At 48.6% G+C, this 138001-nt stretch overlaps 2 protein-coding genes and 1 long non-coding RNA gene across 9 annotated transcripts; 2 read left to right on the top strand and 1 right to left on the bottom strand.

Moving 5' to 3' along the window:
* Positions 1-32368: 32368 nt before the first annotated feature.
* On the top strand, positions 32369-110294 carry HSPA12A (heat shock protein family A (Hsp70) member 12A). Its single transcript, XM_055559938.1, has 12 exons — positions 32369-32519; positions 75946-76031; positions 77522-77649; positions 80917-81103; positions 83225-83329; positions 90861-90977; positions 98697-98868; positions 102430-102516; positions 103099-103203; positions 103905-104163; positions 104848-104951; positions 106108-110294. Exons 1-12 carry the CDS (start codon positions 32477-32479, stop codon positions 106743-106745), a joined length of 2031 nt encoding a protein of 676 aa, XP_055415913.1. The 5' UTR covers positions 32369-32476; the 3' UTR covers positions 106746-110294.
* Positions 110295-110422: 128 nt separating this feature from the next.
* On the bottom strand, positions 110423-112199 carry LOC129636501 (uncharacterized). Of its 6 annotated transcripts, none has more exons than XR_008706956.1 (3): positions 112029-112199; positions 111333-111556; positions 110423-110559 (listed from the first exon to the last, which is right to left on the bottom strand). It is a non-coding gene; the product is annotated as an uncharacterized LOC129636501 (long non-coding RNA). The 6 variants fall into 6 exon arrangements; XR_008706954.1 differs by having other exon boundaries at positions 111952-112190; XR_008706952.1 differs by having other exon boundaries at positions 111333-111502; positions 112029-112175.
* On the top strand, positions 112144-120666 carry SPMIP5 (sperm microtubule inner protein 5). Of its 2 annotated transcripts, none has more exons than XM_055559940.1 (6): positions 112144-112261; positions 113467-113532; positions 117546-117764; positions 119402-119588; positions 120100-120200; positions 120320-120666. In XM_055559940.1, the coding sequence occupies exons 2-6, from the start codon at positions 113478-113480 to the stop codon at positions 120463-120465; spliced, it is 708 nt and encodes a 235-aa protein (XP_055415915.1). In that variant the 5' UTR covers positions 112144-112261; positions 113467-113477; the 3' UTR covers positions 120466-120666. The 2 variants fall into 2 exon arrangements, with proteins under 2 accessions (XP_055415915.1, XP_055415914.1); XM_055559939.1 differs by lacking the exon at positions 112144-112261 and adding an exon at positions 112388-112522.
* Positions 120667-138001: the final 17335 nt, after the last annotated feature.

Raw genomic sequence — 138001 nt, 5'->3', positions numbered from 1 at the left:
GGTGTTTACAGCGCAGGAATCTGCACACTCCGCACATCAGCCTTATGACAGCTGGCTTGCGGGTGCATCCCCTCCGACCGCAAGTGTCCCCTTCGGGTCTGGGCCGGCGGAAGCCCAGCAGTGGGCTCCCGGGAAGGGTGTGACGGTGGGGAGATTAGAGGGATGGGGGAGGGACAGGCCCCTTGCACCGCGGCTCTGTCCACCTGAGGACGCCTTCTAAATGTTTGCCAAATGGAGGGTTTGGAAAAGAGAGGCAAGAACTATTTTAATTCAACGATTTCAAGTTATTTCTTTTATTATTATATAGATCATTTTGACCACTTCTCAGGGTGGCAGGCCTGTCCGGACCTGCCCCTAGAAAGTACCCCCGGGGCAGCTTAAATGGGAAAGACTGCCGTGCTGGCCCAAAAGTGCGGAGCATGCGCAGTGCCGCACAGCAGGGCTTTCGCAGCCACGTGGTAACCACCGACGTGAAAGTTGGTCTGCAGCTCCCCTCCCCTGGCTACTCCAGCCTGGTGGGCGGCTTCCGCCGCTGGGCTGTCACAGGGCAACTAGAGGAGATGATGTGACAGGCGATGGTCCCCCCAGATGCTTTATTGGCTTTTGTTTATCCCTTGCGTTGCTTCTTTGATGCTTTGGGAGTAAATCAAATTAAAAGCAAACTTGAACGGAGTCCAAGTTGTGCACATCTCCAATTCTTGAACCCAGTCCAGGTTCCTATTACAGTCATTAAGCAATTTATATGATGCATTGCACCCCCAAATTGCTACACTTGCATCCCATTTAAAGATACCTGTTAAATATATATATTCCTAAATATTGTTTATAATTCTAACGAATAAGATTACATTAAGTCCATTTGTACGAATTTGTAGAGTTTTAAGCATAATATTTGGAGATAATTTTAAGGAATAAAACAGATGTATTTTTAATTGCCCTTAAATCCTGATGCTCTCAGGCATCCATTGAATTGATGAGTTTAAGTGCTTCAGGGAATGGATAGCTTTCTGCTAGAGTAATAAATTCATTGCTCAGCTTTGAAAATCAAAGTTGACTTTTTTATTTTGTGTTGCCTCCTTGGCAAAACAATAGTTTTGAAAGCCAGGCTTTGTTAAGAGATAAAGAGGTTTTCTAAATTCCAGAGCTGCCCTCTAAATATGAAGCGTCAGTATCTCCGAGGAGCTTTGATCACAGAATTTCCCTATGAGACACAAATAGAAAGAATTCAGGATATGATGGAAGTGAAGTTCTCTGAGGACAGGAAGGCCAAGGAGAGAGTATTGAGCCCTGCCCGGGAGAGGTCTCGGGGTGAGATACAGCGTGGGAATGCACCTGGGGGATGGGGAGCAAGACACAGGAGCTCTGAGAGAACCTGGAGGTGAGGAGAGGCGTCTGAATAGATGAGCCCGAGCCAGTGCCCCAGGTGTGGACACCTAAGACCAGCGTGTCTCCTACAGAAGGTCTGGGAGTTCAGGTGTCTCTGGAGGGACAGGCAGAGGCGGGAGGGGTGAGGTGGACCGTGAGCAGGGACCTGGAAGCCAGGAGCAGCGGCAGAGCCCCAGGTTAGCGGTTGAGGGTGCTGGGGGCACTCAAAGGCCAGAGATGAGTGGTATGGCATACCTAACTGGAGGCCAGAGAGGACCCCAAGGATAGCAGTGCACCCGCAGCCCCTCCCTGCACCACCCTAAGGCCACATGCCCATCCTCTAGGGCACTGACTGCCCGCCCCCTGCAGCCCTTGGTAGAGTCAGCACACAGGGGTGTGTCCCAGGCCCGCCCGTCTGTCTTCAGGGTTCTGTGAAGGGGCCAGGGTAAAGACACAGCCACACTCCCTGGAGCCCCCATGCAGCACAGCTCCGCCCTCCACAAGAGGCCATGGACAGAGCGGCCATGGGGCTGCAGAAGGGCCAGGCTTTTTGCTCAGTCCAAGACTGGCTAGGAAGGGATTGAAATCTGAACCCTGGTGTTCCCCAGGGCTTTGGCCTTCAGGGCTCAGCCTTTCCCTGAACAATCAAAGGAAATGGCCCAGGGCCATCTTGAGATAGGAGGGGAGACAGGGCTCATCCCAAGGGCTCGGGGATCCCCAAGGCGGCCTGGGGTGGGATCAGAAGGCCGTCATCTCTCATCAGGCACTCTAGAAGTCCAAGGTCAAGAGGCTATTCGGGGAGCAGACTTGTCCTGAAGGTCTGGGCAGGGGCGAACTAATACAGAACAGACAGGAAGCAACTTCTCAGTCAGTGTTGGATTTCCCATTTCTGGAACGTATACTGCTTAGTTCCAGCCATAGAGATTCTCTCTCAGGAAGACAGGCAGGAGTTCAAATCGCACGTCTTCTTACTTGCTGTGTGACACTGTGTGTCCCTGGGGATGTCACTTCCCTTCTGAGCCTCAGTTCACTCATCTGTAAAATGGGGTCATAAGAGCCCTTTGCAGGTTTGATGATCATGGAGATATTGATGTGAAGGACTTTGACATTCTTGGCGGTGATGAGTACAGTGTTGATGGCAGCAATTATTGTTATTGGCTTCTGGCCCAGCCCCTTAGGGGACCATTGCCAGACTTTCTGGAGGACATGGATGAAGGGTGAATCAGCACTCAATCAGTCCACAAGATGGGAGGGAGGAGGTGGGGAATGCTGGAGTCCTCCAAAGAAGGAGCCTGGGTGGGCAGAGTCGCTGGTAGGTGATAAGAAACTGTTAAGAGAGAGGAGGTCAGTGGAGGGGGCCAGTGGTAAAAATCTGGCTAAGGGGGTTGGGGTCACCTGAGACCCCTGGGGAAGGAAGGGGAGAAGGACAGGGCATCAGAGTGACCTGGGTCATGGGCAGTGCCTCCAAGCAGCAAGCCAGGAGGCAGGGCTGGAGGACTGGGGAGAAGGAGCTCAAGGCCTGAGTGACCTGCCCTGTGGAATCAGACCAGTGCCATGTGGGTAGGACTCCGACCCTGGGGAGAAGCTTATTAGATGATGCCTCCAGGTTTTCTGGTGACAGGGCCTGAAGACACACAGATCTGCTTCTTAATTCCCACCCTCCAGTATTTCCTGCCAAGACTCTGCTTCAAAAGGCAAATCCCAACAAGGAGAGACCAAGGAGGGTACCAGTGATGTTTGCTGTGCCACAGGGTCTCAGGCTGTGACAAGAGCTGACTAAAGCACAGGGACCGAGACTCACTCAGAGTTTCTGGTTCTGTAGGTGTACAGTGGGGCCAGAGCCTACATTTCTAGTAAGTTCCCAAGTGATGTTTATGCTGCTGGGACCACAGTTTGAGAACCACTGACCTAGGTCTTGGGCCAGTATCTTCTGGGATCCTCATAGCATTCTCTCTGCACACTCACCCTCACCCCACTTCATAGCTAATGACACTCAGATCAGAGAGGGTAAGTCATCTGCCCAAGGTCACACAGCTGAACGGTGGTAGAGTCATCTTTTGCAGTTAGGTCTGCCAGAACCTAGCCCTCTGCTCTTTCACTATGATAGTGACCTTCATCCCCGGCACTGTAAATTCCTGAGGCTGGCCTGTTTTGCATCTTTGCCCTTATCCAGGGCCTGAGTCCATATAGAGCTTAATCACTGTTAGTAAAGTGAAGTGAAGTCGCTCAGTCGTGTCCAACTCTGCGACCCCATGGACTATAGCCTACCAGGGTCCTCTGTCCATGGGATTCTGTAGGCAAGAATACTGGAGTGGATTACCATTTCCTTCTCCAGGGGATCTTCCCGACCCAGGGATCGAACCCGGGTCTCCTGCATTGGAGGCAGACGCTTTAACCTCTGAGCCACTGTTAGCTGAGTTGAATTCCTTCCTGGAGTGGGTCAGTGAGAACCAATTTCTCAGGCTGTAATTGATAACTGTTGGCTGAGGCACCCTCTGAGGGCTTGGACTGGGCGTAAGAAGGTGGGTCAGAGTTGGTTTTTGGTTTACTCATTTATTATAAGCAGGGACAGGGAGTGAAGGCGAGGTTTAGAAGTGACACAGAGAGGTGTCCCAGCTCTCTTCCTAGGAACCCACTGGGAGCAGAGAAAGCAATTCTCACTCACCAGGCTGGCTTCCCCGGTGGCTCAGTGGTAAAGAATCTGACTGCCAACACAGGAGATGCAGGTTCTATCCCTGGGTCAGGAAGATCCACTGGAGGATGTCTTGACAACCCACTCCAGTATTCTTGCCTGGGAAATCCCAGGGACAGAGGAGCCTGGTGAGCTCTGAGGGTCCACGGGGTTGCAATGAATCCATGGGCTCACAAAGAGTCAGACACGACTGAGCTCAGAATGTAGGCATGCAGGCTGACTCTGAATAAGGCTCAGTGTCCAGGCCTCCTACCCTTCACAGGCCTCTGGGCTAGTTTTGCCTGGGGTTGGGGGGGGAGTGTCTTGGCCAGAGCTGAGGGTTTGAGAAATAACACGCTGTTTGCTGTTTGTGTGTGAGGCCTGTTTCTGTACCACTGCAGCTGCTCAGCTAAACGAACCTCTGTGCCTCAGCAGGGCCTCACGTAGAGCCCAGGAGTTTGTCCTGGCCTTGAGAGGAGGTAGGGGAAATACCCTGGGCCTGGGTAGGTCTGCTGTGGCCTTGCTGAAAGTTGGCTCTGCGCGGGGAAAAGGAGAGAAGGACAGAAGGCCCATGGGGGTGGGTTCACAGCTCATGGAGTCAACAGAAGCAGCTGGAGCTGCAGGACAGGCATGGCCGGGGGTGGGGCTGCAGCCTCTGGAACGGCTGCCTGAACTGGTGCTACCATCAGTGTGGACGTGAAGGGACCACCCCGCTCTCACAGGCCTCTCAGCTGTTTCTGGCCCCCAGGCTCCTGGGGACAGTCTCCCTTCACTATCATCACCCTCCCAACCTGGGGGCCCAGACCATGACAAGCTCCCTTGACTGGAAGGGGCCCACCATCCACTGCAGAGGGACACTGCTTGTCTCCTTCTCTCCTCCCTTCCCCAGAACCCCCGTCAAACACACTGGGTGGGCTGGGATTCCCCGTGATCGGATTCCTCCCCCAGAGTCCCCATCAAACATGCGGGGCGGGCTGGGATTCCCCGTGCCCGGATTTCAAAACTGCAGCCCCACCCCTGTGGATTCACTCCTTCTGGAAATACCCTTGGTGGCCCCTCTGTCCAGGCCCTGGAAATGATTCAGACTATGCTTTATGCCGGGTACCCACACAGCTTAAAATCCTTTTTCTTCCACCAGTTCCCATTTCAGCTTCCAGAAGATGCTGGCCCCGCCAGGCCTGACGCTGACCTCACGGCAGGGCTCATCCCTAGGTTTCTGGTCTGGGCCTCTGTCCCAAATGGCCATCAGGACTTCTGTCCACCCTGCCCCCCTGCTTGGATGAGCAGGCCTTCCAAATGAGTGTCTGGTTTTATTTTCTCTATGAATGTGCCTCGGCTGAGAGTATGTCAGTGGGGCAGCCCAGCCAGGTCCCCTGGGGGGACAAATATCAGTGGCCTTTGACCTGTAGGAAAGGGCATCTCTGGGTTGTCCCGAGCCTGTACCACCTCTGCGTCCACCCACCACTCTCCCTTGCACCCCCTGCTTTCCAGGAGCCCTGGATTGGCTTTCCAGGATTGGCTTACAAGCCCCTTGACCACACTTGAGAAGGCCCCCGTCTGCTTTCAGCTGCCCCCTCTCCCAGTATACACAGAGCCCGTGCAGAGAGGGAGAGTTCTTCCTTTTAAAAATGCAAATCTCACCCAGAGAGATTCTGGAGTGTCCTTAGAAAAGGCTTTCAGGCTGCTGGGGTGTTTGTGTTTGAAGAAGATTCAAAGAAGCTTGGTGAGAAGGGCAGTTGCCAGAGCAGCGCTCCTTGTTCTGCAAAACAGAGAGCTGGTGGGGAGTGGGCACACGGAGGGGTGGGGAGGGGGAGAAACCTGGCGACACCCGGGCGGGCCAGGTGGGCCTTTAGGAAAATGGGGCCCTCCAACATGCCAGCTGTGGCTCCAAGTGGGCCCCGTGGGGTCTCAACCTCCCTCGTCGCCACCTGCTCCTCCCACCTGGCCCCAGTCACCCATTCCACCCTTCCCCTTGCCTGGCACGGCCCCACCCCGCCCCCAGCCACGGGCCTCGTGGCTTTGAGCCGTTCTGCCTCCTTCGTGAATTCACAAACCCAAAGTGGACCTGTGACTGGTCCAGCCAGGGTTGTCCACAGGGAGCTGGCTCTGACGGGCACACAGGGTGGTCTCTACAGGACTTAACGCCCCCACCCCAGCCCTGTCTGCTCCTGCCGCCTGTGTGGACAGCGCAGGCAGCTTTTCATCCTAGGATGTACTTTGAGCTTCCCCAGGAGGGCTCACTAGGGCCCACATAAGCCAAACTCCTCATAACCATGTGAGAGCCAGGGGTCCTCGCTCGGTTTTTGGCAGCTGTGTGACCATGGACTAGTCACTGACCTCTCTGAGCCTCAGTTTCCTCCTTCACAAAGAGGGGATAACCACACACGTTGTTCACCAGCCTCTTTTGAGGGGGACACAGCATGTTGAGTACCTGCACAATAAAAGCAGCGGCACCTCCCTGCTGTTCACCTCTTTCTGAATGAGGTGGGGTGGAGGTCTGAGTTCAGCATCTCTCTGAGGCAGGGGAATGGGTTGAATGACCTCAGGACTCTGCGGCCACTGTCTCCCTTAGCTTTCTCCCAGCAAGCTGGCACTGTCGGGACTGTACATGAGATGAAAGGAATTTTAAATCAAGGAGCTGAGGCCTGCGTTTGTCGTCTTCCCCTAGAGGGCATTTTCTTAAAAAAGTTTGCTATGAAACCAAACCTTTGGGGAGTAAATGGGCTTCTTAGGTGATTTCTTTGTTTCTCCTCCTGTTGTCTTTGGAGCCCTGCTTTGTGCGTCTCTGGCAGAGTTGATAACTGTTGATAAATCAATAGCTGTTTTACTCTAATTTATCGAGCTCTATTGCCTAAACCTAATTAGCATGTTTCAGCGCCATGAATTGCTTCTGAGTCCTGGGCTTAGATGGGAGGATTGATTGTGAAGCTGGCCCGAGCCAGGCAAATCAGGGAAGAAGGGAGGAAGGTGGACAGATCTTACCCAGAGCATCATTCCAAGTATAAGTAACAGCCAGACTGGAGACATGGCTCCTGAGGGCAAGTTCCTGGTGCTTTGGCCCCCTTAAGCCCCAGCCCCCACCATGGGAGGCCCCCAGTATCTATATTGGAGACTCACACCCACTCTTGGTAGCTGGGTGACTTGACTTTCTCAAAGTCTCTGTTTCCTGGGCTGGAGCAAAGGACCGATGACGATGTCATAGCAGGGAAGGAAGAAAAGATCTTTTAAAAGAAGTGAGGCCGAAGTAAGTCAGAAAGGAAAACACCAATACAGTGTATTAACACATACATATAGAATTTAGAAAGATGGTAACGATGACCCTATATGCGAGACAGCAAAAGAGACACATATGTAAAGAACAGACTTTTGGACTCTGGGAGAAGGCGAGGGTGGGATGATTTGAGAGAATAGGATTGAAACATGTATATTACCATATGTGAAATAGATTGCCAGTCCAGGTTTGATGCATGAGACAGGGCGCTCAGGGCTGGTGCACTGGGATGACCCTAAGGGATGGGATGGGGAGGGAGGTGGGAGTGGGGCTCAGGATGGGGGACACATGTACACCCATGGCTTATTCATGTGAATGTATGGCAAAAACCACTACAATATTGTAAAGTAATTAGCCTCCAATTAAAATAAATAAATAAATTAAAAAAAAAAAAAGAAGTGAGGTCACACCTTGGACCTCACAGTCCCACATGGAGGGCCTGCCCTTCAGGAAGGTTAGTGGCTGGAGAAAGGGAGGGGCTGGAGTGATGGCTGGTGAGAGGGGAAACCCTGCTGGAGGCTGGGCCAGGAGACTTCCAGGGATAGAGACGTGGTGCGGCCTGATTTGTCTCAGTGCTCTGTGTCACCCTCTCATTCTCCCCAAATCTGTCTGCTCCCCAGCAGCAGGGGTGTTTGGGGTGGGGAAGAACTAGGCAGCATCTGTAGGTTGGGCCAGTGCAGAGGAGAGCCTGTGCGTGGGAAGCAGAGGGCAGCACAGGGACTTTCAAGACCATTTAGAGGAACACGCTTGCCAGGAATAGGGAGCAGTGCAGGGGTCAGAGTCAGGGTGACCCCAGAGCACTGCTTTCTTTAAAAAAAAAAAAAATGAGGACTTCTGACGGTCCAGTGGTTGAGAATCTGCCTTGCCATGCAGGGGACTCCATTCGACCCCCTGGTCCAGGAAGATCCCTCATGCCTGGAAGCAGCTAAACTCGTGTGCCACAACTACTGAGCCTGTGCTCTAGAGCCTGCGATCCAACCCAAGAGAAGGCACCGCAGTGAGAAGCCCATGTACCGTGCCTAGAGAGTAGCTCCCGCTTGTCACAACTAGAGAAAGGCCACGTGCAGCAGCAAAGACCTGCCACAGCCAAAAAAAAGAGAAAAGAAATACCAAATCTTAAAAAAAATTCAGGCATAATTCAGAAAACATAAAGTCCACCAGTTGAAAGTAATACAGCTCAGTGGGGTTTCAGAATTTTCTGTGTGGTGCAATTATCACCACTGTCTAATTCCAGAACATTTCTTTCCATCATCCCAAAGCGAAACCCCATATCTATTAGCAGCCATTCCTATGCCCCTCCCCCAGCTCCGGGCAGCCATTAATCTGCTTTCTCTCCTAAGGATTTGTCTACTCTGGGCATTTCACGTAAATGGAATCATGCAATATTTATCCTCTGGTGTCTGGCTTCTTTCACTTAGCATATATTTTCAAGCTACATGCTGTAGCTCATGTCAGGCTTCATTCCTTTTTATTCCTGAATAACATTCCGCTGTACAGATAAACTACATCTTATTTATCCATTCATCAACTGATGGAATTTGGGTTGTTTCCACCTCTTGACTATTGTGAGTAGGGCTGGTCTGAACATTCCTGTGCTACTCATTGTATGAAAATGGGTTTTCAGTGTACATCTAGAAGCAGGCCTGTTGGGTCATTTGATAATTCTCGGCTTAACTTTTTAAGGAACTGCCAAACTGTCCAAGGACCACTTTTGTAGCCCTACATGTCAAATACTGGGGTTACAAGAGTTTAGAAGAGATAGTCACCCCCTATTAAAAGGGGGTAATTAAGGAAAATTTCAAATTGTGGTGCTGGAGAAAACTCTTGAGATTCCCTGGGACAGCAAAGAGATCAAACCAGTCAATCTTAAAGTAAATCAACCCTGAATATTCATTGGAAGGACTGATGCTGAAGCTCCAACACGCCAGCCACCTGATGCAAAGAGCCAGCTCATTGGAAGAGATCCAGATGCTGGGAAAGATTGAGGGCAAGAAGAGAAGAGGGCAGCAGAAGATGAGATGGTTGGATAATATCCCTGACTCAATGGACATGAGTTTGAGCAAACTCTGGGAGATGGAGAAAGACAGGGAAGCCTGGCATGCTGCGGTTCTTGGGGTTGCAAAGAGTCGGACACGACTTAGAGACTGAAGAACAACAAGTAAAACAGAGCCAAGAGAAGCTGTCTCAGGACAGGGGAGAAGGAGAAGGAAATAACCTTGAGCTGGCCGAGCACAACTTTCTTAACAGACTTGAGCCCAGACCGGCACAGAGCCCTAGGGGGTAAAGGTGACAGGAAGAGTAGTGCCCGTCGGCTGTCCCCTGGGGGCAGATTTCCGCCATCACTGGTGGGGAAAGCATGCTGACACAGGACCTGGACCATGGGTGAGGGAGGAGTCAGAGCATCAGCCTCCTCCCCTGCAGCCCTCCAGCCCCTTCCAGCCGGTGAGGTCCACCTGGGCCCAGGCCCCTGTCCTCTGCTTGTCTCTGCAGCCTCCTTCCAAGGACCTGTGTCTCCTGGGCCAATTTTCCCTCCAGGTCAATCAGGAGATGAAGAGATGCTCTGGAGCAGGCACATTGAGACCTATTAGAACCAGGCAGGGCACCACTCCCAGCCCCAGAGGTGGCAGCCCCCTGCTCCCCACCGTAGCCCATCTCAGGGTCACAGGTCTGGAGCAGATCTTGGCAGGTGTCCCCGGGGGCACTGCTGCTCTTCACTCCCCACGCAGGACGCTGTTGGCTGTCAGCCTGATGGATCTTTCTGGGGATGACCGGTGGAGGCAAACCTAACATTTCCCTGGGGACCCACATTTGCCAACATTCCCTTTTCCTTTTTAAGCCTCTGGCATATTACTTAAAGTGAGTCACACAATAAAATTACTAGCTTATTAAATTACAAGGAAAGACAAGGTGAGAGATGATTTGAACCAAAGATATGTGAATGGCGTCCCTTGCTCCTAGCAAGAATGATTTTGAAGAGAAACGTGATTAAAACAAGGGGATTCCTCTGAGCCAGGCAAAGCCGATTGAATCTCGGGGAGGAAATGACAATCTGGGTTACTTTGTTATGCCGTTTCCAGGCATTCAAACTACTGGGGGAGCTTTGGACTTTTATGTGAATGCCGCTGAGAGGGGGTCGAGCAGTCGTGATGAGGGGCTCAGGGATCGGGCAGCCTTGGCTGGAGATGTAGACTGGCAGAAAGTGTTCCTTTCTCATGAACAGGTCTTTAGATGCTGAGGCCTTGACAGAGGTGTCTGGAGGAGCTTTATGGAGAGGGGTGAATTCTACCTGGGAGAATGGTTTGTCTTCTGAGGCCAGCAGCCATTTTGCTCCCAGGTAGAGTGAACAACCACCCTGGTCTACCCAAGACAGGGGGAGTTCCTGGGATGCAAGACCTTGTTTTCAAACCAGGACAGTCCCAGGCAAACCAGGACAAGTTGGTCACCTTACACGTTCAGAGCGGACATTAGTGCTCAAGCCCAACTCTGAGTGTGGCAAAGAGGTAAAGAGGTGAAGGGTGGGAAAAGGAGAGAGATGGACACAGCCAAAGCATGAGAGAGAGTGCGTGCCCTTCATACAGGAGCTGGTTGCGTGAACTATGGTCTGTTTATGCAATGGAATTACAAGTAGCAGCCGAAAGGAACACAGCAGTTCTATAGGCTGTGGAACAACGTCCAAGTTCTGTGTTGCAGGAAGAAAAAAACAAAGGTGCATAACAGGGTGTAGTGTATTCCCACTGGGTAAGAAAACGGAGAAAATACATGTGTATGTGCTTGTCTGTAGAGACACTGATTATCTCTATAACAGCTGTTAACTCTGGAGAACACGAAGACGTCACATTGTAAGGCCCTCCTCTAGGGGGCGCTATCACCTTTTTGGGAACAACTGGCTACTGGGGATCTCCTGACCCGTTTGGTAACATCTGGCTAACATGTCCTTCTCTTCACGCGTGTTTCTTTTTCCCTTTCAACTTTTATAAAAATTTGAATATCTTTTTTCCCCCAGTTTTATTGAGGTGTTTCCTGATCTGAGTCACGGCAGGAGCCACACTGCTCATCAGCACCTCGCTGTCTGGGGGCTTCCCTGGTAGTTCAGATGGTAAAGAATCTGCCTGCCATGAGGGAGACCGAGATTTGATCCATGGATCTGGAAGATCCTCTCGAGGAGGGCATGGCAACCCACTCCAGTATTCTTGCCTGGAGAATCCCATGGACAGAGGAGCCTGACGGGCTATAATCCATGGGGTCACAAGGAGTCCGACACAACTGAGTGGCTAACATCATACAGCTTTATTGAGGTATGAAAAGTGAAAGTGAAGTCGCTCAGTTGTGTCCGACTCTTCGCGACTCCATGGACTGTAGTCTACCAGGCTCCTCAGTCCATGGAATTTTCCCGGCAAGAGTACTGGAGTGGGTTGCCATTTCCTTCTCCAGGGGATCTTCCCAACCCAGGGATCGAACCTGGGTCTCCCGCACTGCAGGCAGACTCATTACTGTCTGAGGCACCAGGGAAGCCCTGCTGCTGCTGCTAAGTCGCTTCAGTCGTGTCCGACTCTGTGTGACCCCGTAGACGGCAGCCCACCAGGCTCCCCCGTTCCTGGGATTCTCCAGGCAAGAACACTGGAGTGGGTTGCCATTTCCTTCTCCAATGCAGGAAAGTGAAAAGTGAAAGTGAAGTCGCTCAATCGTGTCCAACTCTTAGCGACCCCGTGGACTGCAGCCCACCAGGCTCCTCCGTCCATGGGGTTTTCCAGGCAAGAGTACTGGAGTGGGTGCCGTTGCCTTCTCCAGGTATAATTAACATACAACATTGTGTATGTTTAAGGTGTACAACATAATTTAATGCTTTTATGTGAAGTAATTACTCTAACAAGCTTAGTTGGCACACCCCTTTTGCTTGTTTTACTTAATGCTACGTATGCTGGAAATTGCTCCATGTCAATTCAAAGGTATATTATTCATTCATTTTTATGGCTGCATAGAATTTCTTTCAATGGATTACCATAGTTTCTATTCAACTAATCTAGGAAGATCATTTGTGTTGTTTCCAGTATTTTGCAATTGCAAATAATACCAATTGCAAATTTTATATCGTTGTTTTGTCTGTGTAGGTAAATGTGGGATTACTGGGTCAAGTTATAAATCCATATGTAGTTATGGCTTCCATAGGGTGGTGCCAACTGATGGATTTTCCCCAAAGTAGGTTATAAAGGAATTCATCACTTCCTTGGCAGCCATAACCAAGGACTTCCGGTGAGTCCTGTGGGACTCAGCCATGGCATTGAGCAAATCCTAACATTAACTCACACATATCCTCCAGTCGTAGATTTCCTTATAGGAACACCCCACTGGAGGACACCAGGAAGTGAGAGAGACTCATTGCTGAGTCCCTCCCATAACTCAATGGTCCTTTCAGAATCATTTCCATGGTCCCATCAGTGGGTAGACCTTACCCCTACTCTTTTTTTTCTTCCACAAAAGCCAGCTGTTCCCCCAGCTTTCATAATTCATGATTATTTTGGACAAAAATAAAACTTCAGTCTGTGCGGTCTTTACATCTGACTTTCTTGGGAGACCTCAAATGACCTTTTCTAATTGAGTTGAATCTCATAACCCAGAAAAGCTCTCAGTCTGGAGCACACTCTGTACACGAGGGAAAGAAAAATGCCCCTTTTGTGCCGGCCTGGAGGTGGCCCCACGTTGGGACTGGGGCCAGCTATGTCTTTGCCCAGGGCCAAAGCCCCAAATGGAAGGCCCCTTGGCCCCACCCAACTGAAGGAAGTTCCACAGAGGTTCTGAGAAGCTGGGGTGCTTTGGGCAGGGAAAGATTGGATCATAAAACACTACACAGACATATACAACACACACATGGAAAGAGTTCTGAAGAGCCCACTGAGGAATGTCAGTAGTAGTTACTGCTAGGTGGTGTGTTCCAGGAGATTTTGATTTTCTTCTTTTTGGTGATTTTGTTTGAAAATGTTTCATTGTGTCATTTGAGGACGTTTCATTAGCTGAAAGGTCATTGACTTTTCTTGGTCCACATATGCCATGAGATAGAAAAAAATAGATCCATTCAAAACAGCAAGTTTCCACCACGCATAAATTCAAGTGGAATTACTAAGTTGGCAGTGCCAACCCCTCCTAACAGCAGGATGTGTCTTTCTGTCCCCTGCCATCTCTATCACCATCAGCAACAAAGCTTCTTTATGCATCTACCCCATGCCTAGAGCTATGCCAAAGGTGACCATGATACATTATTGTCCCTAAGTTGGTGGCATTGAGTATGAGGCGCAGATGTACACAAATCACTGAGTGTAAAGAGAGAAATGCCCTAGAAAGGGAAGGCTTAGCTTTGTCTGAGGTGGGGGCAAGGTGAGCGATACCCAGGGAAGAGGGGTGAGGGCCAGCTGAGTTTAAAAGAGGGCTCTGGTGGGTCTTTGAGACAGTGTGAACATTTGAGAATATGAGATGCAGAGGATGTAGGGGAAGTGGGGTCAGATCCTGAGGGCCTTGTGACTTCTGCTGGTAAGGGGTAAAGAGGAATTCAAGATTTAAAGATTTGAAATAGAGGCAAGTCATGATCAGATTTGCATTTTGGGAAATAAAAACATTTTGGCAGCAGCATAGAAAATGGATTTTGAGAGAGGGGTTGAGACTAGAGGCAGGAAGCCCATTGACAGAGTTTAATCCCCAGAGAGATGGCAAGGGTCTGACCTGAGGAGGTGCTGAAGGGGCTGAAGAGGAATGAAGTGGGTGTCTGTGGGGTTCTGGTGACCCCCAGCATGGAAAAGTAGAGCAGGGCTAAGGGCCAGTTGCCTATGCTGCATCACAAACTTGGACAGGACCTGAGCTTGTGTCTTCAGAGCCCAGCGGCAGTGTCTGGCATGTAGCGAAGCTCAGTTATATTTGCCTGCCTCTCCCCACTCTTATTTTCTCATATCCATGGCAGTCACCTCCAACACCTCTCCTCCCTTTCCAGATCTGCAAACTTCCTTCTTAGTGTCCATTCTTTTTCTTTTTCCACCTTCACCTTTTAGATTACAGCTGTTTTTTTCCTTTCCTTTTCTTAAAAAAATAATTTATTTATTCATTATTTATTTAGTTTTGGCTGTGCTGGGCCTTCGTTACCCTGTGCAGGCTTTCTCTAGTTGCAGTGGTCAGGGGCTACCGTGTGGGCTTCTCACTGCAGTGGTTTCTCTCGTTTCGGAGTATGGGCTCGAGAGTGTGGGCTCAGTAGTTGTGGCGCAGGCTTAGTTGCCCTGCGGCATGTGGGATCTTAGTTCCTGGACCAGGGATCGAACCTGTGTCCCCTGCATTTGCAGGTGGATTCTTAACCACTGGATCATCAGGGAAGTCCCTTCTTTTTCTTTTTAACTCCAGTGAGATTTATAATTTTCTTTCCCACATGCATCAGCTTGTCTCTGGCTTCTCAAGTTTTGTGTGTGTGTGTGTGTGTGTGATTTAGCCTTCATCTCATTAATACCATAGAAAATCAGCACCAAGTACATACACAGAAGCATCCTTTTAGAAGCAGGGAGAGGGGAAGGCTATACACACTTACAAGTTAATATCATTTATCTAGTCATTTTGAGCCATGTTGAGCCCCATTAGGCACCCAGCGTTGAGACTTGCTTTTCCACCCATCCTGTCTCCAAGCCACCTATCCCACTTCTACTGATTCAGTTTTAAAGAGTCATCTATTGATTTAATTCTGACTCTAAAAGAAAAAGATATTATCTGCTGAAAATGTGGGAGATGTATATGAAAAAAAAAAATCACTCACAATCTTAGCATGTAGAGATCACCAGTAGTAATGTGTCTTTTCTTCCAGTGATTTCAATGCACATGGAGTTATTATAGAGAGAGAAGTAGACCTATATTATTTGTATTTATCTGGATATGTGGATCTGCTAGCATGATCATTCACTCTGTAATCAATAGCATCTGACATTTGTTGGTACTTACTGCGTGCCAGTCACCTGTTCTATGCACGTATATTAACTCATTCAATCTTCATACCATTCCTATAAAGCAGATTATTATTCCTGTTTTAGAGATGTAGAATCGGAAATGTCAAGAAATGCCAAAATCACATTGTAAGATATCCAACCCAGGCCTTTTTTAAAAAAATTTTCTGTTTCTTCTAAGTTTTTTCTTTCATGTGGAACATTTGTAAAGTCTCTGTTGAATTTGTTACGATATTGTTTTCATTTTATGTTTTATTTTTTTGGCCAACATGTATCTGGGAATTTAGCTCCCTGACCAGGGATTGAACCTGCATGCCCTGCACTAGAAGGCAAAGTCTTAATCATTGGATCACTAGGGAGGTCCCCAGGCCTCTGTTTTAACCTGTGACCTCCATTAGCTGCTATTCTTTCTTCCTAGTTTCAGCCTAAAAAACATTCTGTCTCTTAACATGACTGTATTTGTACAGCTTCATCCAGCATGTGTGGACTTGTTGAGTCTCATTCTGGAGTCACCCTGTGCTATTGAAGAGATGGGGTGTTTGGAGGGAAGTCAGGTGACCCCAGGGAGAGGAGCCTGGCTGTCCACACACGTGCGCTCAGCATGGACCTAAGTGAGCAGTTTCCTGTCTGGGGCCTGATCCTCTCCCCATCACTCAGAACCCGGAAGGGTCAGCCCTTCTCCTGGGGGACTTCTCCTCCCAGGGAGGTTCCAGCTACAAATCCAGCTCAGGAACGAGGCGTAATCCAGGACACCAAGGCATCTGTTCACAAGGGGAGCCCAAGGAATCCTGCGGACCTCCTTCCATTGGCTGATCAGCCCCTTCTGTGCCTGAGTGAATCAGAGGGTGACAAGGACTGCTTGGTTATCAGCCTGAGCACTATCGGGGTCCCAGGTCTTAAACTTAGCCTAGAACAAGTTATTGCATTTTTCTTGTGCCTCAGTGTACTCATTCGTAATAAGATAATATGGGTATCTTCCTCTGGGGTTGCTGGGAGAGTAAATGAATTAAACATAACTCACAATAACCTTCATAGTCCATATAGCCCACAATAATCCACATAACCCCCAATAATAATAATAATATAGAGAGTCTAGAACCAAGCCTGGAAACTCATTCATAAGCACTCAGTAAATATTCAGTTCAGTTCAGTTCAGTTGCTCAGTCATGTCCGATTCTTTGCAACCCCATGAATTGCAGCACGCCAGGCCTCCCTGTCCATCACCAACTCCCGGAGTTCACTTAGCTTGATATTAGCATAACTTTATATGCAGAATATCCCAGCCTATATTCATCGGAAATTGCATTTTCTTGTCTGTCTACTTGTAGACATTGTGATTCCTCCAGGGCAGGGACCAGATTTTCCCACTGCTGTGTGGATCCTCAAGGCCTGGTACATACTAGGCCTTCAACATATGCTTGTTTCAGTGCACAAATGGGTGAATGAATGAGTGAATGAACTCCCAACATATAAATCTATGAACACTTGAAAATGATTAGCAAAGTCTGAGCATTTAGCAGATTGTCGATGGGGCATGCGACTCAGAACGGGTTGAGAGGTGACCACAAGCTTGGGCCAGGGGAGAGTAACCCCCACCCTGCATGGCCCTTTCTTGGGGCCTCCAGCACCAAGGCCAGCGAGCTCGGGGAAGAGCAGCGTTCTGAGCTCACTCCTGGGGCCTCAGAGGGCCTTTTGTGCAGACTGACATTTCGTGTCCAAATGTGGAATTCCTTGGCCCCAGCACAAGGTTGAATGTGTTGGCTCTAATGAAGTATTTGCTGGAGCTCTTTTGCTGTCTGAACTCACACACCCTCCGATCAGCTTGTTTTGAGAACTGCAGTTTCAAGAAACAGCAACACTATTTAGGAACCAAATCAAATGGGGAGGGTTGGAGCAGTGATGGAGCCAGGGTGTGGTTCCTCGCCCCGCCCAGGAAGGGAGGGCTGTCTCAGGGCAGAATTTAGAGAAAGAGGGAGATAGAAAAGAAGGATAAAGCCAAAAAGGAAATCTGAAAAGAACCAACGCCTCCCTCACTACACATTCACTTAATACAAGTGTTTGATTTTTCTGCATGCCAGGATCTGTTTTCACGCGTGATTTTAGTGGTTATGATCATGCTTCTTCTGCTCTTTTTCACTTCATATTATATTGTGACATTGTCCCACGTTGCTACACCTTAATATTTATATTTGTAATCTTATTCAATTGTACTCCTTTCATGAAAAATACATTCAATTGTACTCCTTTAATTTAAAAATACACAGATTAAAAAAAAAAAGAAAAAGATTGAACTTCACAGATAAGCTCCAAAAAAATAAAAATAAAAATACACAGATAAATATGGGTTTTCCAGGTGGTTCAGTGATTAAGAATCCACCTGCCAATGCAGGAGCCTCAGGAGATGCATATTGGATCCCTAGGTTGGGAAGATCCCACGGAGGAGGAAATGGCAACCTGCTCAAGTACTCTTGTCTGGAAAACCCTATGAAACAGAGGAGCCTGGCGGGCTACCGTCCAAAGGGTTCCAAAGAGTCGGACATGACTAAGTGACTGAGCATGGATAAATGTAGTTATTTTCTTTTGATGTAGAATACATTTCTATGAATTTTAATTGACTGAAGTGTTTTTAATGTTACCATAATAATTTTCTAAATTGTGAACCTACTAGGTATACGATGGCACTAGGTATGTATGTTTGTATGAAAGTATAGATTTTAACATGATCTCATCATTATCAGATATATATATATATTATTGATTCATAGTTTTATAATTTACACCATGTTTATTAAGTGTTTAACCGAATACATGCATGCATGCTAAGTCGTTCAGTTGTGTCTGATTCTTCGTGACCCCTTGGACTGCAGCCTGCCAGGCTCTCTGTCCATGGGATTCTCCAGCAAGAACACTGGAGCGGGTTGCTGTGCCCTCCTCCAGGGGATCTTCCCTACCCAGGGATTGAACCGGCGTCTCTTATGTCTCCTACACTGGCAGTAGCGTTCTTTACCATTAGCACCACCGGGGAAGCCCTTAACCATATACATACATGTATAAATTACTGATGAGACTGATAACTTTTCATGTGTTTAGCTGTTTGCTTTCTCCTTGGGGATATTTCTTGGTGATCTTTGCATATTTAGTTCTCGGACTTTAATAATCATACACACTGACTCTCCTATTAGATCACATGTAATGCCAACTATTTCCTCATCTTTTTTCCTTCTAACCTCACTTTGTTTTGTTTCTGAAAAGCAGAAACAATTTTTTAGGTTCAATGTTTTGTTTTTTTTCTTTTTCTTTAACTTCTTCTCTTGCTCTGAACATAGAAGCTTATCAGGACACAAGACAAAGTGGAAAATGAAGAAAATGACAGGCTTTTTAGAAGGTAAAGTAGACAATACCTTCTTACTTTTACTCAGACCTTAGCACTTTCCATCCTCAGGGAGAGTCAGGGATTCAGGACAGTAGGTTTCCTCCTCACTTTGTGGGTGAAGACTGTCCAGGGGCAGACTTGTTACGGGAGGAGCCAACTTCCTTCTCTGCCTTCTACCTCCTGCCAGCTTGGGAGGGCCTTCGGTGGGACAGTTTTAAGCCCTGGCTCTGTAGCCAGTGGGGACTGAATGGCATGTAGCTGACCCGTGTAGGGGTGTGGCAGGAAGAGGCTCATCTGTGGGCTCACCACGTTGCCCAGAAAGGCTGTTCCAGTCCTGTGCATGAGGCCAGCTGTCTTGTGAAGGTGAAATGAAATGTCACAAGTCAAATGGTTGGCTTGGTGCCCAGCATAAAATAAGCAAACACAAAAAGGAACTGATGATGAAACTGTGTTATAGTCATTCTTTACCATGGAACATCCATTCTCTATCAGTGAACATTTACTATGTGGCAGCCCCTGCAGGTGACACAGTGCTGAAGAATTCTCCTACCGATGCAGGAGGTGCAGGAGTCCCAGGTTCGATCCCCGGGTCGGGAAGATCCCCTGGAGGGGGATATGGCAATCCACTCCAGCATTCCTGCCTGGAAAATTCCATGGACATGGACGTACATTCTGCTGTGGTAGGTGGGCTACAGTCCATGGGGTTGCAAAGAGTCAGACACGACCAAGCACACACACGCACACACACACACACAGACCCTGGGCCAAGCATTCTACACACATTGCCTCGTTTAATCTCAGCAGCACGAGGTGGTGGATGCAGTCATTATTCCCATTTCACAGATGATGAAAGTAAGGCTTCAAGCAACTAAGGTCACAAAAGTGGCAAAACTGGGATTCCACTCCAGGTCGGTGGCAGGCAGGATGAGATAGAAATGATGATTTTTATGTGCTGTACAAATGGGGAGACTGGATACCAGAGAGCTTGGTGACCTGCCCAAAGCCACATGGGAAATATGCGCAGCCCCTGATTCTTGGAGCTGGGGGTCCGGAGACCAGGTCTGGTGCTGTCTCACTGCTAACATAGTGACGACCTCTGCTGGCAAAGTGCATACCGTGTGTCTGGTGTTCTGGAGTCTTCTTGGTCCTTATCAACCTAGGAGGAGATCCTGGAGAGGGGCTGGATGGGACCCAGGATGGCCTGAGTCTGAGGTTTTGGCTCTGGACACTCAGGCCTGCTGGTCGTAGGTTTGCTTGTGGATTCGCGGATGTGGGCCAGCGCTGGGCTGGGAAACATCACGGCGTCCTTGTCCTTGCTCCACTGACCACCAGATTGTTCTCCTCACAAGTGGTTGACATCCTTGGCCAGCTGAGTAGGGAAGGCTGAGAACTTTTTTTTTTTTAATTTTTCCAAATCTGCAGACTTTCTGAGGAGAGGCTGATTTAAAAAAAATCCTACTGGGAACTGTGTATACTCTTTTAGAAAGATGCCTCACTCAGGCAAGGTGGGACTCATGACTGGGAACTGGTTGCAAGTAAAAGCCAATTGTAATGGCCAACACCGATGGAAAGCTTCCTTTGTTGAAGAAACTGGGTTCAGTATGATGTAATGTATGCGCCAGTGGCTCAAGAGTATGCGGTTTTGTCAACCCTCCTTTACAAGTTGCTTAGAGAGGATAGGCGACTTACCCAAGTCCACACAGCTAGGAAAGGATGGAGCTGGACTTCAATCCAGTGCATGTGGGCATGCTCAGTCATGTCTGACTCTTTGCGACCCTTTGGACTGTAGCCTGCCAGACTCCTCTGTCCAAGGAATTAATCCAGCTCCCAAATCCACACCCCTTAACCACTCTGCTCTCTGCCCACTGCCTTCCAGAGCCTTGTTCCCTGATGGGGGAGACAGAGGGTAGGTGAGGCCCAGAGCATATTCCTGATAAATTTTGCATGCCTGCGTACCAGTCAAGCTCTGCTTGAATTTTGGTCGTGTTTCTGTTTCTCTCCTGCCCACTGATACTAGGAGCTCCTAGAGGGCTGGGTCCATGTCTGGCTGGACTTTGTGTCCTAGCACGTGAGGGGTCTGCACATGTCTGATGGAACTAGAGGACAGATGGGAAAGAAGGCAGGAAAAGATAAATGGATAGCCAGGTGTCTTTGCTGATTGGCAGTGGGATGTTTTTGGAAATGGTGAGATTTTAATGCAAACTTTAAAAGAAAGAGGGGATGGACCCATTTCCTTGACTTGTTTTAGAGCATATACTTTACTGCCAAGTACTGCTAGTCAGTTCTGGGTGACTCCTGGCTCTGCCCCTTCTAGCTCTGAGACTTTCGGCATGTGACTTGACTTTCCTCAATGTCCCCATCTGTAAATAGAGGCTGATATTAATTTATACTTCTGAGCAGGAGGGCTGAGAACATTAAATGAACATGTTTATATAAAACTGTAAATGACAGCTACTGTGATTTCTTCCTGGGAGAGTCAATTTCATTCAAAGAGCTCGTTTTTAGAAATTAAGTAATTCGGGTGAAAGGTACTTGGGGGTTCATTATAACAGTCTCTCTACTTGTGTTGATGCTTGAAATAAGACATTTTAAAAACAAGTAATAGACATTTGAGATTTTAGTTTTGTTTAGAAAACAAATGCAGATGTGTCGTTGAATAGAATGCAAAATATACATGCAGTTTTAAAATAAAACACAAAAATAAAGGAACGGCTTAAAGCAGCCCCTTAGAATTACGATCTCAGTGAAGGCTACTCCTGATCTCACCAGGCCATCAATTTCTTCGTCTTAAAAATGTTGAGAATAGTGATGCCTCCTTCCGAGTGCTTTATTGATTCAAGCAAGATGTGAGGGTGCTTTGTAAACTATAATTCTGCCTTCCACATTCGACGATTTGTTCATTCATTCAGCATGTTTCTTGAGGCTCTGCTAGGTGCCAGGTGCCAGACAAGGTGTGGGGACACAGCCCTGCTCAACTTTCCATGGGATTCAGGATAGACCCTGGCATGCTACTAAGCTCAGCCTGTTCAGGTACAAATTCTGACTCTGCTACTTACCCCTGGGTAACAGGGTGGGCTTCAGTTTCCTTGTCTGTAAAATGGGGACAATCATAGTATAGTTCCTTCTTCTGTATTACGATGAAATTTGAATGGGGCTATAGAAGTAAAGTGCCTAGCAGGGTCTAGCACAGAGCAAGTACTTAATAAAAATTTATTATTACTACAGCCCACAGTGAGATTATAGCTTAGTGGAGCAGGCTCATAATAAACAAATATAAATGGCTTTAAAGTATACGTGTGCTGGGGAGAAATGGTGTTGAGTGATAAGACATGGAGCAAGAGGTGAAGCCAGGGAGGGCCGCTCCAAGGAGCTGGCCTTTAAAGCGAGTCAGTCGGATGTAAAACAGGGCAGAGAGGGGGGACAGAGGTAAGCAGAGGGTGAAGCTGAAAGATGGGTTTGCTGTAGGGTCACAGAAAGCTGGGCAAGTTGTGACCTGATCAGAAATCCCGGGGACATCCTAGACGTTGTGGGTCTGCATGTTTTTTCCCCTCCATTTTTCAGCACCTGAAACGAGTGTGTTATTTTGACTAAGTCAGGATATTACGCCGGTTTTCCAGCACTTGGAAGTCAAGCGTCTTGAGAAAGAGGCTTCTTGTTCTAATTGTCACACATGTGTCCTCTGGGCTTAGAGGCCCAGGAAAGGGAGAATGGGACAGGGCTGTGACCAGGATGAGGCTGGCAGGGTAAGTGAGGCCATATCTGCAGAGCCTCATAGACCTGGGAAACAGGTTTGGGTTTGACCCTAATTCCAATGGGAAGTCCTTTGGTGGGGGGATATGGCCAGACGAGAAGTGGATCTCTACAAACTTCCCAGCCATCTGTCAGATGGCTTCAGGAAGGTGAACTGAAGGGAGCACAGGAGTAGCGCTGGATGGCTGGGGGACCAAAGCTGATGAGAGAGGAGAGGGGTGGTCTGTGCCAGTGTGTGGATGCTGGCTGTGCAGAGAAGTGACGCTCATTGCTCACTTGTTAACCAGGAAAATGGCCAAGGGGAAGTAAAAACCAAAGGGAGATGTGGAGAAGAAGGCGGGGCTTAGGACAGTTGATAGCCACAGGCTATTTCTTTGTGAGCCCCCAAAGTCCTCAAGCACCCCCCACTTCTCCAGCTCCTCACTCAAGCTGCCTGTGCTCAGTTCCCACTTGGCCTGGAGCTTTGTCCAGATTGAAATTCCATCTCAAGCGTATGGATCTGGAATTCTCCAATGAAAGGAGTGGGGATGAACAAATTTCAGAGGCTGGGACTAGAGGCAGGTGCAGGTGGAAGGGCCAGCGTTGGAGCAATGGCTTCACTTGTGTTAGCCCCAGCTGCTGCCAGGAGATGGTGGTGGTTGGGGGTGGCATGTTGGCTCTGAGCCAGGCACTGTTTGAGTCCCCAACTGCACTGTCTCCAACAATCTTCCTGCCATGTGAGGTGCCATCACTGTCTACATTTTACAGGGAGAGGTGGGGGCTCTGAGAAGGTCTGTAACTTTCCCAGGGTCACCCACGCTTGTCTGATGCCAGAGCCCTCACCAGCCAGTGATGTCACAAGCTGCTTCCCGGACAAGGCAGCCTCCTCCACACAGCCCACTTGTAGAAGAGCTGCCGTTTTGTTTCGTTGCTAAGCAGCAGAGGCTTTGGAGTTTGGCTGTCAACCTGACATCTAGGGGACCTTGGCTGAGCTTCAAGGTGCTGAGACCCTGAAGCTGCATGAGGGTAGGGGTGTGGGTGAATATTTGGGCATGGTTCTGGGGAGAAGAGCTACAACTCTCAGTTTCCCGAAAGGGTTTTGTGGCACCCTTTCACCCAAATAAAGATAAGAGACTCACTGGCCTAGAGTATACATTTTGGCTGTTGTGTTTCCTCCAGGCTTAGAACAGTGCCTGGTACATAGTAAAACCTCAGTCAATATCTATGAAATGAGTAACTGAAGGCCTATGGCTTTCAGAGGGCCTCTCTGGTGGCTTAAACGGTAAAGAAACCACCTGCAATGCAGGAGACCCCAGTTCAATCCCTGGGTTGGGAAGATCCCCTGGAGAAGGGGATGGCTACCCACTCCAGTATTCTTGCTTGGAGAATTCCATGGAGAGAGAAGGCTGGTGGGCCGCAGTCCATGGGGTCTCAAAGAGTTGGACACGATTGAGTGACTTAACACTTTCACGGCTTTGAGAAATGAAGGATATCTTCTCATGGGTTATTGGGAAAGACTTAAAAGCCCCCTAATGTAACCTCCCTGCTTTACTAGTGAGAAAATCGAGGCTCAGAAATAAGATCCTACCAGGCCGAGCTCAGGGACTTGGGGACCCAAAGATGAATCTCCTTTCTTCTCAGCCCAGTGCTTCTTACGTCTCTTTTCCAGGCAAGTACTGTGATGACAAGTCTGCCACCAGGAAGAAAATGCATGATTGCGCAGACCCAGAGGGCACATCAGCCTGTCTCTATCTAGTGCAAATGCTCCTGGGATGGAGTTGAACCATCTGGATAGGCGGCTGCTGAATCGTGGGTGACCAGGCAGCACCATGATTAGGGGAGACTTGGTTATTCAAGGGCTCTTCCTGGCCTTTGAGGCTGTAGGTGGCTGGATCCGCTCAGATTTATCTTTGCACTGTGTGGAATGCTCTTTGCCCATTACAGGATTCTAGAAAGTTAAAGAGGCAGGATCCTTGGGGTCAAGATACCAAAGCATGGATATCATCATTTACACTGACAGACACTGTTAATCATTACCGAACTCCTTTGCACAGAGCTAGAAAGGGCCTCGGTTCCTCTACCACAGTTCCAGTCAGTCATGACCAATCAATCACAGAGTGAGCTGTCTCCTGCTGGGCCTTTTAAAAATTTATTTATTTATTTGGATGCACCGAGTCTCAGTTGGGGCATGCAGAATCTTTTATTTGCAGCATGTAAACTCTTATTTGTGGCATGTGGGATCTAGTTCCCTTACCAGGGATTGAACCCAGGGCCCCTGCATTGGAAGTGCAGTGATTAGCCACTGGACTAACAGGGAAGTCCCTAGGCCCTTGTAGAGGGGAACCTGGGGTGGGGTGGTGGGATTGGGGTGGCAATTGAGCTGAGCTTGGAGGCAGGGGGCTGGAGTCTGGCCCCAACTCTGTCTCTATTTATGTGACTTTGAACCAGAGATTTAGTGTCTCAGAGCCCCAGTTTCCACTCCATTGTTGATTTATTTGACCATTTATTTATTTCTCCAACAACTATTTATTGTACACCTACTGTGAGACAGGCACTAGACTGTGAGCCAGAGAAGATAAAAGAAGTAGTTTTTCTCTGTAACAGGAAACCTTCCAGCCCTAAAAGTCTATATTTCCTTGCAGCTCTTGCAAAAGCTCTCCTGGCCATGCCATCATTTCAGTTTCCCTTCCCTGAGCCGTGTTTCACTGTGCAATGTCCCCCTTGGGATGTGTCTTCCCAAATGTTCCATTTCATTATGAACCAGGAGCTTGCAGAACCAGGAGCTTGCAGAACCAGGGTTTGAGTGGTTCTGAGAATGTTGCTGAGAGAGTAACCACAGACGTTCATTCTCCTGTTTAAAATACTTACCCAAAATATTTGGATAACCCTTCATTACCTGAGCTGGCATTTCTAAAGTTTACATTGCAGGTTTGAGTGACTGTAATATCTTGAGAGATCATTTCCTCTGGCCCTTGAATTTCTCTCCTGCAAGAGTCATGCAGCAGCCCACACTGTATACGTGAAGTGTGTTTTGGAATGTTAATGGAGGTACTGATTCACACCAGATGGGATGGAAATCCAAGGGAAAAGGATGTATAAATGGTACATGGTGATTCGGCTATAAGGCTGGATTTTTAAAATGTACTAAAGGTCAGAGGTCAAGAACCTGACACATGTCCAGGCTTTCCCCGTGGGTTTCTATGTTGCCTTAGCTCATCTGACTCTTGCTCTTGTTATAAAGGAGTCATTTTTAGGATATTTAGCTTATAGACAAAATTCTGGTGGCATATCATAAAATCCAGAGCAGCCTTTTACTGGAAACTTCCCACATAAAAGCTCAGATTTGGATGAGTGTCAGTGTTTCTCAAATTAAAAAAAATTTTTTTTCAGATAAACATTAAAAAAAAACAAAAAAAAAGCCACTCACCCCCGAATCTTCTGTGTGTCTTTGCCAGCCAAGAAAATTTTGCTTAGATCCATTCTATAATTTATGATACACAAAGTAGAGGCATTTTTGTGGTTCAGATTTGCAGATTAAATAATAAGAATTCCTATTTACTGCAACAGATGTAGCCCAGCCCTATGCTGAGAGTTTTACATACATTATCTCCCGTAATTATCCTACTGATGATTATCAGCATTTTTACAGATGAAGAAACAGACTTAGGGAGGTGTGTCCCCAGGTCACCTGAAGTGGGCAGGGAGAGGCTCAGCCCAGATTTGGACCCTGGTCTGGCTGATGCTCATGAACCATGCTCTTCTCCACTCTGCTTCCTCCAGTTGTACATCCTCTGTCCTGAGTCCCCATGAGCCCACAGGACCAGCACCCTCCGTGGTGGGGTCCATCAGCAAATGTTTTGCAGTCTTGTCTCAGCTGGGTGGGCCTGGAGGACTCAGCCACCACCCTCTATCACCCGCAGCACACCTGTCATGTGTCAACCCCTTTTCACAGTGGGCGGTGGGTGCAGGTGACAGACAGTGTATCCTGACTGCCCAGTGGAGTGGTTAGCTAGGTGGGCCACTGGGCTCCGGCTCCTACTTGCATGAATTAATATTAAAGGAGGGAGGGTATGTCTTTGTTTGGGTCAAAGAACAAAGAAGGAGGCTATGGGTGGGAGATGTCTGTGGGTTGTTGAGTGAAAAGGATCTTGGAAAGGATGAGAAAGGTGAGTGCCTAAAGTTAAGGAGGCTGTTTTTCTTCAAGATTCAACTGTCTTGAAGTGTCTGTTCCAGGCACTATGCCAGGGTCTGGGGGATACAAGGCCTATCCCCAGTGGTAGGCATTACCCACCTACCCTTGGGTTGCTGCAGCTGGAGGTGGAAATGGGCAGCCTGAAGTTGGAAAAACCTGAATTCTCCTCTCAGAGTTATAGTCTCAGCTCAGGAGCTTCTTAATGAGGTGGCCTTTCTGGACCTCAGTTTTGTCATCTATATAACGGGTTAATAATACTGAACCCTGAGTTGTGATAAGTGCTAGGATAGGAAGGCTTGGGGATTCAGGTGCAGAGTACAGGGGAGGGCCTTATGCTGTCTTGGAGGGCTTTCTGGAAGAAGTGATATCTAAGCTGAGACCTGGAGGAGAAGAGGGGTTTACCTAGCAAAATTAGTGGAGAATGGGCTCCCAGTGGAGACATTGGCTTTTTGGAAACCTGAGGACAGATCCGTGTGCTGGAGTGACCAGCATGAGGGCGCTGGAAGGCGGTGACTTGGTGCTTGCCAGGGTCTCTTTTTGGAGTCAAGTGTCCAACTGAGACCTGAAATTGATATTGGTAGAATGGGGGCATCATCACTGCCCCAGTGGCCCAGAGGGCATAGAATTAATCATATGGAGGCTGCTGTGGGAGGGGAGCTGGATGGGACTTGCTGCCAAGTTGTTGTTATTGTTTAGTCACTAAGTTGTGTCCGACTCGTTGCAACCCCATGAAGTGCAGCACACCAGGCTTCCCTGCCCTTCACTATCTCCCGGAATTTGCTCAAACTCATGTTCATTGAGTCACTGATGCCATCCCATCATCATCCTCTGTCGTCCCCTTATCCTCCTGCCCTCAGTCTTTCCCAGCATCAGGGTCTTTTCCAATGAGTCAGCTCTTTGCATCAGGTGACCAGAGTATTGGAGCATCAGCTTCAGCATCAGTTCTTCCAGTGAATATTCAGGGTTGATTTCCTTTAGGGTGGACTGGTTTGACCTCCTTGCAGTCCAAGGGACTCCATGCAGCCAAGTAACCTCTCATAGATCTGGACATTCTCTGAAATGTCTGGGAAAGCCCCCAGGAGTCAGTGTAACATCCCAAAGGAGGGCTTGGTCCTTCCAGCCAGGCGAAGGCCTGGTGTGTTCTGATTTCACTAACTGAGTCAGTCCATCCACCGTTGAGCATTTGTTGAGTTCTCGCCATGCCAGGCACTGCTCTGGGCACTAGAATACAGAGGTGAGCACCTCAGTCCAACATCCTGTCTTCATGGAGCTTCCTTCCCTCCTCGTTGGGAGGAGGCAGCTGCTTACACGGAATGGCCTGGGAAGGTGGCAGTTCCCAAAGTCAGTGAGGGAGCAGGGCCCATGACTCTCTTGGGGAATGTGACCAAGGAGAGCAGAGGCCCCGAGGGGGGGCCAGATTTGGGGTGTTCAGATGGGTGGGGTGTGTGTTTTGGTGTGAAGGAGGGGAGAGCTGAAGGAGTGAGAGTCAAGAGGTGTTGGGAGGTCAGTTCTGTCGGCTCTAGTGGCACCAGAAGAGTAATGGCTCTCTTTCTGGCAGCTGTTGGGGAAGAGACCATGGGCATCAAGAGAGGGCAGAGGCGGACCTTCCTGATGTCCAGGGGCAAGAGATGGACCTGGTGGTCCAGTGGTTAAGACTTTACCTTCCAATGCAGGGGGTGTGGGTTCCATCCCTGGCTGGGGAGAGAAGAGCCCATGTGCCTCACAGCCAAAGCAACCAAAACATATGGCAGAAGCAGTGTTGTAACAAGTTCAATAAAGACTTAAAATGGTTCACGTTAAAAAAAAAAAAAAAAAAAAAAAAGCCGGACGTGGCCTTGAATCCAGCTCTTCTGCGCATGGCCGGAGGAAGCCGAGCAGATGCCTCAGCCTTTGTATGCTTCCATATCCTGGAAAACGGCGAGGGCCACCTCCACGATTAGGTGAGACCAAGCCCAGCTTGGTCTTGTGTGAGTGTGCTGAGTGTGCTCACCAGGGCGATTCCTAATTACCGTGATGATTATTAAAGCCACGAGAGGGCAAGCCCAAAGCAGCGTGTGCCTTGCCTTTCACGCTCCCTGAAAATCAGTCTGCTCTGTGCCCACAGCGTGGGCCTGCGTGTCATTGGCCATCTTCCTCACTTGCTTTGCTGTCACTGCAGCTGGGGGTCAGCAGAGAGGGCAGATGATGCCCAAGGCCTTTCCACAGCAGGTGGCAGGAGGCTGGGGGCTGGGGGCTGCCCGCTGCTTCTGACAGCTCGTTGTCTCAGCGAGCAAGCTGCTTTGATAAGGACAGGGTGCTCTCTGGATTCAGACAGGCTGCTCATTGGAAAAGACCCTGATGCTGGGAAAGATTGAAGGCAGGAGGAGAAGGAGATGATAGAGGATGAGATGGTTGGATGGCATCACCGACTCAAAGGGCATGGGTTTGAGCAAACTCTAGGAGATAGTGAAGGACAGGGAAGCCTGGTGTGCTGCAGGTCTTGGGGTCACAAAGAGTCAGACACAACTTAGTGACTGAACAACAACAAAATCCCAGCATAAGAGAGGCAGGGGTGAATGGGAGAGATTGAAAGAAGTCACAGGAGAAAAATGGACCTGGAGAGGTGAGCAGGGCAAACTGGATTCCTAAAGAATCGACTGAGGAGGCAGGACAGGACCTAGGGGTCCGACCAGTGAGGGGGCCCTGCAGGCCCATAGACAGTGAGAAATGATGGGTCCTGGACTAGGAGTTGGTCGTGAGGACAAAAAGGAGATTTCCAAGGTCAACCAGGCAACACTTGACTTGGAGACTGAACAAACTTGGATGGATGCAGAGGGAGCCGTGAAAACTGAGGCCCAGGTGTGTGGCTTGGCAACTGGTGGGTGGTGCTGCCCTTACTGAGCCCCAGCACCCAGGAGGGAGGGCAGCAGAGGATGAGTTGGGCTTTGGTTGAGTGGGAAGGGCCTGGAGGCACCCTGGGGAGACTCTCAGGAGATCTGGAACCCTGGAGGAAGGTACAGCCCTGGGTGTGAAGGTGAGAGTCTGGAGATAAATGGAGGAGCATCCTGAGTGCTGAACCACATGGGCAGCAGACAGTGTTGGACTCTTTGCAACCCCATGGACTGTAGCCCACCAGGCTCCTCTGTCCATGGGATTTCCCAGACAAGAATACTGGAGTGGGTTGCCATTTCCTTCTCCAGGGGACCTTCCTGACTGAGAGATCAAATCCGAGTCTCCTGCATTGCAGGCAGATTCTTTACCACTGAGCAACTGAGGAAGCCAAGCAGACAGTGTAGAGGGAGGACAAAAAAGAGAGGTGTGTGTATGTAGAATACCACGGGAGCCTGGGGATAGGGGCAATGTCCTAGCTTTCCTTGGACTGATGGCTTTGGACTGGGACCTTGAAGGATGTCTGGATACGTGCAGGTGGAGGAGGAAAGTGAACGGGGTGCCAAACATGGAGATAGAGGCAGCTTGTGGCCATGGCCGAGGAAGACTGGTGGAGGAAAGTCTTTTGGGAAAGAGACTACTGAAGAGGAAGTTTGGGCTCCCTATCGTGAAAGGTGTTGGATATCTCTCTCAAGAGTTAGGGTTTTTTTCCTATAGAAGAGGGGAACCCAGCATGGTTTGAGCACAAGAGAAACTCAGTCAGAACCGTGTTTAATAGAAAGCTCTTTCTGGCATCACTGCCCAGGCATGTGTCCATGTGACACTGAAGCTCAGTGGACAGAGGGCTGGGGGCTGCCCTTGCCCTCTCATGTTCTAACTTAAGGAGCCTCAGCCTGGCCATCTTTGCGAAATGGGGACATATGAGCAGATCAGGAAGGCAGCTGTAGGGTTGATGCAGGGCCAGTGGCAGCCCTTCTGCTCTTCGTCCTAAGCCTGGTTGTCCAGCTTATCACCCTAAAAGCTGCTTCAACCCTTCCTCTTACCCACGTTTGAGTGCTACATACTTCTGGCCTCCAGATCATCTCTTGGGTCTGCCTCTGAGCTGGTGGGACATTGTCTCAACAAGCAAGCGGCCTTGGTAGGGAGAGGATTCTCTGGGGGAAGACACTGTTCTCTACTCTGGGAGCCCCCTTCCGTATGCTCCTACTGCCCACTGCCCTGCCCAACTGGCCTTTGTCCACTTTTTAAAAAGCCTCTGATTTAATAATATCTAATATTTATTGGACTGCTTATCATGCACCAGACTCCAAGTGAAACATATTAAATGCAACATCTCATCTAGTCCTCCTCAGTCTTAAGGAAGTGGCTTCTCCGGTTATACCCATTTCACAGATAAAAATACTGAGGCTCTGAGAGGTTAACTAACTTTCCTGTGGTTTCATACACAGCCAGAGACTATACATTTGGGATTTTTAAAAATTTATTGGCTGCATTGGGTCTTCATTGTTGCACAGGCTCTAGCTTCTCATTGCTGTGGCTTGTCTCATTGCAGAGCACAGGTTCTAGGGTTTGCAGGTTCAATAGTTGTGGCACACAGGCTAAGTTGCCTCCTGACATGGGGGATCTTCCTGGACCAGGGGTTGAATCTGTATCTCTTGCATTGGCAGGTGGATTCCCAACCACTGGACCACTAAGGAAGCCTGAGATTTTTAATGTACGCAGATAGATAATAAGTTCATCCTTTTAACTCATCACGCTACCATTACTTTCTAAGCAGACCCTGGTCTCCAGGCTCTCCCTGTAGACCTCTGCCTACCCCATCCTCCATCAATCGAATGCTTGTGAATAAAGGCTAAGTGCCCTTTGGGAGCTGTGGCCCATCTCAGGGGGGAGAAGCTGGTGGTTTTGACCTGGGTGGGATTCCAGCCTGGGCAGTTACTTGCTATGTGTGTTCTTGGAATCATCATTTAACACCTTCAAATCTGTTTCCTTATCTGCAAAATGGGGATCTCTAGTCCCGACCTCTCAGAGTTTTCCAGAGAAAATGAGATAAGGCTCTTAAGGGTTTAGCATAGTGTCAGGCACTAGGGGAAGGATCCAGTAACCCTGATCATTAGAATCTTATCCTAGCCTCGTTGCCTCTTTGCATAGCGGACTCAAAAGCCACCTGGCCAGGATCAAACAGGTGCGGGTGGCGTGTGTGTGGAGCCAGAGGACAGGGAGAATGAATCACTGATTCCCAGTCCCTGAATTATTAATGTCGTTATTCTCAGATTGTAAGGAGGGCCCGGGCGGAGCCCATATATGGAAGATTCGGTTCAGCCTCTGCAGCAGGCGCCTCCCGGTTCCGAGTTGCCATGGAGTCAGGCAGGTGGCCTGGAGGCTGATGCCCGCGGCGATGCCCAGAGCACGGCCCTCGCGCTTGTCCTCCGCCTGCGGCCTGAGCGCTGGCGACGCCGGGTTCCTCCTTCACGCGGATCCTTGACGGTTTCTCTGGGACCCTGGGGGAGCGGGCGTCCTCTGGAGAGTGGGGTGCCTGTGCGGTGCTTGGTGCAGGACTTCGCACCCTTCGGTTCCAAAAGCCAAACGCGCCGCGGGGGCCAAAGGGACCTGACATCCAGTCTCTGCCGCTCGCCCATCATAGCGCCCAGCGCGCGCCTGCATCCGGCCAGCTGGCAAGACACCGGGCCCGGGCGCGCCTATCACCCCGGGCGCGGGCGCCTCAGGGGCGAGCCCCGGAAAGGAGGGGCCCGGCTAGGCGCGGCGGGTCCGGGCGGGAGGACCCCGGGCTCTCTGGCTGGGCCGGACGCCGCGCCTTCTTTCCCCAACGGGCCGGCGGGGCGGGGCGGGGCGCGGGGCGCGGGGCGGGCCCGGGAGGAGCGCGGGGAGGAGCTCGAGCTGCGGCGGCGGCCTCGTCAGACTAGTGCTCCCGCTGCCCGGCTGCTCAGTCCCGGCCCGAGCGCCGCCGAGAACACGCACCGGGACCTGCACGGGCTCGGACGCCGCGCCGGGGGCTCCTCTCGCGGGCGGGGGCTGCGCGACCATGGCGGACAAGGAGGCCGGCGGCGGCGACCCGGGGTCCCGAGGTGAGCGCGCGGCGCGGGGTCCTGGGGTGCGGCGGGGCGGGCCGGGGAGGGAGGGGGCGCGCTCGGCCCGGCGCCCCGCAGCCCCATCGCGGGTCCCGGGAAAGTAGGCGTCCCCGTCCCCGCCTTCCCCAGCCCCCTTCCCTCTTAGGGTCAGGGGCAGCACCGCGGAGGGGCCGGGAGTCCGGCGGGGGCGGGGGGAACTAGAAGGTGGCCCGCCGGTCACGTGCTCCGCTCCTCGCTGGGGTGCGGACACTGCGGCGAGGACCTCAGCCCCCTCCCGGACACCTCGCTGCCCCCGCCGCGGGATGTCGCCTCCTGCGGGGCCCAGTGCGAGTCTGGAAGAGCATCGTCTCCCCTGTGCATCCCCTGAATGCTCTGCGGGGGACGCCCGCGCTAGCCATTTAAACGGCCTGCATCGGGTGATACGGTGTCCCTGGCCGCTCATTTTCGTGATTCAGCGAGGCGGGGGTGGGAACCAGAGGGAGTCAGAGATTTGGACCTGTTCTCTCACCCCGCCGAGGCCGGGAGCGGCGCGCCCTGAGTGCGGGCTGTAGTTCCGGGCCCTACTGCAGCCCATTCTCAATCGCCGCCCATCCCCCGGGGATTCTCAGGGCCGAGGAGGAGCGAAGCGGCCACCTCTCGCCCGGGATTGCGGAAAGGAGACTGCGCCCGGTGCAGAGGACAGACGCTCGCATTTCGCAAATGTGCCAGGGCTGCTTTCTTGGGGGAAGCGTGGCTCGGGCTCAGAAAGTGAGGGGAGGGAGGGCGGGTAAGGAGAGAGACGGGACCTGGAAGCAGAGGAAAGCAGAAGGGCAGCTCTTGGAGCCCAGAGCTATAAATCAGGGCTTCGCCAGTAGAGGAGACGGGCTGGCCAGGATTGCGGGTCCCAAGTGGGGAAAGTTGGGCGCAAGGAGGCTGCCGCGCGTCCCTGACCTGCAAAGCCTCAGCAGGAGCAGCTGCGGGATGAGGAGCGAAGCCCGGCGGCTGTTTCCGGAGCTTACTAGGCAAGCCTCTTAGCGCGGATGAAATCGAAATGCCCGAGGCATAAGAGAAAATGCCTCCAGCGGAGGAGCGCCCGGCTCTGCGGGGACCCGACTAGAGCTGGGGAAACTGAGTCAGGGGTCAGCACAACCGCCCCAAGAAGTGTCCTCCCGGTCCTGGGGTCTGTGGCCGTGCCCCTGCCCTCTGCTGCGCTTGGAGCCGCACCTGCCCCCTCCCCAGCCCATTGTTCCTGCGGATCTGGGAGGTGCCTCACAGCTCGGCACTGCAGTGGTAGGGGAGCGCTGGGGGGAGGGAGATCCTGACACCGCTCACTCCCGGGAGGGACGTGGAGAGTCCAGGAGGGGCCCAAACGCAACATCCCGAATCTGCCCCCCTCCCCTCCTCTTCCTGGGGAGGAGGTGACAAACGCCCGCAGTGGGCTGGAGGATGTCTTTTGTCTGAACATCACTCAGCAACTGGATTGATTTATCTTTTCCCCACCGTTCCCTTTAAATTGAAAAAAAAAAAAAAATAGGATGAAAGGGAGGGACATCAGAAAGGCTAAGGATTGCTAAAGCTTAAGTTAGGGAACCAGCTTCTTGCTTTTCCTGTTAGACGAGTGAATGGCTGTACCCAATGCAAGGTGGGCCATAGGGCTTGTCAATCACAGAGTGAGCAGAAATGTGCATTAACCTCCCCCATCCCCACTCTGTCTGGTAAAAATGGAATTTAGCAGCTTTACCCTGCACATGGGCTTCCCAAGTGGTGGTTGAGGTAAAGAACCCACTTGCCAATGCAGAAGAAGTAAGAGACTCAGGGTTCAATCCCCGCACCGGGAAGATCTGGAGGAGGGCATGGCAACCCACTCCAGTATTCTTGGCTGGAGAATTCTATGGACAGAGGAGCCTGGTGGGCTACAGTGCATGGGGTCACAGAGAGTAGGGACACAATTGAAGCGACTTAGCACACACCCTGCACACACACACACACACACACACACACACACACAGGCACTGTGTAGTTGTCTCTCCTCCCCATCCAGGATGTGGATACATGCTGGGTGTGCTGGGCCACCTGCCACTGCTGCCTGCCCTTTCTAGAGTGTCTTTTCACTTTCAGGGCTCTGCGGTTCAAAGTGCACAGTGACAATTCCAGGCACATGGACTTGGGATACAGAAAGAGTGTCCCTGGTAGCTCCTTGCTTCTCTCTGGTCTCCACCCCTTCATCTATAAAATGAGAGATATTAATAGTATCTCATAAGAGCAAAGCCTGCTTAGCTACCACCTGACACATCTATTCCTAAGGCTTCCTCACTGCATATTCTGTGCTGGGCAATAAACATGTGTTATTTTATTTTTTGAAGCTGCACCAGAAACCTGTGACCAGCATTGCCCTTTTACTGGGTAGGAAATCTAAGCCTAGGTAGAATGACTTATCCAAGGTCACACATCTAATAAGTATTGATTTGGACCCAGGTTGTCTGATTCCAGGGCTCCAGCCCTTCACCACCATCCTGTATAGCCCCTGTGGGCCAGTGATTACCATTCTGTTAGGGACATAAAGATGATTGTTCTTCAGGGGATTATTTCAAGGTTTCTTTTGGTGCCAGAGACATCAAAGTGGTTGGGACCTGTGAGCAGTGGGAGCCCTGGGTGGTGGGGCATGCTAGAAGGGCTGGCCATAAAGCTTTTACCAATAAATCAAGTGGGAATGGTGGTGGGGAGGTGCCTGTGAAACAAGTATATCAGGTTGGTAGTAATTGAAGCTGGGTGGTGGGTACATGACCATTCATTACTATTCTGTTTGCTTTGTATGTGCTTGCAAATTTCTTTAATAGAATATTTAAATTAGTTAATTTATAAAATCAGAAGGGCCACCCTTTAACCCCTGGAGCTTTGGACCGAAAAGGCTGAGATGACCTTCAGTCTTGCCCCCGCCAAAAGAGCTGAGCTGGTTGACACTTGGAGCCCTAGAAGGATGAGATGAGATGCAGCAGGGCGGGGGTGACTGAGGCCGGACTAGCTCCTGTGGTGACCGAGTCAGGCCTAGATGTGGTCAGTGGAAGCCAGGTAGTTGGCTCCAGGCTCCGGGGAGGGTAAGAAAATGCACAGTCAGCAGGGGTTTTGCCAAGGTTGGGGGCAACTCTGGAGGTGGTGCTTTGGACTTTGGAGATGGGATTCTGACTCTTTGCAACCCCATGGACTGTAGCCCACCAGACTCCTCTGTCCATGGGAGTTCCCAGGCAAGAACACTGGAGTGGTTACCATTCTCTTCTCCAGGGTATCTTCCTGAGCCAGGGATGGAATCCTGGTCTCCTGTATTGCAGGCAGATTCTTTACTGTCTGAGCCCCCAGGGAATCCCACCATCCTGACAGGTAATCATAATAAAAGTAACCATTTAAAATAATGACGTTTACTGAGGACTTAGTTTATTCTAAAATCTGAGAGTACTGAATTATCTTATTTAGCCCTGATCACATTTGTTATTGCTTCCCTGGTGTCGCAGTGGTAAAGAATCCGCCTGCCAGTGTAGGAGATGCAGGAGACTCAGGTTGGGTCCCTGGGTTGGGAAGATCCTCTGGAGAAGGGAATGACTATCCACTCCAGTATTCTTGCCTGGGAAATTCCATGGACAGAGGAGCCTGGTGGGTTATAGTCCATGGGGTCGTAAAGAGTCGGGCACTGTATGGAGACAGCAACATGGAAACTTACATTACCATATGTAAAATAGCCAAAGGGAATTTGCTGTATGTCTCAGGAAACTCAAACAGGGGCTCTGTATCAACCTAGAGGGGTAGGATGGGGAGGGAGATGGGAGGGAGTTTCAAAAGGGAGGGGATATATGTATACCTATCTGATTCATATTGAGGTTTGACAGAAAACAACAAAATTCTGTAAAACAATTATCCTTCAATTAAAAAGTAAACTTAAAAAAAAGAGTCCCAACACAACTGAGCGATTGAGGATGCACACACATTTGTTACTGGAAGAATGACTCTACAAGGGGGCTCTTTTACCCCCAATTTGCTGAGGAGAAAGCTGCCAGGTTGGCGTGGCACAGCTGGAAACGGGCTGAGGGAGGGTTAGGAGGTGGTATCCCAGCACATGCGGGGCCCTCAGGGAATTGTGCTGAGTGTCTGGGCGAGTGAGTATGTGACTAATAGAGCGTGACTAGTCACTCCACTTTCCTGTGGCCACTAAACTACAGGTGGACGTGGAAGCTGCTGGTTGTGGCTCCCAGAGGAGCCAGGAAAAGGTTGAAGTGATGCTCTGGGTATCATTAGGTAGGGCCGTAGTCATGGGATTCACATCCCTGTCCATACCTGCCTGGAAGCTGTGTCCCCTGTCGCTGTGATGTACCCCTTGTGCATGATTGCCAAACCGTCTCCTGCATTTCCCAGAGCCCTGTCCTCTCCTTTGGCCCTCATGCAGTTCCCCCTGTCTGGAACATCCTCACTTTTCTCTAACAAACTCCCGCTCATCCTTCAAAACTCAGTTCAGGTAGCACTTCTCAGGAAGCCTTCCTAAACTCCTTCTTCTGTGTGGTCCAGAACCTTTGGTACTAACCCTCGGTGATCCCAACTCATGTTCAGTTTTACCTGTGAATATTCCACTGATTTCCCTAACAGCCCTACGTGTGCGTGCTAAGTCACTTCAGTCATGTCTGACTCTGTGCGACCCCATAGACGGCAGCCCACCAGGCTCCCCCGTCCCTGGGATTCTCCAGGCAAGAACACTGGAGCGGGTTGCCATTTCCTTCTCCAATGCATGAAAGTGAAAAGTGAAACTGAAGTCTCTCAGTCGTATGCGACTCTTAGTGACCCCTAGAATCCCATGGACTGCAGCCTACCAGGCTCCTCCGTCCATGGGATTTTCCAGGCAAGAGTACTGGAGTGGGGTGCCATTGCCTCCTTCGACCATCACTTCATGGCAAATAGAAGGGGAAACGGTGGCTGACTTTATTTTGGGGGCCTCCAAAATCACTGGAGTTGGTGACTGCAGCCATGAAATTAAAAGACACTTACTCCTTGGAAGGAAAGTTATGACCAACCTAGACAGCATATTCAAAAGCAGAGACATTACTTTGCTAACAAATGTCCCTGTAGTCAAGGCTATGATTTTTCCAATGGTCATGTATGAATGTGAGAGTTGGACTATAAAGAAAGCTGAGCCCTGAATAATTGATGCTTTTGAACTGTGGTGTTGGAGAAGACTCTTGAGAATCCCTTGGACTGCAAGGAGATCCAACCAGCCATCCTAAAGGAGATCAGTCCTGAGTGTTCATTGGAAGGACTGATGTTGAAGCTGAAACTCTAATACTTTGGCCAGCTGATTCGAAGAACTGACTCATTTGAAAAGACCCTGATGCTGAGAAAGATTGAAGGCAGGAGGAGGAGACGCCAGAGGATGAGATGGTTGGATGGCATCACCGACTCAATGGGCATGAGTTTGAGTAAACTCTGGGAGTTGGTGATGGACAGGGAGACCTGGCGTGCTGCAGTCCATGGGGTTGCAAAGAGTCGGATAGGACTGAGGGACTGAACTGAACTGAACTGAGGAAGGGCATACAGTAACAGTAGGCACTCAACAAATGTCCTACTGTGTGTCGAGTGCATCTCAGTCAGCAAGCCGTGAGGGAGCACTGCAGTAGGGAATGGCATCTACAGTCCTGCCCACTCCACAGGGGAGTGGGCGCTTCTAGAAACTCAGATGCTCAGCAGTGGGCGGAAGCTGGAGAGGGAGGCGGGTGGGGCTCCGTCAACCCTTGAAAAGATGCGACTTTGATTCCAACAAGGCTGTGAGTGACGACTCAATCTTGTGGGGGCGAAATGCTCTTCTCACACAAATAGGCCTCTTTGGTGAGGGAGAAAGCGTCTTTATTATCGCGGCGCATAATTAGAATGGCAGGGAGGAACCAGAGCTTTAATGAATGAGCAGCATGTGGCCGGGAGCACTCGCCTCCCACCCGGGTCTGGGCCTCGCCAGGAGAGCAGGGTGGGCCAACGAGATGACCTGGAAGAGCAAGTTCTGCTCAGAAACGACCCTGACCCCACCGCAATGGACTGGACTCTGCGAATCCTCCTTTTATTGCAAAAAAGTCCCAGTCCCCGCTCTTGGTCAGATGTACCCTAGAGGTGCAGAGGGCTGGAGGAGCAAAGTGGCTTTGGAGCCCTAAGACTCCTGGTTGGTTCCACCTCAGCTTTCCTTGCCTGGTCAGTGAAAGGGGCGCATGATGCCTGCTGGCTCTGTTGTGGAAATAGTGAAGATCATGGGCGGGCAGAAAGCTCTTTTGAATGCCTTTCAATACCTTTCTCAACTCTGCAGATTCCATTGCCGGGGAGCAAGAATGACTGCAGCTGTCATCCAGGGCTGGTCTGGAACAGGTGGCGTCAGGCGCCACGCTTTTCGGCCACTGGACACTCCCTGGTGTTAGTTACCACGGGTGGTTCTCTATCCAGGCTTCCTATTAGAAGTACTTGGAGAATGTTTGAAAATTCCTGGTGCCCTGGTCCTGATGCCCATCCCAGAAACTATTCTATCTGGACCTCTTTGGGGAAGCAGACAAGTTTGAGAATCAGTGAGTTTTCACATGTCTGCGTTTCAGACTTGGGACTTCAGCACGTGGTGGGAGGAAAGCAGGGAGCAGCTGACACGGTCCACTCCTCAGTGCTGGACTGTCTGAGTCAGCAGGGAGTCAGCACCAGCCCTGTGTTAGATACTTCACTTTTATCATATCATTTAATCCTCATAAATTCTCCATTAAGTGGGTGGTTTTACACAAGGGGAAACTGAGGCTGAATCGAATTAAGTGCGTCCCCCTCTCTGTGACCTTGCTCTTGTGGGTGTTGCTAGAAGAGAACTCAGCCTCTCCAAAAAGCCTCCTCAGACACCTCCTATCTTCAGGGAACTGTTTCTCAGTCTTCAGTCACTTGTGTGTGTTGTGAGTGTGGGCTCATTGGTGCCCAGCTCTTTGCGACCGCATGGACTGTAGCCCGCCAGGCTCCTCTGTCCATGGGATTTCCCAGGCAAGAATACAGGCGTGGGGTGCATTTTCTTCTCTGTCGGCCACTTGAGGTTCCCCATTTTTGATTCCACCATGTGTACTGACTGCCCAAACTGTAATGTACTGAATGATTATTTACAAAATTGACCTACTGTTTTTTAAATGCACTTATTATAAGAGTCTTATTTATATCACTTCCACAATAGAAAACTTGTATCACTTGCCATAAACAGAAGGTAAGGGGAAAGTGAAAGTGGCTCAGTCGTGGCTCAGTCTTTGTGACCCCATGGCCTATACAGTCCATGGAATTCTCCAGGCCAGAATACTGGAGTGGGTAGCTGTTCCCTTCTCCAGGACATCTTCCCAACCCAGGGGTTGAACCCAGGTCTCCTGCATTGCAGGTGGGTTCTTTACCAGCTGAGCACCAGGAAAGCCCAAGAATACTGGAGTGTGTAGCCTATCCCTTCTCCAGAGGATCTTCCCAACTCAGGAAATCGAACCGGGATCTCCCTGCATTGCAGGAGGATTCTTTACCAACTGAGCTATCAAGGAAGCCCTAACCATAGCCCAAATGGTTAGGGCTATGGAACTTACACAGAGTTAATAAACTTTAGTCAGATGCTGCTGCCCAGAGAAGGTTTTGTGCTAAGACTGTGCTCTGGGGGCAGATGGAGACTAGAGAGTTTTACAGGCGGTCAAGGACATGGGATCATTAGACTCTTTCATAGAATCAGACTCACGAGGAACTTGAACAGGATGAGAAAAGCTTTAGGAATCACCTAGGGAAGGGTCATTAGAATTCTCATTCTTGGATTTTCTGAAATTAGGCCCACCCGGGAAATGGGGTCTGGGGATATGTTTGAACAGCCCATCAGTGAGTCTTTTAATTGGGTGAGAATTAGTATGAACTGTGACTGCCTGGTCCCTGGCCACCAGGGAAATTGGGGCCCTCCCTTGGGGTTGGGGGTGGGGTGTCTCTGCACTGGAGTGTATGGCTCTGGGTTGGCCAGGTGGGAAAGAGAGAATGTTCCAGTGGGAATTTACAGGGGAAGTCACCTTGGATTCCAATCCTAGCTTCACTGTGTACCAGTATTTGGATGCTGGGCAAGTTCCTTACTCCCCCTCCCACGTCAGTTTCCACATCTGTAAAATGGGAATAACCTTTGTGCCTACTCCAGAGTGGATTTTATTTACTCCTATAACCCTTGCTAAGTGCTGAGTATACTTCCTAACTCATGGTGAGTGTTTGCTGTTGTCCACTATTATTGTTCACTATTATGAATCCTGTGGATGGAGCTCCAGCAGTTATCAGAGGCTGAGTTTCACCCAGGAGGCTCAGAGGAAAATGATGGCTGAGAAGGGGTACTGCCAAGATCTCAGTGCTGGGAAGGAGCAGACCCAGCCTGAGCCCCAGGCAGTGTGGCTTCTTGTCCTGCAGGCCCCCGGCTTTGGAGGAGACTTCGGTGTCTCCACCACGACTTTGGTGTCTCAGGATGCTGGCCATTTGGTTTCCACTTGGTCCTTTACCAAGGCTCTGAGCTCCACATGGGTTTCTGACTGGGTCACCAGTGAGGAATGAGGTCTCTTTGTATCCAGGACTCTATCCAGGGCTCCCCAGCCTCCACCCTCAGATGGACTCCCAGACCACCATTGGACACACTTGGCCCACTGTGCTGATACCCCAAGTCTGGAGCTTTGCACATTCTGCTCTGGGCTCTTCTAGGACCACCCTCCTCTTCCAGCCTTGACCTAGTCTTGGTAGCTGTGAGGTCAGGAAGGGTCAATGGCTGCTCCACTGCACCCCTTCTGGGGAACAGTGCTGGGGAACAGCAGCTTATTCGCCTTGTTTTTAGTCTACTGATGCTTTCGATCTGTGGTGCTGGAGAAGACTCTTGAGAGTCCCCTGGACTACAAGGAGATCCAACCAGTCAATCTTAAAGGAAATCAACCCTGAATACCCTTTGGAAGGACTAATGCTGAAGCTGAAGCTCCAATACTTTGGCCACCTGATGTGGGGAACTGACTCCTTGAAAAAGACCCTGATGCTGGAAAAGACTGAAGGCAGGAGAAGGGGACGACAGAGGATGAGATGGTTGGATGGCATCACCAACTCGATGGACATGAGTTTGAACAAAGCTCCGGGAGTTGGTGATGGACAGGGAAGCCCGGAGTGCTGCAGTTCACGGGGTCGCGAAGAGCCAGACATGACTTGGCGACTGAACCAACAACAACAACGTCTTTAGGGTCGCCCTGTGTCCAGGTTTGCCGGGACAGTTCCTGTCTATGCCTCCTGTCAGTGACAGTATTCATAATGACTCCATTCACTTTCTGAGTATCTCAGTTTGGAAGGTGAATTATGTAGTTGTGTCACTTATCCCTGTCCTTTTCTCAGCCACCCGGACCTCAAGTGGGACGAGGAAGGCAGGAGGGTGTGTGGTTAAATCTGTGCTTTGGCCTCTAACACTTCTGGCTTCAGATGTGATTAACATCTGGGTGTAATGTTGCTGGGCCTCAGTTTCTTCTGCTGAAAACAAGGATGATTAATACTGCTCCATTGGGGTGCTGTGACATTTGGGGTGCTATGAGAGACGATGTGTCCAGCGCTGGGCAGAAGCCTGGTGGGGGCTCAGGAAGTGGCTACAATTGATTATTATTATTGTTGGTTTGATTGGGGAGATGTAAGGGCTAGACATGGGATCTGGAGCCTGGCCGCCTGGTTTCATCTCTGGGCTGTATCCTTTGCCTGTCATGTGGCCCTAGCAAGTGGGGCCTCCCTGGTGGCTCAGATGGGAAAGAATCTGCCTTCAATGCAGGAGACTCGGGTTCTATCCCTGGGTCAGGAAGATCCCCTGTAGAAGGGAATGGATACCCACTCCAGTATTCTTGCCTGGCGAATTCCATGCACAGAGGAGGCTGGCAGGTTACAGTCCATGGGGTGACAAAGAGTCGGACACAACTGGGGGACTAACACACAGCAAGTTACATAACCTCTTAAAGGCTCAATTTTCTCATCTGTGAAATACGGATTAACTTCATATGGTTTTTGTAAGGATTAAATGAGTTTACACAAGAATAGCACTTAAAGCTAACCACAAAGTATACACTATATTAATATTAGCTATTATTATTAGCTGTTATTGTCATTATGAATAATAGTTCCAAGTTACATTCCTGTAGCCCAGAAGAATTATCCAATGTATTCGTTTCCTATTGCCATCTTAAAAATGATCACAAAGGCAGTGGCATAGAACAACACAAATGTATTATCTTATAGTCTGGAGGTTGGAAGTCATTCCAAAGTGGGTCTCATTGGTGTAAAATCAGGGTGTTGTCAGAGCTGTGTTCTTGTGGAGGCTCTAGGGGAGAACAGCTTCCTTGCATTTTTTAGCTCAGAGGTCACCTGCATTCCTTGGCTTGTGGCCCCTTCTTCCATCTTCAAGTGCATCATCACTCCATTCTGCTTCCCTTGTATGTCTTCTCCCTGACTCGGCCCCTCCTACCTCCTTCCTCCAAGGACCCTTGTACAGGAATCTCTTATTTAGGCCCATCTGGACAATCCAGGGTACTCCCCCTCTTCCAAGATCCTGAATTTCATCATATCTGCAAAAATCCTTTTTTCCTATATTCACAGACTCCAGGGATTAGAACATAGGTGTATTTGGGGGACTGTCTACCACAGTTTTAAAGTTTTAAAGATTTAGGTGCAATAGTTAGACAACCTTCAGCATCACCCAGGAGCAATGTGAATGTTGCAAACTATTCCTCCTCTGGGTTGCATATCTGTCAGGTTCCTCTTGAACCTACTGAATGATGCCCTCTTGGAGTTTGGGTTGTTAGTCAGCCCTTGGCTTTTTTTTTTTTTTTAATTTAACATTTTTTAAAAAATAATTTTTGGCGGCATTGGTTTTTGTTGCTGTGTGCAGGCTTTCTCTAGTTGCACGAGCGGAGGCCGCTCTTCATTTCGCTGTGCAGGCCTCTCACTGCTTCTCTTAGGGCAGAGTATGGGCTGTAGGGTGCACAGGCTCAGTAGCTGTGGTACAGGGGCTTAGTTGTTCCACAGCATGTGTGATCTTTCTGGTTCAGGGATCAAACCTGTGTCCCTTGCATTGGCAGGCAGATTCTTAACCACTGGACCACCAGGGAAGTCAAGCCCTTGGCTTCTAACAAATCCTGGTAGGGTGTTCGGAGACACTGCCATTCTGGGGGCTCAATTAGATCCTTCTCAGGAGCCTAAGGAATCACTGATACCTGAATCAAAGACTTATGCCCAAGTGGGGGAAACTATTAAATTAATAACAAATTAGTGAAATGTCTGCAAAATAAGTGGCTTCCTGAGGAGTCCTATAAAATCACTTCTGCTGAATCCTAGTGCTAAAAGCAAGTCACCAGGCCAGCCAGATGCAAGGAGTGGAGAAATAGACTCTACCTCTTAATGGGAGGTGCTGTGAAAAATTTGTGACTGTTTTTAATCTAACAGAGTCAGCTTGACTCAAATGTTAAAAGTACAAACCTTAAATCTTGTACATTTTCAAGCAACTTGTTGGTTAGATTGTCTCACTTTTTAAGATGTTCTGTGAGTCCATGGCAATTGTCCAGAAATCAGCCCTTTGTAAATCAGATGTTCAGTTCAGTTCAGTTGCTCACTCATGTCCAATTCTTTGAAACCCCGTGGACTACAGCACACCAGGTTTCCCTGTCCATCACCAACTCCTGGAGCCTACTCAAACTCATGTCCATTGAGTCGGTGATGCCATCCACCCATCTCATCCTCTGTCGTCCCCTTCTCCTCCTGTCTTCAATCTTTCTTAGCATCAGGGTCTTTTCCAGTGAGTCAGTTCTTCGCATCGGGTGTCCAAAGTATTGGAGTTTCAGCTTCAGCATCAATCCTTCCAATAAATATTTAGGCCTGATTTCCTTTAGGATGCACTGGTTGGATCTCCTTGCAGTCCAAGGGACTCAAGAGTCTTCTCTAACACCACAGTTCAAAAACATCAATTTTTCAGTGCTCAGCTTTCTTTATAGTCTAACTCTCACATCCATAATCAGATGTTACTCACAGTCAAATGATCTTAAAAGCCACTTCCAATTATCTTACTCTGGAAATTGTTACAGCATGTATTTCTATGATTGACAAATGGGGAGATGATGTGGGTATAGATGCAAGTTGTGTTGGCTTGTTGGCAATTTTTCCCAGTGTGTTTATATTTTGGTAGATCAGGATGGGCTTTCTCATAATTAAAGATCAATCAGAATTAAGAAAAAACTGAAAATGTATAGAGGCACCTTCCTTTAGGGCAAGTCGTGACCATTTTCATAGCTTTCCATTCCCTTAAGCTGTGTGGGGAAGCTCAGAGAGCAGATGAAGGAGCTGGAAGGCATTGTCCTTATAAGAAATCAGTGGTGCAGGTAACCTTCTGGATGGGGCTTTTCATTTTGATGAGATTGGTCTCTGTAAGAAGTGAGTGCCCCTGAGATCCTTCATTTCAAAGGAGGAACAGGAGCCAATGACTTATTCATTGGGTGGTGTTGGGTTCAGGGCCCAGTGGCTGCTGGACTAGGATGTCCCTAGGTTCTATAGGTTGTAACCGGTATGCACCAACCCTGTTTTCCCCCTACAGCCTATTATTTTTAGTGTGCATTTTTGTCAAATGTGAAGATTTTCAAGAAAATACATGGCAGTGTAGCATAAATGTCTGTGCTCATTTCTGCTGTGGGATGAGTGTAGATTTAAAAATATTGGCCCTGTGGTGGAGAGGGACTCAAAGAAGCCAGCCAACAGGAAGAGCCTCTGGGCACTGCTTTCATTTTCACCTCATTGCTGAGCATATTAGGTCTTCCCAGGTGGCTCAGGGGTGAGGAATCCACCTGCCAAGCAGGAAACATGGGTTCGATCCCTGGGCCGGGAAGATCCCCTAGAGAAGGAAGTGGCAACCCACTCCAGTATACTTACTTGGGAAAATCCCATAGACAGGGGAGCCTGGTGGGCTACAGTCCATGGGGTTGGAAAGAGTCGGACTTGCACATGCACGCAATGGAGACTGTTTTACTTCCTGAATGTTTTGCATACCTTTTGGGTAGTTTTGCCTACTAAGTTCCAGTATGACCATCAGGAAAACCAAGGCTCCAGGAAGGTAGTGAGTTCTCTGGGATGGAGCTCTTGTTCCTCCAGCCCACTTGCCCTCCTCCCCACCCGCCCCCCAAGACCTCCAAAGGCAATGGGTTTTGCTGGTCTTCTTTGATTGCTATAAACTGGCAGTAACATGATTTCCCTTGTTGCCTTCTGTTTTTGGTAAACCACCCTGTGTCTTGTTGGTTTCTCAGTGACTGGGAACAGGTTTCTGAACCCAGATTCTTGGTCCCGTTTGGGACACAGAAGATGTGGGTGGCAGGCTGGAGCCTCCTGATGCAGAGGCCCCAGGCTGGCCTCTGTCTATTTCTCCCCCAGGTTTCCATGGGCTAAAGGCTGAATTTCTCTGGTCACTTCCTTCCTTTCTGTTCCTTTTCTCTTTGTCCTTGAGGAGCCATCTCTGCCAGTTGGAATAGGAAACTGTTTACAGCACAAACGTCAAGAGTCCTGTTCCCAAAGCGGAGATGAATGTTGTTGAGAAAACAGAGTTTTTAGGTGACTTCTGCAGCCTTTTGAGACCTGGGCTGTCGATGACTGGGTTGGGCCTACCCTTTCATCTTACAGATGGGCAAAGGTCAGGGAGGGCTAAAGAGACTGCCCCCAAACACTTGGCAAAGCCAAGTGGAATAGACTCCAGATCGCTCCCACCCTCTACACACTTCCCAGCTGAACCTAGAGGTTGCCTCATAACCCTCTTGTCGACTGAAGAATATACACACTCCTGGGCTTGAAGTCCTAAACATTTCGGCTGAATAAAACACGACTCTCTACTTTTAGGCTGCATGTGTGTTTTTCAGTCGACATTCCTCAGCACAACAGTCCAGCCAGCCTCTCCCCATCAGTCAGAGATGGCACGCCGATCTAAACCTCTTTGCCATTAATAAATTATTGACTTGTCGCCACCCCCGCAGCCTTTTCCTCCTGTAGGAGGAAAATGACCCTCCTACAGATAGTTATGGTGCTGGTAACCAAATAAGTCATCTGCAGGAGATGGTTTCTAGGTAAGGGCTACACATCCATATGGGTGGAGAATAAATGTACGCCCTACTGGAAATTTTACTCCTTTTTCTTTAATGGAGGAAATTGCGTTCTTCCATGTAAGTATTTCATAATGAGTGGAGTAGTTGACTTCTGGGCCTCTCCCATGAAATGAAGTGCAAACTCATGGGGTGTTCTCCTGGTGCACGCTGGGCCATGGTTCAGCCATGTGGTGCTGGCCAGCTGGACCCCTCTGAAGGGGTCCACAAGCTGTGGTTTCCTGAGTTAGGATGTAGCAGAAGGGACACATCATTTGTCCAATGATGCCAAATACATCAACCAACGCATTTGCTTCAGCAGATGTTCTGTCTTAAGTACAAGGAGTGATGTGAGGACCCTCAGGGGAGCCCTATTATTCAGCTGTGGGAAGGCCCATCAAGGATGTATCACTAAAAAAAATTAAAAATAAAAAGGATGTATCTGGCCAAATCCACAAAGGCCCACTAAGGGGACACTGGAGCAGACTGATGGAACAAGGCTGAGGCATGACCTTTCCTCTCTGCACCAGCTCCCTGGGGTTCTCCTGCAGGAAACAAGGGGGACCTGGGGGATGGCAGTGGTGTCTGTCCCTGTCTTGGGAACCCGGTTTGGCCTAGTCCCTTCAGAGCCAGATGTTTAGGGCCACACAATTGCCCTTGAAAGGCCTCTGCTGGTTTCAGACCAGCCTTCGCAAGATGTCTAAAGATATTAGCAACAGGCCATCCCTTGGTGTGGGCCTCTGATGATCTTGGCCAGGACACCAGCTAGGACCGGTGCTAGGAGGATGGGAGAAGGGAGGGGAGTCACCTGGAGCCAGATAGTCCCTGAAGGGAGGGCCTAGCAGGTGGAATGGGGTGTGAGGGACCCCAGATGTCCCCCATGGGCAGTAAGGCACAGGGGCTTTGGAATCAGCTTGTTGCAAAGCCTGATGTCACCTCTTATTAGCAATATGATCTTTAGGCAAGTCATTTAGCTTCTTTTATGCATAAAAAACACCAAACATACCCTGCCTGGAGCTAAGGTGGGATGGGAAATTGGTAGAGTGAAACAGCCTTAGCTAAGTTAGGAATTACTGATCTGAGTCCTGGTCCCACACTTGCTGGTTGTATGGCCTGGACCTGAACAGTTTATTCAACCTCTCTGAGCTCCTGTGACCCTTTCAGTAAAGTGTGGGTAACGACCCCTTACAGGATGGTCTGGAGAATTAGATAAAAGTCAAGCACATGAAGGGTTTTCCCTGCACACAAAACGTGCACATTCAGTGTTTGGCAACTTTACTATTTAAAGCACCCACCAGGTACATAGTAGGTGCTTACAAAGGTCATTTAAGGGAGTGGGCCTGACGAAGCAGGTGCAGCGTGGTTCCCTGCTAGGGAGATTTTTTTTAAGTTGCACTTATTGAGGTGTCATTTACAAAAGGTAAAACTCACAGTTTTTCGGTATCAGTGTAATGAGTTTTGACTAATGAGTACAGTCATGTAACCACAACCACATCAACACATAGAGTATTTTCAAGTGGGGGAGATTTTGTCATCCAGAAATTGTCCACACGGATCCTTCTGGTTTGGGGGGCCCCTCCTTAGTTGGTGAGGACCCCAAGGCCCAGACCTTGCCCATTAAGAAAGGGACCCCCAAGGTCATCTCACTGACAAGACCCAAGCCTGCACCCTGGGGCTATCACCTGCTCAGGGCTGGGCTGGGGCTTCAGCAGTCCTTCTCTGCTGGTTCCTCATTGGTTTTGAGAAGGGAGGGGGGAACCTGCAGGGTGCAGAGGTCAGGCCCAGGTCTGGGCAGTGCCAGGCAGAGGCTGACATGCCTACTCGAACTGAGGCAAAGGCCACATCTGTGTGAAGTGCCATGGCTGGTGTGGCTTGGCTCAAAGTGAAGGTCCCGTGGTCTTGCTTGCCAATGGCCATCTGTGCAGGGATGTGTTGGTCCATGAGGCTCATTGGCTGGCACATGAGAACATTGAGATTGGTCCTGGTGGTTGTGGTTTGAGGATGGAGGAGGTCCTACACCTGACCCTGGCCACAGCACATGGAGCTGCCGCCATCTTCCTTTGGGTTAAGCATTTCTTCTCCCTTGTCGTCTTTCAAAAGATAACTTCTCTGAAGAGAAGACCCTTAGGTAAGCAATGGAAAGTAGATTTGAATTTTTTGTGCCCTCCCTGATGAGTTGGGAGGAATCTGGAATGCTGTGTTGAGAGACTTTCTGAGGCCACCTCTGTCTAGTTGGAAAGAAGATGGTAATAGATGCTGTGTTTTCCAAATACCAGCCTTTGGGCTGGAAATGGCTCTGATGCGTGAAGCTTAATGGGTCTGTGAGGAAGTTGCACAGATGACTGTGTTGTAGGTTTCCATGAGGCTACATCTACTCCATCCAGAAAAGAGAATTTCTGATATGCCCTTATGATATTATAGATTGTTATATTAAAGATAACCACATCGTTGCGTAGTCTCCTCCTGCTTTGACTGGGGGCTTGGCCAAGTGGCTTGTTTTGGCCAAACAGACGTCCGCAAACATGAAGCCAGCAGAGATTTGATGAGCATCTGTGCGCTGGGACTTGCCCGCCTGTTACATTGCTGTGTAGGACACCTGGGCTGTCCTGCTGGAGAGGCCACATGGAGGGAACTGAGCCTCCCCACCCAGCAGCCCAGGAGAACATCAGTCACAGTGAGTGAGGCCGTCTTGGATCATTTAGCCCCAGTTAAGCCTTCAAAAGACTTTCATGCGTGAGTTGACCCCAGGTGGGAAAAGCCCAAATTGCAGAGTTCTGTACAAGCACGTGATTGTCATTTTGAGCCACTAAATTTTTGGAGTTAAAAAGGTTTTTTCTTAATAGCAATAGATAACTAGTATAGTCCTATTTTCCTTTCTTTTATGGATTGAATATAATAGCAGATAATAGATTTAATAAAAAGTTTTTATATCTGTCCTTGGCAAAATAAAAACTTAACAATACTTTATTAGGACCAAATAGGGGGATTTTATTGCTTGGTAAATTAAGCCGTCGGGGAACCAGAATTAGTGGAGATCTCGGGGAGGAGTTGCTGGGTCCTCAGGAGCCATTAGCACTTAGTTAGTGTGACTTTGATGATCAGAGTGAGAAATGGTTAAAGCTGGAGGGTACAATAGGGCTTTCAATGTCTATGAGCTGACCTCTTCAATTTTCCTGATAAAGAAACAGAATCCTCGAAAGTGGCAGTCACATGAAGAGCAGACAGTGACCTAGTGGGAGAATAGCATCATGATGTCTCTCAAGGCAAGGGAAGCCTCTGCTTGTCTGGGTTGAGATATGAGGACCGGGAGGCTGAGGGTACAGACAGTGGGCTGGCAGCACCCAGCTTGGGCTCTGGAGGGGACTTGGGGGGAAGGGATGGTGTAGTCCCAAGGGGAATGGTGAACAGTGGTGCCAAAGACCCAGCAAAGACCTGATGTGCTGTGCTGTGCTGTGCTTAGTCGCTCAGTAGTGTTTCTGAGTACTTCCAGACCTATCTCAGGACAGGCTGCTGGGAATGTGTGTGTGTGTATGTGTGCACAGATAAGTATGTGTGTGCATGCAGGTATGGCAAGACAGGAAGAGGGAACAACAGAGATGGAGGAGAGGGAAGGAGAGGGATAAAGACAAAGGAAAGGAGAGACTGTAGAAGCTTCTGGTAGATCTTCCCTTGGGGTTCGTATGGTTCATTAAACATGAACCCACAAAGACTTGGCTAGCTGTGGACATTGCTTTTGCCCCACTGCACTCCTTGGGTCTTCCCTGAACATTCACCAGTGAGATCCCAAAATGCTACATGCTGGGGTCAGAGCCCGAGGTTCTCAGGAAGGAAGATGAGCCCACAGGATGGGATGTATCAGGATGCAATAGGAAAGTCAGAATTCACTTTCTCCTACTTATTTTTTGATCTAAGCCTTATGCATTGAATGAATATTTATGTGGAAAAAGCAGACTTCCTCACTGAATTATATATGTATATTACATATATATTTATCTATCTTATGAAATAGGCATGTATTCCTGTAGAGTAAGACCTTAAGATAGAATACAGCATGCTGAAGATGCAGGGGGGTCATGCTAACATTGCCCCTCAAAAATCTTAGTGGATGGGGGTGGGAAGGGTGAGGCCACTTTCTAGTAAAATACTAGCAATGAGATTGAAATAAGCAGCAAAACATAAACACAGAAGCCAAAAATATAACGACCGTGCTGGAGGTGTGGCCCGGCTCATCCTGTGACTCATGAGGGAGTTCTCAGGGGTTTTGTGTTCCAAGATAGCAGCACCCCCACCTCCTTCTGCCAGCAAAGCGTCTCCCTCTCCATACCTCTGCCCATGCTCACAACTAGTTTTGCCCTTCACGCTCAGAAGAATTTGTGGATTGGTTTCCATCTGTGAATATGCTTACCACTCAAGGTGACCCTCTCCTGCTTCCCCTGACCCCTAGATGAACCCTCAGGGCCCAGAGCCCATGGGCAGCCGTATGGTCATCCCACGCACACTGCCAGCTCCAGGCTTGTCCCCAAGTGTGACAGCCGAACAGCAGGATCCTGACCAGGATGTGACTGATTAAAGCTGAAGGCAGTGCTGGGGGAAAAGTTGGAGCCCAGAGGACCTAGGAGCCCAGGGTGGCGCCTGGGACCCAAGCAGGATGCCTGCCCCCTTACAGGGTGGCAAGATGTCTGTCTCAGCACTGAGGATGGCCCACTTCAGATAGGGGACATTTATCTGGGGACATGTCGGGGGTTAACTGGGCTTCCCCTGTGGCTCAGCGGTAAAGAATCTGCCTGCAATGCAGGAACCACCGGAGACTCGGGTTCCATCCCTGGGTGGGGAAGATCCCCTGGAGGAGGGCATGGCAACCCACTCCAGTATTCTTGCCTGGAGAATCCCATGGATAGAGGAGCCTAGTGGGCTTTAGTCTATGGGGTTGCAAAGAGTAGGACACAACTGAAGTGACTTAGCGCATATCCACGCACAGGGGGTTGACTATTAGAGCCAGAGCAATACCTATTGAAGTCCTGGGCCTGGAGGAGGCTGAAGTCAAGGCAGTTCAAGAGCTCATTCTAGGCAGGTCCCTGAGCTGAGCCCTCAGCTGTGAGAGGAGGCAGTGTGGAATCGTGGGACCAGCTCAAGTCCTGGGCTAGCTCTGCGCAGACTCCTTGTGAGCCTTGGGCAGGCCTAGAAACCTTCTTGAGCTTCTGTCTCCTCATCTCTAGGGTGGAGCGGGGAGATAAAGCTTACCCCATGGGGTCACTGGGGAGATTTGCCAGACAGAGAGTGGCCCCCAGAGTGTGGGAACCAGGTAATCACTGTGAGCTTATGGAGGCTGGGATCCTGATGTGGGAAACAGGAGTGGGTGAGAATTCGTGAAGGAGTACCAAGTACCTTGGCTGAGCAGCAGGGCCCCCTGGGAGGCAGAAGCCAGCCTCGCACCCTGCTCACCCCCCCATCTCCACCCCTACCCCTAACCCCACCTCCACCCCCAACATCTCCTCTGTCCTCATGATATCTTGCAGAGACGGCAATGGCACCCCACTCCAGTACTCTTGCCTGGAAAATCCCATGGACAGAGGAGCCTGGTGGGTTGCCGTCTATGGGGTCAAACAGAGTCAGACACGAGTGAAGCGACTTAGCAGCAGCAGCAGCATGATGTCTTGGACAGGGACTGGGAAAAAACTAAGATAACTTTGATTCTTGTAGCAAAAGCATTACATGTTCATCATGGAAAATCGAATCCAAAGGATGAAAGGCAGAAACAGCCAGGACCACATGCCCACAGGCAGCCCCTGTTAACCCCTTGGTGCTCAGCCGTCCAGAGATGCCAGTTCATGCGAGACAGAGCCAATAGACGAGTTTTCACAAAATCCAGCCCCGTGGGGAAGGGGGTGTTATCCTCTTTTTATAGACGAGGACACAGAGGCTTGAAAGGATATGGTTCTTGGTTAATGCTCCATGGGGAGAGAGCGGATAGTGGACCTGATGGTTTCTGAACTTGGATTTTTGTATTCTTCAAATATCCTTGTCCTGGATAATTTCTCTAACACTCCCTCATGTGCTTTGCCTCCAGCCACCAGAAAGCTGCTCCACAAGACCCCTGGGGTCCCTTTCACCAGTCATCCAGGGAGCAGGAGGGGCTGGGCACTGCCCTGGTGCAGGCTCTGCATGAGCTTGAGGGGCGAGGGTTCTGGAAAAGTGACCAAGCTCTCTGTTCTTAGAGCTCAGGGCTGTGCTGCCTGAAGGGCCTGGGCTGTGGGTGGCTCAGCGGAGCTGTCTGAACCTGGACACAGGTCACCCGGGGCCCAGATAGCAAGGTGCTGTCAGGTGGGCATCTGGCAAAAAGGCAAATACACCTGAGGGTCCTTCTTTCTGGGGGTGCCTTAGTGGCAGGAGCAGCAGGGACCTGGGGAGCAGGGCCTCTTGTCCCATCTGGAGTGTGTGCCTCCATGCAGGAGGGCTCATTGCAGCAGCCTTGTGGGCCCCCTTAGGAGCAGTCAGGCCCCTTCTCATAGAAGAAGCTTTGTGTCCGTCTGCCAGTTTCCCCGCAGGTGCCCACGCCCTGTAGAGAGTTCTAGGGGATGAGGCTGCTGCTTGCTGGTGAGCCTTGAGGAGCAGGTAGGAGGGGCACGGTGGGGTGCGCCAGGTGGCAGGCTGGAGGCCTGCGGACAAAGGTTTGCTCATTCATTTGAATTCATCACCTATAATTAAAATGAAGGAGAGGGACTTCCCTGGTAGTCCAGTGGTTAAGAATCCACCTGCCAATGCAGGGAACACAGGTTTGAGCCCTGGTCTGGGAAGATCCCACATGCCATGGGGCAACTAAGCCCATGTGCCACAACTATTGAGCCTGTGGAGCCCATGAGCCACAACTGCTGAGTTCACTTATTGCAGCTCCTGAAGCTCCCAGGCCCTGGAACCCATGCTCCTCAACAGGAGAAGCCACCGCAGTGAGAAGCCGGCACACTGCAACTTGAGAGTCGGCCCCACTCGCTGCAACTAGAGAAAGCCCGCACGCAGCAACAAAGACCCAGCGCAAACAAAAGTAAAAAAATAAATAAAATGTTGTAGAATGCATGAGGGATGTCACCTAGCCACCTGGATTTCTGACTCTTCCGTTGGGTGGAGTTAAAGCACGCTGACCCTTTGGACCACACTTGGGTCCCCAGCGTGGGCCTCCCATCACCTCCACAGTCCCTATTTGAGTTTTCGTTTCTCACCCCACTTGCATTGTTTCCCTTAGAGCCGAGTTAGGGGAATGTTCTCGTACCCACATGTAAGTAAGGACATCAAAGGACAACCGCTCCCCTTAGTTCCACCCCCCAGATCCCTGGGTGTCTTCGGTGACCTTGGAGGGCACACAGAGCTTGCATTCAAGTTGTCTTTCTCCTTCCAGCTGCAAGCGAAGTTTTCTATCTCCTCATGCCTCGGTTTCTGGAAAGCAGTTGATAATGCAGGGCAGGTGTGAAGATTAAGTGAGATGGTGCCAGCAATGCCATGCCCCGGACGTAACACCCACAGCCCAGGTTACAGGTGTCCTTCTTGTATGCTGTTTATTTTTATTATTGGTATAATTTACATACAGTAAGCCTACATATGTTCAGTGTTCAGTTCATGGGTTTTTACCCCTTAACACACACATACATACATATATATATACACACCGTATACCTGTGTGGTATACACAAGTAGTGGTCATGTATGGATGTGAGAGTTGGACTGTAAAGAAAGCTGAGTGCCAAAGAATTGCCACTTTTGAACTGTGCTGTTGGAGAAGACTCTTGAGAGTCCCTTGGACTGCAAGAAGATCAAACCAGTCAATCCTAAAGGAAATCAGTCCTGAATATTCATTGGAAGGACTGATGCTGAAGCTCCAATACTTTGGCCACTTGTTGCCAAGAACTGACTCACTGGAAAAGACCCTGATGCTGGGCAAGATTGAAGGCAAGAGGAGAAGGGGACAAGAGGATGAGATGGTTGGATGGCATCACCGACTCAATGGACATGAGTTTGAGCAAGCTCTGGGAGTTGGTGATGGACAGGGAGGCCTGGCATGCTACAGTCCTTAGGGTCACAAAGAGTCAGACACAACTGAGTGACTGAACTGAACTGATACTCCTGTGATGAGCCCAATGATGGCCCTTCAGGATGTCCATGTCCTACTCCCCTGGGACATTCACATGTGGTACCTTGCGTGGCCAAAGGGACTTTGCAGATGTGATTCCATTAAGGGGTTTGAGAAGGAGACATTGTCCTGGATTATCAGGGTGGGCCCAGTGTAACCCCAAGGGTCCTTATACATAAAAGAGGCAGGAGGGTCAGAGTCAGAGATTGGGAGGTGCTATGCTGCTGGCTTTGAAGCTAGAGCCAGGGGACACAATCCAAGGAACACAGGTATCCTCTAGAAGCTGGGAAAGGCAACGGAATGGATTTTCCCCTGGAACCTTCAGAAGGAGGAATGTAGTCCTGTAGACACTTTGATTTTGGCCTGGTGAGACCTGTGTCAGACTTCTTACTTCCAGCACTGTCTGGTTTGAAGTCACTGAGTTTGTGATAATTTATTACAGCAGCAATAGGAGGCAGATACACTGCATAACTGCCATGCTAGGCAAGACGGAGGACATCTTCATCATTCTAGAAGGTTCCCTTATGCCCCATTCCAGTCTCTATCTCTGCTGTGAGTTAACCATTGTTCTAACGACACCTTTCACCTTACATGTGCCTGAACTTCATATGATTGGAAGCTTAGAGCATCTGTTCTTTCACATTCAAGGTCTTCCATTCAATGCAGTGCTTCTGAGATTTGTTCATGTTGCTGGGTGCATTGGATTCTGCTCCCTTTGATTGCTGAGTAGTATTTCAGTGCACAGCTGTACCACACTTTGTTCATCTGTTCTCCTGTGATCAGATGTTTGGATTGTTTCCGGGTTTGGGCGATGATGAAAAGCCTGCTGTGAACCTTCTGGAACAGATCCTTTGGTGGATGTGTACACAGACTCGTGTCTCTCGGGTAGAGTCCTGGTGGTGGAGTTGCTGGGTCACAGGGTGGGGATGGTCAGCTCAAGCAGAAATGCTGGGCTGTGAAGCACAAGTGTGGCTCAGCCCGGCCGGCCACCTCGCTTGCCTGCAGTGGTTTCTGGGCTGCGCACGTGGTGGGGGAGGGCTTCCTCTGGCCCAGGGCAGGCGGCTTAGTGGCTCTCAGGTGGAGAACCTCAGCCAGCAGGTGTGTGCCCTGGCGCTGGGGATGATGGGTGTGCCTGTGCTTCTTGGGGCTTCCCAGGTGGCACTAGTGGTAAGAACCTGTCTGCCAGTGCATGAGACATAAGAGACGTGGGTCCGATCCCTGGGTTGGGAATGATCCCCTGGAAGAGGGCATGGCAACCCACTCCAGTGTTCTTGCCTGGAGAATCCCATGGACAGAGGAGCCTGGTGGGCTACAGTCCATGGGGTTGCAAAGAGTCAGGTAGGACTGAAGTGACTTGGCACACACACACTCCTGCTCCGCACCCATCTTGGGGCTGGCATTCTCTCACAGGCCTTCCCTAGTGGTCTCCACACAGCCCTGTGATGGGGAGTGGTCATTAGCCCAGGTTGCAGCTGTGGAAACTGAGGCCCAGGGCAGAGTCCTGTCGGTGGCAGAGCTGGTGAGGGTGGAATCGGGTGTTCTTTTTCAGCCCAGCTAACTCTGTGACCTTGATCCCGTCTCCCACCCCTGGAAGAGTAGCTCAAAGCTGTGCCTGGTTGGAGGGCAGCCACGAGGGTCAGCTCCTCCTACAGGAAGGTTAGTGGGGCCTTTTCTCCCTGCACACAGGTGCACAAGAGGGCTGGGGGTATGGCAGATGGCTTCCCAGATGGCAGAGAACACAGCCCAACTGGTGCAGGGGTTGTCTGGGGGCTGTCCTGATGGGGGAGGCAGTGACGAGGGGCTAATGGAGCTGTCTGATTGGTTAAAGAGTTAGATCTGATACAAAGGTGGGGGAGAGCCACGGCAGGTACCTGAGGCTGGGGTAACCTGATGAGATTGGTGGTTGTGATGCAGTCCAGGGGTGCAGCCTGGAGGCAGGGTGCAAGGCCTCTGGGAAGCTTTCCACCGCTGTGTTATTGCTTGTGCTCTTCCTTCTGCCTAGAGCTCCCTCCCCCCATCTCATTCACTCAGCAAATTTGCCCTTCAAGAGGCCAGTCGAACCTCACCATACCGGGCCTGCCCCCTCCGACCTCAGTCCCCCATGGCACTTATCATGGTGTCTAATAAAGAGTTCATGAGCAAGATAGAAGTTTCCAGTGTTCTTAATTATAACATTTAAATGGAAATCACTTGCTCTGCAGTGGCCTGAGAACTCAGAGTCGGATCCTCACACATTATATACTCCTGTGATGTGTAACCACTGGACAAGACAAATGGCAGCCCAGTGGGGTTGGGGCAGGGGAGGGTGTGGGCAGACACACGGGGGCTGGGGCCCTTGTCTGCTCTGCTGATGGACTTGCCGGGATGCTGAAGTGATGCTCTGTGGCCCCTGCCAGCTTCCCTGCTGCACGGTTATTTCTGGAAGTCTTCTCGTTCACTAGCTCAGACTGTCCCCAGACTTGTGGCCACACCTTGGGGATCTTCCTGGATTAGGTCTGTGGAGAGAGAGGGGCAGGGAGACAAGGCGGAGCGGGGGAACGGGCTGTGTGGATGTCCCCGTGACCAGCTGCCGCTTTCCCAGCACCAGGCATTCCTGTGGGCTCCTCCCGGAGGTCACTGCCCTGTGCTGAGACATTCCAGCTCAGTGGGCGGGGATGTGCCTGGAGTGGGAGGCAAGCTGGTCACTTTGCATCTGGACCATTCTGCTCCAAAGAGGAGGTAGCCGCTGATTAACTGAGTTCCAGACGGAGCTGTAAAAGATAATGATGAAGTCTGAAGCCATCACGGTGTTCGGTTAGACTTAGTGCAGCAAGCAGGTCTGGGTGCCGGGAGGGACAGACCCTGGGCGCGGCAGCATTGGAAAGCCAAGAAACACCTCTCTGGGCTTATGGAGGGTGGGATGACTTCCTAAGCCCGAGGTTGGGCAGCTGGCCATCCATAGGTAGCAGCCAGGGTGCAAAGTCCCATTCCTTAGCCCTCAGTTCTTGCCTGCCCAGGCACTAGAGATTGAAACCCAGGATCCTGGGAAGCCACGTGGCCCAAATACCAGGCGTGCACCAGGGTGTGGGCACCCGAGTTGGAGCTGAGTGTTTTGGCATCTGGGGCCCTCTGTGTGGCCTCCTCATGGCCCCTAAACATAATATGTGTATTATTTCCTGGGATTCACGTGGTTTTGATGCTTGCTATCCCCTCCTCAGCTCAGGAGAGGGTTTGGAAGGACTCACGTTTGCATTGCTACATGGTGGGGATGGGCGGGGGGCGGTACGGAGATTAGCAGGAGTTTGTGGTGTGTTTCCTCCTACCCTGCTGTAGCGATTCACACCAGGAATTTTGTTGTTTTGTTTTCATTGTAATTTGACTTGCTCTAAGTTCGGAGGAGAAAATGGATCAAAGTTCCGTGGTCAGCACCTGCTTGGTCTGGGACAGGAGCAGGCTCTGGTGTCTCGGTGGGAAGGCTCTGCCAGGTCATCATAGCTGCTCGGCCTTATGTGGGTCTTGGGGTGCTCTGGGGGACCCTCTGGGTCCTGGGGCTTAGGGTTTCCTGCTGCTCTGTGGAGTAGCCTGAGGAAGTAAGTAAGCCTCATTCTTGGGAAAAGTCCCTAAGATGGTCTTTATGTTCTTTGGGAGAAGAATATACTCTTTGGTCTTTATATTCTTCGGGGCTTCCCTGGTGACTCAGATGGTAAAGAGTCTGCCTGCAGTGCAGGAGACCTGGGTTCGATCCCTGGATCGGGAAGATCCCTCAGAGAAGGGAATAGCAACCCACTCCAGTATTCTTGCCTGGAGAATCCCATGGACAGAGGAGCCTGTTGGGAGACAGTTCATGCAGTCGCAAAGAGTCAGACACGACTGAACGACTAGCACAAACTTCTGAGCAAATTCTGTCCTAGGGGAATTGTCCACTAGTTTTTCATTCTTCTTCTTTTTCCTTTTAATCTCCCATGACTGCTCTAGAAGTTAGATATTCTATTTTAACTCTTTTCAAGCATAGTTACTCTTGAAATTGTGCCATGTAAACTTAATTTAGCAAAGTCGAAGTTCCAGTTTACTGATTCCATCTTTGTGAGAATGTCAATCCATGTGAAACTTTTGTATAAAATAAGAATTCGGGAGTTTACACTTAGTCTTTAAAAATCTCTGGTAGGACTTTCTCTCCCTCCAGCTGACATGAAGTCTTCACCCAGCATGTGAGGGGTGGTCTGTGATGGGTGGGTGCCAGGCTGCCTGTGCTGGAGGGCATCTGGTTGCCTCCTTGAAAGCCCTGCTTTAGGCTGCAGTGGATGGGCCATGCTGGACCTCCACAGGGGCTCTTTTGAGCCCTTTTGTGGTCTGTCTCTTCTCTTTTCCTTTATATTTTGGAAGCAGGAATTTCTCAGACAGACTCCTGAGTACTGCTCGGCCCAGGACCCAGGCCCAGGCCACAGGCGCTTGTGAATAATTAACAGAAGACTGTTTTCACTCTGGTGCACTTGACCCTCTTGCTAAGACGAGGCTGTGACTCCTGTCAAGGGTTAGTGTGGCTGCAGGATATCGGGCACTTCTCCTGCTGTTTATTCTATCCCTTGAAACTGCTTATCTGAGGGGAAGCGTCAGCAAGCCCTCTGTCTGCAGTTCTCTGTCAGAATGCCTGTCCCTTGGGAGTCTAGCCAGCCGGCTTCAGAGCATCTAGGGGAAAAGTGTAGACACAGCCGGTGACCTGGGGCGCTGACCCCGCTCTGTGCCCACATTCTTATGTTGCTAAAGAGCGGGGTGTCTGGGGACAGACTAGTGCCAGCTGTTGCCCCCGGCTTGGCTGTAGTCAGCAGGCATCCCGGGAGAATTGCTGAACCCTGCCTTGTCAGAAAGGTTGGCCTCCATCCAGGGAGAGAGCAGCAGTCAGGGTGGCTGAGCAGCTGATGCCACCCAGGAAGGAGGGCTGTGCTCCTGAGGGCAGGCTGGCTAGGGGACAGTAGTCCTTACAAGGTGGTTTCCTACAGCTCTCTGAGTTTTTTTTAATTGGGATGTAACTCACATATTATAAAATCCACCTTTGAAACAATTCAATGGTTTTAGTATATTCACAAGGTTGTGCAACCATCCCTGCTATCAAATTCCAGAGCATTTTCTTCACCCCCAAAGAAACTCATGTGTGCGTGCTCAGTTATTTCAGTCATGTGCGCCAAGCCCCTCTGTCCATGGGATTCTCCAGGCAAGAATAGTGGAGTGGGTTGCCATTTCCATCTCCAGGGAATCCTCCTGATCCAGGAATCGAACCTTGTCTCTTAGGTCTCCTGCATTGGCACACAGATTCTTTACCACTAGCACCATCTGGGAAGCCCAAAAGAAACTCATACCCACTAGCAATCCCTCCACCGAATTCCCATTCTCCACACAGAGCTCTGAGTTTTCACTGCTCTTTGCTGCAAGTTACCAATGATACAGGTTTGGGCCAGTCCTAGGGTCATGGAGCCTCAGGACCGGAAGATGGTGGAAAGAAGGAGCTTGGGCATTGGAGACAGGTACTTACTAGCTATGAGATTTGGGGGATATGCTTACCCTCTCTCTGCCTTGGTTTCCTCTGCTGTTAAATGGGACTAATAACTACCTATTTCTTACCTCGCTGGGTTGTTTGTAAAGATAAAATGAGACACCATAAGGAATAATAATAACACTAGTTAAGACCTTGACCTGCATTATTCTTATTGAATTCTTATTAATTCCAGGAAGAATTATTATTATCTCTGTTTAATACGGAAGGAAAACTGAGCCACAGGGAAGTTATTTGTTCAAGCTTGCACACTATGAATCAATTTTTAGCTGCAAAGCATGGAAAACCTGACTTTATCTTGTTTCTAGAGGAGGAAATCAGTTGTCACCATGAATGGGAAATTCAGAGGTCTAGTGGGCTCCAAAGCAGGTATTCAGCAGCTCATAGACGCCCCCTGAAGAATAAATGGAGGTTCTTTCTACGCTGGCTGCATCTTGGGCTGGTGGCAAGATGGCAGCCACAGGTGCTGGCCTCGGGCTCACTTGAGGGTCAGGGCATTTCTTTCCCAGGAGCCTCTTTCATGCTCCAAGCTTCATGCTTCAAGCAAACTTCCCTTCATGCTCCATCAGCCAGAATGGTGAGTCACAAACCCATTCCCACATCCATCATTGGAAGGAAAAAGGGGTTTCCATGGTTGGTTCAGACTACTCAGGATCTACCCTGGATCTTGGGAAGAGTCACTCCTCCCCCCCAGTCATATAAAATTGGTGTTTAGTTAAGAAGGGAGGGGCTTCTCTGGTGGTTCGGTGGTACACAATCTGCCTGCAATGCAGGAGCCACAGGAGACATGGGCTCGATCCTTGGATAGGGAAGATCCCCTGGCAACCCACTCCAGTATTCCTGCCTGGAGAATCCCATGGACAGAGGAGCCTGGTGAGCTATAGTCCTAGGGTCGCAAAGAGTCAGACACAACTGAATCGCCTTAGTGGATGCAGCTGTACACACAGATGAGTAAGTAACTGAGCTGGGATTTGAACCAGTCCCCACAGGTCCAACACTCCTGAACTTCACGGCAGTGCCGCAGAACTTCTGCAGCTCCCAGCGGGTAGTGAGTCCTGTGCGCAGTGAATCTTGGTTGAATGCCTTAATCCATACAGCCTGGTGTCTGCTCCTCCCCAGTCCCACGTTCTCTCTTTCTGACCCTCTGTTGCTCTTCTATGGAGAAATGGTTACCTGGTTTCCACTTGAACTCCCCTAGTGATGCAGAATTCAGTACCTTTCCAGGCATTTCCGTCCCTTTTTTGATAGTAAAGTGCCATGGCTGCCTTTCATAGTGCTTTTAGGTGAATTAGAAAAAGATCTGCTCTGAGTGCAAAAATTAGAATAAGGTGTTCATTCTGGGCAATATAGCTCTTCAGTGCATGGCTTGGGAAGGCCCCTTTGTGGTAAGAAAATGGCACCCCTGCCCAGGGGTGGATGTAGTCCTGCTAGAGAGATTTCCCCCAAGGTGGGTGCCTTTGTGCAGGGCACAAACTGTGCCGCTGTTTGGGGACATTTTGTTTTATCAATACACTCCTTAGAGGGGTGTGTAAGGTGCATAAATCCAGAGTGCAGCAGGTTAGTGCTTGGGTTCTGGTTTGGGGAGCAAATGGGCTAAGGGCAATCCTCCTGCCTGGAAGTGGCACAGTTCTCTATATCAGAGGGTTCAGCTAAAGGGAGTGAACCAGCTGTCTGTCTCTTCAACCCTTACCCCCTATTCTGTTTCTCCCTCTTCTTCCTTCCCCAGGGACAGAAGGTGAGTGTCTGGGAGGTGAATGATGCCTGTCCAGGGGAGACCAACAAGCTGGAGTGCCATTGCCCCTGGCTTTAGTCTCAGTAGAGTCAGTGCCCGCTGTGCCATGGCCTCTGTGGGTTGAGCTGTCCCAAGGCTGTTCACAATAGAAACTGGGGAAGTCTAAACCCTAGCCTTCCAGGTGCCCAGGCAAATGGAATCTTTTCCTTGGTGGGAGAGTCATTCTTTTTTTAACCTGGTCAATTCAAAAATGTGCTTCGTTGTATTCAGTTCAGTTCAGTTCAGTCGCTCAGTCGTGTCTGACTCTTTGTGACCCCATGAACTGCAGCATGCCAGGCCTCCCTGTCCATCGCCAACTCCCAGAGTTAACTCAGACTCATGTCCATTGAGTCATTGATGCCATCCAGCCATCTCATCCTCTGTCATCCCCTTCTCCTCCTGCCCGCAATCCCTCCCAGCATCAGAGTCTTTTCCAATGAGTCAACTCTTCGCATGAGGTGACCAAAGTACTGGAGTTTCAGCTTTAGCATTATTCCTTCCAAAGAAATCCCAGGGCTGATCTCCTTCAGAATGGCCTGGTTGGATCTCCTTGCAGTCCAAGGGACTGTCAAGAGTCTTCTTCAACACCACAGTTCAAAAGCATCAATTCTTCGGCACTCAGCCTTCTTCACAGTCCAACTCTCACATACACACATGACCACAGGAAAAACCATAGCCTTGACTAGACGGACCTTTGTTGGCAAAGTAATGTCTCTGCTTTTGAATATGCTATCTAGGTTGGTCATAACTTTCCTTCCAAGGAGTAAGCGTCTTTTAATTTCTTGGCTGCAGTCACCATCTGCAGTGATTTTGGAGCCCAAAAAAATAAAGTCTGACACTGTTTCGACTGTTTCCCCATCTATTTGCCATGAAGTGATGGGACTGGATGCCATGATCTTCATTTTCTGAATGTTGAGCTTTAAGCCAACTTTTTCATTCTCCACTTTCATTTTCATCAAGAGGCTTTTTAGTTCCTCTTCACTTTCTGCCATAAGGGTGGTGTCATCTGCATATCGGAGGTTATTGATATTTCTCCCAGCAATCTTGATTCCAGCTTGTGCTTCTTCCAGTCCAGCGTTTCTCATGATGTACTCTGCATATAAGTTAAATAAGCAGGGTGATGATATACAGCCTTGACGTACTCCTTTTCCTATTTGGAACCAGTCTGTTGTTCCATGTCCAGTTCTAACTGTTGCTTCCTGACCTGCATACAGATTTCTCAAGAGGCAGGTCAGGGGTCAGGTATTCCCATCTCTTTCAGAATTTTCCACAGTTTATTGTGATTCACACAGTCAAAGGCTTTGGCATAGTCAATAAAGCAGAAGTAGATGTTTTTCTGGAACTCTCTTGCTTTTTCCATGATCCAGCGGATGTATTAGGTTGGTTAAAAAGTCTGTTTGGGTCTCTCTGTGAGATGTCACAAAAAGTCCGAATGAAGTTTTTGGCCAACCCATCAGAGGCCAAGAAGGCCTGAGTTTAATTGCCAAGTGAAAAGGACCACGTGGCTCCCCAAGTTCTCCTTGGTTATTCTGAAAGTGCCCCTGAGATGAGCAGATGGCCTGAGCGGGAAGTCAGGGCCAGACAGTCTCACTAACCCATGGCAGCAAAGCCCTCATGTTTCCCATCATTAAGAGCTTTCCTGAAGGTTCTGTTTGCCAAGTTTCTGTCTGGTGAGACATTTTATCCTTGATTAACGAGCCCAGAGAAGCCTGATGTAAAGGAAATGCATTTGCTGCCCTTGTGCATAAGTGAAGCCTCTGCCTGTCCCCTGGTATAAGAACATGGCTGTTTTTTCTTAACAGCTGTTGGACCTATTTGATGATGATGGTGGAAAGGATAATAAATACCATCTAGGTAGAGCTTCCCTGATAGCTCAGTTGGTAAAGACTCTGCTTGCAATGCAGGACACCCCGGTTCGATTCCTGGGTCTGCTGGAGAAGGGATAGGCTACCCACTCCAGTATTCTTGGGCTTCTCTGGTGGCTCAGCTGGTAAAGAATCTGCCTGCAATGCGGGAGAGCAATGTGGGAGACCTGAGTTTAATCCCTGGGTTGGGAAGATCCCCTGGAGAAGGGAAAGGCTACCCACTCCAGTATTCTGACCTGGAGAATTTCATGGACGGTATAGTCCATTGGGTCGCAAAGAGTCGGACATGACTGAGCGACTTTCACTTTTATCACTTAGGCACATGCCATGCGCCAGGCTTTGTAGACATTATTTCATTTATTCATGCTTTATTTGGCAGTGATCCTCAAAATGTATCACCATCATCATGATCCCTCCCCTCTCTATTTTCCAGGTGAGAAAACTGAGGTTTGAAGAGGCTCAGTAGCTCATTTCAGGGCATGTCCCAGGGAAGCAGCCGTACTAGGACTTGAGGCCAGACTTTCCTGACTCTGAACCTCTGTGTTATCATAGCTCCTCCCACCCTGGTATTTGCATTTGAAGAATTATGATTTTTGAAGTGGAGAGCCCCTTGAGGCTACAGAGCCCAAGGAAGGGCAAACCACACAGTCTTCTGAGCCTGGAGGCAGAGACAGCTGCTGGGGCTTGGAGGTGCCCTGTGATTGTGACCCCCTGACTTCCCCTGCTTCCGAAATCGGGATTAATGGTAACACCTCTCTCGTAATTTCAGCTTTCAAGAGAAACAGTACCTGTGTGGGGCCTGGTACTGGGTACGGTGCAGGGGTGCAGACTCGGAGGTGGTGAGCTCTGAATTCATCTGGGCTGCATCCGAACAGTGCGGGCTTCTTTCTTAACCTTTTAGACCGTTAGTTTCTCATCCATTGAGTGGGAATAATGACAGTACCTCCAGCCCCCTAAACAGCAGGCTTCCTCCAGGCGTGTGTGCTAAGTTGCTTCAGTAGTGTCCAACTCTGTGGACCCCACTGACTGTAGCTAACCAGACTCCTCTGTCCATGGGATTCTCCAGGCAAGAATACTAGAGTGGATTGCCATACCCTCCTCCAGGGGATCTGCCCTACCCAGAGATTGAACCCGCATTTTTTATGTCTCCTGCATTGGCAGGCAGGGTTTTTTTTTTTGTTTGTTTTTGTTTTTTACCACTTGAGAAGCCTAGGCTTCCTCCAGAAACACTTGTAAAACTCTTGAAAGTCACTAGTCATGTCCAACTCTTTGTGACCCCATGGACTATATAGCCCATGGAATTCTCCAGGCCAGAATACTGGAGTGGATAGCTGTTCCCTTCTCCAGGGGATCTTCCCAAACCAGGGATTGAAGCCAGGTCTCCTGCACTGCAGGGAGATTCTTTACCAGCTGAGCCACCAGGGAAGCCTAAGAGTACTGGTGTGGGTAGCCTATCCCTTCTCCAGAGGATCTTCCCTACCCAGGAATGGAACCAGGGTCTCCTGCATTGCAGGCAGATTCTTTACCAGCTGAGCTACAGAGAAGCCCATATAGTGAAAGTGTTAGTCACTCAGTCGTGTCCGGCTCTTTGCAACCCCATGGACTGTAGCCCTCAAGGCTCTCTGTCCATGCAGTTCTCCAGGCAAGAATACTGGAGTGGGTAGCCATTCCCTTCTCCAGGGAATCTTCCTGACCCAAGAATCAAACCCGGGGTCTCCTGCATTGCAGGCAGGTTCTTTACCATCTAAGCCACCTTTAAAAACTGCTCTTAGCATGGCATGAAGCTCGCATTCAGTGAGCGCCGACCATGACAGCTTTCCTAATAGATTTCTGAGTTTGTATTCTAATAATTTCAAATTAATTTGAGTTTAATAAACTTGCAAAATAGCCTAAATTAAAAAAAAAACAAAACCAGACATAAATATCTGACTCCATGAAGGAATTCAGCTAATGGTGAGTGACGGTTGTTATCTATTTCCAAGGGTTTACCTCCTTTGTTCATTGAAATAGTAGTGACAGAGGCCCTGAGAACCTGAATTCCCACTTCACGGAGAGAAGATGTGCCTGAGAGGTGAAGTAGTTTCTCCAGGCTCACAAGCCGGCGTCCAGGCTCTCCACCTGCTGCGCCGTGTTCTGCACCCTCACCGGGAGCCATTTTGCTTCCTTACTTTCCTCTGAGAACGGCGGCCAAGGAGCCAACTTAAGTGTTGCTCCTGTTCTCAAACTGCCCTGATTCTGGGGAGACATGGCCCTCGAGCCTGTGGCCCAAGCTGACTGCTCTGCCTGAACATGGAGGACACTCTGCCTGCAGCCCATCCCCGCGGGACACCCCCTCCCTTTCTGGCATTTGTTCTTTTAGCACAAAGGGTCACAGGGTGACATCTGACATTGGCATTGCTGCTGGCCATTTCTCAGGCGGAGGGAGGAGATGCCAAGGCCTTCACAGAGGCCTGGGAGCCCAGCGAGTCTGAACACAGCTCAGAGGGTGTGTCCTGGGCTTGGAGAAACCCTGCCTGTCTACAGGGGCGGCTCTTGATTTCTCAGAGCATGGAGGGATCCAGAAGTGTGTGTGGGGCAGCCCCCTGCCTCCTCTGAGACCCTGAGTTTGCAGAACTTATTTCAGCCTCAGAGGGCCTTGTATCTGAAGCTGGGCGGGAGCGCGCCTCAGAGTGGGAGCCGCTCAGCTGGTGGCCGGACGTCTGCTTTGCCGCCTGCAAGGGGGTCTGGTGGCACCTGCTGAAATTGACTCCTTCAAGGGCTGTCCCCACAGGCCCAGCTCCTGAGAAACCACCTGGACCTGTACCCCTCACCCACTGGTGACCCAGGTCAGAAACCTTCCTAGGCCTTTAAAGTCCACATATTTAGGTTTAAATGAACATATATTCTTACTCACTTGTTCATTCACTTGACAAATGTCTGCAGCACCTACTGTATATGGGCCAGGTGCTTTCACTGATAACACAGCATAAGAAAAACATCAATCGCACTCTCTCAGCAGGAGGCAGATGGACATGAAACTGGTATATGAAAACACCTACTCTTTTATCAAAGTTTAAAGCGTACAGAAGGAGGGCAAATAATGTATTCAGTCCCCCATGAATCTGTCACCAGGTTCGATCATTATCAGTTTGTGGCCAATATCGTTTAATCTCTGTCCCTCCCCTTATTTTGATGAACATCCCAGATATCGTGTTGTTTCATCTGTAAATATTTCAGAATGGTTCGCTAGTGGATAACTACTCTTAAAAATTACATAATTCCACCATTAGCAGTAATTTCTTCGTGTTATCGGTGTCTGGTCAGTCTTGACATTTCCAGTTGTCTTTTAAATTTTGTTGTTCCTCTGAATTATGGTCCAATAAAGCCCCAAGCATTGCAGTGACTGGAGTTGTTTTGTCTTTCTTTTAAGCTATGGCAGTCTATTTCTGGGGCTGATCCAGATGGCCTGCTGACTCATTAGAAATGCCTTTACTCAGCATCCCCAGACCCACTGGAGTAGAAACTTTGAGGGGAGAGGGGTCTGCACATATGTTTTAATAAGTGGTCCAGGTGACTCTGATGCAGCTCAGAGTTTGAGACCCTCTGATCTATAGTTTCCCCTCCTTCCTTCTTGTGTATTTTCCTTGAAACTTATTTCCTGATGAAAACTGGCTGTTGTCCTCAGTGTGTCCACGAGTCTGGGTTTAGCCGGTCAGTCTCCAGGTGCTGATGAGCAAGCTCCTCTCTCCTCTGTTCAGAGAGAACAGAGAAATCTCTTCTCCCACAAACAGAGGGGACTGACTTTCGGAGGGGGAGTTCCCAGGAGGATGGGGTGGAAGTGGGGTGCACTCCAGGCAGGGGAACAGTATGTGCAAAGGTCGGGAGGCTGGATAGAGCACACGTGTTTCAGAGTCTGTGAAAGGACTAGATGGGGTCAGGGCTGAGGGCGATGGAGGGAGATGAGGCTGCAGAGGGTGGTGGGGTGGACTTTTAAAGGCCCGGGTGCGAGCTACATGCTAGATTTATCCTGTGGGGGGTGGGAACAGAAGGCCCTAGCCTGGTCAAGTAATGTGAGCAGACCTCAGCTCTGACCAGGTGCCTCTGACTGCAGGGAATCCTGACTTGGATGGACAGACTCAGAGTGGGGAGACTGAGAGAGGTGGTGCCGGAACCCTGATAAGGGTCAGCAGGCTCTGGACCAACATTGTGATGGTGAGGTTGCAGAGGAAGGCTGACTGTGAGAGATGCTAAGAAGTAGGAATGACAGAGGTTGGGAGTGCAGTGAGAAGGGAAGGAGCAAGCTAGATCTCCCTTCTGGGAGCTATGGTGGTTGCATTGACCAGAGGGGACATATGAGGAGAGATGGATTTCGTCACACATGCACACATGTATGCCTACATTGTTGGGGGTAACTAGGCATGTTAATTACTAATATCCTGACCCAGGAGAGGGGATGTTTGATGCCTCAATTGGAAAGACGTCAATGGCCCTCTAAGTCTATAGATAGTCACTGAGTCCACTTTTGGGCACACAGAAATATCCATCCACCCATCCATCCACCCATCTGTCTACCCACCCATTTATCCACCCATCCATCCATCTACCCACACAACCACCCATCTATCCATCCATCTATCTACCCACCCAGTCATCCATCTATCCATCCACCCACTCAGCCATCTACTCACCCACCCACCCACCTAACCACTCATATACCCCCTACTCACCCACCCACCCACCTAACCACTCATATACCCCCTAACCACCCACCCACCCATCCATCCGTCCATCCATTCTTCCACATGTCCATCTATTCAACCATTTATCCATCCAACATATACTGAGTGCCTGTAACAAGTCATGAGCTGAAGAATCAGAGATAAAGAAGGCATGGCTTTGCCCAGATGAGCCCAGAGTCTGTGAAAGAGAAGCCAAGTGGACAAAAGTATCTTAATACTGTGTATGGGGTGATCTGGTGGAGCCTCTCCAAATGCTGGGTCCCAGTGGGCAGGGGCTGTGAGGTTGCTGCATATAATTTATGAAAATTAATAGGAAAGCTTGTTGGTTTATAAAGCATTTCCTCACCTCCCCACAGCAGCTGGCTGGACACACATGTGCCTGTGAACTTGTGGTTAAGAGAGAAATTATGAACTGTGTCCCACTCGTGGTCTGAGGTTGCAGGAACTTGGGGATCTCACTGCCTCTGGGGAAACCTCACTGTCCAGGTCTTTCTCACTGGGGCATCTCATCTCCTCAACCATTTAGTGAGGGGAAGGGTAACTGGAAAATGCTGCTCAGTGTCAGGATGGGTTGATGCAGGCTCCCACTGCCTAATGCTGTTTTTTCTGCCACTATAAATGCTTATTTCTATAATTATTATTTAGCATTTAGAGAGAAGCTATTTTACACTCAGTGTTCTTTGAAGCTCGGAGGGTCTCCTGGTTCACACCAATAAAATTTCCATTTACTCTGAACATCAACCATGGTGATTAAAAAAAAAAAAACCCATAAATTATTTACTGAAATGGAAGTTGAGTTTACGGTAATAATGCATTAGTTCAGCTAGCCATGCAGTCTGTTACAGGGTAATAAAAAATTTTTATTTTCCTTCTTAAAAGGTATTTGCCAGTAACCTACACATGACCTTGAACTGATCAATTGTCAAAGATGATACTACAAGGAGGAAATATAAGGAAAGAGAAAGGGAGAGCTTTTTTTCAAAGAGCCTGATTTTAGGCAATTGTCAGCAAATACCCGTTGTCTCACTGTTATCAGGAGAAAAGAAATGAGCATATATATTGTGTTTTTAGACATCATAAGGACTAAATTTTAAAAATCCTTTGGAAATTCAGCATTTGTGTGATAGAACATAAATCTGAAAGCTAGCAAGGAGGCCTGTTTGAAAAATCTGGGGAGTCACCATTGTTTGAGACCACCTGTCGTTTTGCATGAGCCTGGAGCCTTGTAAAATAACATCAGCCTAATGGTTCTGTCTTCATCCTTTAAAATGTATTTATGGAGCAGGATCAATTTAATGTATCTCAGAAAGTCCACGATTCTGCTCACGGCCATTTGCTGACTAATGTCTCCAGCAGAGAACAACAAGCACATTCATGAATTATGGCTGTCCCTGAGGTTCTTTTGTCGACTATTTTTTATTTTAGGAGCGTCTGCTTTGATTAAAGCCATTAGAGCCAGGAGCAAATAAAAAGGTGTCTGGCTTTTACATGTCTCGCATTTTATAGCAGGAACTCTGATGAAGCCTGTATTTTAATTATTACACCGTTAAGGCAAGTGATGAGTATTAACCTCACAAGTTCAACTAGTTCCTCCTCTATTACCTGCTTTGGAGTCTAAAAAATCCTATGGCAGGAGACTTGTTGGTTGAGTCCAATTTTTACTTATTGATATCCTCTACTTGGCTGCATAAATATTTTCATTTATTTATATATTCCTCTTTGCTGCAAAAATTTTTTTTTTTTTTTTTTTTTTTAATTTTATTTTATTTTTAAACTTTACATAACTGTATTAGTTTTGCCAAATATCAAAATGGATCTGCCACAGGTATACATGTGTTCCCCATCCTGAACCCTCCTCCCTCCTCTCTCCCCATACCATCTCTCTGGGTCGTCCAAGTGCACCAGCCCCAAGCATCCAGTATCGTGCATAGAACCTGGACTGGCAACTCGTTTCATACATGATATTATACATGTTTCAATGCCATTCTCCCAAATCTTCCCATCCTCTCCCTCTCCAACAGAGTCCATAAGACTGTTAAATGACTTGGTTGAAGAATGTTTTGGGGGCTGAGTCACAAGTTAAGAGTGAACTTAGGAACACCCGTGTTTGTTTATTTAAAATGTTACAGGTACTCTTTTATTATTTTTCTTTTTTAAAAAAATTATTTTTAATTGGAGGATCATTGTATTACAATATTGTGTTGGTTCCTGAGATACATCAGCATGAATCAGCCATAGGTATGCATATGTCCCCTCCTTCTTGACCCTCCTTCCCACCCCATTCACGCCCTCCAGATTGTCACAGAGCAGCGGGTTGAGCTCCCTGTGTTATACGCAGCTTCCCATTAGCTACCTATTTTATATATGGTAATGTATATATCAGTATTTCAGTGTTACTCTCTCAGTTCGTCCCACCCTGTCCTGCCCTGGCTCTGTCCATAAGTCCATTGTCTATGTCTGAGTCTCTGTTCCTGCCCTGCGAATAGGCTTATCAGTACCATCTGTCTAGATTCCATATATACGCATTAATACATGACACTTGTTTTTCTCTTTGTGACTTGCTTCACTCTGCATAACAAGCTCTAGAGGAAAACTCAGATTTATTTTTATAATCACTAAATGAAAAAAGATGCACAGTAGGTAAATGACCTAAGTAATGGTAAATCATCTATGACTAATGTCAAAAAGACCTGAGGATTATTTTCTGGTGGAAGAAAGCTTCCGGTCTCTTCCTCCTCTGCTTAATTCTGTGGCTGATACTTCGCATTCTTGAAATATTCTGTGTTTTTCTGATTCCATGATGTGAAATCATCAAATCCCTCTATGTTACTGCATTTCAGGGTACTTAGTGCTTGAAATGGAAGATGCTTTGAGGATCTGTTTAATCTAGTTGAAACAGTGGAGTAGGTATTTCTTAGAACTCCCAGATGCCTCAGCTCTGCCCTGGACCACACTTCTGGTAAAGCATTTTTTCTTTAATCTGTTTTACCAGCCCTTATCCCTACCTTTGCAGATGGGCATCAGTTTTCTTTTCATCAGTTTCCTTTCTCTCTTCCAAGCCTGCACTCTAAAACTCTCTATTCTTTTCAGGCTTTCAGCATTGCCTTTCTCATCTGCTCTTGAAATGCCAGAGTTACTCCGTGTATACTGAACTGGAATATCATGTAGGTGGGGATCGTCTCAGGGCAGATGTTATTATATAGGCTTTACAGAGAAGCATAAACAGGGTCACAATTAATGACAGTTGGTATTTCTTACTGTAGATAATGGCCCAGGTTTAAGTGGTAGCCAGAACACACAGCACGTACCTTGTACATTAGACATTCCATGTTATTAACTCTCTCCTGCTGCTGCTGCTGCTGCTAAGTCGTTTCAGTCGTGTCCGACTCTGTGCAACCCCAGAGATGGCAGCCCACCAGGCTCCCCCGTCCCTGGGATTCTCCAGGCAAGAACACTGGAGTGGGTTGCTATTTCCTTCTCCAGTGCATGAAAGTGAAAAGTGAGAGTGAAGTGGCTCAGTCGTGTCCGACTCTTAGCGACCCCATGGACTGCAGCCCACCAGGCTCCTCCATCCATGGGATTCTCCAGGCAAGAGTACTGGAGTGGGTACTATTAGCTTAGATCTGCCAATTATCCATAGAACAACAGATAATATTCCATTGACCCTGTTGTGTTTCTTTTAAATCACATATTAAATGAAAGCTCTCAAGATTGGTTGGCATTGAAGCATAGGTAGCCAGTGGAAATTTGCTGTGTGCCACAGGGAGCTCAAACCCAGTGCTCTGTGACAACCTAACGAGGTGTGATGCGATGGGAGGTGGGAGGGAGGTTCAAGAGGGAGGAGACATACCTATGGCTGATTCATGTTGATATATGGCAGAAATTCACAAACATTGTAAAGCAATTATCCTCAAATTAAAAAGAAATACATTAAAAAAAAAAGATTGGTTGGGATTATTAGCACACCAGAAAACTTAACACATCCCTCAGGGGCTAAAGTAGTCATTTCCGTATTCTTTTCCCTAAGAATTTTTGAGCACCCCTTTGACATATTAAATAGTTAAATAAAGAAATCTTAACTTGAGAACAAAGTCGTCACTGCAGACTCTGTATATTCCTGTGGCGGATCGATGCACACAAACTGGTGAATTATCGTTGATTTGGGATCTATAGAGCTACAGATATTGGCGTGCTTCATATGCAAATGTCTATAAAGATCTTACTCCTCCATACTTTCCATGCAAATCAGTTTTAAATCATCACACAATGTAGCTGCATTTTAATTTCTAATGGAGAACAGCCATGATGTTCAATTGCCTCTAGGCCTGGCTGAGCGATCATGTCAAATGATTTATTTCTACTGAACCAGAGGCAGGGTGGGAGGGAGATAGAAGGAGGTACAGGGAGAACCAAAAAAATCCTTGATTCTTGTCCTCACATATCCTGGAGTCCTCCTGGGGCCCAAGGCATGTGTTCTGGGTGCGGCCCAACACATGTTCTTTTACAAGTCAGTGGGCCATGCTCTGAGAAGGGCTGAGTGATGGGATAATTAGAACCAAGCAGTCAGCGGGGTGGATAGTTTGTCTGCTGATAATAGCTTGTTTGCTAATTGCCAACACCAGATTTTCTGGGCAATTAGACATTTGGTTTCCTCCAAGACCTTCTGTGCAAATGTGGACACATGGCCCCAGGCCTTCCAGGTAGCAGGTGGAGAGAGGGTGGCTCCCGGTACAGGATGGCATCTCTCTGATGCCACCTGCCCCAGGGGTGGTGGGGGCAGGGTAGACTTTTCACTAGTAGAGATGCTGAGCTTCCCCTGCTTTTATGGAAGGAGGTACCCTGTGCTGGGTGATGAGCAAGGAAGCTGAAGTTTGTGGGCTGGTCCAGGAGCCAGGCTTATGTCTCCATTTTCTTTTCAAGAGCATTGAGCCAGGATGCTAGTAGAACTTGAAACTGCTTCCTCTCTCAGATGAGCAAGTTGATTTTTTTAAAATAATTTTTTTATTGTGGTAAAGTATATATAACATAAAATTTTCCATTTTAACCATTTGAAGGTGTGCAAATCAGTGGCATCAATACATTTACAATGTTGTGTAACCATTACTACTCTTTCTAAAACTTTTTCATCATCCAGAATCGAAATTTTGTATTCCCCATCCATCTTTGCTCCCTCAGCCCCTGACTACCTCTAATCTACTGTCTCTATGAATTTGCCTATTCTGTTTTTGTATTGGCTATCTATATTTCATTTACCTGTTCTGAATACGAGGTGATATTTGTCCTTTTGTGTCCAGCTTATTTCATTTAGCATAATTTTTTCTAGTTCATCCCTGGTGTATCATCTATAAGAATTGCATTCCTTTTTACAGCCGAATAATAATCCATTGAATGGATATACCGTATTTTTGTTATCCATTTATCTGTTGATGTATACTTGGGTGGTTTTCACTTTTTGGTTTTTGTAAATAATGCTGCAGTGAATGTGTACATACAAGCATCCTTGTTTTCAGTTCTTTTGGGTAGATACTCAGGAGTGGAATTCCTAGGAAAGGAATGGGTCTATGGTAAGACTATATCTCACATTTTAAGAAACTACCAAACTGTTTATCACAGCGGCTGTACCATTTTGCATTCCCACAAGATATATACAGGGGTTTCGATATTTCCACATTCTTTCTAGCATTTGCTATTTATTTTAAAAAAATATATAGCCATCCTAGTGAGTGTGAAGCAGTATCTCATATGGTTTAGATTTCCCTATTGACTAATGAGTGCATTTCTCTAATGACTAATGAGTTAAGCATCTTTCACGTGCTTATCGACCATTAGCATATCTTCTCTGAAGAAATGTCTGTTTAAGTCCTTTCCCCCACAGATTGATTTTTGGTCTCTGTACTTAACTTGCTTCTGCGCCTTTCTCCCAAAGGTTGGAACTGAGCCTCATCGGGAGGAGAGGGAACAGATGCTTGCAGAGTGGGGAGGTGGCTGTGCAGATTCGAGGCTTCACATTCCCTCTTTCATGATTCCTTTTATTCCCTCAACTCGTTTGGCACCCACTGTAATGATGCTGTTTGAGTTCTCACCAAGCAGGAAAAGAAATCAGTAAGCGCGTGGGATTAACCAAAGTGATTTGGCAGCAGATGCAGATGGAGCCACTCCTGGTGCCTCCCCAGAAGCAGACAGGTCTTTCTCAGATACCTCATAGACTCTGGGTTTCCTTGACCACATATTGTTGTAGCAAATTACTCATTTTTTCCCAGCAGGTAATTAGTCTATATACTGAATGGAGCAGTATTTGCAGAACTCCTTGGATGGTACCTGGGACTTGTCGATGCCAAGAGCCTGGCCATCACCTCTACAGGGGAGCCCACCATCCTTGTTTGCTTGCCCTGCAGGCTCCCAGTCCTGGGCAGTGGGCAGGGAGAGGGGATGGAGCTTCCAGCACTGACCAGGGCCAGGGGCGACTCCCCCTTGGGAACTCATCCCTGGGGGAGAGCCACGGGGCTCTGGCAGGGTTTCAGAAGTTGCCTGAGTAATTGTAAGAGCAGCAGGGGAATCAACCAAATGATGTTCAGGCTGCCTCGCTCCTGGCTTTTCTCTCTTTTGACCTCTGTCTGATGTGGGACCCTGACTGTGGGCCCAGGAACGCTAATCTATATGTCTTTCTGCTGTGGTTTTTCTTATTGAATGTCCAAATCCTTCAGCATCGCTGAAGCGAGATGAGTTCCCTGTGTTCTGGCAGGGCCTCGTGAAGGAAGGAGGGAGGAGGTGATGTCTCTACTAAGCAAAGAAGTTCTTTCTGGAAGTTGAACCCCTGTCCTCTATTCTGGTGATTAGGGTTATTAATCTTGGGTGGGGTCCCAAAACCCTTTGGAAACCTGAAGGCTGTGGATGACCTTCCAAGAAAATGAACACAAAATTTGCACATCATCTCAGGGGGGCTACAGTCTTCTCTGGTCCATATACTGGTGCCTGGGTTGAGAATGGCTCTAAAGAAGGTAGGTTTAGGGACTGGACAGCCTCTGTGCTAAGTGCTGAGAGCTTGACTGCACTTAGTGAGAGGCTTGGTGGTCACTGGGAGAAGAGGAGCGTCTCATTTGTTCAAGTTTTAAATACCAAATATAGGGCAACCAGATCAGATACCCTACCGTTCTGGGTGGAGTTCAGCCTGGCCCCATGTTAGCTGGCTTTCCAAGAACGAGAACACTCCCTGCAGGAGCAAAGCCATGCAGTCCTCATTTCAGCTCTCCAGCTCAGCCTGCACCACCTCTCAGGATGCGCTTGTCTTTCCTTTCAGAAACAGCCCCCACGTCTGCATATTCGTCTCCGGCCCGGAGCCTGGGGGATACAGGAATAACACCTCTGTCCCCTTCCCACATTGTGGTAAGAAGCGTGTATGTGTGTGTGGGGTGGGGAGGGGGGAATGTATGTGCTGATTACCTTTGCTTTCTGAGTCGGCTTTCCCTACTCTGGGTCAGAAAAGGCTTTCTGTGGTGTGGCTGGTGCTTCTGCAGCCATTGGCCTGGGTGTGGATAACATGAGCGGGCAGGGGGGAGCAGCTCTTTAAAGACTCAGGGCTCAGAGACTGCGGGGCACCCTCTTGGGAGGATGCAGCCACATCTAGCCGGTGGGCGAATCAGTGAAAAGCAGTGGTTTTTCCAGTGCAGTTAAGTGCTGTGACCAAAAGCTGTGGCTGTAGCTGCTTCCGTATCAGCTTGCCCGGGAGAGTAGACCTGGGTGGTGTGGGGGTGGCGGGGGTGGCGGGAGGGGGGCGCTGGAGACTGCACATTGGTTCCCACGCTGCCCCAGATGGATATTGTGGGGCAGCTGTTCAAGGCACTTACACATAGCCAACCAGAGAGAAGTACCTGGAGGGAAGGGTGGTTTTATACAAGCTGCTCAGACCTGCAAAGAAGACACTGCTGAGAACTTCAGAGCCATCGCTAAGGAGGGACGCCAGCTTGTCCTGGTTTTCCTGGCACTGTCCTGGCTTCCATGGAAAGGCCTGCGTTCTGGAACTCCCTCAGGCTTGGGAAAACTGAGAGGCTTGGGCACCGAAGAGCCGGGTCCTGTGGTTTTCAAACTCTGTACCCTGAGGGTTCCCTGGAAAAGCTTCAGAGTCACCTAAGGGCATGGGGCGCAGTGTGACGAAAGGCCAGGTAGGTGGGGCTCTCACCCCCTGCTCTAACCAATCAATACTCTTCGGTCCCAAGTTGACTGGTATAATTTGAAGTTCTGTGGGTGTTAAAAAGGAAGTCTACACTGCTTTAAAATTTTTGGGGGAAATCTGGAATGACTTGACCTACTCACGTGACAGATGAGGAAAGGCTCTGGGCCCCAAGGGTCACATGGCTGACCGTGGTGGGACTGGGCAAGGCTCCTGGTATGCTGAGCCCTACACCCCTGCCCCACGCACCCAGGCAGATGGAGGGGTCACCTGGAAGGTACACAGGGCACAGCTGAGCGGGGTCTGGAGGTCTGTGTAGGGCCTGGGGGAGGCCAGTGGGGGGAAGACGGTGTCACTCGGGGAACCACTGGGCTTCTGGTTCAAATGGAAGCGTTTCTGTAATTTGCCACGTTCACGCATGGTTGATAAAGGATGTGGTGCGCACGTGTAGGCAGGTGACCTCCCCAGTGACCTGGCCTGGCCCTCCACTCAGGAGGACCTTCCATTTCTCCCTGAGTTGGTCAGGGGGGCGCGTGGACAGGAGGCAGGCCTGTCCTCTCCCCAGGGCTCACCACGTGGCAGACTTGAACCAAACATGGAATGTCCTGTCTGCAGTGGGTGCACAGCAGGGCAGGGTGGAACCTTCCAGAAAGCTGGCCTTGACTGCCCCCACCCACGCCCTGTACCCCACTTGGTGTATCTGCAGAATGATGCCGACCCGAACGTCTCTGAGCAGCAGACGTTTCTTGTGGTGGTGGCCATCGACTTTGGGACCACGTCCAGCGGCTATGCCTACAGCTTCACCAAGGAGCCAGAATGCATCCACGTGATGAGGTAAGCATCAGAGGGGCAGGGGCTAGCCCCAGTCACTTGTCACTATGGAGACTTGGGGGCAGGCTCTGGGGGAGGGGAGAGGGAATCGTCCAATGAGCAGATGAATGGTACTTAGTAGGCAGGTCTTTTCCTGGATTCTGGCCCTGCTTGGCCTAATCTCACCATGCCACTTTGGGCAAGCCGCTTCTGATCTCTGGGCTCCAGGTTCCTGGTCTGTAAAGTCATTGGTTTAATTCTGACTTAGTTGGTTTGGGAAAGCGCCTAGAGAGTATGTTGGAAACCTCCAGCATGCCTCCTTGGCAAGAGGCACTGACTTACAGGATGTTTGTGATGGAGGAGATCCAGGTCTCTCTCTGTGTGACCTCAGGCAAAGGACTTCCCTGGTGGCTCAGACAGTAAAGTGTCTGCCTACAATGTGGGAGACCAGGGTTCGATCCCTGGGTTGGGAAGATCCTCTGGAGAAGGAAATGGCAACCCCCTCCAGTAGTCTTGCCTGGGAAATCCCACAGACAGAGGAGCCTGATAGGCTATAGTCTATCGGGTCACAAAGAGTGGGACACGACTGAGTGACTACACTTCACTTCACTTTCAGGCAATCGATGAACCTTCTAAAGCTCAGTTTCCTTATCTGTGAAATGGGGATAATGCAGTACCTGCTTCTCAGAGTGTGTGTGCAAATGTGGTGAGATTTCCTATCAAGTGCTTTATTGTTGTTTAGTCACTAAGTCGTGTCCGACTCTTTGCGACCCCATGGACCGTAGGCTCCTCTGTCCATGGGATTCTCCAGGCAAGAATACTGGAGTGGGTTACCATTCCCTTCTCCAGGGGATCTTCCCGACCCAGGGATCAAACAAGAATACTGGAGTGGGTTGCCATTCCCTTCTCCAGGGGATCTTCCCGACCCAGGCATCAAACCTGCGCTGCAGGCAGATTCTTTACCATCTGAGCCACCAGGGAAGCCCCCATAAACTAGAATCAACATTTATCGGCTGTATTGTTGTTTTAAGAAATTTATCTCTAAAGGGAGAGTCATACAGTGAAAATTGACAAAAGAGAAAGGAGCAGAAATAACTTTGAACTTGCTAGGGAGGAATTCTTACAAAGCCTTCACAGAGTTCAGGGTCTCTAGGGCTGTTATCTTAGTAATTGTAGAGGTTTTGGAGGAAGGTTCTACCTGAATTTTATTTCAGTCAGAACATATTAATATCACCTTGATCCAGACTGACAGAATTGTGAATGAGAAAGTTTAATTTTTTGTATTTAAATAGGAATGAAGAATTGAACATTTGAAGGGCAAAAACTCTGGAATTTCATTACCTACTGGAAATGTCAGTGTTCATAGTCCTGGAAAACCTATTTCTGAAAGGTTGTGTGTGGAACGCATCCCTGGTCCAGGCCCCAGTGTCGGCCTGGGACAGTGATCATCTCTGCCTCTCAGCAGGGTCACCATGGGGACTTGGCTCCCTGGGTGGATGGGGCTTGACTGGGAAACTGGCCAGGGATGACTCCAACCCCATCTGCGTGGCAGGTCTAGGGAGAGGCTGGCTCTCCGTCCGGACTGTGATGGCGGTGGCAGGTGTGAGCCCAGCCAGGAGAGCGGCCACCTCCCCCAGAGGGCAGGCTGGGGAGAAAGATGCTCTTCCCCTAGTGCACTGTCTCCCCCAGAGGCTGCTTGTAGGGGTCGCGTGGCAGGACTGGAGCCACCTGCTGAGCCAGGACCTGGTAGAGGAGACAGCATCCTGTCCTTCTGGCAGCCAGGGCTTCGCTGCTGTGGCCCCAAAGAAGGGAGAAGCATCCAGTCACCTGTCTTCTCCACTCTCTTTACTTTTCTCCTTCTTTCTGTCTGTGAGGATGGAAGCTCTTCTGAGGCTCACCTACCCGCTGCTTGCTCCATCACACTTCCCATCAGTTCCCGGATCTAATCCCATTGCATCTTCCAGTCTGTACTCACCCCTCCTGGCTTCTGGCTCCTCTTTAGCACACAGACATGCAGGGTATGGTCCCCTCCCTCCACCAGAGCTGTTCTGATGAGAGCCATTCCGATCAGCACTCTCATCCACCTGCCACTGTGACTGTCACCCAGGATGGGGGTGCCCGGGTCTGTTTCTTGCCTGGATCTCGTCCTGGCTTGCACCTTCAAGCCCCTCCTGGGAGTTCAATGCCAGCACTTTCAAATAAAGCTCTCCATGTTTCCTCCTGCCTACTTCTTGGCCGGGACTGCTGGCATTTGTGAGGGGCACTCTCTCCTCCAGACTCCCCAACTTGAAACCTGTGGGGCGCCCTGGCATCTGCTCACCAGTGAGGCCATTTGGCTTGGTTCTCCTTCTGGATGGTTCCTCCCCATCATCCCCTCTCTCTCTTCCCAGGGCTCTCTATCCTTGTACGAGCTCCCTCACCTTGAGACCCGAGCTCTGTTCTCAGCCTCCTGGCTTCCAGTCTCCCTCCCTTTAGTCCAGTTTGCTTTGAGTCAACAACAGCTCTGATTCTGTCTGCCCCTGCTCTAAAACCTTTAGTAGCTCCCTATTACTCACTGATTAAAGCTCTCACTCTTCAGGGTCCTCACCACCTTTCCAGTCTCGTTTTCCCCACCTGAGCACAATCACTCTCCTCATTTGCACGCTTTCTCCAACCCACACAGTCACATGGCATTCCCCATACATGCCCTGTGCTTGCCCCTCTCTGAGTAGCCTGCAGTCCGTCCCTCTTTCCACATCTGGCTGTCTGTCCATCCTTCAAGTCTCCCCTGAACCCTGCATTCTTTCCAAGGCCCCCATGTCTCTGCCTCCTTTGACTGCTCTGGGCTGTCTCTCCAGACCCTTCCTCTCCATCTGATGAGGCAGGTATTTATGTGTGTGTTTCTCCCCTGCCTGTTTCAAAGAGGATCCATCTGCTATTGAGTGTTTGCAGATTAAAAAGCCAAAATGCACACCAAACACACACAGGCACAGTTACCTACTACGTTGTGAGTTATTTGAAGGCAGAAATATGAATGTTTTAGCTCTGTGTCACCAGCGTCTGGCACAAAGTAGCTGCTCAGTAAACTCTGAGTGCAAGGATAAAACAGACTTTGTTACTGAGCAAGAACCTGGCCCTTGTCCCTTTCGTTTTGCTTAACTCAAATTGTGTCTCTGGGCACCACTCAGCCAGCTAAAATGAGGGCACCTGTAGCAGCCACTGTGAGCACCCACATCTGTACCAGCCTTGCACACAACAGGTGCTTACATCCGTGCAAGAAGGCCCAAAACCTCTTCCTTTCTTTGGCCGCAGGCGATGGGAGGGAGGCGACCCTGGGGTGTCCAACCAGAAGACTCCGACCACGATCCTGTTGACGCCAGAGAGGAAGTTCCACAGTTTCGGGTATGCCGCCAGGGACTTTTACCATGACCTGGACCCCAACGAGGCCAAGCAGTGGCTGTACCTGGAGAAGTTCAAGATGAAGCTGCACACAACTGGGGTGAGCCAGCCTCTCCCGGGCCCCAAGTGCCCGAGAGCCGAGGTTCCTCCAGCCTTCCCTGACCCCTGGAGGCCCTCAGGTTTCTCCTGAGCAGAAATGAATGTCCACTCACCTGATTTTAGAAATAGCCTGGAGCATGTCACACTTTGGACCACATGGTACATTTTCAGATGCACACATGGACAAGGAGATATTCAGAATATTTAGCAACGTGTTTGCTTTGGAAATCGACCCGTCAGAGAGACACTGGCTGGATGGAGCACAGGCATAGGGGGGCTGGGGGGGCCCTGCTGTTCTGGGAGATCCCCCTTCAGTTGCTGGATTATGGGAAATCAAGGGGTCCTGAAGGAAGGACTTGGGGGCTGGGAGGCCTTTTGGGGGGCTCAGGGTAGTGGCTATTAATGAAACAGTTTGGAAGTAACAAAACAGCTAGCTCATTTAACCCTCTGTGTGGGGAAGGAGTGGCTCAGGAAATCAAGCCTCCCCCCAGTAATTGGAGGTTCAGTGCCTGAGGCAGTTTTGCTCCCTACTTTCCAGGGTTCAGTGAGATGGCCAAGTCGATTAGGACCCTCCCCTGAGCTTCATCAAAATGTTGGTCCATAGGAAAGAATTTTTTCAGTTTAAGCAGCTTATCCCTTAAATTTTCCTTAATATGCACACTTAGAGATGCAGGATGCGATAGTGTTTAGGACCACAGACCCTGAAGCCAGATGGTCTGGGTTTAAATCCCGCCTCTGCCACCTTTGCGATACTTGATCCAAGTCACTGAGCCTCTCCTGCCTTGCTTTACCTTATCTGTGAAATGGAGACACTACTTGTGCTTTTCTTATCGGGATGTTGTAAGGATTAAAGGAATCAAAATACACAAAGCCCTTAGAACCATGCCAGTCCTTAGCAAGTTAAAGTCAATTGCTGCCTTCTATTAGTATCGCTTTTATCTGTCTACTGTTAAGGGTTTGCAGATGACAAAACAGATGTTACTGGGGAGATCCTGCAGCCAGCACCCGGCCTTCCAGGGCTCTGTGCTCATCCACGTGGTGGTCTCTCTCTCAAGCAGACCAACATCTGCTCGAAAAGCATCCTTCCTGTTTCACCTGATGGGATTCTGTGCCTTATAGCAGTCTCCTGCAAGTGGAAGCCCAGAATTTCTTCAGTTTCAATTTTTCAATTCATGTCTTCCTGGTGGCTGGAAGCGGCCTGGGAGCCACCACCCCAAAGCTGGGGTGTCTTTGCTTAACCCCAGGTGTTGGAGTAGTGAGCTTGTGCAGATGGATTGAGATGACAGGCAGGTCCCACAAGGCCAGTTTAGCACTTGATACTCCTTCACGCTCCAAAGGCAAAGGCTAATTACTCCAACCTGGATCAATCCAGAGGCCACACTGATTTTTTTCCCCCAGTGGTGATAAGTCTGCTGGTTCCAGGAGACTTAGGGTCTTCCTCCTGATATTTGCTCTGCCCATTCCCACCCCCTGGGGTCTATTTTCATCATTTTTTAATGACCTCAGTCCATCTGGCATCTCACGGAGCATCTTCCACCCGAGGATCACATGCAGCAGCTGCTGTGCCTTCTGGCAGGGCAAGAAGGCAGTGATGCTGGGCTCCCAGTGGATTAGACAGCACAAGCCTTAAAATAGGAGCCCGTCTATTTTTGTGACTTGGTTGGCAGCTCATCGGGTAGTGAAAGCTTCATGCCTGTTTAGTGATATGCACATCAGCGAGTTGGCATAATTATCTAGGCCTCGATTAGGAGGGTTCCCAAGGGTGACCATGTGTGTCCATGTGTGGAAATAGTATGTAAATTGCATCGGGAGTGGCGGCTGCTGCCTTTTCTTTCTTCCCCAGCTCTGTTGCTGCCTGAAGACCTCTGCTCCCAGAGGGTCCAGAAGAGGGAAGAAAAGAGGGAGGGAGGGCAGCAGTGGAGATGGGATTGGGGGGGGGGCGCAGCCAGGGCCTTCTACACAGTAAGGGGGCGATGCTGCCAGCCCTGTCCTGGGGGCATGCCATCCTAGTCGGCGGGAAACACAAACATGGTTCACTGGGATTCCTGGGTCTCTGACTGGCAGTGCCTAAAGCCAGAAGGGAGGCTTTCTTCTTCCTATCTCACTTCATTCTCCCCTCCAGGACCTCACCATGGATACAGACCTGACAGCAGCAAATGGCAAGCAAGTCAAAGCCCTTGAAATCTTTGCTTACGCCCTGCAGTACTTTAAGGAACAAGCACTGAAGGTAGGCACATCCCAGAGCCGGTACTGTGGAGGGGCACCTGCCTGCTAGACAGTTTCTGGGGAGATAATGTGGGCTTCATATTCAGAAAGCAGGATGCACCCATGTGCGCTGCTGGTGGGGAGGGAACATGGGGCAACTGCTGTGGAGAACAGCCTGGCAGTTCCTCAGAAGGTTGAACACAGGGCCTTCCCTAGTGGCTCAGTGGTAAAGAATCTGCCTGCCAGTGCAGGAGACGGGGGTTCGATCCCTGGTCCGGGAAGATTCCACATGCCGCAGAGCAACTAAAACCCGTGTGTCACAGCTATTGAGCCTGTGCGCTAGAGCCTGAGAGCTGAAACTACTGAAGCCCACACATCCTAGAGCCCATGATCCACAACAGGAGAGGCCACCGCAGTGAGAAGCCCACACACCACGAGAGTAGCCCCTGCTCACTGCAAGGAGCAAGAAAACCATGCAGCAACGAAGACCCAGCACAGCCGAACACTAACTAACTAAAAAAAAAAGGTTAAACACAGAGTGAGCTGGAGGTTCCAACCCTAGGTGCGTACCAGAGAAAAGAAAACATATATTCACATAAAAACCTGTGCATGAATGTTCATAGCAGCACTGTTCATAATAACCAAAAAGGCAGAAACAACCGACATGTCCATCCGTGGATGAATGGGTAACTAAATGGGATCCACCCATACACTGGAATATTATTCAGCCTTAAAGAGGAATGAAGTACTGATGTATGCCGTGACGCAGATGAACCTTGACAACATGATGCGAAGTGAAAGAAGCCAGATACAAAAGGCCACTGAGTGTAGGATTCCATTTGTAGGAAATGTCCCAAAGAGGCAAATCCCTGGAGACAGAAAGTAGATGAGTGATTGCCAGAGGCGGGGGGGGTGTGGGAGTGAGGAGTGACTGCCAGGGTTATGGGTTTCCTTGGGGGATAATGAGGTTAGACAGTGGGAATGTCACACCACCTTGTGAATATACTAACACCCACTGAGCTGTACACTTTAAAGGTGAGTTTTATGGCATGTGAATTATATCTCAGTAAAACAAACAAAAGAAAGAAAGATAGGAGACCCACGTCGCAACTGTGTGATCCTGGGCAAGCTGCTCAACTTCTCTGATACCCACGTACCTAACGTGAAGAGGGAGGCGGGCAACTTCCCTGGGGGTCGTTTGATAATAAGTGAAAGATTGAATGTTCAATGCCTCCCATGGGGCTCAGGAAGGAGTAAACACTTGGCAAATGCTGCTGTCTCTCTCCATGGCTCGCACCCCAGACCCCATGGAAGAAGCTGACCCGGTGAATAAGCCCCCTTTGGTTGGCCCTTCACAAAGGTTTGTTCAGTGATGGCTCAGAATGAAGAAAACGGCTAGTTTCCCAGGGGAATATAGTGGTCTGCTCAGAGTCCCTTCCCGTGGGCATGGTGACGAGTGGGTGTAGATCAGGGGATTAAAGAGCCTTGTACTGAGCTCTGTCTCAAAAGAACTGGGAACCTCAGAAGCATTTGGTATTATGGGATCACTAGAAGAAATTTGGGGCTTCCTGGGTGGTTCAGTGGTAAAGAATCCACCTGCTAAAGTAGGAGATGTGAGTTCGATACCTCAGTCGGGAAGATCCCCTGGAGAAGGAAATGGCAACCCATTCCAGTATTCTTTCATGAAGAATCCCATGGACAGAGGAGCATGTGGTGGCAAAAGAGTCAGACACGGCCTAGTGACTAAAATAACAAAACAAACAGAAGAAATTTAGTGAATTCTTGAAATAGAATAGAATTCTAGAAATAGGACTGCATACGTGCATGCTAAGTCGCTTCAGTTGTGTCCCCAGCCTTATGGACCGTATCCAGCCAGGCTCCTCTGTCCATGGGATTCTTCAGGCAAAAATGCTGGAGTGGATTTCCATGCCCTTCTCCAGGGGATCTTCCAAACCCAGGGAACAAACCTGCATCTCTTAAGTGTCCTGCATTGGCAGGTTATTTACCACTAGCATCACTTCAGAAGTTCAGAAATAGGGCTGCTGCTGCTGCTAAGTCGCTTCAGTCGTGTCCGACTCTGTGCGACTCCATAGACGGCAGCCCACCAGGCCCCCCCGTCCCTGGGATTCTCCAGGCAAGAACACTGGAGTGGGTTGCCATTTCCTCCTCCAATGCATGAAAGTGAAAAGTGAAAGTGAAGTCGCTCAGTCGTGTCCGACTCTTAGCGACCCTGTGGACTGCAGCCTACTAGGCTCCCCTGTCCATGGGATTTTCCAGGCAAGAGTACTGGAGTGGGATGCCATTGCCTTCTCCCAGAAATAGGGCTAGCAGAAGTGAGAACGTAATACTGCTTTCATCCATTCAAGTACCTTTTGTTTTGAGTACTTCGTGTGGGCCAGGTCCTGTCTGAGTTCTGATTGTGTGGAAACAAACTGCAATGGAGTATGCAGTCAATTGGTGAGTGTCGGGAATTCAGTGAAGGCAGAGATTCTACCCAACAACAGTAGCAGGGAATCCCCCCGGTGGAGAGGGGTTGGGGGCTTCTGACACGCAGCAGCTGGCAGGGCAGGTGTTTCACCTGGTGGAACGGCCCATGAACAGCTCAGGGGAAAGAAAACATAGCCAACCGCTGCGGGGAGCAGGCAGTTTGGAGCAGGCGAAGGGCAAGGCTGCAGAGAGAGCGGGAACAGTGAGCGGGGGATGAGATTGTGCAGAGTCTCAACTGCCAGCAGAAGGAATTCTTCCTGGGCCGTGGGGAACCCTCACGGGACTTCTCTCAGGGTGAGTGGCCTCGAGGGCAGTGTTAGAGGAGGGGAGACCGCCATGGTCCTCAGGGCCTGCAGGGGAAGAAGAGTGACTTGTTGGCAGCTCTCTCAGACCCTGACACAGGCCTGAGGGCTGAGGGCGAGGCTGACAGACCACCTGCGGGCTCATCTGAGGAACCTGGAAACCAAGGAGATAAACAGGATGTAATGGACGGAGGGAGTGTTTCCTTCTATCAGAGGGGGTGGGGAGAGGACTCTAGGGAAGGGAGTGGGAGGGAGACAGAGGTGGGTTCACTGGGAAGCAGGTGGCCACCAGTCAGAGGCAGGAGCAGGGAGGCCAGTGGGGACCCATGGAAAGGGAGCTGCCATGGGTCCAGTTCAGTTCAGTCGCTCAGTCATGTGCAACTCTTTTCGACCCCATGGACTGCAGCACACCAGGCCTCCCTGTCCACCTCCAGCTCCCAGAGTTTACTCAAACTCATGTCCATCGAGTCGCTGATGCCATCCAACCATCTCATCCTCTGTTGTCCCCTTCTCCTCCTGCCTTCAATCTTTCCCAGCATCAGGGTCTTTTCCAGTGAGTCAGCTCTTCGCATCAGGTGGCCAAAGTATTGGAGTTTCAGCTTCAGCATCAGTCCTTCCAATAAATATTCAGGACTGATTTCCTTTAGGATGCACTGGTTGGATCTCCTTGCAGTCCAAGGGACTCTCAGTCTTCTCCAACACCACATTTCAAAAGCACCATTTCTTCAGCGCTCAGCTTTCTTTATAGTCCAACTCATATGTATACCTGACTACTGGAAAAACCATTAACTTTGACTAGACAGACCTTTGTTGGCAAAGTAATGTCTCTGCTTTTTAATATGTTGTCTAGGTTGGTCATAACTTTTCTTTCAAGGAGCCAGCATCTTTTAATTTCATGGCTGCAATGAAAGGGAGCCGCCTGGGGTCCAAGAAGGCCTCAAAGCAGGGGAGGAGGTGGCCCTCTGTGGGCCTGAAGAAAGGAATTCCAGAGGGACTGACTGAGTGCCCAGAGGAAGATGCAGGCATGAAAGGAGGCCGGTGGGGGCAGGGTGTCTTCAGATTAAGACGAGGAGCCACGGGAACTCAGGGAAAATGTAGGACTTGAGAAAGTCTGTGACTTTGGAGTGTGTTTCAGGTTGGCCATGACGTGAGGACAGGCCTGAGCAGTCCGTCTTTCAGGGGAGGGAGGGATGGGAGGGGACATAAGTCATCAGGCACAATATGGGTGAATGGGGGGTGGTTGTGTACCTGTCGGCTCAGCCAGAGCCTTCAGGAACTTTCTCCCAGCAGGGAACACATTGTGAAGAAAAGTCTAAGGAGATGTATAGGAACTGGGTCCTTCACAAGAGGCTGGCTGGTGTTCAAGGGGCACGTGGATTCAGAGTAGTGGACTGCTGCATGTTGGACCTGAATAAGCTCGAGTAGATTTTCTCAGAAATCACATCCCTGGAGTGGTCTTGTTGTTCACGAGGGACAGTCGGTGAAAGTGCCATGACAGGAAATGTTCAGTCAGTGCCAGCTTCCTTCCCTTCCAAGCTGGTCTCCACCCTCTGGTGAGCAAACAGCCCAACCAGACAACTTTCCATATGGCTAGGAAAGCCTGTCATTCATCTTTGAGCCTTTTCCTGTTTAAAGAGTTTAAAATAGGCTGGATGGTTAATATAGGCGGCACCCTTAGCATCCCTCTCAACCCATTACAGTCTCACCTACTTTTACAGCCCAATGCAGACCTACAGAGAAATCAGTTCAGTTCAATTCAGTCACTCAGTCGTATCCGACTCTTTGCAACCCCATGGACTGCAGCAAACCAGGCTTCCCTGTCCATCACCAACTCCTGGAGCTTACTCAAACTCATGTCCATCGAGTTGGTGATGCCATCCAACTGTTTCATCCTCTGTCATCCAGTTCTCCTACCTTCAATCTTTCCCAGAATCAGTGTCCTTTCCAAGGAGTCAGTTCTTCACATCAGGTGGCCAAAGTATTGGAGCTTTAGCATCAGTTCTTCCAATGAATATTCAGGACTGATTTCCTTGAGGATTGATTGGTTTGATCTCCTTGCAGTCCAAGATTGCCATCTTGACCTCCTGTCAGAAAGTGAAAGTCACTGTCATGTCTGACTCTTTGCGACCCCATGGACTATACAGTCCATGGAATTCTCCAGGCCAGAATACTGGAGTGGGCAGCCATTCCCTTCTCTAGGGAATCTTCCCAACTCAGGGATCAAACCCAGGTCTTCTACACTGCAGGTGGATTCTTTACCAGCTGAGCCACCAGGGAAGCCCTCAAGGAAATAAAACATGATCAAAAAAATAAACACAAAAAAGGACACAAACAGAAAATGACTGTTTTACTAGCAATCCTACTGGACATATATCCAGAAAAGATGAAAGTATACATGCAAATTTAAAAAGATACATGCACCCCAAGGTTCATAGGAGCATTATTTATTATACAGTAACAAAGACATGGAAGTAACCTAAATGTCCATTGACTAGATGAATGGGTAAAGAAGATGTGGTACAAATAAAAATGGAATATTACTCAGCCATTAAAAAGAATGAAATAATGTCATTTGCAGCAACATGGACGGACCTAGAGATTGTTGTACTAGTGAAGTAAATCAAAGACAAATATCATATATCACATATGTGTAGAATCTACAAAATGATACAAATGAGCTTCTCTATAAAACAGAAGTAGATCCACGACATAGAAAACATACTTATGGTTACCAAAGGGGAAAGGGTTGGGGAGGGATAAATTAGGAGTTTGGGATTAATAGACACTGTGCTGTGCTGTGCTTAGTCGCTCAGTCATGTCTGACTCTTTGCAACCCTGTGGACTGTAGCCCACCAGGCCCCTCTGTCCATGGGGATTCTCCAGGCAAGAATACCAGAGTGGGTTGCCATGCCCTCCTCCAGGGGATCTTCCCAATCCAGGGATCAAACTCAAGTCTCCCATATTGCAGGGGGATTCTTTACTATCTGAGCCACCAGGGACGCCCAAGAATACTGGAGTGGGTAACCTAACCCTTTTCCAGGGGATCTTCCTGTCCCAGGAATCAAACTAGGGTATCCTGCATTGCAGGCGGATTCTTTACCAGCTGAGCCACGAAGGAAGCCCTTAACAGACACTACTATGTATAAAATGGAAAAAAACAGGACCTATATATAACACAGGGAATTTTATTCAGCATCTTATAATAACCTATAATGGAAAAGAATTTGAAGTGTATATATATATCTAAATACATATGTAGATATATATACATATATATGTATATATATATTTCTGAGGTAGCTCAGTGGTGAAGAATCTGCCAGCCAAGCTGGAGACATGGGTCAATCCCTGGGTCAGGAAGATCCCCTGGAGAAGGAAATGGCAACCCACTCCAGTATTTTTGCTTGAGAAACCCCATGGACAGAGGAGCCTGGAGGGCTACAGTCCTTGAGGTCGCAAGAGTCGGACATGACTTGGTGACTAAAACGCCAGCACCGGGTTTGAGTTCAGATTTGTCTGGGGAATGTGGGAGCAGGAGGGGAGGGGCAGGTGGCGTGAGCATTGATCAGAGGTCTTCTTTTGTCTTCATGGGCCTGGTTGAGACCTCTGATGCTTCTACCCATCCTGTTTATCCAGGTGGGTCTCACTGATTTTTTTATTTTTAAGTATAGTTGATTTGCAATGTTATGCCAATTTCTGCTGTACAGCAAAGTTATACACATCTATACATTAAAAAAATATATTCTTTTCCATTATGGTTTATCCCAGGAGACTGGACATAGTCCTGTGTGCAGTGCAGCAGGACCTTATTGTTTATCCATTCTAAATGTAATAGTTTGCATCTACCACCCTTAAACTCCCAGTCCATCCCTCGTCCTCTCCCTCTTGCCCTTGTCAACCACGAGTCTGATCTCTGTGTCTGTGAGCCTGTTTCTGTGTGTAGATAGGTTTTACATTAACTGAAAGTCAAGGGCAGCACCATTCTTGCTAGGTCATGTTGCTCATACCCTTCCCAGCCTGCCAGGAAAACCCCCCTGATGTGCTGGGCTTGCAGTAAGGTGAGTAAGTGACAAGTCTGATAACAAATGCCACCAGCTGCTAAACATTCCTGTGGGCCAGGCACTGTTCAGATCCGAGACCAAAAGTAACAATTTGGTTAAGACCTTTCTTGGCCTTTAGCGTCAACACAGACCCGGGTCTGGGTGCAGAGTTTGGCTCTGCTCCTTTCTAGCTGGTCAGTCATCACAGAGATGCTGAGCACATCTAGGCCTTAGTTTGCCATCTGTAGAGAAGGGGCCGTGCCTTCCTGTTCCAGACAGGGTTCTCAAGTGGGTTCATGGAGATGAGGTATGGAAGGAGCTTAACAGACTGACATGGCAGAGGGAGCTGTCAGGAAGTGGAGCTCTGAGAAAACGATCAATCCTCCCAACAATGCTATGAGCTTACTCTTATCCCCATTGTGCAGATAAGGAAGCTGAGGCCTGAGAGGTGGTCACTTGCCCTACATCACAGGACTAGAAAGCGACCAAAGGCCTCAGATCTGCCCACCTCCACCTGCTGCCACATCCAGTGAATGAAGGAGCTGGTTAGCTCTCTGTTTGCTGAAAATTCAGACAACGGATTCTTGTTCCTGATGCTGGTTAGGTTCAGGGGGCTGCAGAATAGATGCCCCAAAAGTTTGTGGCCAAGAAACCTGGATTTTCGACAAAGCCGCAGGAGGACCAGTTCTGCCCACTTGACCTGTTGTATTTTCTCTGGCTTCAGGAGCTGAGCGACCAGGCCGGTTCGGAGTTCGAGAACTCTGATGTCAGATGGGTCATCACAGTGCCTGCCATCTGGAAGCAGCCAGCCAAGCAGTTCATGAGACAAGCTGCCTACCAGGTGAGCACAGGGCTGGGTGCAGGTGGGGGCCCAAGATGTACATGGTGCTGGCCGTCACCCCACTCAGCTGTCCCCCAGCATTCAGAGGCCTCCTCAGGAGGCAGCGAGAGGTCGCCCACAGCCAGGAGGTCAGGAGCCTTCTCATTCATCAGCTTCCTCCCTGGCAAGGATAAGGGGTCTGATGGACAAGGGGAGGGGCTGGCATTGGTTTTCTTTCTGGCTTTATTCATTTCCAGGTCTTGTTGTCAAGGCCTGTCTCTCTGAGGTCAAGGGCTGCCTCTCTGAGTAGGTAGCGGGGGAGTGTAGGGAGAAGCCCCTTACAGTGAGGAGGTCAAGGGGGATGCCAGGCTCTGGGGCGGGGGTGTGGTGTCCTCTGGGCTTCGGCACCTTGGGCAGTAGGAGCACCAGCAGCACCAATGGCCAGCCCATCCTTCATGGGTGCTGGAGGGCATCACTGGGGCCACAACCCTAACCCTAACCCTCGTGGCCTCCACCCCTCACACTTGCAGACAACTTGTGCCACGGAGGGGCTCCCATGAGGGGCTGACTTCATGGTGGGAGTGGCCAGCCATACTGACCTGCTATTATGATCCCGGGACAGAGTGGGATCCTTTTGTGCTTAGTCCCCTGGGTTAATAAATGAGTGCTCACCCTGGGAGTCAGCTTCCAGAACCTTCCACCTGAACAGGCTGGGGAACATCACCCATGTCCTCTGCCATGCTTCCTGGAGTTAGCTGCCCTTCCCAGGAGACACACCTCTAATGCTGAGTGTGTGGCCACAGACTCAAAGGAAAGGATGGACCTTTCCTTTCAAAAACCTCAACTGAATCCACCCTGAGCACTAACCCTGGAGAAGGAAATGGCAACCTACTCCAGTATGCTTGCCTGGAAAATCACATGGACTTCCCTGATGGCTCAGACAGTAAAGCGTCTGCCTACAATGTGGGAGACCTGGGTTCAAATCCTGGGTCAGGAAGATCTCCTGGAGAAGGAAATGGCAACCCACTCTAGTATTCTTGCCTGGAAAATCCCATAGACAGAGGAGCCTGGTAGGCTATAGTCCATGGGGTCCGAAAGAGTCGGACACGACTGAGCGACTAACACACACACACACTGAGCACCAGTCAGATGGGCCTGGGCGCACCTTAAATTGTCCTCCATGCCTGGGGCTTTACTCCAGTTCAGGGAAGGACAGTGTCCCCTCCTTACCCCACCCCTGTTCCACTCCTTCCCTCCACTGCCCCAGCCTGTCTCCTCTGCTCTCCCTTTCCTCTGTTCAGCGTGAGAATCTGGTTCAGTCTATGCATCTGCCAAAAATAGATTTGTTTTTATAGGGACGAGGAAAGCGGGTAGAAGTTCCAGAAACAGACAACTTCTTTAAAAAGGAAGAGATTCAAGTGCAGTTTCACTGCCCACGGGAGCCCTGGGCATCAGGGAGCTCTTCCTAGGTGTCAGCCCTCAGGCAGAGTCCAAGGATCCAGAGACGGGACCCGGGGACCCAGGTGTCTGCTGAGACACACTATCCAGGGGCCTGAGTTTTCCCAGGAAGGATCCTCAAGATTCATCGTTTGGACTTTTTTCATTTTCCAGCCCTCAGGAAGACTTCAGCAACAAACATGTGACCTGGAAACGGGACAGTTCTTATTTTTAGCCTGAAAAAGTAAGAGGTGCAGAGACTGGTAGATTCGTCAGGGCTGTGAAGTCCTGGGCCAGCTCTTTAAAGGATGCCTCTCTGGGTGGGTAGCTGGGGAGTGTAGGGAAAGACCCCTTACACTGAGGAGGCCAAGGGGGAAGCCAGGCTGGGGTGGATGGGGTGTCCTTTGGGCTTTGGCACCTCGGGCAGTGGGAGGGCCAGCAGTTCCTGGGCAGGGCCCAGGTGACAAGCATGGATGGAAGGGATGGGAGGATTTGCTTCCTGAGGCCAGGAGATGCCCTGCCAATGGATCTGTCCTCTCCTTACCGGGTAACGTTTGTCCAGGGCACTGTTTGTGCAGCTTAATTTGGGGCTCTTGTTGATACTTGTGTTCAGTTTACAGTCACTGGATGGATTTGAAGATGGCAGGGACCAATTGTTCATTCATTCTTTGTTCACTGTTTCATTTATTCATTAAACAAGCCTGTGCTAGCAGCCTGCTTTTCCAGGATGCAATAGGTGCTCAGGTCATGGGACAGGGGCCCTGCTCTCAAATTGCTCACATCCAAGTGGCTCATTGAAGCCATTTGTACTTCTGGGAAGGGGTCTGTAGCATGTTAGGGGCACCCTCTTTAGCCTATCTTCTGGAAGAGTCTTCAGGACAAAGTGAATGGAGTTTGCTTCTCTCCCAAGTTAGCATTTCTCCAACTCTTCCTTCCTCACCTCCCATTTATTATACAGAGTGAGAATGGTGGCTGTTAATCTTCTTATGTGTCAGCTTGACTGGGCTTCAGGGTATCCAAATATTTGGTCAAATATCATTCCAAGTATTGCCATGAGGGTGTTTCTGGATGAGATTAACATTTTACATTGATTGACTAAATAGACCAGATTGCCCTCTCTAAGGTGGGTGGGTCTCATCGAATCAGTTGGAAGGCCTGATTTTGAACAAAAGGCTGAACCTTCCTAGATAGAGTAAGAGGGTATTCCTCCTGCCTGCCTTCAAATTGGGACATTGTTTCCCCTGCTTTTGGCCTCAAACTGGACTCTTGCTTGGTCTTGAGCCTGCTGGCAAGGGAATTATACTGTCTGCCCTCCGGGGCCTCCAGCTTGCCGACTGAAGTCTTAGGATTTGTCAGTCTCCACAATCATGTGAGCCAACTCCTTATAATAAACCCCTTTCTATATATACAAACATTCTACTGGTTCTCTTTCTCTGAAGAAATCTGACACATAAAGAACCTGAGCACAAAGGACAATTCCTGGCCCAGCCAGCTTCTGAGACCTGAGCCTTCCCAGCAGCCCTTCCACCAGAAGCACGGCCCACCAGCCTGGCTTCACGCAGATGAACAGGCAGGGAGAGCAGGATGGTTTTCCATCAGGGCAGCTGGGAAACTGGTCAGCCCACCCTGCGTACATGTGGCAAATGGAGCCCCTCCTTCCAGGCTCCTGGGTGCAAGTTCATGGCACTGTCACGTGGCTGAATGTCAACCTCCCATCAGCCTGGTGGAGGAGGAAGAGGCCTGGATGAAGAGAGAGACAGAAGCAATCCTGGGGAGAAGCAGGCCTGCAAGGGCAGTGGGCCTGGGGCCTAAACTTGAAGGTCTGTGATTCACGGCCAGTGAGGACTGCCCAGCACTTGACATGGAGGCAGCTTCATCTGTGAATCCCCCCAAACCCCTCTTGTGTCAAGTGATTGCTGAAGAAGTGGGTTAAAGCTCCATCTTTTGTGATCCACCTTCTTGGGGCAGCTTTAGACCCTTTAAGAGCATTCACTGGAAAGATGGCAGCAGAAAGAACAGCTGATGCCTCTTCTGAGGCCCTCAGAAAAGAGCTAGAATAGGAGACAGTTCCACTGTGTCCTGCATGAATCATGCATAGGAAGTAGTGTAGGGTATTTCTAGATGAATTTTGCTTAAAATGTGTAACTCTCATAGGTTCCAGACACCTGTTAAATAAATTATATTGCCATACCCATCATGATCTCATCTAACACAGAGCTTGCATTTGCCTCCCTTTCTGAACAAGCAGTGAAAGATAATCACATCAAGAAAGAAACCCAACCCCGTGACACTCAGAAGCCCTGCGGCTGCAGCTCTTTGCAAGTCGATCGATGCCAGGCCAGCCAAACACTCAACTAGGCTGGGCCTTTTACGCAGCTGTGGACACAGCCCCTTGGCAGATTCTCCTGGCTGACTGCAGGGCCGGGGAGCAGAGAGGTCTGGGTGGTAACCGCCCTCGTCCTTGGCCTCCCTGGAGTGTGGTTTTCTCACCCCGCCGCCCCTCCAGTGGAGCTTGTGACCAGGAAACCGAGCTCTAAAAACTAATACTACGACAGAGCTGTTGCTGGCCCAGATGTGGAGAGTCAGATGGAGGAGACTGCTCTTGGTTCAGAGGCTTTCTGACTGTAGAATCCTCAGATCATGCCTGCAAAGCTCACTTGAGAGGGGCCCGAGGATCGCAGAAAGCCTAGCTGGAGGGATGGGCGATTCATTCATCAGGCAGCTGCCCTCTCAGCACCTACTGTATGCTTTAGGGCCAGAAGACCTGACAGCTGCCCTTAGAAAACACCCCTTCTTGCAGGAGAAGTTAGACAGGTCTGCACGGATCAACGGTGGGAGGCAGAACATGCCACGTGCTGGGCCGGGGGGGGGGGGCTGCTGAGCAGAGGGAGAGCTCACGCTGAACAGAACTGTGGCCATGGGATACCAGCTCCAGGGGTAGGGTTATGGAAGCAGAGAGTGAGCTGTTCCGTCCTGGCTGACCCTGAACTGATCCCAGGCAAAGACCCCCGGGGTCTCTTGTAGCCCCTAGGCCAGGGGACTTCTGCTGAGGACAGGGAGTGGTTTTATAGACAAACTAAGCTTGCATTTCAGGGCACAGCATCCTGCTCAGAGAGAAAGACATCTGGGTTTGCAAGAGGCTGGCGGAGATATCTGCATTTCCTCCTTTTCTGAGTCTCCTGGCAGCTCCGAGAAGCCTCCCCGGGAGATGGAATCTGTGTAGAGACAGCTGTCTTCTCTGGCTTCTCTCTCCGCTCTGCCTGTGGCCTCCCTGAGCATTGGCTGGTGGGGACATGGCACCTCGGTCTTGCTGGGGAGCGGGGACAGGGGCTCTTTCAAGGAGAGGAGTGTGGTTACTTGGTCCTGGGCCTCCCAGACACTGCCAGGCCACCCCCTACCCCCAAACTTGCCTTTCCCTCCCCTCTGGTTTGGGGTCCTCTTCACCTCCGCTTCCATCTGCATCTTCACCCGGGTACCGTGGGGAACTCCTCACAGAAATGGGTCAAAGCTTTTGCTGTGGAGCTGAGCCCAGTCCAGCTGGGGAGGGACAGATGAATGGTCCCCCGAGGGGTGCAGCCCCGGCTCTTTGGGGGCAGATTCGGATCAGTCTGCTAGTCTTTCACATCTTCAGGATGTGGGAGCATCCCGGTGGGAGGTGATCTCAGTCAAACACCAAGGGACTCTCGGACGCCCTTGAATTGTATCATTCTACTCAAGACCCTTCACTCCTCTGGACTTGATGTGATTTTCCATGGATGTTTCACATGTAAGTTAGCCTATTCAGAATTTCCGGGAAGGCCTGGAGAGGAATGAAGATGTCTGTCTTCTCTGCTCCTTTGTCCCCTGCAGTCCCCATTGCCCCAGACAGGCCCTGGACCCAGCTATTCTCACCAGCCATGTGGGCACCTCCTGGCCGGCTGACGGGGCCGAGAGACAGGAACGTGCCTTTCCTCCTTCACACCGAGTCCCGGGCGCCCTCTGCTCTGCCCTCTGCAGCCTCCTCCCATCCTGAGCTTTGCAGGAGAGACTTGTGTATCCTGGGCCTGCTGTTGTTCTTCATCTTTCCTTCTTCCTCAGTCCACGTGGTGGGAGCCAGGCCTGTGAGCTCCTGGTCTAGAAGGGTCTTGGCTTTATGAGGATGGAAGAACCAGGCCACGAGCACTGTGCTGTAGACAGGGCTCCTCCTGCTGTCACTCTGGAGTTTTTCTTCTGGGATCCTGGGGAGAAAGGTTCAGAGGTTCCCCTGTTCCTGGCAGCACTTGCCGTGGGTAACCCGTGGCATCTTTCATCAGGCACTTTAACCCTCGGCTGCCTTTTTACTGAGGATGTCTGATGAGATCCTGCGAGAAAGTGAGGCTGGGGGAGGGGGCACTTTAATCCCTTGGACCAGAATCTTGGCACACACCTGCGTCAATCACCCACTGACCCGTGTAAGCTCAGGGCAGACCTGGCCTCTTCAACCTGGGGGCCCGGCCGATGGGCAACATCCTGCTTGTGTGGTTGGGCTCAACTGAGGCAGGAAGGAGGCAGGTTCCCGGTGGAGGGTGAAGCCATGTGTGGTTCCATCTGGTTTTGTAAAGGACAGTCTTCCAGAAGGGTTCTGCCCTTGGCAGACATTTAGTTTTGGCAAAGTAGAGACTTTGTCACCTGCCGGCTGATGGTATCTGAGACCTAATTGATTGGTTCATGTGTGATAATACGGTTATTCGGGAGAACAGATGGCAGCAGGTATAGGCAGTCCTGCCCCAGGCTAAATGAGTGGAGATCGCACCTTCAAACCAGTTCAGGAGGGGAGTGTTAGGGGCACCCAGGAGTTCTGTAAAAGCATGGAAGCCTGGGCCCCACTTCAGTAACTGGAGTTACTAAGAGCAGGAGGCTCAGAACCAGTTCTAGAGCTAGTCTGTGGGGCCTGGACTGGCTCTCACTTCTGTTGGATACCCTGGAGCCAAGACTGTCCCAGTTTGGGCACTGAGAGATCAGTGTCCCAGGAAACCCAGGACACTTGGTGACCCTACCTCTCCAAGCCTTGGTTTCTTTCTGCATAAAGTGAAGGAGTTGGATAAAAGGTGTCTGCAATTTCTAACCTCAACTCCCCTCCCTTCCTTGCCCAATAATTGACCCTCCAAAGCCCCTTCTGCTCATGACCCTAGGCTGGCTCTTCCCCATGGGTCATTTACGAGTGTGATGTTAGGCAGACCCTGGCTGACAAGATGAGCCTGGGGGCCTTCTCCTGGGGCCTGGGGAGAACTGGGGGCCTTCTCCAAAGTGGATGTTGCACCCGGGGACCATCCCGGGTTCTCTGGGAAATGGCAGCAAAGACAGCAAACACAGCGGTGCCGGAACGAGCTAGTTTTAGTTTCCCGTTGTGTTGGCAACCAAGGACATCCATGCGCACGGGCAGCTTCAACAAGCAAGCACACCTTGTGCTCCAGGTCAAGGCCAAACCGGTCTGTGTCTCTGTGCAGCCTCAGAGGGGTGTTCCCAAAGTCCCCTGGCTGCCCTTCGAGAGGCCTGGAGGGGTTGTGGCTGGAGCCAGCCAGGCGTCACGGGGCAGACGCACATCTGCTGTGAACAGGAGAGGGGCTTTGCACAGGATAACGGCCAGTGGGCTTTCCCCCACATCTACGACCTGGGGACTCTGTGGATTCCAGGGTGAGGGTGAGGGGCTTTCTCCTGGAGCCCCCTCGGTGCTCCGGAGATAACAGGTCGGATGCGCACATAGCAGATGCAGATTCTCGCACAGCTGAGGCCCGGCGATGGCCTTTCTGTTTCCTAGGCCGCCGACCATTGGTGTTTGCTAGGCCTCGGTCCTACCATTTAGTTCTGGAGCCAGAAACAGACCATGATCGCCCTTCCATCCTGGGTTGGTTTTCTAAGTTTTGAGTCCTTTGCCCCTTTGGGCTTCTCAACTGTGGGCCAAGCGGGCCAAACATGCAGGCGGCCTTGAGACTCACAAAGCCTGACACTTGCCAAGAATACTTGTACGTTGACAACCGACTCCAGTACTCTTGCCTGGAAAATCCCATGGACAGGGGAGCCTGGCTGGCTGCAGTCCATGGGGTCGCAAAGAGTTGGACACAACTGAGCGACTTCACTTTCACTTTCTTTCCTTTGCCCAGTCTGGGATGTTTGGGTACCTGGCTTAGGGTTCAGCACCCAGTCACCCCTGATTTTAAGCTCTGCAGGGGCCTGTGGAGGGAGTTTCCCCAACAAGCAGAGGATGAGTGCCCCTTCCTTGGGGGTGCTCACACCCAAGGTGGGGGTGTCCTCAGAGGGGTCCCAGCCTTGCCTTCTGTCTTCCAGGCAGGCCTGGCCTCCCCAGAGAACTCGGAGCAGCTCATCATTGCCCTGGAGCCCGAGGCAGCCTCCATCTACTGCCGGAAGCTGCGGCTGCACCAGATGACTGATCTGAGCAGCAAGGCCGCGGTCAACGGGCACAGCCCCAGTGACTCTGTAGGAGCTGGGTTTGCACAGGGTACCTGCTCTCTCTCTCCCCTCCCCGCTGTCCCCTCTTCGGCCCCCTGCATGTTTCTCTGCCTCAGAGTTTGCAAAGGCCGTCAGGAGCCCTCAAGATGCCAGGAGACCTCAAGATGCTTCTGGAGGAGGCTGGAGTTAAGTACCTCTGTGCTCAGCTCCTCCCTCCCCCAACCTGGCCCCTCCAAGGACACTGTAAACTCAGCAGTGGTTACCCTTGTTCATCACCCACCCTAGTGCCTGAGGGAGGACCCTTCTCTCCCAAGAACATGAGAGCAGTCCAAGAGTGGCTCTTGGCCATGCATTTTACTCAGCTTTTAAGTCTTTCCTATTAACTGATTCTTAATCTAATTCCACTGGCCTGTTATTAATGCCTCCATTAAGACTGTTGATTTATTGCTGACTCATTCATTAGGGCCACTTTGTATGTGATGTGCTCATTGTGAATCTTAACTATAAACCTGGTGAGAGTTGAGGCTAGAGGTGAAAAGTGCGGACTTTCCCTGAGGGGTTGACGCTCATTTAACTGTGGGAAGGAGCACTGCCCAGGGAAACCCAGGTTGGGCATTTTAAGGGCCTTTTTTCTCTCCAATATTGGGTTGGCCAAAAATTCTGTGACAATTTGTGGAAAAACCTGATATTGACCTATATGCAAGTTGCTCAGAAGCTTGCTCCTCAGAACTGTTTTCCCTGGAATGTAGGGCTCTTTAGATCTGTCCAGGGCCATGGTGTCTGCAGATACCTTGGGTCAGTCAGAGCCACGTGGGTGAACACGAATGCTGAGGAGCTGTGGGGGATGGCACTGTGCACCCCAGCTCTGAGCTCTCTGCCCAAGTGAGGACTTCAAGGGCAACACCCCCCCCGCCCCGCCCCCTCACTGCAGCCCACCTCCACCCTGCCCTGGAAGGCCCAGGTCCTGGAGGAGGAGAGGGATGACGTGAGTGAGGACTGTCACCGGTTAGTCCCGAGCTTTCCTTGTTCCTCAGCTTGAAGGCTATTTCTGCACTGCCTGGGACACTGGGCCCCAGGCTCACCCTTGGCGGGCACACATTCCTATCCAGACAGGGCTCTCTTCCTCTTTACAAGGTGACTCTGCCCCAGCGGCCATGCTTTTCATTTTTAACCTAGGATGGAGGAGTCTGTGAACCTGAGCCATGAGACAATGGCAAGAAGTTCACTTGTCAGCAGGCTGCTGCCCCCTCAGCCTCCAGGGCCATGCCCCCTCAGCCGCCAGGGCCATGTGTTCGCCGCCTGGATCTGATTCACCCAGAGCGAACGGAAACAGGCTTCTCTCCAAGTCTCGGGGCTCGAGTTGCCTTTTTCTCACAAGGCTAGCCTCACTGCTAACTAAACCCAATGCATTCACGTTTTAAATATTCAGGATCGTTGTTTTAATTGGAAAAAAGAGGAATGTCTGACTGGGCTCTCTATTTCATATACTGATCCTTACTCAATTGTTCATAGACAGCCGCTCATGCCAGAATTAGCTGATTGAGCACAGCTCTCCTTGACACTTCTTAAGCACAACATTCACATAGGAGGAACCGTTAGAATGCCTGCCTTTCCCAGGAGCTCAGGAGTTTTTGTTTCTCTTTCCTTTAATGTATCCTATCATGCCCACACTGCTCCATGTCTGTGTCCTGTGCCTTGTGGAATTTGCTGTTGTTTTCTGTGCTCAGAGGGGTGTCTTTGGTTTTTGAAATCCTCATGTTGTTGGCCACCACCCCTCAGAGGGTCAGTGAGGCAGGGGTTCCATCTTAACCTTGCTTTTTGGTGAGACCCTCCCTCCCAGAAGGACAGAGTGCTGTGTGGGAAGGCCTGGCAGAGTGCTTAATCAGGGGGTACCCAGGATGGCTCCCACCCCGGGCCATCCTCTGCCCTCTGATGCCCCTCCCTGATAGACTCTGTCCCCAGCACTGCAGGGTTTACTGTTGGTATTATTTGACTCCAAAAAGACTTAACAACATTAGTAAAGGCTACATTTTTCACAATCTTGGGCATATTTGCCTGAAAAACAGAATTTTCTGAGTGCTCAGAACATGTTTTACTAGCCTCGCTTGGCCGTTTTTTACACATGCCTTTTCTTGGCCACCTAGGCTGTTTTGGAAAGTTAGTCCCCACTGCAAAGTGTTCAATGTAAGTTCATCTGGAGCTGGGCATAGGAGAGAAGCCCTGAGTCCTGGGACCCCCACCACCCAGGCCTGCCGGAGCTCTTTAATCAGGGACGGCCTGAGGAGCTTAAGGCTGGCCCGATGTTGATGTTTGCCATTCTAATCCCCAGAGGAGATGCTGCCTTGTGAACACTGTGGTCCTTGCTGAAGGAAGCTGGAGGGTCAAGGGTCCTTTATTGGATAACAAGCAGCAGATAGATTTGTAGGGCTGAGGGACTAAAGATTTGGTGGGGCACAGAGTGGTGGATTAGAGCCTTTGTCTGTAAAACCAGGATTGCTCTGAACTGTTCATGGTGGGGGTCATTTGTTGAGTTCACTGTCTCATACTTGGTGCTTTGCCTTCCTCATCACCTACTGTGTGCCTGGTGTCACAGTGGGTGCTGACAACAAACCAGGGGGCCAGTCCCTGCTCAGCCTGCGTGGAACTTGGGCCAAGTAGTATCATCCCATTTTATGGATGAGGAAACTGAAGCCGAGAAAGGTTAAGTGATTTGCCCCAATTCCCATCGTGCCTGTGCTCTGGTGCTTCCCAGGCTCCCTCTCACAGCATCTTTCCCTCCTCTTAACATTCCTATTCAGCGTTTTCAGACTTCACTCTAAATTGTTAAGTCTCAAAGGCAGGGGGTCCACCGTCTGAGGGTTCATATCAGGCTGCAAGACAGAGTCGTGGGAACGCCAAGTCCCTTGACCTCCCTGACCTGGTTTCCTCATCTGAGCACAGGACGATGATTTGGGCCCTGTCCGTCTCACGGGGCTGTCGGGAGCCAGCGGGAGATGAAATACCCATGCAAGGCATCACAGCCACTGAGTACCCCAGCCACCCTTAGGTTGTCCCGCATTGTGCAGGAAAAAGGCGGCGCCGGCTTTGCTAGGTTCAGCCGCGCCACCTTGTGGCGGAAGAGCATATCGACTTCAACTGAGTCTGGAAAGGGCTCCAGGCCGGTTTATCCCAGACCCAGATAGGAAAACATACCCCGCATTCCATGTATCAGACCAAGTTCCTTGATGTGAAATTATTTAACCAAGCGCACTGCAGGCCATTTGGCAGACAGCTTCCTCCCTAGGGCAGCAGAGCCAGGAAACTGACCTATTTTATTTCCATTCCCCTGAAACTGTTCCTGGAGGAAGGGAATCTCACCACGGTGAGCTTTTCAGCAGGGCACTGGCTAGCTCCAGGCAGATGAATAGATGGAGGCCGGTGGAAATAGCTCCTTGCTGTGGAAGAGCTGGCTTTGTCATTCCCCATGTTGTATTTATGTAATCATTCCGATCAAGATCTCCAAATGTTCTGTTCCCAAACCTCCCACGCTCTTTCACCTCCACTGACTTCAGGGACTGCGGCTCTTTCATGCTTTCTCACCCGTTGTTATTTTCTTTGTGTTGGCCACTAGCTAAGGAACACACACGACGTAATCGGCAGAGTCGGACCTTTCTGGTGGAGAATGTCATAGGAGAAATCTGGTCCGAGCTGGAGGAAGGTAGTGTCCTTGAATGTCCTTTGCCCTTGCTGGATTTTGTGGGGGTGTGTGTGTGTGTGCGTGTGTGTTGGCAAAAATGCATTCCTATTTGTTCTTTTTACACTTTTGGAAAATGTTCCAAATCGGTTTTACAGACCTGCTTGCCCAGGGAGAGCTCTTTTTGGAGCTGTAATTTTGCATGTTCTAAAACCATATAGGCTCTTCAGAACAAAAATAGGAGCTGGAACTCACCAGTTCCAGGGTAAGCCTTGTGTTATAAACAGCAGGTCATTTGATGGTGCTGTTACCTTGGCAGGAAGTTGTCAACTTGTACATGCCAGGTATGCAGTGTCGTGTGACATGAATGCTTTAGTCGTAAAGATTCATTCATCTGTGTTCACAGTCCATGCTTAACTGGGATTTCTGGGCAGACATTATCTCATTCTCTTTAGTCATGAATAACTCGCTGTGCTCCTAATTAGCAAAACCATTGTACTAATGGGTGTTGATGGAGCTTAGCTGGGTACCCCATCATCACCTGCCAGATTGTTCCAGGACACAGTGGACAAGTGGTCTGTATAAAGGATGGCTGTTTTGTACCAGGTGACAAGTATGTGGTGGTGGACAGTGGCGGTGGCACCGTAGACCTGACAGTCCATCAGATACGGTTACCAGAGGGACATCTTAAAGAACTGTACAAAGCAACAGGTAAGCCTGAGAAAATGAGGAAAATGGCTAATTTTCTCATACCTGAGCTGTTTTACTCATTTCTGATTTCTGTCAGCATCTCATTCTTTCAATGCCATCAGCACGTGGGATTATGAGCAGTATGGATGTGTGAGACCAGAGAGCAAAATGCCATTAAATGGCCTTTAAACACAAACTGCCATAACTTGGGTCCAGGCCTAAAGTGAGCCTGTTTCAGATCCTGGCCATGATCATCACCTGTGATTTGTTGCTGTGGCTAAGTTTTCCATGGAGATCCCAGGATGAGACCACCAAAACCAAAGAACGTGCTTGTCCTCTTAGTGGGGATGGAAAGGATGAGTAATTAGTAGATCACAAGGACTTGGTGAGGTCTGCTGGCTTCACAGACTCAGTCCTTAGATTTCTTGGGCAGGAATACCACGATGTTCCCAATTAGCTAAATGCATTGATTTTATTTAATATGTAAATAATTTTAAACCGATGGTTGACGAGTGATTTTTATAGGAAAGTTTTCCCATGTGGAATAAGAAGAACCTAAGGGTTTTAAAGAGTAAGTAAAAACACACAGCTGTGGTCTGCTGGCTAAGTGGGCCCACGTTTGGGCTACTGTCTTTGGCAAAACCCAGGGTAGGCTGCTACTCAGACTTCGGATTCTGTTTCTATTTTTAACAGAGTGCTCTCCCATTTTGTTCTTGACCTAGGTGGACCCTATGGATCTTTAGGAGTAGACTATGAATTCGAAAAGCTTCTGTGTAAGATATTCGGAGAGGATTTTATTGAGCAATTTAAAATTAAGCGTCCTGCGGCCTGGGTTGACTTAATGATTGCATTTGAGTCTCGAAAAAGGGCGGCTGCCCCAGACCGAACTAACCCACTGAACATCACCCTGCCCTTCTCCTTCATTGACTACTACAAGAAGTTCCGGGGACACAGCGTGGAACATGCCTTGAGAAAGAGCAAGTGAGTCGGGCTCACATTTGGCTCAGGACAGTCTAGGGGGTAGAAGATGTTGATGGGAGGGAGGAAGGGGGTGTGAACTCTGAGTTCCAGTCCTACATGCTTGCTGTGTGACCTTGGGAAAGTGATTCAACTTTTCTGGTCCTTAGTTTTTTCATCTGGAACATGGGCATGATAATTCCACTTACTTAAAAGGGTTGCTGTGGGGGTGAAATGAATTCATACATGCTTAGCACAATGCCTGGGACCTGGAAAGTGCTATCTATGTGTTAGCTATGATTATGCACTAAAAAGTTAAGCTTTACGAAAGCAGGGAAGTTGGGCTCCTGCTTTGTCCCCAGAGTCCACAACAGAACCTGTTGTGGGTTCTGTTGTGGGTTACTGAGCACTGAGTAGGTGCTCAGTAAATATTTGTTGAATGAATTATCACCCTGTCTTTTGCATTAGACTTTGGGTTTCACTGTATCAGGAGAGGGTTGGCCAGAGCCCAAAGTAAAGAGAAACGGAAGAGGTTGTGCCTTAGCTTTTAAGCTCCTAAGGGTCTAGATCCTGGTGGTTTAGGGTATTACTAAGGGATCTTCAGACGTTCAGACCCCCTTCCCCGCTCAGACGTGACAGCTGTTCTGCCAGGGCCCGTGACTTGGGTATCCTTTCTACACTCTCACTCTCTCTCTGCCCGCCCCACAGTGTGGATTTTGTCAAGTGGTCCTCGCAGGGGATGCTGAGGATGAGTCCAGATGCCATGAATGCCCTTTTTAAGCCAACCATCGACAGCATCATTGAGCATCTCCGTAAGTGATCAGCCAGGGCTTGGCCACTTGGTGGGGCAGAGCCAAGAATGGGGACTGGCGTTTCCAGCATCACCCACCAGTATATGTGAAATTGGGATGGCAGGGGGTCCAGGGTTTGGCGCCACGGGTCAGGGCCCCAGCAGGAGTGGGCAGGGCCTGGGCATGTACAAGGGTGGCTGAGAGCCCCTACTCATCTGGGCTTTCTGTCTGGCTTTAAAAGTCAGAGAGCTGGGATGTCTAAAGCAATATATCATCGAGTGACTGGCCTTAGTGAAGGGATGGTCCTTGCTTTATCAGAATAGATTAGAAACCATAACTTCTGCTGGGATGGAGGAACGGTTATGTAAATCAAAGGTCTATCCCCACCCCCACCCCCCACCAAACTCACACCAGAGCCCTCATCTGGGGACACAGTAGACTCACCAAGGCCTCTTCCAATATCCAGGGCCTCTTCCCACTCTGTACCTAGCCAATCAGAACCCCCAGGGGTGGGGTGGGAATTTGATGAAAACCAAAGAATAATATTTCTAACAGCCTGCCTTGACTCAAGAGAACCGCAGGTTTGGAGAGGGTGAGGGGTATTCATTTACACCTAACAAAGAACTGCTTAAACTGATCACCATCTAGCTGTGAAAATGGGTTTCTACTTAGCAGTAGCTTGAGTTTTTATTCCTGAGCATACTGATGTACAGACCTCCTTTCTTTAAAAATAATATATACATATATTTACTTTTGGCTGTGCGGGGTCTTTGTCGCTGCCTGAGGCCCTTCTCTGGTCGCAGCGGGTGGGCTGCCCTCCAGCTGCGGCGCGCACGCAGGCTTCTCATTGCAGTGACTTCCCTTGTTGCCGAGCACAAGCTCCAGAGTGTACTTCCTAGCTGTGACCCACGGGCTTAGTTGCCCTGCGACAGGTGGAATCTTCCTGGACCAGGGATGGAACTGGTGTCCGCTGCATTGCGAGGCGGATTCTTAACCACTGGACCACCAGGGAAGCCCATCAAACCTCCTTTCCTTAAAGGACTAGCTCTACAAAAGTATTCTGTTTGAGTTCAGACCAAGAGTGTCCTCCAGTTGGTCCATTCCCCGCCTCCTCAGGCCACCCAGTCCCCCTTGGCTCTTGGTGACAGGTCGCTTGTCCCCTCCTCTTCCCTTTCAGGGGACCTGTTTCAGAAGCCGGAGGTGTCCACGGTCAAGTTCCTCTTCCTGGTGGGCGGCTTCGCGGAGGCGCCCCTCCTGCAGCAGGCGGTGCAGGCTGCCTTCGGCGACAAGTGCCGCGTCATCATCCCCCAGGACGTGGGCCTCACCATCCTCAAGGGCGCCGTCCTCTTCGGCCTGGACCCCGCGGTCATCAAGGTGCGCCGGTCCCCACTCACCTACGGGGTGGGCGTGCTGAACCGCTACGTGGAGGGCAAGCACCCTCCCGAGAAGCTGCTGGTGAAGGACGGCACCCGCTGGTGCACTGACGTCTTCGACAAGTTCATCTCCGCCGACCAGTCCGTGGCCCTGGGCGAGCTGGTCAAGCGCAGCTACACCCCGGCCAAGCCCTCCCAGCTGGTCATCGTCATCAACATTTACAGCTCCGAGCGGGACGACGTGAGCTTCATCACCGACCCCGGGGTGAAGAAGTGCGGCACGCTGCGCCTGGATCTCACCGGGGCCAGCAGTACCAACGTGCCCGCCCGCAGGGAGATCCAGACCCTCATGCAGTTCGGGGACACCGAGATCAAGGCCACGGCCATTGATATAGCCACTTCCAAGAGTGTTAAGGTTGGGATCGACTTCTTAAATTACTAACCGGCCCTCCCCGCCGCCGGTCCCCGCCGTGGACTTGGCTCACCCGCATCTGCTGACCTCAACCCTGACTGTTCTTTCCCTGCCCTTGACCCTTGCCATCACCCATCTGAATTCCAGCGGGGAAGATGAGAACAGCCAGGGCTAGACATAAATAGGGGATGTTTCTGAGGGCACACTGGAGTCAGAAAAACTGTCGGCAGTGAAGATGGAGGTTGGGGAATACGAAATTTGAGCATCCTAGAAGAGCAGCTAGTGTTCACAGGTAAAAAGTGGTGAAACGCTCACCTGACAAGGGAATCAGTACATTTCTGCAGCAGTGATTAGGCTGGGGTTGAAGAGATCTCCCTTCCGTAGAACTTAGGATGCCCTATCACAACCTTTCCAGATTTGAAATAAGATCTTTGAGCCAAGAGGAGACTCTTCATCTCTCTGAGACTTTTCTTTTTACGTATTTTGGATGGCAGTCCATATAAAATACCACCCATCTGCAGTTAATTCCTTTTCATCATCATGTGATTGAAAGTGGTGACTCAGTGGGAGCTTGGAGAGTTTTTTAAGCCGGTGGGAGAAGCCTGCCTACACTGGGCACTATTTTAGGTTCTCATAATTTAACTTCCAAATAGGCTCAGTGAAGAATAACTGCAGCTTCAGCTAATCCGCTAGGATTTGTGAGTGGGAGCGCTGACGCCTCAGCTTTTCAGCAGGTGAAAATTTGCTTCGAGGGAAATGGATATCGAGCTACTGACATATCCCAGGTTATTTATATGCTGGGAAAGAACTCCCCAAAGGCCAAATCCTGACTTCTGAATTCATAAGTAATTCAAGTTAACCTCAGTAGGATTCTGTGTGAGAAAATGAAGTCGCAAGTTGCCTTGTTCACATCACCAAGCCTGGGCGCGAACACGGGAACAGGCTTTGAAACAGCCCCTTTCCTCAACGAGCACACACATTTTCAACTAACTCCCTCCTACCGACTCGCCCTCATCTCCCTAAGAGTTTTTGGCCATTTAATTCCACATTTGGGGAAGACTACATTAGTGATACACAGGCAGAGAATCTGTTCTACGAAATGTTTCATTAAAATCTTCCGCTTCAAAACTTGAACTGAAGATTCTACCTACAGGCATTCAGAGATCGATACTGAATGAATGAAGGTGGTTTTTGTTTTTGTTCAAAGCAGATCTGTGGATCTCCCATGTAAGAACTGCCTGGGGGCTTCTTAAAAACAGGTTCCTGGATCCTCTCCCTTTTATGAGTCTTGGAGAGGGAACCCAAATCTGCAATGTTTAGTAAATGCCGCAGGGCACTGTGGCTGAATTGGAATCTGAAAACTCCCAACTTTAGGTTTTTTGAAAGCTGGGGCACCGACTGCAGCATCTGGTTAGGTTCCTTGAGGGAGAGGATCTACAAGTGAAGGGCCAGGAGCCCACCCCTTGCCCTCTGGGGAGTGGGGCTGGAGCTCCACCTGGCTTGGGGATGGCAGGAGCTGGAAGGAAAGAGACTGGAAGAAAGGCAGGTGAAGAAGGGGGCAGATGAACCAACTGGTGTGTGTGCCTGCTCCCCATCCTTCCCCACTTGCAAAGCCAGCCTTCCACTTTCAGGAGCCAACTGCAGGAAAAGACTCCAGAACCTGACTCACAGCCTGTCTGATCTGTTCAAAGCTGTCTTTTCCACCTGCTGGAGTTCGGTCGGTTTTAAATCACCGGAGGCATGCATAATAAAAGAGGGGAAGATGGTTGAGCCACTAACTTTGAATGTGAGTTGGATTCACAAACCCATTATCACAGCCCATTATCATATGCAGATTTTAAACAGCATTTCCAATTTCATTTTAACGTGTCTCCTTTTTCACATCGCTTGCTGCAGAATTCCCTACTAGAATGTGAAACACGAACACACCAGAGAACTGGAGAATGCTAGACACATCCTTAGGAGCCGGGTTTTACATCCAGGCACGAAGGTGTGTGCACTAGGGTCCTCTTGCTGCCGGCTCTGCTTCAAAAGCTTAATGTTATGGGTCATTCTTTGGTGTTGCCAGCCATACTCTACAAACAAGACTTTTCAATTGAGTTATAATATAATTTTATGTACATATAATATTAGAAAATTGTACAGAATCTTGATTTCTACAATGTGCTTTTCTTGTTAAAAAAGAAAAAAGGGAAAATGCTCATTGAATTTTGTTGATGACATTGCTGCCTTTAATTTTCCATGGCTTCATTTCTTGACCATGCTTAATTTGTACTGATGCTTAGCTATGGACTGTGTGTGTAGACTCAACAATAGACAGAGGTGCCTAGGGTCAGAGTCCTCTAAGAAATAGACCAGATGGGTCGACAGCTTCATCAGAGCTTTCTACACATGCACATCCTTCCCAAAGGTTCACAGTTTATATTTAAAGAAGCATAATAATGTATTGCTTCTCCTGTCCTGTCTTTGAGAGCTGAACTGTCTGGCTCTGTAAGCCACATGCCATATGTAGAGAAACCTCCGAAAAATGTGTCCTGCGGGGTTGTCAACCTCTCCTTTCGGGGCAATGCAGTCACTCTGAGGGCAAAATGGTGATGTTTTCAGGACACCAGAATCAAAGGAAGGAATCAGGTAGTACACAAATTCAGCCTTCCTACTGGATTAAGTGTGAGTAATAGAGTCAAGTCCTTTTTGTGGCTAATGTAAGGCCTTTCCCACCTTGTGTTAAGGATGTCTCCTTGTCCACTATTTCTCTTCAAGGAAATGGTTGAAATTTGCAATGTTGGCAAAAAGATAATGGAGAGAGGGTGATGATTTTACTGGGTTTTCTTCTGGCCTCAGAGATGCAGTCCTAATAATCACACTTAGAATCCTCAAATCCATCCCTCCCTTCTCCACGTCCTCCCCCCCTCCAAATATTCTAGAGTAAGAGCACTGGATAGGTACACTTGGGCACGTTTTCTCATCTTAGAAAGTTTCTAAAAGGCCTGTTGTCTTGACCCATTACTCAGTTGTCCCTGGCATATTATCTGAGGCTCAAGTTTCTTAGAAGAAGACCTGTCAAAGGATTTCCTTTGTACACAGCAGGCATTAATAAATGTTGAATGACAAGTTACAGACAGACACGATAGGAAAAAGGAGACATACAAGTGCTTTTGGAGACTGATGGCTAAGATGAGTCCATGTTACAGAGCCTGCCCTACCCCTAGAATGTTATTTAGATCAAGTTTAGCTTTTAGAGTCCAGGTCTGGTTAATTGCCAGGGTGGCAAAGAATCGCATGCACCAATATAAACAGGAGTCAAAATGCATTATTAGTTGAAGATCAAGTCACACATTGTAGAGATGAAATAGCTGTGATTAAACTGCATATTTATGCTGGAAAACGGCTCAAGTGGATGACCAGTATAAAAGTTGTTGGCCATAACATCACATCTCTCATCTGCTTGGAATACGGAACTATATTCTAAAATATCAGCCATTGGGGTCTGTTCACTAAAGGATAAATTAAAACTTCACAGAACTTTGCAACAGTTCACAATTTGATTGTATCTGCAAACTCTTCTTCACAGATGTCTAATAAAGCAAAACTCTGGATCTCATGTGGCCTGGACTTTTTTTTTTTTCATTAAATTTGTAAATGGAATTATAGCTACTTACTGACCTTCCCCTTTACCCCATCTCCAGTGGAAATTGATTTTCACGTCCTTTCTTAGGTGTTACAAGCTTTATTAACTTTCACTCCAATAAGACAGGCTTCCCCGATGGCTCAGTAGGTTGAGAATCTGCCTGCAAAGCAGGAGACACAGGAGACATGGATTCGATCTCTGGGCTGGGAAGATCCCCTAGAGGAAGAAATGGCAACACACTCCAGTATTCTTGCCTGGAAAATTCCATGGGCAGAGAGGTCTATTATCTTGACCCATTAGTCAGTTGCTTCTGACATATTATCTGAGGTTCAAGTTTCTTAGAAGAAGAACTGTCAAAGGATTTCCTTTGTACACAGCAGGCATTAATAAATGTTGAATGACTGACAAGTTAGGGATCCCATAGATGGTGGGCTACAGTCCATGGGGCCGCTCAGAGTTGGATACAACTGAGCGACTAAGCATACACACCATAAGACTGGCTCCTCTGTTTACTGGGAACCAAACCTTCAACATCCATTAGCCCCCTTTCTCTTGAAGCCAAAGAAAGCAGCCCCACCATAAAGAAGGCAGAAAAACCACAGTGACCACTGACAACTCCACTGCACCTAAAGGAAAGTCATGTAAAAAAAGCAGAAGGCCAAGAATGGATGACTTGGCTTGTCCTCGGGTGTCCCAGCAGGCACACCTAGCTGGCTGCTGAATCTAGGGTTTTGTGTTTATTCCAGACTCTAAGTCTGGGTCAACCTCCATCCAGAGATGGCTCTAAAACTTCTGGATAGCCAGAGGTGAGCCCTAGGACCCTGTTGTTGTTCAGTCACTAAGTTGTGTCCGACTCTTTGTGACCCTATGGACTGCAGCATGCCAGGCTTCCCTGTCCTTCACCATCTCCTGGAGCTTACTCAAACTCATGTCCATTGAGTCGGTGATGCCATCCAACCATCTCATCCTCTGTCATCCCCTTCTCCTACCTTCAGTCTTTCCCAGCATCACAGTATGGGTTCTTCCTAGATGGGTAGCTCCACTGAGGTTTCATCTGAAGTTCCATGGCCCTGAGGAGAGGTGGGGAGGTCTGGGAGGTGGAGTGAAACATGTATTGTGAAAGCAGGGCCATCAGGCTGTCTGGATGCAGCTTCCTCATCTGTAGAGGGAACAGCTGGAACTGGCAGTCTGTTCAGGCCATGCAATCCCTGGTCTGGGTCACACAGTGGGCAGCTTGGTTTCAGTTCAGTGTGAAAGTTCAGCTCCCATAAAATGAGGCTGGTCAGAAGGAGTATGGTACTGCCTGCCGAGCATCTCATTGGGTGTTTGGTCCCCTTCTCATGCTTACCTGTCCTGGTCCGCCTGGAGATTCTCCTAGTAAGGGACACCAGGCTGCGGGTGCCGGGGTATAAGAAGCCCAAGGGAAGCCGCCTGGACACAGCCTCCGCTTCCCTCCCAGGCTGCTCCCCTCACCCCTGCCAAGGCCTGTTCCCACCAATCCTCTCCCCCAAGCCCAGGCTCCCCAGTGTCCACATGAGAAAAGCTGGCTTTGAGATGGATTCCTTACTGCACTCCCCGGCCCAATTTCCACACCCAGAGCGGCCTCACCTGCGGGAGATCATGTACCCTGAACAGAGAACAGCTTCGGAGGCAAAATCCTTGCTGGGAAAATCCCTGGATTTTACCTCAAGAGCGGACGCTGAGCGAAGTCTCCTCTGACTCCTGGGGGGGGCTTCCAGTCGAGAGGCAGAAAGCTGAGGAAGCGGGGAGGGGCAGGCTGGGGGTGCGACTCCGCCCCCTTTGTCCTCCTTAATTCCCGCGGGTGGGGTGAGCGCACAAAGGCCGGGAGGCCAGGTGCTCCCGTGGAGGCCAGGCGTGGGCAGGAGGCCCCGTGGGGCCGTGATCCAGGCCGGCCCAGGTGAGGACCCTGGAATGGGGCAAGGGTGGGGAGGCGGGGTGTCCGCGCTTTCTGATTGGCTTTCCGGCCGCACCCCCAGCATAGCTCCTCCCTAGCCTCTTCCCTTCTGCCTCCTCCAGGCAGGCCTCCAGGCGTGGTGAGCAGCCCACCACCCACCCGCGCAGATCGCCGCCCTGTCCCCAACCACGCGCACGCACTCCTGTCCCCACCGGGCTTCTCAGGTGGCTCAGCGGTGAAGACTCTGTCTACCACGCTGGAAACGTGGGTTGGATCCCTGGGTTGGGAAGATGCCCTGGAGAAGGAAATGGCAACCCACTCCAGTATTCTTGCCTAGGAAATCCCATGGACAGAGGGGCCTGGCAGGCCATAGTCCGTAAGCAACTAAACCACCACCACCACCACCAATCCTGCGCCCAGAGTTTAGACCGTCTGACCTCCTTGGACGCAGAAATCTTCAAACAAGTTTCTTAACCTCTCTGTGCCTTATTTTACCATCTGTAAAACCGGGACTGAAATAGAAATTAACCCTTAGGGCAGCAGTGAGGATTTAACAAGGCTTCCCTTAGTGGCTCAGATGGTAAAGAATCTGCTTGCAGTGCTGGAGACCAGGGTTCGATCCCTGGGTGGGGAAGATCCCTGGAGAAGGAAATGGCAGGAATGCAGTCCTGTCTTCAGCTGTGTGGTGGCAAGTGAATGTCTGAACTATTAAAATTCCCGTCACTGCTGAGTATACCGTGATGGAGACCCTCTCCTCTACCCCTGAGGCCATTTGTCCTGCACGAAGGCATCACTTTTGAGATTAACTGGCTGGGCAGGGTAGATGCCAGACGCAGGACCTGGCCTGTATGAAGGCAAGCACAGGCCATCCTGGAAGGAGGAAGGGAGACAGCATCCAAGTAAACTGATGCTGTGTGGTACCCCACCCCACTGCTCCCCGTAACCGCAGCTTGGACTCCATGCCAATTTTAGAGACTTCTGATCCTTTCCAGCCACAGCTTACTCCAGCCACAGTTTGCTCTAATTCTTCATTATGTCTGCACATTGAATGTTTAGTGGCATCCTTGGCTAATGCCAGTGCTTTCTCTCTGTCCCAATTCCCTGGCAAGGTTAGTCTTACTCTCAAAGGCTCTGGCACATGTGCAGTGAGTTCTCTAGGAAGGGACTTCTGATGAGATGATTTCATTCCCTCTTCCCTTCATTAACAGAGAGCAAAATCATGGAGTCTTCCAAGACCTTCATGAGACAGATGCCGATCACACCAGGCTACAGTGGTAAGTGGTGACGGGCCTGGCAGGGGGACAATTTCTGTCTCTTCCTTGCCCCATTGTCCGTGTCTGACTGGTTTAATGGACGAGTACAGGCACTTTAGCGTTTAAGAGACTTGTTGAAAGTGCTCCATTATTGAAGATGGCAGATCACTGGGTTCTAAGTGGAGAAATATAATCTAGGGAGAATTCCATGGACTGTTCCATGGGGTCTCAAAGAGTCGGACATGACTGAGCAACTTTCACTTTCACTTTCAAATCTCCCAGGACATGGTCTGGTATCCAGGAAGCACTTACCTCATGTCTCTTACATGCATTTGGCAACCCACTCCAGTACTCTTGCCTGGAAAATCCCATGGGCAGAGGAGCCTGGTAGGCTGCAGTCCGTGGGGTCATGACCAGTCGGACACGACTGAGCGACTTCATTTTCACTTTTCACTTTCATGCATTGGAGAAGGAAATGGCAGCCCACTCCAGTGTTCTTGCCTGGAGAATCCCAGGGATGGGGGAGCCTGGTGGGCTGCCGTCTATGGGGTCACACAGAGTCGGACACGACTGAAGCGACTTAAAAGCAGCAGCAGCAGACACAGATGAGTAAACTGAGGCTCTGTTCCTCTTTCCAAGTTGTGCTATTCTCAAACACTAGGGCTGTCCTTATGGTCCCATTTCTTCCTGTGTCCCCTAGAGGGAGGGTGGCCAATTACTCTGGTTTGTTGGGAATGGTCACAGTTTTAGCACTGAAAGTCCTGCATCCCAGGAAACCCCTCAGCCCTTGTCAAGTCAGCAGAACTAGTCACTCTATCTGAAGGCTTCTCCTTCTCAGCCTTCTGGGCTACTGAGAATTTACTAAATCACATCACAGTGGGTGTCAAACCTAGTGCTCCCCAGAAGCCCTCTGCTCTCACATACAAGTATTCTCAGGAGGGGAGATTCATGGAGAGTATTCCAAGGTTGCCCATGCTCACCTTGGTCCTACTGGTTGGTTAAGAGAATGAGCTTTGGATTTTAATAAACTCGGATTCCAATCTCTTCCTGGCCATTATCTATGTGATTGTAAGTAGGTTACTTACCTCTGTATGGTAAGGAGAAATTTCTATAAAATGGTTGTTTTAGTTTCCTAAGGCTGTTATATAAAACAGCAGATATTTATTCTTTCACAGTTCTGGAGGCCAGGAGTCTGAAATGAGGTATGGGCAGGACCACATTCTTTGATGGGCCCTGGTGTTCCTTGTCTTATGGCAGCATCACTCCAGTCTCTGCCCCCATCTTCTCCTGACTTTTCTTGTGGCCATCGGCTCAGTGTCTCTGTGTCTTTCTTTCTCAGACCTCCCTCTCCTTTCTTTTATAAGGAAGCTAGCCATTGGATTTGGGAGTCCATCCTCAATCTAAGATGATCTCATTTTGGAAACCTTAATTACACCCGCAAAGACTCTATTTCCTGATAGGTTCACCTTCACAGGTTTCAGGGGTTAGGACTTGGGTAGATCTATTGATTCAGCCCACTATATGGGGTAGGGATAGATTCCTCATAAGACTGTTGTGAAGATTAAAGGAGCTTTGTTGTTGTTCAGCCACTAAGTGGTGTCCAACTCTTTGCGACCCCATGGACTGCAGCACGCTAGGCTTCCCTGTCCTTCACCATCTCCCGGAGCTGGCTCAAATTCATGTCCATTGAGTGGGAGATGCCGTCCAACTATCTCATCCTCTGTCACCCCCTTCTCCTTTTGCCTTCATTCTTTCCCAGCATCAGGATCTTTTCTAAAGAGTTGGCTCTTCGAATCAGGTGGTCAAATTATTGGAGTTTCAGCATCAGTCCTTCAAAATTCAGGGTTGATTTCCTTTAAGATTGACTGGTTTGATCTCCTTGCAGTCCAAGGGACTCTCAATAGTTTTCTCCAGCACCTTAGCTCAAAAGCATCAATTCTTCGGCACTCAGTCTTCTTTACGATCCAGCTCTCACATCCATATGTGACTACTGGGAAAACCATAGCTTTGACTATACGGACCTTTGTGAGCAAAGTGATGTCTCTGCTTTTTAATATGCTGTCTATGTTTGTCATAGCTTTCCTTATAAAAAGTTCAGTTCAGTTCAGTCGCTCAGTTGTGTCCAATTCTTTGAGACCCCATGAACCACAGCACGCCAAGCCTCCCTGTCCATCACCAACTCCCGGAGTTTACCCAAACTCATGTCCATTGAGTCGATGATGCCATCTAACCATCTCATCCTCTGTCATCCCCTTCTCCTCCTGCCTTCAATCTTTCCCAACATCAGGGTCTTTTCAAATGAGTCAGCTCTTTGCATCAGGTGGCCAAAATATTGGAGTTTCCATGAGTCCTTCCAATGAACACCCAGGACTGATCTCCTTTAGGATGGACTGGTTGGATCTCCTCACAGTCCAAGGGACTCTCAAGAGTCTTCTCCAACACCACAGTTCAAAAGCATTAAATCTTCTGTGCTCAGCTTTCTTTATAGTCCAACACTCACATCCATACATGACTACTGGAAAAACCATAGCCTTGACTAGATGGACCTTTGCTGACAAAGTAATGTCTCTGCTTTTTAATATGCTATCTAGGTTGGTCATAACTTTCTTTCCAAAGAGTAAGTGTCTTTTAATTTCATGGCTGCAATCACCATCTGCAGTGATTTTAGAGCCCCTAAAATAAAGCCAGCCACTGTTTCCACTGTTTACCCATCTATTTGCCATGAAGTGATGGGACCGGATGCCATAATCTTAGTTTTCTGAATGTTGAGCTTTAAGCCAACTTTTCCACTCTCCTCTTTCACAAAGCAAGTGTCAATTTGATGACTGCAGTCACCATCCACAGCGATTTTAAAGCCCAAGAAAATAAAATCTATCACTGAAGGAGCTGACATACATTTGAAATATCTTGGCCTTTCGCAAGACTCAATAAAGGTTGTTTGTAAAAAAAAAAATAATAAAGGTTGTTTGTATTTCTGTGTGTGTGTGTGTGTGTGTATGTGTGTGCATACATATACACAATCAGGTAAAATCTATGCATATCAAAGTAGACCCTGATGAAGAAGAACCACTGTGATGAGGTCCCTGGGTGTCTAGGGTCTCCTCCATGTTGTTAGTGTATCTTTTAATTGTCCAACATGTCTTTTAATCTCCCAAGTCCAACTGGGAGCCTGGCTAGTGGATGGAAGGCTTCCAGCACTGTCAAGAACAGTCTAATAATTCGAGTCCTCCAGAGGAGATTTCTTGCCAGTGCAGAGGGTGAGGGTTACTGCCTTCAACTCTGAGGCCAGCTTTTCTTACCTGGGGATAAGAGCAAAAATGTTGAGCTTCAATAATGAGACTTATATATTTATTTATTTATTTGCAATTTAAAGCTAAGCCTTAACCAGTTTTTTTTCATTCTTTGTTCTTTTTAAAAATGGCCTTATTATGACAACATTAGAGTACTTAGGATTCAGCATCCAGTTTAAATAAATAGTTGTGTTTTACCCATACTAATTGTAATGATTATATGTTATTTTGTGGGAAATGCTGAAAAATTGTGCTCAGGGTGGGTCTCACAGATAATGAATTTACCTTTTTGTGTAATAGGTCTCAGCTTTTAATAAGCCCGCAATTTTCTGATGGTCCGACAAGAAAGATCCCAAATTGCATTTGGAAAGTGTCAAGGAAAATAAGCTTTCTCTTTAAAAAGATGAATAATTTCAATTACTCCTCAGACTATCATTTTGGCCCATTAAATGCTTTCCCCGTTTGCCATTCGGGCTGACATCGGGGGCTTTGCTATCAAAGAACATTACTGTCATCGCCTTTGTGGAAACGGGCTTTCCCTCCCCGCTCCAAGGTCATTTTTTGTGGCCTTGGGAGGACCCAGCCGCAGTGGAAACAATAGCACAGCTTGTATTCATGGCCTTTGAGGAAATGCAGCGTTGTCGGCCAAGGAAGAAATGGCCAGGGCTGGGCAGAGATTCTGGGGGTTTGGGCAGGATATGACTCTCTTGCTGAAGGTTGTGATTCCCTCCTCGACTCTTGCAGGCTTCGTGCCCTACCTGAGCTGCCAGGGCACCTCCAGCGAGGACAACATGGCCAACTGTCTGAAAATCTTCCAGGAGAACACACAGCGGTATAAAGACCAGCTGGAGGAATTCCACTGCTCTGTGGCCACCGCCCCAAAACTGAAACCTGTCCGCTCGGAAGGGACGGTCCTGCGGACACTGCACCAGTATTACCGGCAGTACCATCCCTTGAGTCTGGGTACTGGCTTCTGGACACTGGCCCCCTCTTCACCCTGGGCCCCATTGCAGGGCCTGACTGGCTCACTGAGCGGCCACCAAGAGTACCGTTCCAGATCCCCAGGCGTCTATGCAAAGTGGAGAGGCTCAGTTGCTTAAAAGGAGAAAGAAACATATCCAGGGGGAGAGGGAGACAGCTGGAGAAGAGGGTTCTGGTACTCAGCTTCCTGGGTGGTCATCACGGAGGTTCAGAGAGCAGCTGTGGTCTCAGTGTGCATATGTGCTAAGTCGCTTCAGTCGTGTCCGACTCTGACCCTAGGGACTGTTGCCCACCAGGCTCCTCTGTCCATGGGATTCTCCAGGAAAAAATACTGGAGCGCATCACCACACCCTCCTCCAGGGGATCTTCCTGATCCAGGGATTGAATCCACATCTCTTATGTCTCCTGTATTGGCAGGCGGGTTCTCTACCACTAGCGCCACCTGGGAAGCCCCTGTGGTCTCAGTAGTTATGGCTTTTTAATTATTTCATTAACCACCCATGACAGCCGTATGAAGTCGATGCTATTATTCCCACCTGAGCATAGTGTCCCTGGTCTGAGGTCAGACTTGGGGTTTGAACCCAGCTCCTCCAGGTGCTAGCTGGGCAGGAAGGGGTTTTGCACTGAATAACAACCATAATAATAGTGAAAAAAACAACTGATGATATGACTGTATAATGTTAATCATCAAAGCAGTGATTTATCCTAGTTGGTTTTTAAGGTCTAACATCCAATAGGAAAAGTAATGGACTGATTACCTTTATTATTATTACTGTAACTGGGGACTTTTCAACACATGGTAACTCACATGTTTGTCACACTTTAGAAATTTCCCAGCCATTATAAAAAGCACCAGCCTAAGAGTCTGGGCTTTAGCCCAGCTTTGTGACTCTTTGCTGTGTGACGTAGGGCAGGTGACTTCCCCTCTCTGGGCTACAATTCCTTCATCTAAGGCAGGGAAGGATGGACTAGACACTCCCTAGGGTGCCTTCCAACTCTGAGGTTCTGGGACTCTCTGGTCTAATTCAATTCTTACAGCAACTGGAGGAGACAGAGGCAGGCGGTTACCTTTCATCTCACAAATGTGAAATTGCCCAAGGTCAGCCCACCAGGCAGCCAGAGCTAGGTGTGATGTGCCTTTTCCTGACCTACATGCTTCTCTTGATTCCCTTAGTTAAATCATCAAGGAGCATCAAATGCCCGAAGCTTTTGTATTGTTGTTGTTAGTCTGAGAAAAGAGTGGGATCCGTTTAAGAGCAATAATGGGAATCAGAGAAACGCGGGTCTAAATCCTGGCCCTGTCACTCCCTTGCTCTGTGACTCGGCCAAGATTCTCTTCACCTCTCTGAGGTTTCAATGTCCTGCTCCACGAAAGCGTTGGTGATAATAGCACCGAGTTCTTAGAGTTTATAAGACAATGAGATGAGAGAGAAAGCCTATGTGAATCCCCACCAAATGCAGACACACAGAATAAACCAACCAGTCGCAGCTGTCCTCATCACATCTCGGGGCCTAGGGCTATCCCCAGGGCTGATTGTTGGGGTGCTGGTTGGCTTGGGAGTGCCGCCCACTGGATGGCTTCTCAAAGCCCTCAAGGAAGCATGGCATCTTTTTCACAGAATGCAAGAACATAAAGAAACCTCTCCATGAGCCCCCTATCCCCGGTTGGGCAGGCTACCTGCCGAGAGCCAGGGTCACTGAATTAGGCTGCTCCACGCGGTACACCGTCATGGCCAGAAACTGCTACAGGGACTTCCTGGACCTCATGGAGCGGGCCAAACAAGCACACCTGAAACCATATGAAGAGTAAGTCTGGCTAGGGTGGTAACTGCAGAGAGCCAGAACCAGGGGAAGAGCCGATCAGGGTTTCCAGATGCCCCCAGCCCAAAGCTAGGGCTGACTTTTTTGTGTGTCTGATTTGTTTTTGCAAGGCAGCCATGTTTGTAATTGCAGGACCTTCCAAGTAGGCAGCCACATCCTGCCCCCCAGCTCCCTACTCGCACCCAACAAGCTCCAGGAACCCTGCTTCTGGTCTTTGCTGGTTTGCAGGGAGAGGCTGGGAGTAAAAACCAAGAGGGCCCCACCCTGTCCTGGCAGCGACCTGAGGCTCAAGGTTGCTGAAGAAAGGATGGTAGGACACTGCTGGGAGTGGGGCTCTTGTGGCCTCAGTTTTCTGTTCTGTAAGATGGAGATGATGATCCTTGAGGGTAAATTGTCAGGATCAGAAATGAATATACCGTGCTCGTATGGGATCTGCATAGATTATACTTATTTTTATCAGTAAAAGGAATAACTATGACTTTTGTTCTTACTTTAGAATATATGGAGTTAAGTCCACACCACCTCCTCCTACTCCTCCTCCAAAAGTTTTGTTGCGTGAAGGGCTGCTGCCAAAATATCCAGATTTCTCTATTCCAGGTAAGAAGGGACTTTCTTTCCTGGCCTGCTGTTTTTAAAGCAGGACAGGATGTTTGCAATAGCCCCTCTGCTTCGCTGGACCACCTGCCTGCAATGCATGGGGCTGGTTTCTCTTCCAGGTGCGCGGTGTCCTACCCTCAGCCGAGCCTTGATGGAGGACCCCAGGCCCCTGATGACGTGTGGCTGTACTCAGAGGCCAAGTGTTTGGTGCAGCGGGAAGATTTATCTAGAGCCACTATCTGGAGGAAAGGACATGGAAGGGTAGGAGTGGAGAGCTTCCTAAGGAGAGGCGAATATTACCGGGGGATCAGAAGCTTCCCGTCCTCACACGATAGTGCTTCACACACCCGACAGACATGGGAAATTTCCTAAGAATCCTTTTCACTGCCACCTGCATCCTGACCGTTGGGCAATAATATGTCATTCTTGATAAAGGCCTTTTATCATCGTGTGAGAATAAAGAGGAAATACTGCTCAGCCTTCTGAAGCTTTCTGTAGATTTTCTGCAGGTTCCGTTGACCTTGATGGGTGGGACCGTCTCTTCCTGACCCCAGGGTAACATTGTGCGCTTGGTAACATTGTGGCTGAAGCTCTAGCCCAGCCCTCTAATGAGTTGGTCCCCATCAGTCACCTTGGGTCATGGTGTGGCAGTCCCCAACATGGGCACAGAACCATGCCCACCCCAACCCCATTGTTTCAGAACCCCAGGCCAGGAAAGCCATTGTACTGGTTTCCTAAGGCTGCTGCACGGGTACCACAAACCGGGTGGGTAAGACAGCAGAAATTTATTGTCTCATAGTTCTGGAAGCTAGAAGTCCTCTTTCAAGGTATTAGCAGGGTCATGCACCCTCTGAAACTTTGGGGAGAGAATCACTCCTTGCTTCCTCACCTCCTGGTGTGTGTGTGTGTGTGTGTGCGTGCACACATATGCACACGAGCATGTGTGTGCTTAGTAATATCCAACTTTTGCAATCCTAAGGACTACAGCCTGCCAGGCTCCTCCATCCATGGGATTCGTCAGGCAAGAATACTGGAATGGGTTGCCATTTCCTTCTCCAGGGGATCTTCCTGACCCAGGGATCAAACCCAAGTCTCTTGTGTCTCCTGCATTGGTTGGCAGATTCTTTACCTCTGAGCTACCTGGGGAGCCCACCTCCTGGGGTTTGCTGTTAATCCTTGGTGATCTTTGGTGCATAATTCCAGTCTCTGTCATTGTGTGACTTCCCTGAGCCCCTGTGTCTTCACATGGCCGTGTTCTAGTGAGGACACCAGTCATACTGCCTGAGGGCTCACCCTTTTCCAGTATGCCCTCTTCTTAATTACAATTACACCTGCAACCATTGTATTTCCAAACAAGTCACATTCTGAGGTACTGTGATTAGGGCCTCAATATATCCTTTTGGGGGAGGGTGGGAGTCGGGGGTCAGGGGGAGACACAATTCAACCCTTAACACTGACTGAATTTTTATCACTGACAGGCACTCTCACTGACTTTACTCTGAAGCCATTGGCATAAAGAAGAAATCAAAAGTAGTAGTTCCTGGGGTCATAAGGCCATTGTTATTAATATCAAAAGTTTCAAAACCACCTGCCAGGCCAGGAACTTCCCCAGTTAAGACTTTGCCTTCCAGCTCAGGGAGTGTAGGTTCAGTCCCTGCCTGGGGAGCTAAGATCCTGTATGCCTCATGGCCAGAAAACCAAAACATAAAAACATAGAAACAATATTGCAACAGCTTCAATAAAGACTTAAAAAAAACTGCTGGGCAAAAGATGAACTGAGCCACTCTTGGGAGTTTTCCCCCAAGGTGGGAATTTTCACCTGGGCTCTCTGGATCCCCAAGTTTCCATGGGTAGAAATCAGTAGTCATGTCTTTGACTCTGATGGGAAATAAAGAACTGGGATGAGAAAAAAGTTACACCTTTGTTTTCACTAACGTCCAAGTGAAATATAATATTTCCTTTGTTGATGAATGTAGGCAACAAACCACGCTGTACCTGTCACCTTGGCCCAAAATAAATCCCAGATCTTTTCATATCATATGACATTTGTTGCAAACAGCTTGAAATAATGTTGATCAGTACTTGTAATTATAGTTGTTATTGAAGATACGTATCTACTAACATTGTTCTTCAATGTATGTATAAGCAAACACTTATCACAAATTTTTTCTTTTTAGTTTCTTGATAGTATTTCAATATAATTAGTTTGCTAATTATATTTCTCATGTATTATTATACTTTACACATTAAAAAACATTGTTCTGAGAAGAGGTCCAATGTTCACCAGACAGGCAGAGGGTCCAGGGCACAGAAATGGAAGGGAACCCTACCTGGGGAACAGCTGAAGACGTGTGTAAAAGATGAGTGTCATACAAAACAACACCCCAAACCCAATGGGACGTGACATTACAATGCATCCTGTTATTAAAAGATAATGTAGGACTTCCCTGGTAGTACAATAGATAAGACTCCACCTGCCAGTGCAGGAGATACAGGTTCAGTCCCTGGTCCAGGAAGATTCCACATGCCATAGGGCAACTAAGCCCATGCACCACAACTCCCGAGCCTGCATGCTGCAAATACTGAAGCCCGCATGCCCTAGAGCCTGTGCTCCACAACACGAGAAGCCACTGTAACGAGAAGGCTGTGCCTCGCAATGAAGAGGAGCACCTGTTTGTCGAAACTAGAGAAAGCCACAAAGATCTATAGCACAGCCAAAAATAAATCATTAATTAAAAAGATAATGTGATAGGAGAATGCTAGTGTGAAAAAATATTTATGGTAATAGTACGTGAAAAAAGCAGCAAACAACAAAGCCATGAGTACACACACACACACACACACACACAAACATACACAAAATAATTCTGTTTTTCTGTTTAAAAATAAGGTCAGAGGGGTAAAGGGAGCTAACCCATAATACTAACAGTGATTATTTGGCTGATGGTATTATTGGTGTTTTTTACCTTCTTGTGTTTGTCCCAATTTTCTACAGCCAACAGGTATTGCTTTTACATTCAAAAAATATTGTTTTCCTTATTTGAATTGATAAAATCCTCTTTTGAAGAGATTAATAAATAACCTTTTAGAGACCCCATGTTTAAAGGAAAAAGCTACTCAATAGAAAGTAGTTGCATGATCTTTCAAGGGCTAGGACCTAGTTAAGTGAATAGTTGGGAGCTTTTCCAGCTTTTTTTTTTTTTCAACACCCTGGGAGAGTGATCCCACAGTCCTGGGAAGGAGATCTATCCCTCATCTGCTTCAGGCTGCTGGTCCAGGCTGCTGCATGCATACTGGCCCCTCAGAAATGAAGAACACAAGAGGCAATTATGCCTGTTCCACTCTCCCTAACGTACAGAGTTTGCAGATGTCTGTTCTGGACCTAAAGTTTTGAAGTCTCTGCCCATGAAATTAAGGGATCAGTTCAGTTCAGTCACTCAGTCGTGTCTGACTCTGCAACCCCATGGACTGCAGCATGCAAGGCTTCCCTGTCCATCACCAATTCCTGGAGCTTGCTCAAACTCATGTCCATTGAGTCAGTGATGGCATCCAACCATCTCATCCTCTGTCATCCCCTTCTCCTCCTGCCTTCAATCTTTCCCAGCATTAGGGTCTTTTCCAGTGAGTCAGTTCTTTACATCAGGTGGCCAAAGTGTTGGAGTTTCTGCTTCAGCTTCCAATGAATATTCAGCACTGATTTCCTTTAGGATTGACTGGTTTGATCTCTTTGCAGTCCAAGGGACTCTCAAGAGTCTTCTCCAACACCACAGCTCAAAAGCACCATTTCTTCAGTGCTCAGCTTTCTTTATAGTTCAACTCTTACATCCATACCTGACTACTGGAAAAACCATGGCTTTGAATAGATGGACCTTTGTCGGCCAAGTAATGTCTCTGCTTTTTACTATGCTGTCTAGGTTGGTCATGGCTTTTCTTACAAGGAGCTTCTGCTGCTACTGCTAAGTCGCTTCAGTTGTATCCGACTCTGTGTGACCCCATAGATGGCAGCCCACCAGGCTCCCCCGTCCCTGGGATTCTCCAGGCAAGAACACTGGAGTGGGTTGCCATTTCCTTCTCCAATGCATGAACGTGAAAAGTGAAAGTGAAAGTGAAAGTGAAGTCACTCAGTCGTGTCCGACTCTTCGTGACCCCATGGACTGCAGCCTACCAGGCTCCTCCATCCATGGGATTTTCCAGGCAAGAGTACTGGAGTGGGGTGCCATTGCCTTCTCCATTACAAGGAGCAAGTGTCTTTTAATTTCATGGCTGCAGTCACCATCTGCAGTGATTTGGAGCCCTGAAAAATAAAGTCTCTCACTATTTCCATTGTTTCCCCATCTATTTGCCATGAATTGATGGGATCAGATGCCATGATCTTAGTTTTTTGAGTGTTGAGGGTTTTTTAAATTAATTAATTTATTTTAATTGGAGGCTAATTACAATAATGTAGTGGTTTTTGCCATACATTGACATGAATCAGCCATGGGTGTACATGTGTCCCCCATCCTGAATCCCCCTCCCACCTGCTTCCCCATCCCATCCCTCAGGTTCATCCCAGTGCACCCACCCTGAGCACCCTGTCTCATGCATCGAACCTGAACTGGCGATCTGTTTCACATATGGTAATATATATATGTTTTAATGCTATTCTCTCAAATCATCTCACCCTCACATTCTCCCATAGAGTCCAAAAGTCTGTTCTTTACATCTATGTCTCTTTTGCTGTCTACCACATAGGGTCATCATTATCATCTTTCTAAATTCCATATATATGCATTAATATATTGTATTGGTATTTTTCTATCTGATTTACTTCACTCTGTATAATAGGCTCCAGTTTCATCCACTTCATTAGAACTGATTCAAATGCATTCTTTTTAATAGCTGAGTAATATTCCATTGTGTATATGTACCATAGCTTTCTTATCCATTTGTCTGCCGATGGACATCTAGGTTGCTTCCGTGTCCTAGCTATTGTAAACAGTGCTGCGATTAACATTGGATGTACATGTGTCTCTTTCAATTCTGGTTTCCTCAGTGTGTATACCTAGCAGTGGGATTGTTGGGTGTATGGGAGTTCTATTTTCAGTTTTTTAAGGAATCTCCACACTGTTCTCCATAGTGGCTGTACTAGTTTGCATTCCCACCAACAGTGTAAGAGGGTTCCTTTTTCTCCACAACCTCTCCAGCATTTATTGTTTGTAGACTTTTTGATAACAGCCATTCTGACTGGTATGAGATGGTACTTCATTGTGGTTTTAATTTGCATTTCTCTGATAATGAGTGATGTTGAGCATCTTTTCATGTGTTAGCCATCTGTATGTCTTCTTTGGAGAAATGTCTGTTTAGTTCTTTGGTCCATTTTTTGATTGGGTTGTTTGCTTTTCTGGAATTGAACTGCATGAGCTGCTTGTATATTTTTGAGATTAATTCTTTGTCAGTTGCATTGTTTGCTATTATTTTCTCCCATTCTGAAAGCTGTCTTCACCTTGCTTAGAGTTTCCTTCATTGTGCAAAAGCTTTTAAGTTTAATTAGGTCCCATTTGTTTATTTTTGCTTTTATTTCCATTACTCTGGGAGGTGGGTCATAGAGGATCCTGCTATGATTTATGTCAGAGAGTGTTTTGCCTATGTTTTCCTTTAGGAGTTTTATAGTTTCTGGTCTTACATTTAGATCTTTAATCCATTTTGAGTTTATTTTTGTGTATGGTGTTAGAAAGTGCTCTAGTTTTCATTCTTTTACAAATGGTTAACCAATTTTCCCAGCAACACTTGTTAAAGAGATTGTCTTTTCTTCATTGTATATTCTTGCCTCCTTTGTCAAAGATAAGGTGTCCATAGGTGCATGGATTTATCTCTTGGCTTTCTATTTTGTTCCACTGATCTATATTTTTGTCTTTGTGCCAGTACCCTACTTTCTAAATGACTGTAGCTTTGTAGTATAGTCTGAAGTCAGGTAGGTTGATTCCTCCAGTTCCATTCTTCTTTCTCAAGATTGCTTTTTCTATTCAAGGCTTTTTGTATTTCCATACAAACTGTGAAATTATTTGTTCTATTTCTCTGAAAAATACCATTGGTAGCTTGATAGGGATTGCATTGAATCTATAGATTGTTTTGTATAGTATATTCATTTTCACTATATTGATTCTTCCAATCCATGAACATGGTATATTTCTCCATCTATTTGTGTCATCTTTGATTTCTTTCATCAGTGTTTTATAGTTTTCTATATATAGGTCTTTTGTTTCTTTAGGTAGATTTATTCTTAAGTATTTTATTCTTTTCATTGCAATGGTGAATGGAATTGTTTCCTTAATTTCTCTTTCTTTTTTCTCATTGTTAGTGTATAGGAATGCAAGGGATTTCTGTGTGTTAATTTTATATCTTGCAACTTTACTATATTCATTGATTAGCTCTAGTAATTTTCAGGTGGTGTCTTTAGGGTTTTCTATGTAGAGGATCATGTCATCTGCAAACAGTGAGAGTTTAACTTCTTCTTTTCCAATCTGGATTCCTTTTATTTCTTTTTCTTTTCTGATTGCTGTGGCTAAAACTTCCAAAACTATGTTGAATAGTAGTGGTGAGAGTGGGCACCCTTGTCTTGTTCCTGACTTTAGGGGAAATGCTTTCAATTTTTCACCATTGAGGATAATGTTTGCTGTGGGTTTATCATATATGGCTTTTAGTATGTTGAGGTATGTTCCTTCTATGCCTGCTTTCTGGAGGGTTTTTATCATAAATGGATGTTGAATTTTGTCAAAGGCTTTCTTTGCATCTATTGAGATAACCATATGGTTTTATCTTTCAATTTGTTTTTCTGGTGTATCACATTGATTGATTTGTGAATATTGAAGAATCCTTGCATCCCTGGGATAAAGCCCACTTGGTCATGATGTATGATCTTTTAAATATGTTGTTGGATTCCGTTTGCTAGAATTTTGTTAAGGATTTTTGCATCTATGTTCATCAGTGATATTGGCCTGTAGTTTTCTTTTTTTGTGGCATCTTTGTCTGGTTTTGGTATTAGGGTGATGGTGGTCTAATAGAATGAGTTTGGCAGTTTACCTTCCTCTGCAATTTTCTGGAAGAGTTTGAGTAGGATAGATGTTACCTATTCTCTAGATTTTTGGTATAATTCACCTGTGAAGCCATTTGGTCCTGGGCTTTTGTTTGTTGGAAGATTTTTGATTACAGTTTTTATTTCCGTGCTTGTGATGGGTCTGTTAAGATTTTCTATTTCTTCCTGGTTCAATTTTGAAAGGTTATTACTTTTCTAAGAATTCGTCCCTGGGATGGGTCTCTGTCCCTAACTCTTTTTTCTCTCTTTTTGTCTTTTATATTTTGTCCTACCTCCTTTCAAAGAGAATGGGCTGTCTTTCTGGGGGCCTGGTGTCCTCCGCCAGCGTTCAGAAGTTGTTTTGTGGAAGTTGCTCAGCATTCAAATGATCTTTTGATGAATTTGTTGGGCAGAAAGTGGTCTCCCCGTCCTATTCTTCCGCCATCTTAGGGCTGCTGCCAAGTGTTGAGTTTTAAGCCCACTTTTTCACTCTCCTCTTTCACTTTCATCAAGAGGCACTTTAGTTCTTTACTTTCTGCCATAAGGGTGGTATCATCTATGTATCTGTAGTTATTGATATTTCTCCCAGCAATCTTGATTCCAGCTTGTGCTTCTTCCAACCTAGCCTTTCTCATGATGTACTCTGCATATAAGTTAAATGAGCAGGGTGATGATATACAGCCTTGACATACTCCTTTCCCAATTTGGTACCAGTCAGTTGTTCCATGTCCAGTTCTAACTGTTGCTTCTTGACTTGCACACAGATTTCTCAGGAGGCAGGTCAGGTGGTCTGGTATTCCCATCTCTTTCAGAATTTTCCACAGTTTGTTGTGATCCACAGTCAAAGGCTTAGTCAATAAAGCAGAAGTAGATGTTTTTCTGGAACTTTTTTCCTTTTTCCATGATTCAGCAGATGTCGGCAATTTGATGTCTTGTTCCTCTGCCTTTTCTGCATCCAGCTTGAACATCTGAATGTTCATGGTTCATGTACTGTTGACGCCTGGCTTGGAGAATTTTGAACATTACTTTGCTGGCATGTGAGATGAGTGCAATTGTGCAGTAGTTTGAACATTCTATGGCATTGCCTTTCTTTGGGATTGGAATGAAAACTGACCTTTTCCAGTCCTGTGGCCAGTGCTGAGTTTTCCAAATTTGCTGGCATATTGAGTGCTGCACTTTCACAGCATCATCTTTTAGGATTTGAAATAGCTCAACTGGAATTCTATCACCTCCATTGGTTTTGTTCATAGTGATGCTTCCTAAGGCCCACTTGACTTCACATTCCAGGATGTCTAGCTCTAGGTGAGTGATCACACCATCGTGGTTATCTGGGTCATGAAGATCTTCTTTGTATAGTTCTTTTGTGTTACTCCAGGTATCTCTTGACTTCCTACTTTTGCATTCCAGTCCCCTATGATGAAAAGGACATCTTTTTTGGGTGTTAGTTCTAGAAGGTCTTGTAGGTTGTCAGGGAACTGTTCAACTTCAGCTTCTTCAGCATTACTGATCAGGGCATAGACTTGGATTACTGTGATAGTGAATGGTTTGCCTTGGAAACAAACAGAGATCATTCTGTCATTTTTGAGATTGCACCCAAGAACTGCATTTCATACTCTCTTGTTGACTATGATGGCTACTCCATTTCTTCTAATGGATTCTTGCCCACGGTAGTAGATATAATGGTCATTTGAATTAAATTCGCCCATTCCAGTACATTTTAGTTCACTGATTCCTAAAATGTTGATATTCACTCTTGCCATCTCCTGTTTGACTACTTCCAATTTAGCTTGATTCATGGACCTAACATTCCAGGTTCCTATGCAATATTGTTCCTTACAGCATCAGACTTTTCTTCCATCACCAGTCACATCCACAACTGGGTGTTTTGTGTTTTTTTTTGGCTCTGGCTCCATCTCTTCATTCTTTCTGGAATTATTGCTCCACTCTTCCCCAGTAGCACATTGGGCAGCTACTGACCTGGGAGGTTCATTTCAGTGTCATATCTTTTTGCCTTTTCATACGGTTCACGGGGTTCTCAAGGCAAGAATACTGAAGTGGTTTGCCATTCCCTTCTCCAGCAGACCATGCTTTTTTTTTTTTTTTTAATTAAGGAATACCAAGACTGAAATCTGGGGCATACCAGGTGGCTGGAGCTTACCTGGTGGCTCAGGTGGTAATTTGCCTGAAATGCAAGAGAGCCGGTTTTAATCCCTGGGTTAGGAAGATCCCCTGGAGGAGGGCATGGCAACCCACTCCAGTATTCTCACCTGAAGAATCCCATGGACAGAGGAGCCTGATGGGCTACAGTCCATGGGGTCACAAAGAGCCAGACACGACTGAGCAACTAACACTTTCAGGACTGAAACCACTTTGTGTAACAGCCCTCATCTTAATTTCACTCATGGGACCAAATTGTGTCAATATTGAAGTCATTAGCTAATTCATTTGGCACTGACCTTTAAAAATGACTTGAGCAGTAAAACAAAAACAAAAACCAACAACCCAATGGCAGAAATAACAAAATTGAACAAAGGCAATTAAAAGATTGTCTAATAGTATGTATCTAATTTTTCTACAACTTCATGATTAAGATCACCAAGTTCAATATGCAAATCAAACTCCTTTTGTTGAAACAGTTCCGCATTGCAATTCTTTCCCTTAATCTTTATCCTTTGTTTCTCCCTAGCCTATAATTTCTGGAGCATCATCTGTCAGGGGAGCGAGAGGTGATTTTACTGCATAGCAAATTATCATTATTAGCACAAGCTGCATCTGTAATGAGCTCACTCTTGCCGCTAAAAACAATTCTATTACCTGATGAGACAAAATCCCTTGGATCTGGAAATGCTGAAGAAACGGAGGGTACGGGTTCGTATGTTTTCTTATGACAACGGGGCCTTTTGTGGGGATTGTTTGAATTCTGTGGCAGTTAAAGTGCTCCTTTGGGGTCCCTTCTCTCTCTTTCTGTGGGAGAATTGACAGTTTCTTCGTATTCTGGATGTTGGGAGGGGATGCCTGTCCCCATCCCATGAATGGTGGCTCTAAACAGGATCTCAGCTATGGCTTTAACCTTGTTCCAGCATGGCTGTAAAACATGTGGCCAGGAGTCAGAGGCTCCTTGAGTTCAGATCTCAACTCTGTCGTTTTTTTTTTTTTTTTCCTGGCTGTGTAACTCTGGATATTTTCCTTAATCTCTGAGCTTTATATTTCTATCTAAAAAAACTAATGATTTTATTTATTTTTTGGCTGTACTGGGTCTTCATTGCTGTGTGGGATATTCTCTAGTTTCAGTGAGTGGGGGTTATTCTCTACTTGCAATGTGCTGGCTTCTCATTGCAGTGGCTTCTCTTGTTGCTGAGAACTTGGGCTTCAGTATTTGTGGCATGAGGCCTCAGTAGTTGCCAACCCTAGGCTCTAGAGCACAGGTTCAATAGTTGTGGCCCATGGGCTTTGTTGCCTTGTGGCACATGAGATCTTCCCGGACCAGGGATCAAACCTGTGTCTCCTGCATCAGCTGGCAGATTCTTTACCACTGAGACACCAGGGAAGCCCAGATTTCTATTTTGATAAAAACGGAAGATAACAGAAGAGCCAACCCAATTTCATGAGTTTGAAGAGATTAGGTATATAAATCTGACCCACCTATGCTCAGTAAATATTATCCCTTATCTTTGGGGTAAAGGAACTTGGGGTACATTGCTAGAGTTGACATGGATTGAGGGTGGGCAAGTGATGAGTCCACATACTGGGTTCTCAATGGAAGAGGGTTCAGAACCTAGGGCTCCTGGCCCCTAGTGAACTGCTCTTTTCACTGCTGTCCTTTTCTTCCAGGCATTCTAACCCTGCGAGGCAGGCAGAACAGATGTGATTGGCCAAAAATAAAACAGCAGCAGCTGCCTCATTAATATGCTTGCTCACATCAGATTCTGGTCCTTTACCTGGAATAGCTTACTTAATTAGTATTGTTGTTGTTTAGTTGCTCAGTCGGACTCTTAGCTACCCCAGTGGACTGTAGCCTGCCAGGCTTCCCTGTCCATGGGATTTCCCAGGCAAGAATACTTGAGTGGGTTGTCATTTCCTCCTCCAGGGGATCTTCCTGACCCAGGGATTGAACCCCATCTCCTTCATTGGCAGCATTGGCAGGTGGGTTCTTTACTATTGAGCCACCAGGGAAGCTCTTAATTAATACCACTTAGTATATATACTTTCATTTAACAGATGAGGAAACTGAGGCACACAAAAGTTAAACAATTCACTCAGGGCCATTTTTCCCAGAAAAAAAATGCCAGTGGCCATTCAAAGGCAGCTGATCTATCCCCGACAAAAGTCGCATGTCAGTATTTGGATTCAAACTGGGCTTGTCTGGATTCTCCAAAGACTGAGAAGAAGCATATGCCCGTCCCCCCTTTCCTGACCAGCATAGGGAACCACCAGGAACAGGCACCAAGTACTCCATGACCTAGAGGAGCTGGCCACCCAGCCCCAGGGTCTTCAGGCCTTGTTTCTCATTTGTGTTCCCCTGAGGGTCACACCAAAGGCAGCTTTCCCCAGGTCTCTCTTGTCTGCCTTGGACGCACCCTGCTGCCCTCCACACTCCCAGACTCCAGCTTCAGTTGACCTCAAATCACTCCTATTTGCTTAAGCTCAATCCAATTTTGGCACGTGCTCTTAAATTAGTTTAAGAGCATTTCAGGCTAATTTTATGATTTGTGTGCACGTTTATCATATCTGCAACCTTGTAACGTTTTATTTCCCTCGGTTGTCCTTTTCCTCCTTTTACCTACCTTTGAACATTTTGAAGACCAGGATCTTGGAGAAGGAAATGGCAACCCACTCCAGTATTTTTGCCTGAAGAATCCCACAGACAGAGGAGGCTGGTGGGCTATAGTCCATGAGGTCACCAAGAGTCAGACACGACCGAGCGACTAATACTACTACTAACCAGTGTCTCAAAAACCTTTCTATGAGGTTTATGGCCATGAATGTAGTGTTTTGTCTGGTGTTACCTCAGCCTCCTGCTCTGAGGGTACTCATCCTTTCAATGAACAAAAATCACTGCAGCCCTTCTTTCTAAACCTGGGGGCTGAATGCTTTTTCTGTAAAAGGCCAGATAGTCAATATTTTAGGTCATATGTTCTCTGCTGCAACTATTCAGTTCTGCTGTTTGCACAGGAAAGTTGAGATAGACAATATATTAATGTATGTGTGGCTGTGTTCCAATAAAACTTTATTTATAGACACTGAATGTTAATTCCATATCATTTTCATGATTACCCTTTTGAATTAAAAAAAATTTTTAATGTGAAAACCATTCATAGCTAGCAGGCTGTACAAAACCAGATGGCCCGTGGCCCCAAGTCACTGACCCCTGCTCTAAACCAGAACTTAACCCAAAGGGTTGATGCTAGTCAGGATTAAGTTGTAAGTGCTTTCTTTAGTAAGCAGGATAGGTCAAGCAAGTGCTCTTCTGAGAGAGAGATCCTTCAGGAGGATCACAGATCGATCCCCTTGTGCCCCAGAAAACACAATGTAATTCAAACTCACTCCCAAGAGGGAGAGGACGGGGGTGATGTCAGTTTCAGTTTAGTCAGGAGAAGGCTTGTGGTTGCTTGAGAGAAAAGGTAGAAATAAAAACCTGTAGAGGTTTTTCATACCCTGCATTAAAGTTAAAATCTAATTTAGATGAAAATGGATGCACAGAAATTAACCATGCATGCGAGGCTTTCATCGTTAGGCTGTGTACCCTCTAACGATAGCTTTACCAAATTTATTCCCTTGGCTTGAAAATAAAGATGCTTTTTGAAATTTGATTTTGTTGTTTTACAAATCGCTTTAGCTTTGTGAATCGCGCAAACTCCATTTCTGATCTGCCTCAAACAAAAACAGAGCATTAAAGTGTTTAAGATTCAATCAAAGGCTCGCTGCGAGCGGCACAATATTAAAATAACAGAAAAATCAATTCAATATTTATTTGGAACACGATTTGTCACAAATAGCATTCTAATAGATAACACTGATTATATGGTAGCAAATGTAATTTATATATACCGAGGTCTGTGCCTTTGTCTGAGTCATCATTAAGGAATTTGACACGTATGCAGGAGAACAATAAATGTCAACTGAAATATATACCCGTTAGATATAAATGGGATGCTGAAATGAGTGATTCTGGCATATGCTATACTTACAGGTAATAATACACAGTCTAAAGTAGCTTGCGTTTTCAAACAAGAACTCTTTTTATGTTGTCATTTAAAATATCTCATATTTCTGAAGGTCAGGAATAAATGGCACTATTAGCATTAAAAGCTAGTCAAAGAAAAAGTAATTTGTTGTTCATTTAACATACCATTTTGCGAAAGAGCTTTGTAAAATATTCACATTATTTTCCCCCTACAGAGGCTTAGAAGACAGGATGAAGATGCCGGTTCTTAATGGAGGGCTTTGTGCTGCATCTTTGTTGCTGTTAACATCCTGGTTCAGTGAGATCTTTGTAGAATTATGAGGTTTGTGCCTGCGCCGGTAAACGCTAAGAAATAAAGCTGTTTACTTAGGTGAGGTCTTGGCTGGACCCATCAGGGTGCTATCTGTGCTGCATGTGGTCCTTATCAGTAGCAGCCACCAGCACAGGGGTGACAGCCGAACACTGAGCACAAGACTGTCCGGAGCTGATGATGGAGAGTTTTGGTGCAACAGACACAGGGCCCCAAGAGTAAGAGGAGGAAGGCTCTTACTCTGTGTCTTGGGAACAGTAACAGATAAATCAGGGTTCAAGTCCAAATGCAGACGGGGGCCATCTTGGGGTCTTAGAAACCTTTCATCTGCGACCCTGCCTACCAGCCGCAGATCCCGAACTCCAAATTATTGTTAACTCCCCTCTCCTATTTCCTCTTAAATTTGGATAAAAAGTGAAAACTACCAAAAAATAACTTTGACCAACACCATTGTATTTACCACCTGGAATTGGCCAAGATAAGCCTTTTGTCATAATGCTTCAAATCCCTTTGTTAATTAAAAATATGACACGACCAATAAAGAAGGATTTTAAATGGCCTTGTTTTGATATTTTGGACCACATCTGTGGCAGAGAATGAGATGGTTAGATAGCATCAGCGACTCAGTGGGTGTGAATTTGTGCAAACTCCAGGAGATAGTGGACAGAGGAACCTGGAGTGTATACTACAGTCCATGGGGTCTCAAAGAGTTGGGCATGACTTAGCGACTAAACAACAATAACAACCACATCTGCAGTGAGTAGCTATATTTTGTGAACAGAAATCTATATAAATGGTAACCTCTGTGTCTAGATGCTATCTTCCTGATGCTTGCTTTTCTCTTCAACAGAACATTTGGGAGATGTACTTATGGTGATATGTGTGGACCCCAGCTCCTTCTCTGTTGTTGCTGAAGTTGTATTTTGGGTAATTGGATGGGTGCAAATTACTTCCCTGGTGGCTCAGATGGTAAAGCGTCTGCCTACAATGCAGGAGACCTGGGTTTGATCCCTGGGTCGAGAAGATTCCCTAGAGAAGGAAATGGCAACCCACTCCAGTACTCTTGCCTGGAAGATCCTATGGACGGAGGAGGCTGGTAGGCTGCAGTCCATGGTCACAGAGTCGGACACAACTGAGCGACTTCACTTAAACGTACTTAAAAAATTCATTTGTATTCCCTCAATGACTAGTGGAGATGAATCTCAAACATTTGTGATCCAGGTATCTCTTTATGTGTTGCCTGCTTATGTCATTTTGTCTGCTTTTCTATGTGGCTGGTCTTTCCTTCATGTATTCTGAATACTAATCCTTTGTTGAGTCCACTTCAAATACCTTCTCTGAGGCTGTGCTTGTCTTCAGTCCTGATCTTTGGTGTCTATGTCACTCTTACAGAATAGCTCAGGGCTGCCTGCCCTTCCTGCTTCCTTTGTTGACTGTTTTTCATGTGCTGGGCACTGAACTATCTTAATCATCACAGCCACCCTGTGTGGGGGAGAGGGGATACTGTTATTCCTGGGTGTGCTGAGGTTGAGAAGGGAAGGAGCCAACCCAGGTGATACAGGCAGAGAGAGAGCTGGGAACCCAAGGCCAACTCCCTCTTCCTTCAGAGCCGGGCATTTAAGTCCTGTATCACTTAAAAGAGGAAAGATGGCAAAGTGTCCTTACGAACTTTTAGAAGGAAACACATATGGCATTTCTCAGCCTTAGCTGTGAGTCTCCCAGGAGTTTTACAAACTGCCAATGCTGGGCCTCAACTCAGAAATCCTACTTGGTCTAGGGTGTGGCCTGGACATGAGCTTTTTTTTTTTTTTTTTTTTTAATCTCTCTGAGCGATGCTGCTACGTAGCCAAGGCTGAGAACCTTTGTTCTTTAATTTGTAGTTTTATTGAGATCTAGGAAGTCTAGAAGGTACCAGACAAGGACCTATTTCACAGCATCAGGCTGAGAGCGTACATGCTGTATAGGGCTTCAAGAAAAAAACATTTTTGAAAATACAAAGGAAAAAGGAGAATGAAAGAAAACCCGCAAGGTACTGAACTCAGACCCTTTAGTTCTGCTGCAAATAAGAGGCTTTCTTATAAAGGGAGGGGCAGACTCCTTCTGGCCTCATTCTTAGAATCTCAGGGGCTGAATCACCAGCCATTCTCTTTAATCCCCAATCCCTGCGAGCACAATGCCATTCACAAAATTGCTAAAGGAGCAATTTCTGCATTCTCAGAACTGAGTGGTAGCTATACCCACTCTGCCCAATAAGTGTGCCTTCCTCTGCCATCCCCAGGCCCTGAAAATGCCTCCTTCTTCCTCCAACCAGCCTGTTTAGTCACGGGGGCCCCAGGACTGAGCAAGCAGGTCAGCTGGGGGCCGTTGGGAGGCCGAGCGGGCCACATTCTGCTGTGATCCTGGCAGCTCTGCCCGTGGTGGCACTGAGCCCCCTAAGTTCTGGGCACAGACTCCCCATCCGCTCATTGGCCTTGGATGAAGACCACATAGGCTGAGGGCCTAGCCAGCTCAGGAAGGAAAGCTGAAACCTGACGCTGACCAGGTGTGAGGTCAGGGAGGTGAGTCCTCTGGGTAGCCCGGGGTTACAGCATCTGCAGAAACTTTGTAGGACCTGCGGCCAGGCTGCAGTTACAGGCCCTGGGAGTGGCTGCTCTAGGCCCTCCCACTGACTTTCTGGTTTTCTCCCGGGGAGAGGGATAAGTTGGGTGAAGTATCTTCCTGCAACAGCACAATCCAGTTTTCTTTTTTCTTCTGGCCCTGCCCCATGGCATCTGGGATCTTAGTTCCCCGACCAGGGGATTAATTCTCACCCCTGCATTGGAAGAGCAGTCTTAACACCGGATGGCCAGGGAAGTCCTCCAATTTCTTAGTATTATAGAACTCTTTAGAATAAATATTATATTTTTTTAGAAAAGCTTAACATCAACACACAATTTGGACAATTCACAGAAAAAGAAACACAGAAGGCCACTAAACACTGAAAAAATATTCACTTTTCATTTATCACAAAACACAAATTGTAGCAAAAGGAAAAGCACTTTCAGGTACCTAATAGACAAAAAGCTTGACAATTTACCAAGCTGGTGAAGGTGCAAAACCCTCTCGTGTTAGAACAAACCATATGGAATTATCAATATTTAACTTTTTTGGCTCCCAAGAGCAACAATTTCACACAGTTCAGCCTATCGTGTTGTTGGTCAGCGTGTAGATTGGAATGCAATTTAGCAACACTGATCAAAATAAACATTCTGAAGGAGATCAGCCCTGGGATTTCTTTGGAAGGAATGATGCTAAAGCTGAAACTCCAGTACTTTGGCCATCTCATGCGATGAGTTGACTCATTGGAAAAGACTCTGATGCTGGGAGGGACTGGGGGCAGGAGGAGAAGGGGAAGACAGGATGAGATGGCTGGATGGCATCACTGACTCGATGGACGCGAGTCTGAGTCAACTCTGGGAGTTGGTGATGGACAGGGAGGCCTGGAGTGCTGCGATGCATGGGGTCTCAAAGAGTCGGACACGACTGAGCGACTGAACTGAACTGAAACATTTCTTGGACAAATTTATATCATGTTAGAATATCATAAAAGGGTCATTGCATGAATATTCCTAATAGGAAAATTTTGTGTGTCCATCAGCAAAAACAACCACACCACATACATCCCTCGATGGACTCTGTGAAGCCACACAAAGAATGAAGACACCCTTTCTGGACCATTAGAGAATAATATCCAAATTTACTGTTAGTGAGAAAAGCAAGGTGAGAACAATGTGTATTGTATGTTTCCATTTGTTTGAAAAGGGAAGTGACTAAGAAAGCTAAAGTACAAAAACTACAGACTGTTGTCCAGAATAAAAGCTACATGGCTATAAGGCTAAAAGACCAAGATTTGAGAGATTCAAGGCAAGAAGCAGGCAAGACCTTCATTCAGAATTGTTTCTATGATCCTGGAACCAACAGAACTACTATAAACAAGTTCCCGTCTCTTGACAGCTAGAGGTTAACAGTAAAAAAAGGTTGCAGCCCTGTTTTTGAATAATGCTTGGGGATCCCAGAAAAAAAAAATGCCAAGAGGTTTAAAAAATGTTGGATGGCCAGAAAGATGAAAACTTCTAAGAAGTAAATCAAAACTAGAAGAACAAGTACCTCGTATGTATAGAACTTATACTTATCCAGAGAATTTAATTTTTCTGAAAAAATTAGTAGGACACTTGTTGTTGTTCAGCTGCTCTGTCATGTCTGGCTCTTAGTGA

Source organism: Bubalus kerabau, chromosome 22 (genome assembly GCF_029407905.1).
Source record: "Bubalus kerabau isolate K-KA32 ecotype Philippines breed swamp buffalo chromosome 22, PCC_UOA_SB_1v2, whole genome shotgun sequence".
Taxonomy (NCBI): Eukaryota; Metazoa; Chordata; class Mammalia; order Artiodactyla; family Bovidae; genus Bubalus; species Bubalus kerabau.
Note: the sequence above shows the minus strand (reverse complement) of the source record. Positions and strands in the feature narration are given on the sequence as shown.

Bases quoted from the DNA above. Each gene is read 5' to 3' on its own strand.
- HSPA12A (XM_055559938.1), top strand. From the start codon at position 32,477: ATGGCGGACAAGGAGGCCGGCGGCGGCGACCCGGGGTCCCGAG. The intron at 76,032-77,521 runs GTAAGAAGCGTG...GTGTATCTGCAG, and splicing joins TGTCCCCTTCCCACATTGTG to AATGATGCCGACCCGAACGT. The intron at 83,330-90,860 runs GTAGGCACATCC...CTCTGGCTTCAG, and splicing joins TTAAGGAACAAGCACTGAAG to GAGCTGAGCGACCAGGCCGG.
- SPMIP5 (XM_055559940.1), top strand. From the start codon at position 113,478: ATGGAGTCTTCCAAGACCTTCATGAGACAGATGCCGATCACACCAGGC. The intron at 113,533-117,545 runs GTAAGTGGTGAC...CGACTCTTGCAG, and splicing joins GATCACACCAGGCTACAGTG to GCTTCGTGCCCTACCTGAGC. The intron at 119,589-120,099 runs GTAAGTCTGGCT...TTCTTACTTTAG, and splicing joins CACCTGAAACCATATGAAGA to AATATATGGAGTTAAGTCCA.